This window comes from Rattus norvegicus, chromosome 15 (assembly GCF_036323735.1).
Source record: "Rattus norvegicus strain BN/NHsdMcwi chromosome 15, GRCr8, whole genome shotgun sequence".
NCBI classification, from domain to species: domain Eukaryota; kingdom Metazoa; phylum Chordata; class Mammalia; order Rodentia; family Muridae; genus Rattus; species Rattus norvegicus.
In genome coordinates this window covers 12396624-12540802 of record NC_086033.1, presented here as the reverse complement: position 1 = coordinate 12540802, position 144179 = coordinate 12396624, and the positions used below count along the sequence as shown (strand labels likewise).

At 41.9% G+C, this 144179-nt stretch overlaps 1 protein-coding gene and 1 pseudogene across 3 annotated transcripts; one reads left to right on the top strand and one right to left on the bottom strand.

Annotated features, from left to right (window-relative positions):
* The first annotated feature begins 36232 nt into the window (after nt 1-36232).
* Ppp2r5c-ps1 (protein phosphatase 2, regulatory subunit B', gamma, pseudogene 1) lies at nt 36233-42060 on the top strand (annotated as a pseudogene).
* Nucleotides 42061-59184: 17124 nt separating this feature from the next.
* Nucleotides 59185-136494, bottom strand: Lrrc3b (leucine rich repeat containing 3B). Of its 3 annotated transcripts, none has more exons than NM_001399495.1 (2): nt 136386-136494; nt 59185-60432 (listed from the first exon to the last, which is right to left on the bottom strand). In NM_001399495.1, the coding sequence occupies exon 2, from the start codon at nt 60273-60275 to the stop codon at nt 59496-59498; it is 780 nt and encodes a 259-aa protein (NP_001386424.1). In that variant the 5' UTR covers nt 60276-60432; nt 136386-136494; the 3' UTR covers nt 59185-59495. The 3 variants fall into 3 exon arrangements, with proteins under 3 accessions (NP_001386424.1, XP_017455328.1, XP_006251781.1); XM_017599839.3 differs by lacking the exon at nt 136386-136494 and adding an exon at nt 134147-136369; XM_006251719.5 differs by lacking the exon at nt 136386-136494 and adding an exon at nt 134882-136369.
* Nucleotides 136495-144179: the final 7685 nt, after the last annotated feature.

Here is a 144179-nt window from a genome sequence, read left to right as displayed (position 1 = left end):
CTGCTTGAGTTCAGGGATAGTGATTCCCCCTGAAGTCCTTTTATTGTTGAGGATAGCTTTAGCTATCCTGGGTTTTTTGTTATTCCAGATGAATTTGCAAATTGTTCTGTCTAACTCTTTGAAGAATTGGATTGGTATTTTGATGGGGATTGCATTGAATCTGTAGATTGCTTTTGGTAAAATGGCCATTTTTACTATATTAATCCTGCCAATCCATGAGCATGGGAGATCTTTCCATCTTCTGAGGTCTTCTTCAATTTCCTTCTTCAGTGTCTTGAAGTTCTTATTGTACAGATCTTTTACTTGCTTGGTTAAAGTCACACCGAGGTACTTTATGTTATTTGGGTCTATTATGAAGGGTGTCGTTCTTTCTCGGCTTGTTTCTCTTTTGTATAGAGGAAGGCAACTGATTTATTTGAGTTAATTTTATACCCAGCCACTTTGTTGAAGTTGTTTATCAGCTTTAGTAGTTCTCTGGTGGAACTTTTGGGATCACTTAAATATACTATCATATCATCTGCAAATAGTGATATTTTGACTTCTTTTCCGATCTGTATCCCCTTGACCTCCTTTTGTTGTCTGATTGCTCTGGCTAGAACTTCAAGAACTATATTGAATAAGTAGGGAGAGAGTGGGCAGCCTTGTCTAGTCCCTGATTTTAGTGGGATTGCTTCAAGTTTCTCTCCATTTAGTTTAATGTTAGCAACTGGTTTGCTGTATATGGCTTTTACTATGTTTAGGTATGGGCCTTGAATTCCTATTCTTTCCAGGACGTTTATCATGAAGGGGTGTTGAATTTTGTCAAATGCTTTCTCAGTGTCTAATGAAATGATCTTGTGGTTTTGTTCTTTCAGTTTGTCTATATAATGGATCACGTTGATGGTTTTCCGTATATTAAACCATCCCTACATGCCTGGGATGAAGCCTACTTAGTCATGGTGGATGATTGTTTTGATGTGCTCTTAGATTCGGTTTGCCAGAATTTTGTTGAGTATTTTTGCGTCGATATTCATAAGGGAAATTGGTCTGAAGTTCTCTTTCTTTGTTGTGTCTTTGTGTGGTTTAGGTATAAGAGTAATTGTGGCTTCGTAGAAGGTATTTGGTAGTGATCCATCTGTTTCAATTTTGTGGAATAGTTTGGATAATATTAGTATGAGGTCTTCTATGAAGGTTTGATAGAATTCTGCACTAAACCCGTCTGGACCTGGGCTCTTTTTGGTTGGGAGACCTTTAATGACTGCTTCTATTTCTTTAGGAGTTATGGGGTTGTTTAACTGGTTTATCTGTTCCTGATTTAACTTCGGGACCTAGTACCTGTCTAGGAAATTGTCCATTTCCTGAAGATTTTCAAGTTTTGTTGAATATAGGTTTTTATAGTAAGATCTGATGATTTTTTGAATTTCCTCTGAATCTGTTTTTATGTCTCCCTTTTCATTTCTGATTTTGTTAATTTGGACGCACTCTCTGTGTCCTCTTGTTAGTCTGGCTAAGGGTTTATCTATCTTGTTGATTTTCTCAAAGAACCAACTTTTGGTTCTGTTGATTCTTTCTATGGTCCTTTTTATTTCTACTTGGTTGATTTCAGCTCTGAGTTTGATTATTTCCTGCCTTCTACTCCTCCTGGGTGTATTTGCTTCTTTTTGTTCTAGAGCTTTTAGGTGTGCTGTCAAGCTGCTGACATATGCTCTTTCCTGTTTCTTTCTGCAGGCAGTCAACGCTATGAGTTTTCCTCTTAGCACAGCTTTCATTGTGTCCCATAAGTTTGGGTATGTTGTACCTTCATTTTCATTAAATTCTAAAAAGTTTTTAATTTCTTTCTTTATTTCTTCCTTGACCAGGTTATCATTGAGTAGAGCATTGTTCAATTTCCAAGTATATGTGGGCATTCTTCCTTGATTGTTATTGAAGACCAGTTTTAGGCCGTGGTGGTCCGATAGCACGCATGGGATTATTTCTATCTTTCTGTACCTGTTGAGGCCCGTTTTTTGACCAATTATATGGTCAATTTTGGAGAAAGTACCTTGAAGACCTGAGAAGAAGGTATATCCTTTTGCTTTAGGATAGAATGTTCTATAAATATCCGTTAAGTCCATTTGGCTCATGACTTCTCTTAGTCTGTCTACATCTCTGTTTAATTTCTGTTTCCATGATCTGTCCATTGATGAGAGTGGGGTGTTGAAATCTCCCACTATTTTCTTGTATTTGAGGCATAGATATTTAGGATTGAGAGTTCATCTTGGTGGATTTTTCCTTTGATGAATATGAAGTGTCCTTCCTTATCTTTTTTGATGACTTTTAGTTGAAAATTGTTTTTATTTGATATTAGAATGGCTACTCCAGCTTGCTTCTTCTGACCATTTGCTTGGAAAATTGTTTTCCAGCCTTTCACTCTGAGGTAATGTCTGTCTTTGTCTCTGAGGTGTGTTTCCTGTAGGCAGCAGAATGCAGGGTCCTCGTTGCGTATCCAGTTTGTTAATCTATGTCTTTTTATTGGGGAGTTGAGGCCATTGATGTTGAGAGATATTAAGGAATAGTGATTATTGCTTCCTGTCGTATTCATATTTGGATGTGAGATTATGTTTGTGTGCTTTCATTGTCTTTGTTTTGTTGCCAAGACAATTAGTTTCTTGCTTCTTCTAGGGTATAGCTTGCCTCCTTATGTTGGGCTTTACCATTTATTATCCTTTGTAGTGCTGGATTTGTAGAAAGATATTGTGTAAATTTGGTTTTGTCATGGAATATCTTGGTTTCTCCATCTATGTTAATTGAGAGTTTTGCAGGATACAGTAACCTGGGCTGGCATTTGTGTTCTCTTAGTGTCTGTATGACATCAGTCCAGGATCTTCTGGCCTTCATAGTTTCTGGTGAGAAGTCTGGTGTGATTCTGATAGGTCTGCCTTTATATGTTACTTGACCTTTTTCCCTTACTGCTTTTAATATTCTTTCTTTATTTTGTGCGTTTGGTGTTTTGACTATTATGTGACGGGAGGTGTTTCTTTTCTGGTCCAATCTATTTGGAGTTCTGTAGGCTTCTTGTATGCCTATGGGTATCTCTTTTTTTAGGTTAGGGAAGTTTTCTTCTATGATTTTGTTGAAGATATTTACTGGTCCTTTGAGCTGGGAGTCTTCACTCTCTTCTATACCTATTATCCTTAGGTTTGATCTTCTCATTGAGTCCTGGGTTTCCTGCATGTTTTGGACCAGTAGCTTTTTCCGCTTTACATTATCTTTGACAGTTGAGTCAATGATTTCTATGGAATCTTCTGCTCCTGAGATTCTCTCTTCCATCTCTTGTATTCTGTTGGTGAAGCTTGTATCTACAGCTCCTTGTCTCTTCTTTTGGTTTTCTATATCCAGGGTTGTTTCCATGTGTTCTTTCTTGATTGCTTCTATTTCCATTTTTAATTCCTTCAATTGTTTGATTGTGTTTTCCTGGAATTCTTTCAGGGATTTTTGTGACTCCTCTCTATGGGCTTCTACTTGTTTATTTATGATTTCCTGATATTCTTTCAGGGATTTTTGTGTCTCCTCTCTATGGGCTTCTACTTGTTTATTTATGTTTTCCTGGAATTCTTTCAGGCATTTTTGCGATTCCTCTCTGTAGGCTTCTACTTGTTTATTAATCTTTTCCTGTGTTTCTCTAAGGGAGTTCTTCACGTCTTTCTTGAAGTCCTCCAGCATCATGATCAAATATGATTTTGAAACTAGATCTTGCTTTTCTGGTGTATTTGGACATTCCATGTTTGGTTTGTTGGGAGAATTGGGCTCTGATGATGCCATGCAGTCTTGGTTTCTGTTGCTTGGGTTCCTGTGCTTGCCTCTTGCCATCAGATTATCTCTAGTGTTACTTTGTTCTGCTATTTCTGACAGTGGCTAGACTGTCCCTATAAGCCTGTGTGTCAGGAGTTCTGTAGACCTGTTTTACTGTTTTCTTTCAGCCAGTTATGGGGACAGAGTGTTCTGCTTTCGTGCGTGTAGTTTTTCCTCTGTACAGGTCTTCAGCTGTTCCTGTGGGCCTGTGTCTTGAGTTCACCAGGCAGGTCACTTGCAGCATACAAGTTGGTCTTACCTGTGGTCCCGAGGCTCAAGTTTGCTCGCAGGGTGTTGCCCACGGGCTCTCTGCAGTAGCAGCAACCAGGAAGACCTGTGCCACCCCTTCTGGGAGCTTCAGTGCACCAGGGTTCCAGATGGCCTTTGGTGTTTTCCTCTGGCGTCCAAGATGTGTGCCTGGTTTCCCAGGCTTGTCTGACTCTCTGAAGGTTTAGCTCTCCCTCCCACGGGATTTGGGTGCAGAGAACTGTTTATCCAGTCTGTTTCCTTCAGGTTCCGGTGGTGTCTCAGGCAGGGATCCTGCCGCTCCTGGGCCCTCCCCTACGGGAGCCCAGAAGCCTTATACAGTTTCCTCTTGGGCCAGGGATGTGGGCAGGGGTGGCCAGTGTTGGTGGTCTCTTCTGCTCTGCAGCCTCAGGAGTGCCCACCTGACCAGGCGGTGAGGTCTCTTTCCCTCGGGGTCTGGGAGCAGAGAGCTGCTGCGGGCCGGGATCCGAGGGTCCACTGGAGATTTCTGATCTCCACCCAAGCTCATTACATTGAGGACAGTAGCTCAGCTTGGGCAGCCATTTTTGGTGACCCATCTCTGCTTATGTAGTTTCTCATCTTCAGCAGACTGGGTAGGCTGGTCCCTGAGTAAGTTTTTTCCAACAGAGAGAGAAATGCGAAGTTCATTTTCCAGGCTGATTGCATTCAGGTAGTTTCTGGGCCATCAGGAAAATCAAGGTCCATTGCTGATCCAGAGATACAAAGCAGTAAGGAAAATGAGCTTTTGGGCTATTTGGGATTGAAACTTCTCGAGGAAGGAGTGGCTTCCTACTGTGGTATGTCTCTGGAGGCCTTTGGTAGATCTACTCTGGTACTTTGGTACTTTGGTAGAGACTCTGTAAGTCTCTTCAAGTTACTAGAATCCCAGCTCACCTAATTGATGGCTTAAAAGTACAGGACAATTCAAAAGGAAATCCTCAAGCCCTATATACCAAGGAGGTTATATTTGGCCATGTACTGTATGCTTCTTGACTGTGTGCCTTAGTTTATTAAATTTAACCAGGGATAAGAATTGAGTAGAAGACATATGTTAAGGATACTGATGAACTGGGCTAGTGTTGTTCATGCTGTATTCTGGAAGAGAATTCAGCTTTGTTCTACCAATGTCCTGAGACCTTGTGGAAAGCTGAATTAAAATTAATAGACTGATGTGATAGAAGAAACTGAAGACAAGATAACATTGGGCTATGGAATACTTAGTGCTCACTGAGCTTATCAGAGTCTACTGTGAGAGAGAACGTCAACCAGAAAGATAAGAAAAATGACTATTTGATAAGGATGAGACTGTGTATGGGTTTAAAGTTATAGAAGAAGGTAGTTTGTAAAGTACCTGTAACTTTGAAAGGCTGGAGTGAAGAAAAGCTTGCTGTTCTGCACTAGAAGAATGCCCACATCTCCCTGATGGTAAGATTCTCTCTTCCAACTTATACAAATGCAAACTTGTTTGAAAGCACAGAGGTGATGAAGGGGTCCCTGGTGGCAGACAACAGCCCATAGATGTGTTTCCTCAGGTTCAGTATCAAAAGTATGAAGAAGCTGCTTGCTGTGGCCCAAGGGAGGCTGGAGACTATGGGAAGAGCTGCATTATAAGCTGGCAGCTTAAATTGGCAACATTGTCTACAAAGAACTAATTTACCAGACAAGAAACATACATATACGGAGGGGTCATGAAAGCTTGTGTCAACATTCCAGAAAATCACTAAAGCAAGGCAATCTGAGTGGGTCACAGAAGCAGAGTCCCCACGAGGACTTTGGAAATCAATGCATGAAACTAGGAGGTAAACTTAAGTCTCACGGAGACTCCAGGACAGTGGGGACCCCAGGAAAATGACATATTCACCATCAAAGGCTGTAGAAATGAAATGGAGTCCATGACAAGAAGGACTGCATGCTCTTATGAATTAGGAAACATCGGAATAAGGAGGATTGTTTTGTCCAAGTCTACTGGAACCCAGATGATTTCATCAAACATACTAGATGCCAGATAGGAAGCTGAAGGAGTTGAAGTTTCTTTTGTTGGATTTCAGTCTTGCTTCGATTCACTATTTCTTCCCTAGCCCCCTGTTCCTCTCTTTTGGACTGGGAATATTTACTCTATAACATTGTGTGCTGGAAGCACATAATTTGTTTTTATTTTATAAAAGGGGGATTATAGTTATGAGATTGGAGGGGTTACAGCTGTAAAATTGCCTGGAGTTTCAGAACAGACATTAAATTTTAGGCTTTTAAATAGCATTGCATCTCTTGGGATGTTAGAGATGAACTAAATGTATTTCACATTATGAGATGAAAATGAGACATTGGAGGCTTGACATAGAATATTATGATTTAAAATGACAAGCCGGGGTATCAAGTTAGCAAAGGGTGCAGAAATGCTGATTAATCTACATGGCCATCTAGGCTGGATTTAGAACCACACAGCTCTGAGTATGCCTATGAAAGTATTTCCAGAAAACTTAAACTGAGGAGAGAACACTCACCCTGAGTAAGGGTAGCTATATCCCTTGGGTAGTGGGCTATTGTCTCAGATCTATGGTAAAGAAGAGAAACAGTGTTGATTTCATTCCACTTCTCTTTAAAAAAAAACTATATTTATTTATATGTATGTGTGGGTTTATTTGTATATGCCGTGTGTGTGTGTGTGTGTGTGTGTGTGTGTGTGCGTGTGTGTGTGTGTATGTATGCGTGTGCGCACGTGCGTGTGTGTGTGTGTGCCTGTCTGTCTGTCTGTCTGTCTGCCAGGGCCCATGGAGGCAAGAAGAGAGAATCAGATCTCCTGGAGCTAGAAATATCAGTGGCTGTGAGCCCTTCTGCTTGGATTTTGGAAGGTGAAGCTGGGTCCTTCAGGAGAGTAGGAATTGCTCTTTACCACTGAGTTATCTTTGTAGCCTCCCTCCTCTCTCCACATCTTCACTGAGGCTTCCACACAGCTGGCTGCTTCCAACTTGCTCATGTGTCTGACATCCCCACCATGCAGGACTGTGTCCTCATTCTCTATGCTTCAAGATGAACTACTTAGAAGTCACTTTTGCCACAGCAAGGGAAAAGTAACCCCTATAGGTATGTTAGCAGCTGTCACTGTTCCCCTCACCCCCACATATGTGTCTTCCTTGTCTCTGTGGGATGTGATGTGCCTTGTCCAATAGAATGTGAATGGAAACGGCAGTGTGCTAGGCCACAGGGTGCGGTGTCACAGTTTAAGAATAGAATACAGGTTTGGTAAAAATCCCAGCAGCTTTTAGGGAGAGAGTTGGAGGGGGAAATGGCTTTTAAATTAGGCAAGGGACATAAATAACTAGCTTGTCAGGAAACTAAAATCCCTCCCCAGAAAGGAAGTGGGTTACTGAGCTGAAGATAGAGTTCAGAAAGAATCTCGCTGTACATTTACAGTCTCAGCCCCACCTCTCATTTGTACTTCATAGACTCCACTTCTTAGATGATAGCAGGGTAAGGAAGGGCTTCCGGGATTTCTCTCCAAGCTGGCTTCTTTCACATGTTAATTTCCAAGTAGCATTCTTTCAGTTCCAACTCACCCTTCACAGGATCCTTGCTACCCTTTTTTTTAATCGGGCTCCAGCTACTGGATCTATGGTGAACCCTGAATCAAGGCTGGTCTCAACATGGAATCTTCCACCTAGTCCCATCTGTGACAATTGTATCACCAAAGATTTTGCTCAGAAGGGTTGGTGATGAATGCTCAGTCACCGTTTTTGAAGACCTACTCAGTGCACTACAGCCAACATGAACAGGTTCACCAATTAAGCAGTGTTTTAAACTAGTGACCCGCTTCCTAAGTTGAGAAAACTAAAGAATTGACAACCGAAGGACATTAAAACATAACCTTGTGTTCAGCAATGCCACCATCACTCTCCTTAATAATTATTTTTTAATTATTGTCAAATAATTTAGACACTTACAGTGCCTTCCCAACCTCAGAGTTATGTGAAGATTAGATGAAATTCTCATTGGCAAACATCCTTTAAAAATGTTTTTAATCATCAAAATGATTTGAAATCTTGCTTCTAAAAGTTGTATTTTTTTTAAGACAGGAAATTTCACCAAGGTGGCAAAAAGTGTCAGGCAAGAGACACAGTAGGTTAAGTGCAGAGTACCCCATGTCATGTATTTCTGTGACTCAGACATTGCATAAGTCAGTTTAGTGAAGAAACACTCTGCTGCCCATGTAGCAAGCTGGGACACACGGAAAGTAAAACTCTTAAAACAAATTTACTGTGTCTCCAAAAAATTTTGCTTTCCCAAGCACAGCACACATGGTGGTTTGTTTTATCTGCAACGACAGCACTTGTTAGTCATGAAGAGGGATGCGTATTGGGGAAACAGTTTTCCATTTAATGAAGTAGAAATGGCAAAGGAAAGTTCTCAGGAAACGACTTTGATTTTGACATGTCTTTGAAGTATCTACGGGGCTTCTATGTAGACGTATGTCTCCTGTTAATATGTTAATTATGTATTGGAGTTTTCAGTCAGAAGTGGAATGGGAGGAGTGCGGCAGCCAACAGACAACTTTCAATATTTACCAGGGACTATTCATCCTCTGTACTAACATATCTTCACTTCCTGCTGACCATAGTCCTGAGATTGGTCATCTGTTTTCCAAGGGCAATGCTGACCTGAGGGTGGCTCTTGTTCTGACATTACTTGATGCAGTACTAAGGAAGCATTAGCTTTTGACACTGTTCTTGTATAGATCTATTCCAAGGCTTAGCATTACATATTTCTGAGGATGAAGGTGGGATACAGAAGCTGGAGTCATTTGCTTCTTGGGTAGCGAGAGTCACCTCTGCACCCTACAGGTGGCCTTGGGTTTCCAGTTTTATCTCTCCATCCTCAGTAGACACCTATTACAAGATCTAAGAAAAGAAATGTCTGGAAGAGATGTACCCAGAGAGATCTGTAGATAAGCTTTATAGGATGTAGTAGTGAGGGAGAGCAGGAACAGTACAGATCTGCCTGAGGCAGTCACCAGGGGCCACCACAAGAGATGTCACATATCAAGAGGGAGTAAATAATGCTTGTGGGTATACTGGTTACATTTTAAAATTGCTTTTGCCAAATACCTGGTAAGAGGCAACTTGAAGAAAGAGGGGGAAGTTTATTTTGTTGTACAGGTAGAGAAGATACAGTCCATCATGATGGGGAGACATATAGCAGCAGCACTCTGAGACAGTGGGTCATGTTGTGTCTGTAGTTAGAAAGCAGAGGGAACAAGCAGGAAGTTAAGTGGTCCATTTCTTCCCCTGAGATTTGCTACAGTCTCCCAAAATAGCACCAACTGGCAGTGGGCCAATTTTTAAACACAGGAACCAACATTTCACATTCAAATCACAATACTTCCTGGACAAACTCTTCTTGATAATTTACAGTATCAACACTGTTCTATCCATGTGGTGACATTAAAGGAACCTGCCAAATTATGAGAAATGAAAAAGTAAATAAATATATACACAACAGACATTTGCAAAGTTACCTAGAGGTAAATGGTATAAGCTCCATGGTAAAAGGCAGATCTATAGTCACGGTCATTAACTGGACACTAGGGGGATGAATCAGCCAGTGAAATAAGTTTGATCCTCAAAACCCCACATAAAAGGCCAGGCATGCTGGTTCTTGGATTTCCAGAGCTAGAACAGCAGCATCAGGAAGATCCCTGGGGCTTGCTGGCCAGTCTGTCTACCTTATTTGGCAAGTCTGAGGCTAGTAAGAAACTCTACCTCAAAAGCAAACACAGGCCATGGTGCCTGAGGAACAGCATTTGCGGTTATACTCTGGCCTCCATACCTGCAGACACACTCATGTGCAAACATTCCTCCACATGCATACACCTCACGCAATGAAACATTCTCAGGTGAGCCGTTCTCTTGCCCCCTTTCCAACCGCTTTCCCTACTCGTTCCTTTCTGGAGGAAGCCCAGTTGGTAAGTGCTGTTAAAGTATATACCTGTATTTCCAGTACTCATGTAAAAAAGGGTCCAAGCGTGGTGGCACTTGTCTAGAATTCATTGGCCAGACAACATAGCTAAATATGTAAGCTCCACATTCGGTGAGAAACCCTTTCTTAAAAAGTAAGAGCAGGGGTTGGGGATTTAGCTCAGTGGTAGAGCGCTGGCCTAGCAAGCACAAGGACCTGGTTCAGTGACCAGCTCTGAAAAAAACAAAAAAAGAAAAAAAAAAGTAAGAACAACTGAGGAGGACGTGGATGTGAACAATGACAAATGTGAGAATCAGGTCAGTTATCACATCAGAACCGAGGGTGGAGGGGGGGTGAGAGGAGGAGTCACGTGACATCCCGGGACCTCCTACTCCGGAGACCAGCTTCAGGATGCAGAGCTGAATTTGTTGTTCAGCTTGTACGCTTATATACAGGGTTTAAGCCAATCCCACACCCCTAAATCCTTGGCCAATTGCTCCTATGAAAGCCTTGCCTAATGATGAAAGTCAGGATTGGGTGGAGGGAGTATCATCACCTGTGAGGATTTCAGTGAAAATGGGAAGCAGTCACCGCTCTGGTCTCAGTTCCTTTTGGCTGTCTCACCCGTATGCCAGGAGCCAGTTTAGATGTAATGCCTTGTAATGGCAGATCAGAACTCTTCTTTGAGGAATTACAGGCGCCTGTGGTGCCTTGCTCTCCATACCACTTTTTCCTTCACAAGGTTGACTTCCACATCCCCCACAGTGAGAGCTACCCTAAAGTAATTTTGGCAGACAACCCTGGACAATTTCAAGGGCAAGATTCTATAAGAAGGAATGTGTCTGTCTACCTCTCTTGGAAGGGAGCTGTGGTAGGAAGAAAATGCTAAGGGGCTGTTTACAACTCCAGAGTGCCTGTGTGGCCTTTGTCATTTTTTTTTTCTGAGACTAATTTTTCTCATGTCTGAAGTCAAGGAAATGGTGTTAAACATCCCAAGTATTTTCTCTGAGATCCAACGAAAAAGTTTGATGATGTGTTTGCTTGCTGATCGTGCACAGATAAGTCAGAGACTACCCCTACTGTGTGCTCCGTTCTACAGTAATGGATGTCTGTCTAGGAACTGTGCTCTCAAGAGCACTTGTATTAGAGGGTCTCCTAGGAGTTTGTTAGACTCTGGATATTGGGTGTGACTAATGTGTACTCCATGGTAAAGTAATCCCATGATTCTTTCTTCCATATCTTCTTTCCAAATTTTAATTGGATGATCCAAGTGCTGTGGTTATAAAATATCACTTCCTGATGGTCCCGAGATCATGATGCTGTTTTAAGTAGTTATGGAAATTCTAGGAAGTAAGACTTAGCTGGAGGAAGGAAATCTTTAGAGGAAGGTACCACAGACTTTGGAGTTTCAGAAAGATATTTTCGTTTTTGTGTCCTAAAATAAAGAATTGGACAAAAGACATATAGATGGCAGCAAGGAAGGCAGTGGAATTTATTAAGAAAGGGTTTGTCAATGTCAGTACAGCAAGAACCAGAGCTACAGCACTACACTGCCACCCGCAGCACCCTGAGGTGTACTTTCCGCAGATCTCCACTAAGATAAAGCCAGGAATCTTGGCTTTATTGCAGAAAAAATCCCAAAGGAGCAGAGCTAGAATTTATTAGAAAAAATTTAATATGGATTTAAACACAAGGGTGGACAGAGAGGCTCTCAAGTAAGAGAAAGTAACCCACCTCCACATATGTGGCTCTCCTAAAAGAAAGTCATGCTAAGCTGTCTGTTCAAGACTTACACAAGTGGTTCTGCGGGTTCTAAAGATCTCTGCTCTAAAGGATCCTAAGGAACTTAAATAAAGTTATAGGCTGGATCCCGAAGTACAACTGGATAGGACTACAGTGAAAGGGACAAAACCCTCGCTCATGAAAGCTGCAGAGGAAGTTAAGATTTTTCCTTTTTGTAAACAATATTTTACAGAATTTCGAAATGCCCAGAAAATTGCATATTTACATCTGCGGAATGTATAAGGTTGTATGGGCTTAATCACAGCTTATTAGCATTCTATTTGAAATATTCTCAATTGATATAAACATTACTATTTGGAATATTTCTACAGAAAGGAATATCGTATCATCTCTACTAAGGTAACTTGAATAACAGCCGTTGTTGGCTATGCTGGTATTCTTGTCTCTTAGCTGGAGTGACATTGTTGTAAAAATATAATAAATAAAAATAGTATGGCAGTCTTTTAGCCTGCTAGGTCCGGCACTGCAGTGTGCCAAGATATCTAGCAAATATCTTGGTGGAAACACATCTCAACTCCGCCTCGGCAGCCCTCCTCTCTTCCTCCTTTCCATTCCAGTCTCCCCTCTTCCTTCAAACTTCTCTTGCCCATCCTTCCTTCTTGTCCAATGACAGGCCTCCTTCTATCTTGTACCTGCCTCACCTGTGACATCATCCCACAGAGTGAAGCTTCAAGCTGATGCCAGGGCCCTTTACCTGTGCACATCCTGGTACTTTCCCTGCCTTTCTGTCATGCTTCAGGCTTAGTTCCCAGTAGGGACAGTTTATTAGTAGACACATTACTAAGTAGGAATTGGGCCTGAGCAGTGGCTTAGTCCCACACTGCATTAAGAGCTGGGGTGTTGGGTTTCGATGTGAAGTGTGTGTGCACATGTGCAGGCCATGCACATGTGAAGGTAAGAACAAGTTGGAGAAGTTGTTTTCATGTTCCTCAGTGACAGAACTCAGATTGTCAGACCCAGTGACAAATACTTTTACCCAGGGCCATATCATTAGCCTCCCTGCCCCTTTAACTTTTCAAGAGGCGGGATTTTATTTTATTTTAGCTCGGACTTTTTTAATACATGCTTACGGTATTTACTTAGCCCTGCTTTCACTTCTGACATAGTCCCCAGGCCAGAACTCAGTCCTGTGATTTACACCCAGCTGAAAGAAGGTGAGAAAAATAGCTTCACTGTGCACACAGGAGAAACAAACGTTCCGCTTCTGGTGTGGACTGCCATTTTGACCAGTTATAAACTTTCTGGATTCAGTGCTTCTCAAAACTACATCAGGATCTTCTGCCATTTCTTTTCTGAATCTTATTTGAATCAAGCTTAGATTCCATCCAGCAATCCCATTAACCTAGGGAGGTCATTACATCTCAAGATACTTTATAACGTCAGGATATCATTTTCCTATGTTTTTTATTAATCTATTTTGCATGTGTATATGTGTGGGTACCCACAGACCACACCAAGCACGTGGTGATTAGAGACAGCCCGGAGTATTAATTCATGTCACCAATCTTGGTGCCAAGTGTGTTTACCTACTAAACTATCATCTCACTGGCCTGAGTTTTTGCTCATGGACAAGAATGTGCTCAGGAATTAGGATGTAGAGATTGTAGACCCCTTGGGTGGACAAATCTTAGGTGATTAAATACAATGAGGAAACAGTCTATAGAAAATAAATAGCAGTTCCCATCCTAGAAGAATGAATGAGTGAATGAGTGAATGAGTGATAGCACAATTCCTGAGTTGACAAGAGATCACCTCTGACTTTGTTTAGCTTAGCTATTTATAGAAGAAATACTGTCTTGGAAAATCAAACAAGAATTAAACAGGGCTTCAATGTAGAAGAAACAGGATAAGTTTGGAACAGCTGGCGGGATGAGTAACATTGGGGGTTTTGACAGAGATAAGATGGTAGCCCATTTCTGCATGCTCCTTGGCTGGCTTTCTTATCCAAAGTAACTGAAAGTGTGTCACTGTCACTCACACTTCCTCCAAGATAGAAGGTGTGATTTCCACACGGTGCCTGCAGACCTTAGATCTGAAAATCCAGGAATCCTAATGCAGAGCCTCCCCAGAAGCACAAAATCTGCTTAGCACCAAGCTCATTTTATAAAGTAAAATTTAAAATATCTGTGTTTGCAAATTAAAAGGCTTTTCTATCACCAATTAAAACGTGCTCATTAGCTTTTGGCAGCCAACTGCTGTTCTTAATTTGAGGAAACGAATCTAGACGAAAGAAAGGCTGAGAAATATTTCAAGAGGAAAAAAAAAAAAAAGAGTTCACCAAGTTCTCAGATATAAGACCAGATTAACTATGTTCATGGGATGAGAACAACAGCTATGTGTCAACTCTTATATTAGCAATCGCCCACCATTAATTTAAAAATAACACTTTTCTTACCTTTTCCAGGTTTTAGGTGGTCTGAATTTGGTGGCTATTTTTCACTTGCTTAGGGACATGATGAGTTCTTCTGATCAAGCATACCACTGACAGACAACGGGTTCTTCTACAGCTGTTGGTTGGGAGACATACCATACTCCTAATTGGTGTACTATCATTCTGGGGCACCCAAATTGTTCTGAAAGTATCTGATAATAGATCCCCAACTGGGAATCTTACGAGCTATTGACCTGGTCCCTCTGAAAGGCAAAGTTTGACTTGCTCGTTGCTCAGCCTGACAACCTGAGTTTGATCTTAGGTCTCACACGGTAGAACGAAAAACTGAAACTTGTTCACTGATACTTAAATGTGTGACATGACACATATAAATTCATTAACACATACACAGGGGGAGAGAGGGAGAGAGAGAGAGAATAAATGTAAACATTGAAAGTTGTGATATGTAATTGTGTCTCCATGAAGTAGTTTTTTTATCAAAAATAAATGCTGCTTGTAAAAAAAAAAAAAGAAGTATTTCAGTTATAAGAATAAAGTGTCTATGGCCACAACCCTCGTTTAAAAAGTTGTTTATTATGCCATGTGATCTATGAAAATTTAAAATCTCGGGAAAAGCTTTTAAACTTCAAAATGGTATAGTAAAAATAAATTCCTGAAATACATTTGCTCTGGAAGAGAAATGCATGTGTTTTTTGTTTTTTTGTTTTATTTTTTTTTGCCGATATGCTTTTATTTACTTTAAATATCAGCCCTCGAGAATTGTTTACATTTCGTTTCACTATTCATTCATTCATTTGTGTGATTTGATTGTGTAAAGTCCTCAGTGACTTATATGTTTGAACACTTGGTCCCCACCTGGTGGTACTTTGAAGAAGTTGTGTAGTTAAGGAGGTGAAGTCTCACTACCTGGAGAAATTCACTTGGTAGCACCTTAAAACTTTATACTGAATCACCACTTCTTGCTTGCTGCAGGCTTTCTGAGTTCGGATGTGTTACGACCAGCCAGCTTCCTGCACTGGCTAGCCTGACTTGGCCACCAATGTGGCCTGTATCTACAAAATTTAGAAGCCAAAATAAACTTTTAAGTTGCTTTATTAGGGGATTTTATAATAGGCAAAACAAATAAAAAAGATGTTGGACCTTCCAGTCTGAACTTGTGCCCTGTGCAGACCTTGAGCGCTGATTCCTCACCCATTCCCAGAACACCCAGAGGAAGTCTGTCATCCAGGTGCTCTAACACACCCAGGATCACAGAAACACAGGATAATAGAGGAAGCTCAACTCCCAGGAGATCAGAACACCTGGGAACACTGGAGCTCTGACGAGCTCAAGGTCACACAGTTGAGGCCACAACATCTTCCACAATACCCAGCATAACTAGGACACACGTCAGAACCAGGGAAACACAAACCACAGCCCACCCAGGGGCATGGGTTCCTTCCAGGTTTTATCTGTGCCTGGAGCAAACTCAGGGCTCTGCCCCCTCCCCCCAACCCCACTCCTGCAACACCCAGTGAAAGCTTGACTCCTAGGAGCTCTGACACACTCAGGATCCCAGGATCAGAGGATTATAAAGATACTTGGACTCTGAGGACTTTTAACATAACCAGGATCACAAGAAGGACAGGATCCAGTCAGAGACAGCTAAGGCAGGCACTAGAGATAATCAGATGGCAAGAGGCAAGCACAAGCACATAACCAATAGAAACCAAAGCTACTTGGAATCTTCAGAACTCAGTTCTCTCACTACAGCAAGTCTTGGATACCCCATCATACCTGAAAAGCAAGATTTGGAGTTAAAATCATATCTAATGATGATTATAGAGACTGTAAGAAGGACATGAATAACTCCCTTAAAGAAATACAGAAGAACACAACAAAACAGGTAAAGGAGTTGAACAAAACCATCCAGGATCTAAAAATGGAAATAGAAACAGTAAAGAAATCACAAAAGGAGACAACCCAGGAGATAGAAAATCTAGAAAAGTGATCAGGAATCATAGATGCAAGCTCACCAGCAGAATACAAGAGATAGAAGAGAGAATCTCAGGTGCAGAAGATACCATAGAAAACAGTGACACAATATTCAAAGAAAATGCAAAGTGCAAAAGGCTCCTCAACCAAAACATCCAGGAAATCCAGGACACAACGAGAAGAGCAAACCTAAGAATAATAGGTATAGAAGAGAACGAAGATTCCCAAATTAAAGGGCCAGTAAATATCATCAACAAAATTATAGAAGAAAACTACCCTAACCTAAACAAAGAGGTCCATGAACATACAAGAAGCCCACAGAACTCCAAATGTAATGGAACGGAAAAGAAATAGTCAAAGCACCAAATGCACAAAAAATAAGGGGAAAAGATTAAGAAACATATGAAAGCAGATTATCAGAATTTCACCAGACTTTTCAACAGAGACCATGAAAGCTAGAAGATCTGGAGCAGGTAACGTATTGACCATAAGAGAACACAAATGCCAGCCCAGGCTACTATACCCAGCAAAACTCTCAATTACCGTAGGAGAACACAAAATATTTCATGACAAAAACAAATTTTCACAATATCTTTCCACAAATCCAGCCCTACAAACAATAATAGATAAAAATGTCCAACACAAGGAGGGAAACTGCACACTATAAAAAGCAAGAAAGTAATCTTGCAACAAAACCAAAAGAGATAGCCACAGAAAGATAATTCTACCTCTAACAACAAAAATAATAGGAAACGACAATCACTACTCTTTAATATCTCTTAACATCAGTGGACTCAATTCCTCAATAAAAAGACATAGACTAACATACTGGATATGTAAACAGGACCCAGCATTTTCCTGCTTACAGGAAACATGCCTCAGTGACAAAGACAGACGCTACTTCAGAGTAAAAATCTGGAAAACAATTTTCCAAGCAAATGGTTCCAAGAAACAAGCTGGAGTAGCCATTTTGATATCAAATAAAAATAGGCTTTCAACAGAAAGTTATCAAAAAGGATGAGGAAGGGCACTTCATACTCATCAAAGGAAAAATCCACCAAGATAAACTCTCAATTCTGAATATATATGCTCCAAAGATAAGAGCACCTAAGTCACAAAACAAACCTTACTAAAGTTCAAAGCATATTTTGTGCCAGACACAAAAATAGTGAAAGATTCAAAACTCAACTCTCATCAATGGACAGATCGTGGAAACAGAAACTGAACAGAGACACAATGAAACTAAAAGAAATTATGAACCAAATGAATTTGACAGATATCTATAGAATATTCCATTCTATAAAAAAAGAATGTATTTTCTTCTTAGCACTTCATAGTATCTTCTCCAAAATTGACCATATAATTGGTCACAAAACAAGCTTCAACAAATACAGGAATATTGAAATAATCCCATACATCCTATCAGATCACCATGGACTACAGCTGGTCTTCAATAACAACAAGAACAACAAAAAGGACACATATACATGGAGGCTGAACGATGATCTACTAAATGATATCGGTCAAGGAAGAAATAAAGAAAGAAATTAAAGACCTTTTAGAATTTAATGAAAATGAAGGCACAACATACCCAAACTTATGGGACACAATGGAAGCAGTGCTAAGAGGAAAACTCATAGCTCTGAGTGCCTCCAAATAGAAACAGGAGAAAGCATATGTTAGCAGCTTGACAGCACACCTGAAAGCTCTAGAAGAAAAAGAAGCAAAAAACCCAAGAGGAGTAGAAGGCAGGAAACAATCAAACTCAGGGCCAAAATCAACCAAGTAGAAACAGAAAGAACTATACAAAAAAAATCAACAAAACTAGGAGATGGTTCTTTGAAATAATCACTAAGATAGATAAACCCGTAGCCACACTAACCAGAGGGCACAGGGACAGTATCCAAATTAATAAAATCAGAAATGAAAAGGGAGACATAACAACAGAATCTGAAGAATTTAAAAAATTCCAAATTATAATCCTGAGTGAGGTAACCCAATCACAAAAGAGCACACATGGTATGAACCCACTGATAAGTGGATATTAGCCTAAAAGTTTGGAACACCTAAGGTACAATCCACAGATCACACCCAAGTCAACAAGTTGGAAGACCAAAGAGTGGATGCTTCAGTCCTTCTTAGAAGGGAGAACAAAATATTCACAGGAGGAAATACACAGAAAAAGTGTGGAGCAGAGACTGAGGGAAAGGTTATCCAGAGACAGACTCTACCGGGCGATCCATCTCATATACTGTCACTAACCCAGAAAATGTTGTCACTGCCAAGAAGTGCATCTGATAGGAATCTGATATAGCTGTCTCCTAAGAGTCTCTGCCAGAACCTGAGAAATAGAGAGTCAGATGCTCTCAACCAACAATTGGACTGAAAATGGGGCTCCAATGGAGGAGTTAGAAAAAGGACTAAATTTTCTGGAGGGGTTTTCAACCACACAGGAAGAACATTATCAACCAACCAGACCCCCCAGAAATCCCAGAGACTAAGCTACCAACCAAAGAGTATATATGGAGGGACCCATGGCTACAGCCACATATGTAGCAGAGGATGGCCTTTTTGGGCATCAATGAGAGCAGGGGGCCTTGGCCCTGTGAAAGCTCAATGCCCCTTTGTAGGGGAATGCCAGGGCGGGCAGATAGGAGACAGAGGGTGGGTGGGGGAACATTCTCATAGAGTCAGGGGGAGGGAGGAAGTGATAGAGGTATTCCAGAAGGGAAATTAGGAAAGGGAATAAAGAAAGGAAGAAAGAGAGAGAGAGAGAGAGAGAGAGAGAGAGAGAGAGAGAGAGAGAGAGAGAAAGCATGAAAGAAAGCAAGCATGAAAGAAAGCAAGAAAGAAAGGAAAGAAATGGTCACACACAAAAAGAAAGATGTTGATAATGAGAAGTGGGTCAATTGCTATGGTAATGTGAAACTGTAGTTCTGGGCCCTTGGAACTAGCTTGTAGGAATAATTTTCAGCTGGAAAACCCTAGCATACTGGAAGCAGGATTAAGTAAGCCAGTCTTTTGGGACCTTAGGAGACAAGAATGTAGAGAGAAATACAGACATTGAGAAACTGCTTTCTGAGCTTCTAGAGGGAGAACAAGGACTCAGTTTGGCTAGAATCCATAGAATCCATAAAGAGTCTGGCTGCATTCTGTCCGTGTTGCAAAATATGATTGTATTTGTTCCACCAACAAAACAGTAACTGAGGGGTTAGTGTCATTAAATAAACCTCCTTTTTGCCCTGGGACAGTAAGAAAACTTTCCCCAGGACAAGGACCCATTCATGAAGTGTTCCAGCTTGTGAAAATGGAAATTGATTCAAAAGGAGAAAGCATATATTCATGTTCCAAAGGCGTTCTGAAAACAACTACCTTATGAAGTCCTTCCGTAGTGTCAGTACAGAGAGGTCGCTGTGACTGATATACCCAGGGACCCAGGCTTAAACCTGGTGTGGAGCCAGGGCTTGACTGCATCATCTACTTGGCTCTCTTTTTGCAGATATTAAATATGCAAGATTGGGGACTGGGAGGGGATCATGCAATCTTGCAACACAGTTCCAGACAGTGTCGAGGCCAAGCAATGCAAGGCAAGGTTGGAATCGCTGCTAGGAGGTCCTAAGAGGTCGCTGTGAAGCTATGAAGATGAAGTGTAAGTCACAGTGGAAATCTAGGACATTGGAGGGAGTGAGGCATCTCCAGGAGGAATAGCTAACTAGCCACAATGCCTAAACTTTTTGGAACAGATGGTTTCCAGGGGCCTTGGTAAGCTGGATGGTTTTGTATTTGTCTGGTGGATTTTGGTCTTGCTTTGTTCCAGTGTTTTCTCACAAGGCCACTATGTCTTCATTTTGAAGAGTTATAGTCTGTGCCACTGAATGTTAGAATTATGTAATGTGTGTTTACCGAACATTGCAATTAACTGATTGCCTTGTGTAATAGTTTGGGATAAGAATGTTCCCGAGAGGCTCAGGTATTTGAGTGCTTAGTCATCCGAAAGTGGCACTACTTGGGAAGAATTAGGAGCCGAGGCCTTGTTAGTGTAGTTGTGACCTCTGTGACAGTGTGTTACTGGAGTAGACTTTGAAGTTTCAAAAGCTCATGCCAGACCCAGTGTTGCTTTTTTTCTCCTGCCTGCAGATCCAGACAGAGACTCTCAGCTCCATCTCAAGCACCCTGCCTACCTGCATGCCACTATGCTTTCTGCCATGATAACAATGATTTAGACCTCCGAAATTGTAAGCAAGCCCCAACTAAACGCTGTTTTTCTTTCTTTCTTACAAGAGTCGTTATGGTCATGGTGTCTCTTCACAACAATAGAACAGGAACTGGGACAGAAGTTGACATCAGGCATCAGGTACTGTTCTGACAGACCTGACCAGGTTGTTTGTTGCAGGATATGGAAGACATTAGGCCTTCAAACTAGAAAAGCCAATGGATGCTTTAAACTTGGACTAATGGATCACCTAGAAGGATCATCAAGACAATTTTTAGGCTATTTGAACTGTGGGAGGGACATAATATTAGTAAGTGGCCTAGTGACCATTTTTTTTTGTGATATTTTGGGAAAGAATGCGTCGATGTTTTGCCCTTACACAAAAATCTGTCCAAGGTTAAATTGAAGAGTTTTTTTATTAATGACATTGGGAGAGAAGATTTCAAGGCATCTCACCGTTGTCTGCCTTGTGTTGTTATTAGTCGTCACTCTTATGGAGATCTCTAAGAAGCAGGGACAATCTGAACTTTAAAATAGCAGAGACAAAAATAATAGGTTCTAGAATCTCCCTCCTCAGCTATAGAAAGTCACTGAAGCCAGTCACAGAGACCCTGCATAGAGTTCATTGCTAGAGCTGTGAATGTGAAGCCTAAATTTCATTGGAATCCCTAAGATGTTTAAGATGCCATAGTCCTGGGATACCTACCAAGGATAACAGAACCAGGAGTGCAAACAGCTTAAAAGTTTGATGCGGTCAACAAAGCTGAAAAGAGGTGGTGTTCTGAAGAGTGCTTTGACATTGAGATGTAGAATTTAGAGTTTGTTCTCTGGTCTTAGGTCTTAATTTGGTGCACCTTTCTCTTATTTTGCTTCTTTTCCTCCCTTTTGGAATGGTAATATATATTATGTCACATTGTATGCAATATGTGATCTGCTCCTTTATTTTGATTTTATAGGAATTATAGTTAAGAAATTGCCAGGAGTCTCAGAAGGGACTTTGAATTTTGAACTTTCAAACAGTGTTGAGACTCTTATAGACTGTGGGAACCATTGAAGTTGAACTGAATACAATTTTTGCATTATTATGATTGGCAACAAGTCTATGGCGTGAGGGACTGGAACATGCTCTTTTGAGTATGAATGCCCCCCTAGGCTAATTTATGGACAAAATTCATCAAAAACCCCATTTAGATGCAGCCATAAGAGAGACTAGCAGCTCAAGAGTTGGAAGGGCAGGTATAGGGAAACAATTTGAATCTCCTAACTTGCATCCTATGGATTTCCATGTAGCACATTATGTATTAATAAATAACTATTAGGTAAATGAAAAGCCATTGATTTAGGAGGATAAAGATGAATTTGGACCCCTGAATTGCTAAGACTTTATGAATGGTATACAGCTCAGGAAAACTTAAGTTGGAGCAAATTTAAGTCATGCCATGAAAAAAATATACATGCTCATTTCATACCTCAACACACACATACACACCACATACAGTCAAGTCACAATGCACACAATTCATAGATATACATACCACACACTTCAAATATATACACTATGCATATACCATGCGCATACAGGTACACCAAATTCATACCACATGCATACACACAGACACGGTATACATTACACCACACTTATGCACACAAACATACTCCCCATGATGAGAATGACCATAGCTTTTGTGGACCCGTGGAGCATTTTCATCAGAAAATACACCTTTGTGCCTACCAGTCTGATTATATGAAGTGATATAATCATTCGTTTCATAAAGTTTTATTTAGCATGTATAATAATGTGCGGGATCTTTTGAAGCTAAGCATTTAAGCAGCATGCAAGCCTGCCTTGTAGGGGTAGGACAGAGATACCATTGGTTCTGTGACCCTCAGCATAGACATGGCATCTTATGAAAAATGGTTGAACCAGGGAGTTTTCCTTGGATGAGATCATGAGAGTATATAAATTTAATATGAAAAACCTGAACTTGACTTCATAAATCACAGACTTGGACAGGCTGTAAGTAGTGTTGAGTGTTGGGAAACCAGACATAGTTCTAACGGAAAGAGACACACAGGAATCCCAGAAAAATCTTACAGTTGTGGCCAGAAGACACACAATAGTGTCCCAGAATTTGTGAGTAGGTAAAAAGAAGGGAGGTAAGGAGAGAAGTTGTGGCTCTGGCTCTATAGCTACATGGAAATCACCTGACCTGGGGGACCCCTGCTCTGGAAAATTCTAAAGCATGGCTCTCCTTGACTTCCTTGCAAATCCCCCTCATCATTCCTAGTGGCACATTCTACTCTAGCCCCACCCTTTTCGGCCATGGATTGATGCTCGCTTCAGTCCTGTTTCATTGCAGCTCCTTTTACTGAACTCAACCTCTGGTATACAGATTCCCAGCATGTGTTTACTGGACTTTCCTGGTATCACAGGTAGTCACATGCTCAGCTCTGCAGGCCTATCTACTCTGCCTTCCATCTTGTCTCCAAGAGCTTCTCCTCCCAGGTGATAAGGATGTCCACAGTTTGGTGACAAGATGTAGATGGGAATAAAGTGACACCAGAGAGAACACCAACCAGAATTCCTTTCCCATGGGCGCTCCAGTTTAATTTCACTCTGCTTGCTGTGCACCATTTACACTGTCCCTGTACACTGCTGTCCTTTGTCTCCCCCCAGGCAACATCAGCTCAGTGACCTCACTCAGTCATTTCTGTTGTAAGTCACTGAACATCCAAGCACGGCCTTTCCATGTGGCTTAAACATTCACAAGCAGCTTTAAGTTTTTTGGATAAAGATGGATTAATTAAAAAGGAATAGAAAGATCAAGGATAAATAAAAGAAAACAAACCCAGAAATAATGGTTCTATTCTCCTCCCTCGTGTCCACACAATTCTGTGATTGTGCAATAGATGACATCTTGGAATGAGGTCACTGTCACACATAATTTCACAATTTTAGTGTCTTTTTCAACCACAACTTCCAGATTCACCCGATACTCTTGTTAATCTTTGGGAAGCTCAGTTAAGGAGAGTCAGTTTTGACAAGAGTCTTAGCTAATGTTTTTGTTTTCTGTTGACCTTGGCTATTGTCTAATTTTCATGTCAATTCTGGACTCTAGAGTTTCAACACTTTTTGAATTGATATTTTATGTTCAACCCACAAAAAGCTTTCCCCAGTATTTTAAGACCTGGAGTTGCTTTACCCAATCCGGAATTTAGATGGATTCGTATTTTTAAAATTCACCTCCAGGCACTGACTGTGCACAGATTTGAGGTCTGCCTCACTTGAAGGAGCTTTTTTCTCTCTTACAAAATGTTGCTCAGTCTCTCAGGACTGTGTTCAACTCTGGAGGGGCCATCTGGAGACACCGTTTTCTGGTCTTTTTCCACAGATGCTTTCCTGCGAGCCTGGTCTCTTTGGCACACCCTTGCCAACTGTTAGTATGTGCATGTGTACAAATGTTTACGACCGGGTATTGGGGTGCCCGCTGTCTCTCTAATTGCTCAGCTTTCCCTCGGGTGTTGCAGCTGACGTACATATTTACATTCTTTATTATCCAATCCAGTGTCTGGTTGGGTTTTGCTATATAGCTTGCTGGTGGGTCCTAGTACATCATTTGATGTTGCTTCTTTGAGAGCAAGACTGTTAAAACTTGTATGTTAATTTAGAATGGAATCACGTAAAATGCTTAAATATGAAGCACATTTTCATGCCTGTAGAGGATAATCATTCACATTAATGACAACAGGCCTCGTTTTTAAATAACTGTAATTTTAATAATTCTTGGGTTAATTCTTTTACAAAATGGCATGTGTTGGTTTTACAATTTTGATATGGATTTTGTTAACTTGAAAGATCCTAACCTACTTGCTAGATGTGAAAACTATTTTCACTGAGCATGTGTGTTTCCTAAAGCCCTGCTTGTCCTTGGGTCTACAGCAGTTAACCTAATTTTATATTAGAGTTCATCCTTTCTTTCTTCTGGGAAGTGTGGTTGGAAATAAGATCTAGGCAGTGATTCTGATTGGCTTAAGCACAGTAGCAGGTCCCACCTATTGTGGGTTATTACTGACTTGGGGTTAATAAAGCCATTAGAAAAGTCCCAGATAGACACTTAGACTTTGACGTCAGAAAAGTCTTATCTTCTCCTGTAAATATTTCATGATGCTGTATGTTAGGGTAGGAGATCTAATATTGTTTTGCTGATTTTTCAAAGCTGTGCCAGCACTAAAGCTGACATCATGAAGGGTTGACTGAAAAGACAGAAAAAACAAAGCCCATGGAGTTCTTTCTGTCACTCCTGGATTAGCCTTCACCTGAACTCCAAGACTACTGAGATAATTTACTACTAATGCCTAATTTTATTATATTTCCCATTTGGAGAGGAAATAAAAGAAAGAGGCTTATAGGTAGGTATAATGCTTACAGAATGGTATGGTAAGGACTGGCAAAGAGTTAATATACAAAGTTTTATTAACCCTGACATGCTGAGTTGATTGAAATTGAGGTACCGTAGAACTTTGGGCAAGTTATCAGGATGTAGAAGTAAATGGAACCCTTCATTTTGGAGCCTAGTTGAATGAGACTTCTCCCCAGTTGAGAACCAAGAATTCCAGCAGCCAGTAACATGTGCTGTGAAGATTGCTTATACAGAAACAGTATTCCTTTTATATAGAGATATTTTCAAATTAGGATGCTAAAATCCTTTAAGCGAAGGCTTAAAGGCCAAGCACATATGACCTTCCAGTATAGCTTTACTCTTCCCAAGACTCTTCTCGGAACCTCAGGAACATGTTTATATCATCTTTGGTTAACAGTCAAAGTCCCTGTGCCCCTGCGATAGAGAGAATCTCCTTATCTGTCCATCCTGCCCATCGCATCTCAGAATCCACTCTACAATCTCTTTAGACTTCTTAGCATCCCTTGGCAAGCAATAGAACTCATCAGAATCACACAAATGAATATTCCAAAGGCCTTAATGTGCGACTCTACTTTGAGAAGTCCATATCACATTTGGGGCTTCTGCATTCTTTCCCTAAGTGCCTTTCATTTTTATTAAGTTAAGAGTATATTTTTAATAAACTGTAGCTCATACTGGCTCATCCTGAAATTCTTTTCGGTGATGAAGGTGAATACTTAGCAGAGTGCAGACTGCTGAGGATAAACTACACAATGACATGCTCACCCTGCTACTGATGACAATGGTTCTGGAGCATGTGCTCTCTACTAAAAGATTCTAGACCTGTAAGCGAGTTGTTGTCCTTTGCTCTGTTGATCACTGATATCAAATTCCACTGGGGTATCTGTTGCTACATACATGGCTGCTATTTTATATAAACTGTGACCAGCAACTGAGCTTGAACTATCCCCACTTTTTGGACACCACATAACTCTTGCAGCAAAGTGTCACAATGTTCCACAAACCTCAGTAAAGATTCAATATGCTCACAAGAGGCTATTATTTTTGTCTGGATGTCACAAATGCTATGGGTTTGAAATGGATCAATCTTTCTCCTCTTTCAACTTTGAAAGTGATAAAAATCACCTGCAATTTGAACTGACTGGAAACTTTGCAGATAAAAATAGAAAACGTCCTGCCAGTCACAAGTTTCCATTCTTCCTTCATCTTACCTCCACAGAAACTGAGAAGTCTTGAAGCCAGAAGCTGCATTTCACTGCAAGAGGAATGAGGTTGAACAAATGAAATTATCTTTGAAAGTCTAAGAAGACACACTTTATTCTGCAGAAACTTCTGGAATATGTTCCGGAGTAGCTTAGTGCTAGACTCCAATGAACATACTATGCAATAATGTCTTCAGCCTGCCACTGGTGACAATGGTTCTGTGTTGTCTGCTCTCTCTCTCTCTCTCTCTCTCTCTCTCTCTCTCTCTCTCTCTCTCTCTCTCCCCCCCCTCAAAGGGTTCTACCTAGATCTGGAACTGGAAGGAAAGGTGTGGTGCATGTACCACACACACACACACACACACACACACACACACACACACACACACACAGCTGAGAGAGACACCCAGACACATAACACAGAGAGAGAGAGAGAGAGAGAGAGAGAGAGAGACAGAGAGAGAGAGAGAGAGAGAGAGAGAGAGAGAGAGAGAGAGAGAGAGAGAGTTGAAAGCAAAGTAACTGGAAAAAAAGGGAAGAAAACAGAGGAAAGGAAAGATGGGATAATATAGGCAGTTACGTGGATAAGACTTTTCTGTATACAATGAAATTATTCCTGCCACAATGGCACTTTCTTGTTTTTAAAAACAATTAGTTATATGCAAGTGTGCATATCTCATTGTGAATTTGTGCACAGGCATAGAGTTGTCCACAGAGACCAGCAGAGGGTGACAGGTTCCCTGGAACTAGAATTGCAGGCCCTTGGGAGCACTCTCTGGTTCTCTGTAGGAGCAGTACATATTCTGAACAACTAAGACGTCTCTTCATCTCATTGATCTGAATTTTTAATGTGGCAAAAAGTTAAGGATAGACAGACTTTGTGTCCTGTAGAATTCTTGGCAACCTGTTGGAAAGGCTGCTTTTCTGGGAGCAAGGGCCAGAACTATGCAGTAGACAAAGGCTTTTATGAAGATCCTCCTTCTTCCCTTGTGCTGATCAGGCTTAGTAAATCTGCCTTAAACAGCAGGTTCTTAATAGGATTATCCAGATTATTTGGCTGAGTCAAAGAATGGCTGCTTTCATCCTGATTTAAAAAAACTAAACCTACCCACCTCCACAGCAGCTATAATGTGCACAAGAGTTGTCCCTACCCCTCATCCGGAAGTCTTGGGAGAACTGTCTCTAGGAGCTAGGATATAAGAAAGCTGGCCTAAAGATGTAGGCACAAGATGTCCAGGAATACCGGGCCTGACCGTTACAGAGGTGATGAGGAAGATCTGAACCTGATGGTGTGGGTGTAGGTGTGGGTGTGGGAGAGCTGTCAGGGCTTTGAGATGGCCCATCCCAACATCTACCTATATAAAACTATATAAACTGCTATATATAAACTATATATAAACTGCTAGAGCATGCAAAGCGGCCTGTCCCACAGATGCAAAATTACAGGATCCCCATGACACAGGGCAACAACAGAATATCCAAGAGTCTCTGTGAGGGTCCATTGGATTGGCAGAAGTCATGAACTAGACTTCTAGTTCATAAGTAAAGCTGTCTGGGCAAAAGGTTAACACAAACTTCCAATGCTACTATGACAAACAGATATGTGATGGGAAGGGCATACACATGTAGGAACATGTGTACATGTAGAATGGTACATGTATAGAAGGCTTCAGCTGAGGATAAGGTTGTTGCCCAGAGACAGTGAGATGGTCCAGACATCAGCAGGATTATTTTTTTGATTTTACTTTTTGGTGTTTTTTGCTTTGTTTTGATTTGGTCTTTATTTTCCTTTTCTTATATTTTATTTTTTAATTCCCTTTTATGGGGAGGTTACAAGAGTGGAAGGTGAATATGAAAAGACTGGATAATGAGTGAGATTGGAGTGGATGATATAAAATTCCAAAAGATTCAATTAAAAAATTATGTTAAAAATTTAAACCTACGTCTTAGATAGTTCACATAAAATTTGACAGTTGAATATTCAAGGAGTAGAATTCAGTGCTTAATTCAGAATGAAAGGCTAATAGCTTGGTGAGAAGCACATTACAAGTTCTAACAGGTATAGGATACTTCCAAGAACTTTTTCATAATTGTTCCATGAAAAGTGACTTTCTGGAAATGTTTCTTAGTGTCACTATGACCTGTTATAGTGCTGAGAGATTGGCAGGGATATCAGAATTTGGGAACCACCTTCTCCTTCAGAATGAAAAAGGGACAAAAATGATGGAAAGGATGTTAAAGTTTAAAGTCCTCTTCAAGCTTCCAAAGATGCTGCTTAGAGGATGAGGGAACCTTAATATCCTGCTCACCAGCTCCAGCACACTGGGTGTGGGTATACATTCCTTGCTGGTTACCGCTGGCAATTTCTGAGGGACACAGAGCACTGAACAGGAATTACCAAGCCTAGGCACCATAGTTACATCTTGAGGATATAAAGCCCACTCTATCATCTCCTGGTCTGAATGCACAGGTGTCTTTGATTTTTGTAGAACCATCCCTCTTCAGTCAGTCAGTTGATACCTTGTAGAGATGCCTCTCAACCATGAGGATTTCTCAGCAAACGCGTTTCCTGGGTCTCCCACAACTGACACTGTGAGTCTGAGTTGTGATACCAAGGCTGAATTTAAGCTCAGATTGATTTTCCAGCTCTGTTTTCTGCTTCAACTTTTCTTTCTTTTCTTGGTTACTGTCAATTCCTATTGCTTTGCCTTTAAGATTCCTATCCACTGTGCTACATCCCCAGTGAAGACTCAGCACATTCAGACTCTTTTCTTATGTAGACACTTTAAAGTTGTTTTGTCTACCATCAAGACAGTGACATGGGAACACTCATTTTAGAGTCTCCAGTCCTAAGCAACACCTGGGCTCCTTCCATTGCCCAGTGGTTTCTCCACTTACTTCAGTGTCACCTGGCTTCTGCTTGCAGGGAAAGGGGCTCAATAGATAGAGTTCACATTCAGCCCAGCCAGTGTTCCATGCAGTGTATCTGAGTAGGCTTCCCTTCGGAGTTGATCTTTTCTGGTTTAAAAATTGGTTCTGTGACGTTTGTCCCACTGGTGTTGACCCAGTTTTGTGTCTCACTGTTTCAGAGTTTTTGAAGAATGACTCTAATTCTCCCCTGGCCTGCTTTTTTCTTTGTACTTGAAAATCTGATAAGTATTCTCCTAAGGAACTCTTATGTTGAAACCTGATTGTATTTGTAGACTCGGCATCTAAAAATAACCTCCTACTGATACAAGCACGAGATCTAATCATTCTGTGAACTGATGAGAAGGTTCCAGATAAAAATTAACTAGTGCAGAAATGGGGAAATTTAGAGTTCATGTTTTACTCTCAAGAAAGCTTTAGTTATAGTTCCCTCATTCTTTGAGATTAAATTTCCCAAGTCAAAAGGTTCATCTTATTTCCTGTGTACGTATGAGTAGTCTAAATCTGGCCCAGGTACCCAAAATAATGGAAAGGACAAATGGTAGCAATGTTACTTTATTCACCTAATTCACACTTGTATTTATCTTATATATGCCTGCCTCTTACAATCATTATATTGTGTGCTACATCTCCCAACCATTAAATAAACCACTTTCTATGGTGCAACTGACACATTGTACCTATAGTAGGAAAAAGTAATATACTTATTTATGCTAGAATTTCTGTCACTAGAATCTAAACTTCTCATTTATTATCCCTGTTAGACATTTATCCCCCTTCAATTCCATAAATGTTGGAGATTGTGGATAAATCACACCTCAGTAGAGCACCCCACTACACCTGAACTGAGACTGCATCTGAACTGGCCTTTCTGTGTCTTCATGGTTATGCAGTGTTGCTGGAGGCCATTTTCACTGTTCATTTTTTCTTTTCCTTTTTCTTTTTCCTCTTGAGGCAGCGGAGGGGGTAGAACATCCGCAGGAGTAAGACTTGGTCTTATGAGATATTTAGGTTTATTATTTAAAAATAAAACATTTATCTCTCTTAAGTCTAAGTCACTTTGCTACTGTAGCTGACCCGCCTTCAGAGTTCCCCTGGGGTGAGAAATTGTTTAGTAGTTTAACCTGTTTAACAGCAGCGAGATTAAGTAAAGTAGCCTTTATTCTATCTCCACAGGAACTGCACTGCTCTAACTCCCAGCCTATTAGTTGAATTCTTAAGGGAAAAAGGGACACCTTTGAAAGTGATTTTAATATTTATTTCTAAGTTCGCTCTAAAAAAGTTTTTTATGAAAGTTCTTATACATCTTTCAGAATACAGGATCACATGGTAAAAAGTTCCTCACAAGTTTACCCAAAAATGTAAATCATAAATTGAATAAAAAGTTTACAACAGAGAATATTTACATGCATATCTATTAGGAGTAATAATCTGGTCAAACGTGCATCATCTGTCACCAGCTCTATAGGCTCACATAGAGTTAAAAAACCATAACTTTCATGACTTAGTTATTAGTAAAATTCTATACAGATAAACCTTGTGAATATTTTATCTCTTGTCCTTGTACTTATAGTAAATTGTTAGTTCCCTTTTCATGAACTTTGGATAATGATTTTACAGCCTCTTGTGATGTGTTCTAAATTATAGATGCCTGCTCATTATCTCAGAAGCAATAAACTCATGACACTTAAAGACTGGCAGAGTTCTCAATGCAGTTTTGATTATCAGAGAGGACTTTATAGTAGCCCTATTATAAAATAGCTTAATAATTACTAATATAGGAATAAATAATAGGAATTCTTGTAGGAACATCATTAAGAATTAAGAAGTTATCTGTCAGGGTTGGGGATTTAGCTCAGTGGTAGAGCGCTTGCCTAGCTCCGAAAAAAAAAAAAAAAAGAAAAGAAAAGAAAAAAGAAAAGAAGAAAAAAAAAGAACTTATCTTTCTATATGGCATCACCATAAGCTAGACATCTTCATTGTTCTGCAGAGATCTATTCAAAAGGGTGGGATAATACGTAGTATTGTTATACATATTTAATAATAACAGGAAAGCATATTAATAACAGGAATCTTTCCTAAAATGAAATCTCCTGTGCCTTGCCCATAGAAGCAAATCTGTCATGTACAGTATAGTCCATGGTGGAACTATCTCAGGGAAATCACCTGCTAGTTTTCAGCTTCTTCTTGATGGCTCCTGGCACAGTGTATGGGGTGCTGTATTGGTCAAATACATCTATTAAAAATAAAACCAAATGCTACGTTCTTATAGGATGCACAGACTCAGAAATGGTAAACTCATTTTCTTTCCCAAGGACTGAATGTGAAAGAATGATTGTTGAATAGAAGAGGAATTTGCCGCTGTTGTTTTGGTTTGGTTTGGTTTGGTTTGGTTTGGTTTGGTTTTTGGTGGAGGGGAGTTGCTTTTATCCTGTTGTTAGCAGGACATCTTTCTGGGACTTGTTCATGTTTTCCACTTCCACTGAATTTTTAGTGGAAAAAAGACTAAAGCTTTTTGCTCAGAACTGTGTGATCTATTACCTAAGAGCTGTGAGAAATATCGCAGGAGGTGATCCTCCTGTGAGAAGCATGTAAGTCATAGAAATTCACTTAAATAATAAAGGAAACTTAAAAATATTTAACTCCACAGTCTATGATTATAGAGTTCTGCTGGAATTGGCCTGACCTGTTTTATGGGGCTCTGAGAGAATTGTTATATGCAGTCTAGGTTGAAGACAAAACAAGATGGACAAGTGATTCCTACTCTCACTTGTACATTGGAGTAACCACCTGCTGGAGGTTGCCCATGAAGACAGTTAGCTGGCCTGAGTACATTCTTTCCAAGATTGAGAACTACCAGACTGCCTGTCACATTGGTTTACACTGTCTTGAGAGCCCTAATTGCTTTTACTAAAACATGCTAATAACTTACTGAAAGTGTGATACAAGTCTGATATGTCTGCCTTTTTTTTGTACATATCTTCTTTATCTTTATCTTTTTTTCTTTTTCTTTTTCTTTTCTTTTCTTTTTTTTTCCGGAGCTGGGGACCAAACCCAGGGCCGTGTGCTTGCTAGGCAAGCGCTCTACCACTGAGCTAAATCCCCAACCCCATATCTCCTTTATCTTAAACCCTCGTGTGTGGTGAAAAACATGTATAACCTCAGCACTCAAGATGCTGATAATGAGTTCAAAGCTATCCTAGGTTATGTAATAAATGTGATGCCCTTTGCTATATAATGAGACCCTGCTTCAGAAGCTCAATAAAACCAAATAACAAATCAAAAGATTCAAAGACTGCCCATCTAAATGCTAGTGATCCCTAATCTTTCTCTTCTTCTGAGGTTGAAGATGGGAAAGAATTTAGGCATATTACTGTTTGCTCTACAATATCCTCTCCCAAACTCCAAAAAGTGCACATGAATATCTATAGTCATTCTCCTAACCCTTTATCTACCTTTGATTCCAGAAATAGCAGATTCTCATAATTAGTCACACTGTTGTGATAAGGTGACCATCTCCCCCGACCCCACCCAGGAGCCATCATCTCATAGGAATTGCTTTTCCTTCCAAGTGATAGTTCTTTTGTCATTAGAATCAAAACTGAGGTAATGGTCCAGCAGACTCCATATTGGCCAACACTGTCTTAGAGTGCATAGATCTCTGACCTGCTCCAGTTCAGCATCTACTTAAACTGAAATTCCTGCCAATATCCCAAAGATGAAAATCATCTTCCTGGGCCACATTTGCTCAAATTTGACACAGGATAAATGATTTTTCATTTCTTTTAAGATTACTCCCATGTTTTGTATCAACATAGGAAACTTTGTGTGAAAAATAGAAAACTGAGCATGATGGGGCATCCTTATGACCCTAGCCCTCAGGAGGCTGAGGCAGGAAGATTACAAGTTTGGGACAAGACTAGGCAGAATCTTTGCATCTGGCATCTATTTACATTAATTAAAAACCTTATCAAGCCTGCTGGAGAATTTTCTAATGTTGTGCATCTTTCCTGTTCACAATGTGTTTGAAATAATTTCTCAGAGAGCTATAGTTTATTTTACTCTGAAGGTCGCCAATTTTTCTACAGTGTTGGTGTCCATTAATCGAGGCATTTAAGATTAGATTCCAACTTTCAACTCAGTATTGTGAGTGGAACTGCACCCCTACTGCGTAGAACAAGAATCCAGCTTCTTTTCTCTTTAGAAAGCCTGACGTTTCCTTGTCTCACATTCAAGTGGGTATTGTTGTTGCTCAAGGAAAGCTAGCCAGGACAAGGCCTTTTCCTTTTTTCCCACTGGAAATGTTTTCAATTAATATCCATATAAGATGACATATTGTGAAAGCTGGGGCATTCTCTATAGGTACCAACTCCATTACTTTCACTGCCTTCTTGAAGTGGACCACATACAACATGTGGTGGAAGAGTCTTTGGTTGGAAGCTCAAGTCCTCCATGCCACTCCCCGCTCAACTATGTTTGCTTCCATCCCTTTTTAGACTCTTAATTCTCGAGTTCTCACAGAAGCACCATTTGCTTTTTCTTCATATATTGCATTCCATTTGCTCCATAGATTACCCCAAAAATACAGGTTTCTGATATTTAGGGACCCGATTCATTATGTCTATACTACTATACATAACAAATTCAATCATTTTATATGCTAACTTTCATTCACTCAATAATTCATCCCATACAAGTTAGTTGACAGTCCTCTAAATATTTTAAAGGCACACCTTAAAATTGGGGTTTAGCAGCTGAAGATACAGCTCATGGGTTAAGAGTGCTTGTTGCTCTTGTAGAGAACTGGAGTTTTGTTACCAGCTCCTGTTTTAGGAGGCATTCCACTTCCTGTACTCCATGTAATCCAACTGTCTCTTCTGGTCTCCACAGGCATTCAAATGCATATGCACATACATACCACCACCACCTCCCCCCCCACACACACTGTAGACCCCTATACAGTCACATACACGCTTACACATGAATAAACATGAAATACATCTTTAAAGGCTTCAGCAAAACTAAGAACGTAAAGAAATCTCCTGTTGTGGTTGGTCTGTTTTCACTCAGATTTTGCTTTTTAGCCCAGACTGTTCTCGAGGTAATGATCTCCCTACCTCAGCCTCTCCAGCACTGCAATTACAGGCATGTTCCATCAGCTTCAAATTGTCATCTGTCTTCGCCATTGTCCTACTAAGCCAGGTTTTCACCTCACCTCTAACATGCACCCCTTTGAATGGAAATCTGATGGGGTTGGGGGGAGGACAGAACTCAAGGAGCCTAAGCTACAATTTAGCTCATAGGCTGCTTCCTGGCCACAGCTAGACCTAGTCTACAGAGGCACATCTCTTTGCTTCAAACTGCTTGGATGGCCTATCCCTATGAGTAGCAGAACTTCAATAATGTGGTAAGCAGATCAGCTGTCTTCCTCCTCTGACCAAATAATAAAATTTCATTTGTATTTTGAGTTGGGCAACGTAGAACATGCTGAGAGTCCCAGTGCTATGATGGTCAGTCAGAGGGTCACTAATATGAGGCAAACCTAAGTTATAGTGTGAGCTTCCATGGTAGCCTGGACTACACAGTGAGTCTAGTAGAGTAGCCTCAGCTCCACATTTTTCCTGTACATATTGTTTTATACTTAGCCTCAATGTGGGATCTAGTTGGTTAAATTCCCCAGTGTGAAGTATCCGACTATAAAAGCAAGAGTGAATAAAGCATTTGCTCCTCCTGTTTATTCTAATGCTGGAAACTTCAGGAACCTGTAAAGTACAGAATGAACAACTGAGGGAGGGTGCACTATATACATGCAGTCTTATAAAACCTCACAGGGGTCCTCCTTGATCTTAAGCAGAGCCATATCCCCAGATTACAGTCGGGAGCTTTCAGGGTATAGAAACACAGCCAGTAACTGACCCTGTGTGTTGGCTAGGGTTTTTTTTTTACTTTTTCTTTTTTTCTTTTTTCTTTTTATCAACTTGACAAAAACTAGAATCACTTGGGAGGAGGAAGAGTCAATTTGAGAATTGCCTTCATCCAATTGTTCTGTAGGTAAATATGTGGGTCAAACCTCCAGGATTGCTACCTATGGCCTTGAAGTAGATAGGAAAACAGACTGGGAATGACATGAAAAACAAGACAAGCAGTGTTCTTCCATGGTCTCTGTATCAGTTCTTGCTTGAGTTCTTGTACTGAATTCCTTCAGTGACTGCCTATCTAAAGAAATCCTTTGCTTCCTACATTGTTTTTGTTCTTGGTGTTTAGCACAGCAACCTTAACCTGACTAGAACATGGGGTTTGTCTGATTAAATAAGAACAGATGAAAGGTCCTGGAGACAGTAAAGTGATTATGCCTAATCTTGCACTAGGCTTTTCCCATTTCTTAACACAGTGAGCCATGTCCAAAGGCAATTATAGACTCAGGTTCCTGAGATAGTTCCCCATGTCCCAGACTCCAAACTCAGTTCTGGGTGACTAGACAGCAGCTGACAAAGACTCTGCTTTGTGGAACACCAACTTCAAAGTGCTTTGGGAAGGAAGAAGAACAAGCTGTTTCTTTGAAGCTGTTCCATGACTTGTATTTATTGCTCCGCTCTGTTAGAAGTTTGAATCTTCTAATTCATAGCATTGCTGATGAAGAAAGTATATTCTTTTCAACACTGTATGGATTCTAAACAGTCAGCACCTAACACTGGATGGGCAAATAAACACCAATTTGGTTACACCTGTATCATACATATACATACTCGTACACACACACACATGCACATGAACACACACATGCACATAAACATGGTAATGGACACATACACATTGGCACATACATACTCACACACACACAGGACAGAACACAACATGTAGTAACAAATAGGGGTGAAACTCAGGTCTGGGGTAAACACCAAGCTATGCCAAGAGGATTGCATGACCTAAGAGCACTAGAAGATATAGTTGACCATTTGAATGAGTCTCAAAGTTACTCTACTGAAAAAGGATTGTAGAGAGTCCCTAAAATAAGGTCAAAGTTCAACTATGAGACCCTATTCATGGAAATAAGGCACTTAGCATTAAGTCTTGTAGGATTCTTCCAATTATATCATTCATCAGGGAAGGACAGATCATTAATCTTTGCTCTGAGATCTTTCATCAGAACATTACACTGCACTTTACATGTGTCATCTCATTTAAACCTCATAATCCTAGTAGAGAACTGTCCACCTGCTGGGGACCAGTCTCAGCTCAGGGTGGGGTCTGGAGAAGGGCGAATGTAGGAGCAATGAAGGGAAGGAAGGATCAGACGTTGGATGTATTTTACTTGATGAGCTATGGGACAATGAGGAAGCACATCTCGGTATGACTCTTCCTATTCTGACAACTGTTGTCTCTTTCAAGCTTTATTTATACATAAAATCATTCCTCAGAAATTTTATTCACTGATATAGCTTTTCAAAATATATTTTCTTCTAAAGTCTTCCTTGATTATATAAGAATTTTATAAAAAAGTAAAAATTAACATGATAAAATCAATTTTCTTAAAACTCAGTATCTTATTCCTTAAGATTGGTGTCATAAAGCCTTGCAGTTACAGAAATGCTAGACAGGATGACTCTATTTAAATTGGATTTTCTTTCAGTTTGGCATAAGATTAATAGATCAAAAGTTATTTCCTACTCCCTATGATATCAAACTTGACTTTCTACAAAAGTTCAACATTTAACTCTTATTTAATTCCTCCGTGCCTTCCTCTATATTTCTTTTATATTTGGCATAAAACCACTATCTTTTTTTGATTTTTAAAATATTGTTCAGCTCCTTTGCAAGGGTGATCTATCAGTAGAGGTCTGGTTTGACAACTCAGTTCAGGAAGGCAGGCAGGCCAGAATCCCTTCCTCTAGGTCTCTGTTTTGAGCCCTTGTTTCAATAAAATTCCTATCTCTATTACAGCTCTGTAAAGAACAGAAGAACATCAGGGTTCTTAAAGTTGTTTATGTTTGTCTTCAGGAAGGTACCAAGACTTCTTTCTATTCAAATCTCTTTCTATTCATACAAGTTCCTTGTTTCTAAAGTTGAAGATTAAAAACTTTGTAATTCAATTACAGCTTGTAAGTTTCCAAAATTTCCCTCTTTTTCTTTAATAATTCTCAAATTCTCAAGCCTCATGATTACTAACAATACTCATTAATCATATAAATGTTTATTTAATTAAAAAGTGCTAAGGAAGGACTCAAGTTTTGCATAACTGTTTTTTCCAGGGAACTTTCACAAATTTCATTCTTGTTTACACTTTTGTTATCCCAGCTCTGGCTTTTGGAGAGAGGCCTTTAACAGTAAGAAGCATAAGCATAGCAAAAGGTGTGCAGCAAATATCCAATAGGGACAGTGAAGGGTCAGTCCAAGCAATGGAACACACTTCCATTGTCAAACAGCACTTTCAGAATGCTTGGCATCGCCAGTCACCACCAGTTGTCCAATGAAGGTAAAGACACTCGCCACCAAGAACATGACATATTAGATCAGCAGGACACAGGTGGTTCCAGGGGAGAACCAACTCCTAAAGATTGTTCTTTGGTATCCCCACATGTACTGTGACAAGTCCGTGCTCCCATATAAGCAATCTAAAAAGCAGTCAATGTATAGGAAAGGAAACTAAACACCCCCATAGTAAATGGAAAACCCAACATTCAAACCCAGATCTATGTCTGTCATCCTAGCATATACAGCAACACAGATGATGAAATGTCTTTTGTGACTCACACCACGCCACAATTTCAATTAGAATGTCCTTAACACTGGAGTGAAGAGGGGAGGAAGAGATGAGGAGGAAAAGGAGAAGGAAGGACAAAGAATGAGAGAAGAGGGAAAAGGATGAGAGGGAAAGGGACATGGGGAGGGAAAGAGAGAAGGTGGAGGGTTACTGATGTTCTTAACACCTGACACCCACCTGCTTGAAATTCAAGGCTTTGAGGCTCAGCTGGGTGGACTTAATGGAAGAGAAGGAACCCTGACCTTTCAGCTAATATGTAAACTTTAGGAATTCCACTTTATGTTGGTTGTAGTTATCTTAGTTCTATATTTCCAGTTCAGTATCAGGTAGGTATTTAGATATAGAAATCAGCATGGCTTACACATAGGAATTGAGGCTGTTGGAAAGCAACTTTTCTAAGAGTATTCTCAGGAGTGGATGAAAACTGATTGACATTCATGTGAACTCTCAAGTCATTTGTCAGAGTCAAAATGAGCACACGTATATCGATAAAGGGTTTTTCCCATGTAATTTGACAAAGGAAGAGCATGGTTATTGCTACAAACAGCACACATAATTTGGTTTGGTTTAAAACAAAGCATGCATGTCCTCTAGCACAGAGTGTAGCAGCATTGACCAATTTCTCCTTGAGGTTGGACTATCTGTGCACAGCAGCTGGCAGAATCTTTGAAAGCACTCTCTCCTTTACCTTTCCACCTTTAGTTGTATCTCAGATTCATTTTTGTGGGATGTTTTAGTCAAATATTGTACCCATAACAACCAAGGTATTACTGTCCTGAAGAAGAAGCAGTTGCTCGTGTTCTTCACTGTCTTGAACAACAGGAACAGCAGCTCACGTGCTTGCTACTAAGTGGTCCATTTCTAGAAGTTTACAAGTCTGCCTCAGGGGGCTTCCATCCTTCCTTAATCAGATATCCTGAGATATGTTCTTCTCATAATGAAAAGCGTGCTCCCTGGGGCAGGAACTGACAGTTGTCAGCCCCTAGGCTATGCCTGTAAACTGGCATACAGTGTGTTGCTCCTGTCTCAGTGGGCAACAGTAGTCAGATGACATAGACAGACAGCTAACACCATTACAAGAACGAGTAGTCTTCTTAATAGTAACTCTAAGTGCAACTGGTCTTATTTCTCAAACTAAAAGACACAGACTAGCAAATTGGATTTTTGAACAAGCTCTAACTACATTGAGTACAAAAGACATACTTCACTGGCAAGAAAATGAATAAAGATAAACTGATTAAAAAAATTCATCATGCAAACAAAGGCCTCATATAAGCAAGATTAGCTCTCCATATAACTACTAACATACACTGAAAGCCAAAACTAGTCAGAGTAGCTAGCAATTAATTTATATTAATAAGGGAAAAATACAAAAGAGGATGTATTCTAAGTACACGTGCACTGACTGAACACAATTTCATATAAACATGAGAATAGACATAATAAGACAAATTGGGTCCAGTGACAATTACAGTTGCTAATTTCAACAATCAACTCTCACCAAAAGAGAGATCATCTGGTAAAACAGATCAGCAAAGAAAGTTCAGAGGTAACTGTACTAGAGATCAAATGGATTCAAAGGACATTTATAAATATTCAATTCAAAATCTTCAGAGCATACATTATTCTCAGCAGCTCATGGAGCCTACTCTAAAGCAGATGTCTTCATCCAAAGATCTTAACAAGTGGAAATTAAAATAAATTATTTTCTCATGGGATAGTAGAATAAAACTATAAATCAATATTAGCAGAATATATACCTGGAGACAGAAAAATATACTATTGTATGAAGAGTGGACCACTGAATAAATCACATAGGAAATCCTTAGAATAGAATGGAAATGAAAGAATGACTTACCGGAATGTCTGAGCCATAGCAAATTCAGCTTTATGATGAAATTTTGATGTGAATCCTTAATTTAAACAAACAAATAAAATAGAGATCTCAAGTAAATACCTTAATGATGTGCCTCCATGTCTTAGAAAAACTAGAATAAGAAAAATTGTACCTATAGATAGAAATAATAAACAAAATTGTAGAAATAAAGAAGTTGGAGACCAAGAGAACAATGCAGAGAAGGAGGAAACAATTCCATTTCTATTTCTTGGCAGTGTTAAAAGAAGATCAAGGAGAGTCTAGGCTAAAACACTGACGATACAAGGTAATAAAAAAGAATAAGAAAGGATACATTGTAACATATGACAGTAGAATCTAGAAGATGATGAAGTAATAATTTGGGAACCTGTATTCAAAAAGCTGGAAAATTGAGAAAGAATATACAAATAGACTAATAAGACCCACCAAGCCTACACCGAGAGATGTCAATAATGTAAACAGAACTATGACAAGCCCCAAGTTTGAAGCAGCAATGAAGTTTCACAACCTAAAAAACCAGGACCAGACAGATTCAGTCACTTCCCACAATACCTTTAAAGAAGAAAAATGCAATGTTCTTCAAACTGTTCCACAACAGAAGGAGAAGGAGCACTTCTAAATTAATTCTCTGAAATTAAATCACTCTATTGCTAAAACCAGATAAACAAAAGCATCCAAGCAGAAAACCATAAACTAATTTTCTTAAACATACAAAACGCTCACTATAAACACTTAGAAACTAAATTCAAGAATGAATTAAGGAAAGCAGACATCAAAAATGTTGGTTTGATTATAAGGATGTAAGGATGGTTCAACATGTCAGATCTATAAATGAAATAAATAATGTGTCTGAATAGACTCAGGAACAGAAGTCACATGACCAACTCAATAGATAGAAAAGGTCTCTAATGAAGTCCAACATATCTTCTTGATAGAATATAACACAACATGATGAAGGATATACACAATAAATCTAATAAAAAATACCAAATGAAAACTGGGAAGTATATCCTATAGTATAAGGCATGATATAATGTATCTGTTGTTATTCATTATAACGCTTGGCATCTTAGAGAGAATAAGAAGTTTGAAAAATAACAATAATAGAAATATTGAAAAGTGATACCAGCAAGTAGTCAAATGACCACTGGTAACAGATATCATAATCCTTTACTTTGAAGATGCTACACTTTACCAGAAACCTCTTAGGTCTGTTCTACCTTCTCATCAAGTTATCAGGCTACAATGTCACCATACAAAAATTAGAATAATTAATATAAGTAATAATAAAATAAATAATAATTAAAATAAGTAATAGAATAGAACCAAGAACAAAATCTATTCCCAGCAGCTACGAGATAATGTCTGGGAATAAACTAAGGACATGAATGACCTCTAAAACCAAAACAATACCAGAAATTTTTACATAAAAATTGAAGAAGATACTAGACGTTACATAAGAGCCTTTTTTTTTAAACAAAGTTGGAAAGTGTTTTTATCGCTGACATTTGCACACACAGTGTTAGTGACATTGGCCTTCCCTTCCTGGGGTGGAACCAGGTCCTATCTCATCAAACATTCACACAAAGCCTCAACACTCCTAAGTTACTCTCTTTTTTTAGTACCTGGGGATTTGCTTTGGCTAGATTTTCTATTTCGAGGATCCTCGGGAGAGAGATTTTCTAAAAACGACCCTGCACATCATCTATGGGAAGTTCTTAGGCCTGTGTGCTTACATCAGGAAACAGATCAATAATATATTTTATAGGTTTATCTATGAGACAGAGCACCCCAATGACATAGCAGAGTTACTGGAGATCCTGGGAAGTATAATTAATGCCTTTCCACTAAAGGAAGAGCACAAGATTTTCCTGTTAAAGGTGTTGCTGCCCTTGCACAAAGTGAAATCCCCGACTGTCTACCATCCCCAGCTGGTGTACTGCGTCGTGCAGTTTTTAGAGAAGGACGGCACCCTCACTGACCCAGTGGTAATGGCACTTCTCAAATACTGGCCAAAGTCCAAAAAGAAGTAATGTCTTAAATGAATTAGGTGAAATCTTAGATGTAATTGAACCGTCCGAATTTGTGAAGATCATGGAGCCTCTTTTCCGGCAGTTGGCCAAATGTGTTTCCAGCCCTCACTTCCAGGTGGCAGAGCGGGCGCTATATTATTGGAACAATGAGCATCATGAGTTTAGCATGAGTGAAGATCATGTTTCCGTCCTTAGACGGCAACGCAGTGGCCCACTGGAACAAGACAATACACGGTTTGATATACACCATCCTGAAACTCTTCATGGAGATAAACCAAAAACTCTTCAATGACCGCACCCAGCAGTTCAAAGCAGAGAAGCTCAAAGAGAAGCTAAAAATGAAAGAACAAGAAGTGTGGGTTAAAATGGAAAATCTAGCCAAAGTGTATCCCACAAAGTGTATCACAAAGACTTTCTATGTGATCAATTGACAGAGATATTACTGGGAATATGTCTATTATCAGAAGCATATTACAACATCAGTGCAACCATCAACAAATTCTTAACTCAGTCTTCAAGGTTAAAAGAAAAAAAATTTAGAACTCATATAGAGCGGTGTTTCTCAACCTGTGGGTCTCAGCCCCTTGGAGAGTTGACTAATACTTTCACAAGGTGGCCTAAAACCATATGAAAACAGAAATATTTCCATTATGATTCTTTACAGGAGCAAAATTACAGTTATAAAATGTCAACAATATAATTTTATGATTGTGGGGTCACCACAACCCTGAGGGATAATTAACTGTATTAAAGGGTTGAAGCATGAGGAAGGTTGAGAACCACTGGAATAGAGTATTAAGGACCCAGACAAGTCAAAGCAAACTTAAGATGAGGGAACACTGCTGGAGGTGTGTCACAGGACCTGATTTCAAGGTATATTGTATAACCCAAATATGGTAAACATCATATTATTGGCAAAGGACAGGCACAGAGACCGGTGGAATGGAGGGAGCAGCCAGAAATAAAAACTATGCACCTATAGTCACCTAATTTTGACTCTAAGGTGTCAGATATATACACTGATAGGAATGGAGTGTCTCTGACAGAGGGTGCTAGGAATAAAGGATTTCTACATGTAAGGGATTGGAAGTAGATCCATATCTTTTATCTTTCATAAAAAATAATGTAAAAGAGATCAAATACCACAATGTTAGACAGGAGTTTTGAAACTGCTAGAAAAACTTAGGCAGGACACTAAGATATAGGTGAAGGAAAGTCACTTCAGAGAAGAGTTTCACTAGAATGGAGAATATTAGCATTGTTTGACAAGTGATATTCTATGATATTTTATGTAGCTTATATACAGAAAATAAAATAATGGAGTGAAGACCTACCTTACAGAATGGGAGCAGATCTTTCCTAACTAGTCATCTGATGGGAAATTACTATCTACAGTAAATAAGGAACTTACAGATTTAAACACCCCATCCAAATCATCAAACCAGGTATACAAGGCAAAGTTTTTAAAGGAAGAAAAAAAGAGCAGTAAATAAATGAAGCAATGTTTCCCATTGTTAACCATTAAGGAAATCTAAAATAAAATCATGCTGAGATTCTATCCCACCCCATTCAGAATGGCTGTCACCAAATACCTAGAGAACAACAAATGTTGGTGACAACACTGTGAGGTAATAGAGCCTTTATACACAGGGCATTCAGAAATGTAAATTATTTTATATCATACTGAAATTAGCAGGGAGCGTTCTCATAACACTGAAACTTCGATACCATCTTGCTATACTTTTCCTGAGTATACAATTAAAGAAATTCAAGCCAGCTCACTACACAGATGGCTGCATGTCCATAACTTTTAATGTACTATTCATAATAGCCAAGATAAGAGACTGAGACATTCTAGGGGGTCTTGATCAAATTCATTTCCTCTGTCAGCTAAAGAATTAAGATTCAGAAAAAAAAAACCCACAAAACTCAACAAGCAGCAGCAAAGTTCCTTGCACCACAAACAAAACCAGCAGTTGGAGAAAGTTGTTTATTGAGGATGAGGAAACACACAGTCAGCAGACACATGAAGCAAAGATCCTCTGTGAAGCATAGAGGGAGGACTCAAAAATCTGAAAAATTCATCTTCTTCTCGGGCACTAGGGATTGGAGCCTCTGAAGAGCCTACCTCCCTAGCTTGATCAGTTTGAGTGATTTGAAACTGCTGCGTGTCATCCTGATCAGGTCTTGAACTTGCTGAGCCAGTCCATCAGCAGGAGCCCTGCTAGTGGAAGACAAAAAACAAACAAGGCCTTGCTTTAAGCTACAAGCCTTTTGTCTCATGTCAGGGGAGCAAGAAACAAGTGTGTCAGCTTAGAATTCCAACACTTTTATTACCTAGCCATGGCCCATCTCCCTATCTGACTACCAGGGAGTCTTTGTAACTCCTAGTCTCTCAAAAATTCTTAGCGGACATTCAAAAGGTGAGTAAACAATATCGTGCACACATACACACACACATACACACACACACATACACACACACAAACAAACACATGCATGCACACATAATCAAAATAAACCAGGCTCACAAGAATAAGAATTGCACTTGAAATCCTGTGTGTGCATGTACGTGTGTGTGTGTGTGTGTGTGTGTGTGCATGTGCATGTGTGTCTGTGTGTGTGCATGTACATGTGTGTGTGTGTGTGTGTGTGTGTGTGTGTGTGCGCTCACACACACATCCTTAAAGTAGAAAGGACATTCTCTGGAGTAATGGAAGAGTGGGAATAAGCGTGAGTAATGTGGGGAAAATAAAGACAAGTTTTGCAAACTTTGTCTCATAAGCAGTTTATAAATAAGGGGAACAGGAAGATGTTGGAGTGTGGACAAAGAGTGAATTGAGAGCAATACAATGAAATTTTTGTATGAAAACATTATAATGAAAGCCCCTAATTTTTTTGCTAACTGAAAAATGTTATTAATAAAAAAGCAAAGCACTGAAAATGAATTAGGGAGGAAGGAAGAGTTGGTAGAACTGTCATTATGAGTACATTATGGTCAAACCAAGCAATTAAAGGAACAGAGTAACAATGATTGTTCAAGAGCCCATAACAGCATAAGTAAATGCTTGGATAACCATATATGTGAGGGAGGATATGTGAATCCATTGAATTACAAACACTGTGCAGATACGCTCTTCCTCAGTTTCACTCCTCTTAGGAATGGACTGAAGCTGGTGATTCATTTCTAATGAACAGAGAATGGAAAGGGGGAAGTCATAACCTCACAAGGGAGAAATTGGTCCAGCTTTTTATGGACTAATGAGAGTTAACATCGTCATAAGTAATGTCAAGTGAGTTATCATGGAGGAGTATCCCCTGTGCCCTGAGTTTGACAAATCTTCTGCCTCTATGTGTTCCTTATCAAAAATTGCACAGTTCTCAGTTAATCATGGAAAAATTCTTAGAAAAAGCCAAATTGAAGTACATTCTACAAAACATCTGTCATTGCTTTTCATGGATCAGAGTCATAATAGAAATAAGAATAAGGTCTCTAAGATTAGAGCAGATTAATGAGATATACTTATTGGCTGCAAGGTAACCCTTGGGTTAGAGCTACATAATAAAATGAACCTACTTGGAGAAAGAAGAGGAATGGTGACTGTTGGAGCATGAAGGTCCTTGTGTCTATGGATCTCCAAGGAAACCAGAAATATTAAGCGCTTACAATTGTCCTTCCAAAAGGAAGGATGTAAAACCTGTTTGTTTTTTCCAGAAAACTGGGAACTGGATGTAAGTAATTAATTGCCTGGCGATCTGCATACCTGTTGGTGATAGGCCATATCAAACTCCTACACCTGTACAGCCAGGGGTTCCCCCACGTGCCCACAATCAGGCCCAGAGTTGAATGATACCCCAAATAACCTCTTCTCTCTGTGTGCGATGAGACCAGGCCAGATTCTTCCTTACAGCCTTAAGCTAGTTCAGGTAGCTTATCTCTAAAACTCATTTTCTTGGAAGAAATAGCACTTCTGAGTTGAAATTCAATATAATTACACTTTCCTGTATACTCATGATTGTATTACACCAGAAAATATTTTTCCAGATTATATTCTGTTCAAATATACTGGCAACAAACCACCTAACATCAGATTCCCCAAAGTGAATCTGAATCAAGTTTTTATTTTCACCTCTACCTTGACATCTGCGAAGACCCACACAGAGGAGACCACTTTAGCCAATTATAAATCCCAAATTATTCCATAATTTAATTTTGAAAATGGTGCAAATTCAAAATCCTGTAGCTAAAGATCGACCTAAAAATGTTCTAGCAGTAATTCAGTCATTAAAAAGAAAGTGTATTATGTACAAATATGACATATAATGATAAAATCCATTATTTTTGTATTTTAGTTGCATATGCATTTTCAATAAAAATATGGGGTTTCAGCTCATAATGTGATACACTTTGATTTATTTTCTCAAATAACCATTTTTCCTTGACTATAATTATCAACTTTTTGTTTTGTTTTGTTTTAGAGACAAGATTTCTCTATTTAGCTTTGGCTAACCTGGAACTCTCTAGGTAGAACAGGCTAACCTTAAATGCATAGAGATCAGGCTTGGATTAAAAGGGCGTGCCACTATACCTCAATAAACTACCCACTTGGAAGTGGTTGGCAGATACTCATTGGCAGTGTACCAAAATAGGGTGAAGTCAGAAATGCCTACAGTTATCTAAATATTCAGTCTATTATTTTGGTGAACAAGAATTTGTATTTAAATATGGCAGCTTGGTTAAATATACATGACTAAATCTGTTGCAGAATGACATCTTTTAATGCATTAAATACCCACTCGCTTCCTTTCCCCATGACAGAAGGTGGCTGCAATTAGGACAGTCCTGAGGTTAGTGACACTGATCCAAGATGAAGTAGGTTGCACCATGCATCATGTGACTGAAGTTTTGATTCCTGCTCTGTCTTATGAACATGGAGAACCCGGAGAGACACTAGACACATAAGGTATAGAGATCAATAAAGGTACCTATGACTGATTCAGGCTTCAGTGAATTGACTGAACGCACGTAACAGTGACCTGTGTTCTCTAGGCAACCAGGGCATGGAGCTGGTTGACGTGGCCTCTCCATCCAGATGAACCTAGGCCTGTGCTCTATCACTTGAAGGAGGTGGGATCTTAGGTGAGTTTAATCCCTTCCCTGTACTATGCTTTACTCAACTCTCAGGACATGGATTAGTATAGTACAAATGTCAGAGGGTTGATGGGTTGAGGGATAGCTTGGTGCCTGACACATAAGGATGACTGTTTTTATTGTTTTGTATTATGTGTTGATTTATGTAACACAGTGGAGTCTTGAAGAGCATTTTATCATATTGAGTCCTAAAAACAACGTACTCCATCTTATTTTGAAAACCAGATACTAATCCTTTACACAGCAGCATTTTTGTAATACCCAAGTGGCTTTAGAAAGAATAGCCAGTCGTTTTTATTCATCCCTAAAAGATATCTCTGGTTTGAACATGAGATAGAGCATTCAAACCCCTCTTCCTGAACAAAGAGAATGGATTAATTTGGGGTTACTGGGTATTCCGCTCTGGAGTATGTAGTCACGTGGGAAATGCTAGAAAGACACAGATTCTAAATTGTGGCATCTATTGGTTAAGGACTGATCAAGAAATTTAGTCAACTATAAAACATGAGATCAGTCAGTTTTCTGTGAAGTGATAAGAAGTTAGAATTAAACCTATGATTAAATGAAATCTTCAGCTAAAACGAGCTCTATCAGTTTCAGATAATCACTAGAGGCTTCAGACCATTTAATCTGTGATTCAGTTTGAGTCAAATCTAATCTTGATTATGTCAGGTTAAGCTGAGTAGCAGAATTATGTTGGGTTTATGAAGGTTCATTTCCTCCATGTATTTTCACCATCAACTTCATAAGCATTAAATTTAAGGGGCAGAACACAACAAAATAATAACATCTAAAATGACAGCAACTAGCAGGAGGCGTTGACTCACACTTGGGGCAGCACTCAGACACTTTTGCAATTTGCCTCCAATGTAGGCCAGTGGCTTTTCTCACTTAACATAAGAACTGCAAGTGCCTGGGCCTCACTTTAAGCAGTGTTGTCAGGGAGCTTTTAGAAAACAGTAGCTGGGCATACACCAGCTTTGAAGGTTGGAACTCTTCAAAACATTCTCAGATTGTAGGGAAGGATGTTGTTTCTAAGAATTCAAAATAGGGAAGCTAGGCAATATTAGTTGTTAATAAAAGAAGTCAGACCAAGGAAGCTATCTCTCATATGCGATACATAGGTTACACATATGCATGTGCTCACAGAATACAAGAAAATAGAAAGGAAGTTATTTGGTAATAAAAAAAAAGAGCTAGTAGAAGGAAAAGGGGAAGGGAGAGGGTAATGGATCGTGAATGTGGTCATTTGCATGAGCTACTTAAGTAAACGCATCATTATTAAATCCATTTTGCACAGTGAGTACCCATGCATATATTTTTTCAGAAAATGGTCGGTAAGTCTGGTATGGACACTGTAGCCACAGTATTCACAATGGGCAAGAAAAAGAAACAAGCTTAGTGTTTATCAGCTGAAGAATAGATAAGGACAATTTGGCACACATAAACACTAGAATGCTGTTCATCCATAAAACAATGACAACAAAACCTCGCCCTGCTGTTTGCAATGACATGGATGGAGCTGGGGATCATTATTTTAAGTGAAATAAACCAGGTACAGAAGAGCAAGCACCATGGTATCATGCTCACGTGGAGAATCTTTAAGTCTTGGTCTTGTAGAACTGGAGAAGGGAGTGCACATGGGAAAGGGTGGGTGGAGAATGCAGTGAGAGGTGGATGTACAAAGGCTACCTCCTGTACTGCTGCTCAGCAAGTGATTACAAGTGCTATCAAGTGGCAAGGAAGATAGGACTCAGACCAGGCTAGCATAAAGAAATGTTCAGCATTTGAGGAGACAGGTACATTTATCCTGATTTGAACTCACGCCCTGTACTCACACAGCCAAACACCACCCTGGGACCCATAAATATATATAGTTTTTACGTATCAATCACAACATTGTTTAAATTTTTTGAAAAGTGGAAAATACAAGTAAATTTAACCTGTCCGAATACACTCATAATATGTTCTCTTATGTGACATTTTGTAAATGTATACTTTATAAAGTAGTAAGTGATATGTTTATAAAAAGATAAAGAGAAGGGGGATATGTTATGTGGAGGTGTAGTTGGATATAGGGGAAGGAGGCACCTCTGAGGGCCCATGTTGAGGCATCCCTTCCCCCTGAGGGACCAGCTCCATGACAGTATAGTATAGAATAGAGTTTATTCAGGGCATGAGGAGGGGAGTCAAGAGGGTAGTAGAGGTAGAGAAAGGCAGGAGGGAGGGAGGGAAGGGAAGGAGAGGGGAAGGGAGGGAAAGGAAGAAAAGAGAAGAGAAGAGAAGAAAAGAGAAGAGAAGAGAAGAGACGAGAAGAGAAGAGAAGAGAAGAGAAGAGAAGAGAAGAGAAGAGAAGAGAAGAGAAGTAGAGGCTGGCCATGAGCACATGAAGAGAGGGGAGAAGGGAATGGGGAGAGAGCAGGAACAGAAAGGCAAGAGCAAGAACAAGAGAGCAAGAGGAGGGGCAAGCAGCCCCTTTTATAGTGTCAGGCATATCTGGCCATTGCACAGTAACTTTAGGGTGGAGCATATCTGGATGTTGTCCGGTAACTGGGGCAGAGCTTAAATAGAATTATTTCCCAATGATGAACTTTAGGGAGACTTATATTTTCTTATTATAATTCCATATTACCATTTTCATCTTTTAGAAGAGTCTATATCTTTCATCTTTTGTTAATATTGTTTTATTGACAGGGAGTTTGTTACACAGCTCAAGCAAGCTGGTATCCAACTTACTATATTATAGCCTGAGCTGATCTTGAACTCAAGATTCTCTCACATAGCCCACACTTGTTACACGTTAACCTTAAAAAAATCATTACTGTTTATTTTTAATTATGTACATGTATGTGTGTCTTTGCAGGTGGTGCATGTATAAGAGGGTAGGTGCCTACAAAGGCCGTCTCTCTGTTACATCTGTCTGGAGCTGAAGTTACAGGTAGATGAGAGGCACCAGACATGAGTGGTGTGAATTGAACCCAGATCCTCTGCAAGAACTGAAAATACTAGAAACCACTGAGCCATGTCCCCAACTCTTTCCCCAAAATTTTAAACACTGATCTTATTGTCATTTTGCTTTATTAATTTGGAAGCAAATGCATCACTACATCCAGGGGGCTGATATAATATGGGCCGTGCGCCATGATGACTGACTGGGTCATCATGACCCAGAGGTTGCTAGTGTCTCTGGCTTCTGCTGCTTTGTGCGGCTGCTGAGACATCTCTGGCAGATACACCTGAGTGCATCTCTGGCCACACAGGAGCCAGTCCTAATGATGAGGCTTTTCTTGCTCTTTTAGAGGCAGGAGAAAAGTCCTCCTGTACAAGCCTGCTGAAACTTTTTAAAGCCACTTATCAAAGGGAAGATCTTGGATCTACAAACTGAGCCATTCTGTGCTGGGAATGGCTGAAACCAAATTGAGAATTCCCTTTCATTTTTTCAAATGTTCTACTCTTAAGAGCGATATTCTGGTGGGTTATTGGGAACTTTGAACCCTGAGGGAAATTCTCAATAAATCTGGGGCAGAGAGTAGAGTAACAGTATGGTGTGAATAAATTCAGGGCATGCACATAATTACAGTGTTCTTCTAGTGATCACACAATTCTCTCATTTTGCTACCTAGCAGGTTTGACCATTTATCATTTTGTCTCTTTATCTCTTGGTATAGCTGCATAGATACACTATACTCACTTCTCAAGCATAACTCCTGTTCAAACATCAGGGGTAGATTGATTTCAAAAACCAAAGATCCTCCTCAAAGACGAGGGTGACACAGACAGCCAGATGTGATATCGAAGGCATGAAGGGGTTACTTACATTTTCTATTACTTTCCTGGATGTTTTCAGTGAAACTGAAAGATCCCCGAAGGGAGACCCTTACTCAAATCTTGGGAAATCTCGGACCCCAGACACAGAGAGACCATTTGGATGTAATATGCAAAGGCGAGGTTTATCATTGAGATCTATTACAGAGATCTCCGGGCCGACATGTATCCCACACAGGAGACAGAGGTGTCGACCACGAGTGGCTGGGAGAAGGGCTTTTTAAAGGAAGAAATCACAAGCTCCAGGAGATGGGGGGATGTCAAAAGGAAATACCAAAAATGTCACAAGGGGAAACTCTCAAAGTCACAGGATTGTTCTTAAGACTCTAGGGTTTGAATGAGGGGAAAGGTCAAGCATTCTCCTGAGAACAGATCTTGATTGTCCTTTAGGGTAAATGTTTGTCAGAGTTGATGAGGCCTCTGCATCTGAAACACATATGGTTAGTCTTGGCCGCAGGTTTCCTGGAATACTCTCTGCAGGACACAATGGCTGGAGGGCACAGTGGGGGCTTGAACAAACATCACAGGGGCAGAACAAAACCCATTACTCATTTACTCAGTTCGGTGATAAACGGGAGGGTCAGTGACTCTGAACCAGTTCTCCTACATTTTTAACAATCTGTCTTCCTGAGTCAGATCCTGTTGCTGAGTTTTGAGTTAATTTAAAACTCTATTTTTCAAAACTTCCCAAATGCTCCATGGCTAGTGATCAGGTACACAGTGTGCTGGCTTGGCCTCAGCAAGATAACACAGTCTGTGTGAAATAATAATCATTCCCTTGTCAAGGTCCTGGAGACAGAGGTTCCAAGAGCAAGATGCTGAAAGCTCCAGTCTGCAAGGTTTCTGATTCTTCTTGTAGATGGCCACTTCTTCCTTCTGTATGTCTGGTTACTTTGTGAAGGTAACTGTCAGATTAAAGGAACCATTTTCCCTTACTCATTGGTGACGTCAAGGCCCTGTCTCTCAATACAGTTACATGAGCTGCTAGAATTCAGGCTTTCATCAATAACTCTTTTTGTTTTTTTTTTTGTTGTTGTTGTTTTTTTTTTTTTCTTTTTCTTTTTTTCAGAGCTGGGGACCGAACCCAGGGCCTTGCACTTGCTAGGCAAGCGCTCTACCACTGAGCTAAATCCCCAACCCCCATCAATAACTCTTGAGAGTCACAATCCACCCCACAATATACAGCAGCAGCTGTACAGAATGATCTGGGGAAACAAAACAATAAAGTTGTCTATTAGAATGTTACAAACAAGGCCACGCCCTCTGCTACTGCTGAATACAAAGAAATCTGAGCTTCCCTCATCAGTCACCCACAAGGACAGGTCATTGTTCTTCTTGCCTGGGGCCTCTTCAGGCTCCCACTTGCTCCTCATATGCTTATGCTATGGTGTCAGAGAAACTTTCTTGATCATTACCTGGGATCTCTGGTATAGCTCTTAGTCTCTGTGTCTGTCACTTGTTTCTTTCCAAGGTAGGCAGACAGCAAAAGGGCATGGGAGGCAGAGGAGGTGCAGAGCTTAGGGGGTTGTGAGTTCTGCTTGACCCTGAGTTCAGGTAACTTTGCAATGGTTTCAGGACATGTTTGGGACATGAAAATAAGTGTTGTAACTAATTGATAGAAAATTCGAGCTCAAGCAACATAAAATGCTGAATGGATTCTGGGACAGTTCATAAATCTGAGGAAAAATTGAAAGCAGAGAATATATATACACTTCCTCTTTTTAAGTTATGCAACAAGTTTGAGTGGTTTATCTACTGAGACCAGTAGTGTACACATAGTAAATGAGACACAGCCAGCTCAGTTTTTGATCAGGGGTAACAATTATTTGAGGGTAAGTGTTCCCTGGCATCCCACTCTGTGAGGGGCAAAATATGATGCTGTTGCCAGAGAAAATACCCAGGCATCCAGATAGTGTCTCTGGCATTTGCCCACCACACATGGAAATGTCCTCAGTGGGGACTGGCCCGGCTGCTGTTAAGCCATATATTGATTCTGCCATGATGATATCTAGGAATAACCTGAGAATCCAGAGTTATCACTCTCATAGCTTAAAGTCAAAAGTTTTTCTAAAAATTGCCATTAATTTTAGTATATGTTAAAATGTGAGAATTAATAGAACTAAAAATGCCTTAAGTAGGTGCTATGACATCAATAGAGCAAAGCTATTTGCACAAAGCCGGCTAGACTCCAACATTGCTACCTCCTGATCTCCCTCGAATGTTTTCTGGCTCATATTTACTCATCTGTAAAATGGGGCTAGGAGTACTAGGTGCTATTGGGGGTATAGAGTTCCTTGTCCTAACAGATAAGTGCCATTGAAACCAAAAATATTAAATATGCAGGGCTGTCGCAGTATAATTAATAAAGCACATGACTGGTTCCCTCCCTTGAGTTCCCACTCCTTGAGGATCCACGTGCTCTTGCTGTTTCTCTGTAAGCCACTTTCACACACGGTCCCCACACCTGAGACTCACATCGTGTTCTATGGGCCATGCTAATGTGGCCCCATGCCACACTAGCCCCAAACACTCTATAGGATAGCATGGCTTCCTGTCACAGACTATATTCACACTCCCAACAACCTAGTGAAATCATTACTCAACAAACAGACAGATTTATATGTTAAATACTCAATGTACAATACATCCACACAATTAACTTACAACCAATTGATAAGATAAATTTGCCTATAGAAATCCACTCCTTAATAAATATTTATAACAACCTATATCTATGTAGAAATGCATGGCAAAGATCATTTACATCTGCCTCCATGTTGCTTTCCCCTTTCTCCTCCTTCTCCTTCTAAAACCTCTGTCCCTGCCTCCCTTTCTTCTAGTCCAATGACATGCCTCACTTTATCTTGTACCTGTCTTCACTTGCATAATGACATCCACCTACACAGTGTTGTCTCTTCCAAGGAAGAGATTCATAACATGTTTTTCATCTTGCAGACTGGAAGCTGAGGTGATTAATAGCCTGGTAACCTTGAACTAGCTATCTGACCAAGACCACATTAGCTCTTCTCATAGACTCCTGAGATGTGCATGCAGTCAATCTGTAGAACCCATCTGTAGGGAAGAGATCACATGTACTTTACAAAGAGTTTCAATGAAGTCATGCATAAAACTTTACTGTGTACATAGGACTGAGTAAATTATCAAGGGACAACTTTTCTCAAATTCAGGCTTAAATATGCCTAAATTTCTCTGCTCGGTGTCAGACTCTTGAAATTTGAACCAACACTAGCTATTGAGTTGTGCTGAAATGGATTTTCTTCTTGCCTCCAGCAGATCACTATTCTTTGGACCATGATGTTTACAAAAACTGACCCCCAACATACACACAATATACTTGTCAGTAAATGTAAGAACTAAAGACAAAAGAAACAAGACTTTGCACTAGGCAAAAACAAATGACTTATAGAGTATATATGAGTCACTTGTCTTTACTTGTGACTTATTCATGGATTCTTCTGTCCACATTTAAGCCTGAAGATATCAGTCCTGTTGATGGCAAAGTGGTGGAAATGTCAATCTGGTTTGTCTCCCTAGAACAGTCCTGCAGGCAGTACTTTCCTGAGAATATCTTCCTATTTTACATTCTGTCTATTAATAGCAGCTGACTTCTCAGACAGTCTATTAACAGGCAAGGCTGTCTGTGGGATGAAAGGCTGTAGCAGAAGACCTGGATCCTTGCTCTGTTTTCCCACAGAGGGAATGCAGATGGTCCCAAGGAATCTGTAAGTGAATCCATCTGACTCCCAGGCTAGGAACCACTGTATTTCCAGCAATCAATGGCGTTACCACAAAGGACAGCTTAGTAATAGCTTAGTCAACAGCAAGGTTTCTGATTGTCCTCTTTCGTAGATGCTTAACAAATAAGCTCAAGAGAGTACACAGGTTTGATTTGAGCCCCAGGGAAAGCTGCAGTGTGCTGTTCAAGGCAGCTTTTTAGGTAAAATCTGAAGACTGGCTGTCATTCAGTGTCTGCATAGGTGCAAGAAGAAAACAGATGCACTGACTTTTTCCTTTTTCTCTAGTAAGTTGCAGAACATTTACCAGACTTGAAAGGAGCATACATCATGAAGTTGATTAACTCACTGCTAGCACTGAACCTGGGGACAGCTTTAAAAAACAATTGTGCTTTTTCTTGGAAATCCCAATCTCACATTTAGAGCACCCCACTGCAGAATTGCCATCTGATGTGATTGTTCTCTATTGCCTCACCAATTCTTTTCCTGGCTTTTGAAACTCAGTTGTATAATATAAATATGGAGATAGAATGAAAGAGAGGAAGGGAGAGAGGGAGAAAGGGGGAGGATGGAGAGAAAGAGGGAGAGAAATAGAAGAGAGCGAAAGGGAGGAAAGAGAATGAGATGAGAGGGAAGGTGGTGGGGGGAGACTTAAGTGACTCACAACAACTGCTGTTTTCCTTGATGCTGAAGAAGTTCCATTGATACATTATCAAAACTTATTAAAGTTTTCCTTTCTCTGTCACTACTCAGAAAAATATAGAACTCTCTGTCTATTTTGTAGACTTGAAAGATTAAAAAAAACTAATGTTCTTGAGCTAAAGGAAAAATATTGTAGACCCTAGGTCTTTGAGTGCATTTTAGACTATCATGTGTCTGGGCCAATGTTAACTACATAACACGGATCTTCTTTTCCTGGGTTCTGTTTCATAACAGATTTACAGATGTGTGGGAATTGAGCTTGCCCCTGTCTTAGTTCACTTTTTATCATTTATTTTTATTGTTGTTCATCAAAACAACCTGAGCAGCAGGTACTTGGGGAAGAAAGAGTTTAATGACTGGCCGATCTCAAGTCATATTCTGTCACAGAAATAAATCAGGGCAGGAGTTCAAGCAGCAACCTAGAAGTAGAACCCATGAAAAAGTTCTACTTATTGGCTTGATCCTCAGTGCTTGACCAGCTTTGATTTCTTATACAACCCAGGACCACGTTCCAAGTGATGGCACTGCCCACAGTAGCAGGCATCAATCATTCATCAAAAGATTTGCCCAAACACTAGTTTATAAGCCAATCTAAAGCCATTTTCTCAGTTTCTCCCTAGAACCTTCCTACAAGCCGCACTTTCACAAGACTTCCTCTCAGATGACCCCAAGTTATGTCAAGCTGACAAAACAAAACAAAAACAAAGAAACAAACAAAGTAGAAAGTCAAACTAGCCAGCATAATTCCTGTTTCCATTTTCTGGGTTTGAACTAGCCAACTGAATGAATCAGAGACTCCATTTCACAAAGCTATGCAGACAAGGGGCCTGGAAAATGGAGAGAGCATTACTAAACTCTTGCCAGCTTGGCTGTGCTTGATCTCTTGTGGTTTTGCTCATGGAACTAAATGAGACTCCTTTTTGTTTTCTTTCTAGGACATAGTACCAGCATGACTTTCTCATTTGGGAGACCAAGTCATACACACTTTTAAACATATTATCCAGGGCCCACTCCTAACAGCAAGCAGATCCTGGTATTGATCTTGAAGGAACAATTATATTTTTAGAATCGTGGCTACTCTTTGGATAGCAGTGAAATGGGAATCCTCAAAGAAATTTGCTATTACCCAGTGATATTTTTCCTATGTGTATTGTTATGTTCATGAATTGTTTTTGATGGCTAGGATAGAACGTACCAGCTTCAAAACTTTCAATTTCTTTCTAGAACTCTTAACCCCAACACCATAGGAATGATCTGCCTTCAAAAACTGAGTAGTGATAAACAGAATCTTCCATTCCATCCCTCTACCAGCAAGCTGAGAGACTGTCTAAAAGACATAATAGGAAAAATGCAGGACACTCCAGAGGGCCAAATGCTTGGTAATATCAGAGCAAGAATTACTGTGGGGAATCAAAGACAGACATAAAAGAGAACTGTGCTCACCCTGCAGACTGTACAGTGATACAGTTTGTCCAAGTAGTATTGGAAGGTCTATCTTCCATTATGTAAGTTTTTATCACTTTTAAATGTGTTCTAGTTGAGTTGGCATGTTTTATGATTTGCTTTGCTTCAGTGATAAGCACATTGGCAAAGATTAGATTAAAATTCCAGAGGTATTTTTTCATTTAAAAGGTGGAGGTTGAGAGAAATCAGTCTGGGTGTGCCTAGGACAATAATATGGAAGTGAATTTCGAAAGTCTTTCTGCTGTTCACTGCGAGCAGGAACTCCTGCCGAATGTTGGGAAATGAATCATAGAACTAGGGTAAAGACAGCAGGCTCTCAGGTAGCAATCCTTCCACCCATCACTTCTGTACACTGTTGTCCTAGTGGGTGAACATTTGTACACACTGGCAGTTAGGTCATTTCCTTTCTGTTTTGTCAATAAATAGACATATTGATCTATTCCTTTAGTTATTTTTAATTTATTTTTATTATCTAATAATCTTCTATTCAGTTTATGAACACCAAAATTAATGTTTGCCTTTTTGGAGTACCGCAGACACTGTAAGCTAACAATCTACACAGAGAACTTAGGGAGGGGAGTTCTTGCTAACCTGTGGCATATCTCTCAATTCCACATGAGGAATTGCAAACCAAGTGTGTGGGTATTTAACTGTTTTTGTGTTGGATCAAGGACACCAAGTCCTCAGAGACCTTCCCTTTATGAAACCATTTGTTGGAATAATGGATTGGCCACAAGGAAAATAAGCTTCCATTACTAAAAACATGAAGACGATTTTGGAAGGAATGACCTGGACTGAATTATCTTACCCACCTCTGGAAGATTTTGCAAAATGAATGAGACTCATATATGCAGATAAATACATCATACTTTGTTTAATTTTCAAAAGACTGTTAGAGCTAAACCTTTATTGACTCTTTCCAGTTAGTACTTACAGTGTATTATAGTATTGTCCTCCAGGCGGCGCTGTCTCCTCAGTACGGGTCTAAATCCTCTCACTGGTTCCTCCCTCCAAACCAAAGGCAATGTAATCCATCAGACTTTAGTCTCCCTGGATATAGTAGTTCTAGGCTCATAACCCAAGTCTCACATCTGAGAGTTATCTCTGTGTTTTGTCTAGACTAATTCTTCTTGGGATGGTTAAAGAGGGTGTGAGCACACAGTGACCACTGCTCTGAGTATCTTGTTGATTTCTTCAGCAGGCCTTTCAATAGATTGTGGCTATAGTCAGCACTCCAGGACTTACAGGAGGGAACTGTGAGTTTAGACACCTTGAAGACAGTATCATGTATGTTAGACAGGGCCCAGTGCCTCACTGAGGGACTCTTAACTTCTTTCCTAGAGGGGCCTCATAAAGAGAAATTTCCCTCTGGTTTTAAATGGAACTGTCATGTAGATTTCTGTAAACCAATGTCCTCAAGGAACCAACCACCTTCTGTAGTGGAGCCTATGGCGGAATGGCAGGACATGAGTGTCAGCATGTATGTCATGTACAGAAAGAAGTATACGATTTTCAAAACTCTCAGAACTTAATGTTGGTACATATGCTATGCTTCCTAAAGGTGCTGGGGTTCTGGGTCTATTACATAAAAGTGTCTCACAGAGTCTCAGAAGCATTAAGTAATATAACTTAGAAAACAGTGCATAGTAAGTGTTCATTAAGTGGCATGGGATAACTGACTATGGCATTCTTCAGTCTAAAGTCACCATAGGGTTGGGACTTGTATCTCACTCTAGATTCCTTCACGGAGAATGGTTCCCCACCTTTGTCCCTATGTGCTACTGGCTTTGATCCTTCATGCTTATTTGACACATTCATCCTAAAGCAAGCAAGCAAGCAAGCAAGCAAGCAAGCAAACAAACAAACAAGGTCATCACTCCCCACTCCAGAAGTTAAATGTACTTCTGGTATCTCTGCCCATTGTTGGGACATAATATCTCTCTTGTGTGGCAAATGTGCAGGAGTATATAGTAACAAAAATCATTCAACCTCCTGTTGGGCATTTTTAGCATGTAAATGCAGATTTGTAAACCACGTTGGAAAGACTATCAATGAAAGACCTCTACCCAGAAAAGACCAGGTTCAAATTCAAGCTCTAATGCTCTCCACCTGGCCAGTGGCTGGACCTCTGCTTTATGTGCACAGGCCAGCACTTTCTCCTTTGATGATAAAAGGTTAGGGACATTAGTGGTATCACCATCATCACACATTCCACAGAGCCTGTGCTCGCTCCTTCCCTAGCACAGCTATTTCTGAATTCACCACACATTCTTGCCCACCAAAAGGCAATCAGGAGGAGACGATTCATGCATTTTTTACTTTCCCATTGTGTCCAGCACAGAGTAGAAGTACATTTTCTTTTTTATCGCTAGACCTTTTGAAAAGCAGATGCTTGTCGGCAGACATTCTTACACACCAAATCTTTGAGGAAGATATCTGTATAAGCATCTTGACTAGCTAAAGTCTAGCAGGTGCTTAACTGGTCAATAATTCAGCTCTGGTTCCTCAGCTCTGGTTCCCCAGCTCTGGTTCCCCAGCCCACCACAAGGCCTAATGACATACCGTTCAACGTGATAGTCTTAGAGTCACAGGACTGTCTCTTTCACTTTAAAACAAGTGCACTGACCACATTGTGTCTTACCCAATAAGGCACACTGTTTTCCATGGTTCAAAGTTAAGCTTTTATTCAGTTTTAAATTAAAAAAATAAATTTCATTATTAAATAGTGAGATGGGTCTAACTAATGTTCAGAGAGTTTGTCACTCAGGAACCAGGGGGTCACAATTAATGGGGGGACATCATCTAAACTAAAATTATTAGACTTGTATTGTTTGTGAAAAGTTCAACAGTGACATGATTCCAAAGAAACTGAAATACAAAGTTTTAATGGTGTACAATGGAGGGAGAACTGAACCACTTATTTTACTACAAGCAGAAGCTCCCTTCCCAGTGCCAGCCAGCGTGGTTGCTATACCACAGTGCTAATGTCATCAGGTTCATCCGCCTTCTTTTGCCTGCTTGGCAGGGATTTCAAGTATTCCAGGTGTCTCCGGGCATCCTCCTGATTCTGCCTCACGTAGTACACCACATAAGAGATCACCATGGTGAACCAGCCAAACATGGTGACGAGCATGGCATAGTCAGTAGTCTTTTTAGGTAGGTTACAAAGGTCAGCATCATTGGCAGCATTGAGGAAAGGTCTCCCAGCATGCTCATCCAACACTGAAGTCTTGCAAATGACATTGTGTGCTGTCTCATGATTGGATGCCATGCTCCTCAGAACTTGCTGGAGAGTACAGTCACAATGCCACGGGTTGTTGGCAATCCTAGCCCTGGCCTTCAGATTATTGAAGGCATTTTTGTGCACGCTTTGAATCCTGTTGTCAGACAAGTCCAGGGTCTGCAGGGTTTCTGCAACTCCTTTGAATGCATGCTCATCAATAAACTCGATGCCATTTTTGGACAGGTTGAGAACTCTCAGTTGATGGAGGTCCTTAAAAATCTCATTGGGGATGGATGTGATCTGATTGGAGTCCAGATACAGCAAAACCGTTTCAGGAGGGAGATCTCTGGGTATTTCCTTGAGATTTGCATTGCTACAGGTGACATTTAACCCCCCAGAGGAAGAGCAAAGGCAGCCCTTGGGACACATACTGGCAGAATGAAAACACAGTATCATCAGGACAAAGCTTTGGAGGAGGAGACACATGGAGAGGGAGCGGGACAGCCACAGGTCGACCAGATTCATCCTGGAACCTCTGCATAATCACGAGTCCATTCCTCATTCACTCCAAGTGTTGCAAGGGTTCTGCCTCTGACCACACTCTGGATTTCCTTCCTGGGTGGTTCAAACGGATGCAGCTAGCACACAGCCTTCTTCATTATTCCAGTCCTTGCTTGGGAACCTAAAGGAAAGGGAAGCAGATACAATTAGCTCTTTAGCGAGGGGGAGGTGCATGGCAATTAAAAAGTGCCCTCAGGTGTATGCCTAAAGAAGAGGCAAGAAGGTGAGGTAGGCAGGTAATTTCCATCCATGCCATTAGGGATTTCCTGTGTAATGGGAATCTCCTCCTGAAAGCCCCAAGGCTGGGGAGAGGACTCAACAGAGGTCAATATTTCCACATCCCTTCACCTTGTTTTTAGCCAGGGCAGAATTAGAACAAACTTTTATTTACCATCTCTTCTACTCCTCTCCTGGACCCTTCTAAGGCAATAAAATTTAATTGTCTTTTATGCTTCCTATAGTACCAGAGGCATTATGCAATTCAGTCATGCACATGGGTAGGAACAAGAACTGATATTTCAAGGCTAATGGCCACAGATAGAAATGTTTGTCATGGACTTTCAGAAGATACTCAATGTAGAATACTGTCTCTCAAGAAACATCCAACTTAAGAAGTGGGCAGTGCCTCTTACCTTTAGTGCACAATATTCCTGGAGGCAAACCAACAAAAGCCTCCACAGGAACGGCTTACTTCCCAAGTTCCTAAGATTACACTGTGCCTAGGAGGATGCTCACACTGTGTCCCAAAGGATTCTGTTTCCTCAATAACACACTTTCAGCCCAATTCAAACAAGGCACATGGCTGAAAGGCTTTCTATATAAAAGAAGATAATTAAGAAAAACTGGCTTCTAGGACATCTACAATAGGCTATTTATTCATTCACAGATGCATACACACATACGTGACATATGTGTTTATATATACTATTATATACTGCGTGTGTATAAACACACATACATATACATATACACATTTTATTGTTAGTAACTGCTATGGAAATTTCCCAATAGTTGATTTTTTTCTTATATGTATTGCATATTTCCTATGTTCTCTCTCTCTTTCTCTCTCTCTCTCTCTCTCTCTCTCTCTCTCTGTTAGTTTAGAAAAGAGGTGTGGGAATTGCAAAAGTAAGTAGCATTAGCAGTATTATAGAGTCTCCTCAACAGCAGAATAAAAGTCAGTATGTAGAACTAACCTATGATAATAGTTTACAAAGGGGTGAATGGCTCTTAGTGAGATTACAGGACTTGTCTAAGGTCAAATAGCTTATAGGAGTAAAGCCAGGAACTCTGCCAGGACCTTTACTCTGACTCATCCATCTCACCTCTCTTTCCACGGCCCCCACAGCTTTCTCCACTCCCATCTGCTCTAAGAGTGCAGGCAGGCACCATGGAGCACTGCCTTTGAACCTCACCACTACTGTGTTGCAACCAGAACCTCTATGCTCTGGGTCTTGCTCTGTGTTGGAAACCTCATGGAGCTCAACTGGGGGGCTCCCTGTATGGGGAAGAAGACACACTTGACTTCAGAAATTTCCTTTTTGGATTCAGGGAACATTAAGTACCTCCACTCTCAGCTTCCTTCGTGAGCAACAAATGACTTTGTGTGAACATATCTTTTATAAAGATCCCAGATGGATAAATTCATAGGGAAATGACTCCAAATGTTACCAAACTCCCAGAAAAGATGATTAATGTGATCTGGAAACATAATGAACTGAGTTGTTAATCATTGGGAAATTCGATTAACAACAGCAGAATGGTGTGGATGTGCTTTTGGAGTCCCGCATGCCGGCAGTGCCAAAAAGCAAGAAGGAAGGAACGTAGACACACTGGGCAATGAACAAGGCCCTGCTTTATTTGAATCCATCAAACACTGGAAATCATAAAGGAAGGCCAAGCCCTCTGTCAATACATGTTTTCATTTGTGGTCAGGAGTCCTTTCCTCCCTCCCATTTATACCTTTGAAACTACACCGTGACATTTGTTCATCTCTACTAACTATCTGTATGGGAGAAAGACCAAAAGAACAGGGAAGGGAGGGGCATGCGGACAAAACAGAAGGGGGCAGAATTACAGACTGAGGATGACAGAAGAGGAAATGATAAGGGAGTATTTGGTGAAATTAGAGGAAGTCCACATCAATCAAGTGACTTCCACCAACCCAGTGTCTCACATACAGATTAACTGAAGGGTGGCCAACTCTGCAGGACTTTCATACTTTGAGTTTTTTTTTTTTAAGTTGATTGCTCTCACCAGAGCATGTCAAATACAGAGGCGAATGCTAGCAGCAAACCACTGAACTGAGAATGAGACCCCCGTTAGAGGAATTAGACAAAGGATTGAAAGAGCTGAAGGGGCTTGTAACCCCATAAGAACAACAATGCCAACCAACCAGAGCTCCCAGGGACTAAAGCACTACCCAAAGACTATACATGGACTGACCCATGGCTCCAACTGCATATGTAGCAGAGGATGGCCTTGTTCGGTACCAGTGGAAGGAGAAGCCCTTGGTCCTGCCAAGGTTGGACCCCCAGTGTAGGTGATTGTGGGGCAGGGTGGTAAGGGGGGGTGGATGGGGAGGGGAACAACATTATAGAAGGGGAGGGGGAAGGGTTTTGGGGCTTATGGACAGGAAACCGGGAAAGGGAATAACATTTGAAATGTAAATAAGAAATAACCAGTTAAAAAATGTTGATTGCTTTCTGAGTAGATGTGCTCCCTAGTTCAGAGTATAAGTTTTTTGAGGATATGGGCTTGTGTCGGTCTCATGTGGAAATAACAGTAAATAGTGTACGAGCACCATGTGGTCCAGCTTTAGTCTTTGTTAGCATTATTCAATCTCTTTAAATATCATTACTTTTTTCATTGATTCAATATTACAAAAGCACTTAATTATGAAGCTGATTTGAGAATTATATGAGGTAATCAGCAGTAAGAGCACAGTACTTGTCAGCTATAGTTACTGTCACCTTTCCTGGATGTGTGCCTACCATCTATATAGTGACTGGCACATGGGAAGCTATAAATACTGTCAGTGAGAGAAGCAAAGTGATTTTTAACTTTAAAAACCAGCTCATTAAATGTCTACTGGTTCCACATGCTAATGTGGGAGACTTGAAAATGCTGTGAGTATAGATAGGCACCTAAGGAGATGGAAGAATGGATCTTTTCTCAATAGACTCCTCTAGACTCAGTCATGGTTTCTCTAGAATTGCCATTCCAATATTGATGGTCACACATAAGAAACAGTTCTGAACCACATTGAGATTTCAGCAGAAGATTGTGGTCCTTCTTGAGATGGGATCCTTTGTCTCCTAATGAGCTATCCATGGATGGAATATCTGCTAGGAAAACTAACAGAAAGCACCACTTTCTTTCAGAGTTGTTGGCTAGAAATAAGAATAAATCCTTTTGAGATTGACTAAATGGCTCAGCTACTGTAACTTGGTTTATTACCCCCTTCTAGGTTATAGTGGCGAGAGATTCAGGATGTGGAGAGCTGCTAGAGCCTGAAAATTTATGGACTCCGATGACTCACATGTTGAAATCTAATGCTAATACAAGGGTAACATAAACATGTCTGTAGAAAAGTGGTTCCTCATGTGCAGCATTAGCCCCCACGTAAGCATGACTTGAGAAATGCTTGTCTCTGCATTACAGGAGGACACAGGCAGAATCCCATCTTTGAATCAAAAAATGGGCCTCCACTATATACAAATTCTTTTGAGATCTTGATCTTGGATTTTTCCATAACCATGATAAGTCAGTGCAGCCCAAACATACAATCAAGGTCAGATCATTTTCTCAAGGGGTTAACTAACTGATTAACTAGTTCAAAGTGATTGGCAGCATGGCATACCCTTAATTTACTGGTCAAATGGACAACAACTGGTGAACAGACAATGCTCCAAGAAAGAGGAAGACATTCTCTCATTGGTTATCACCATAAAGAACAAGGTTAACAGGAGCACAGAGACATGCCCCTGCCCCTAGTCTGTTTTCAATCAGCTTTGCATACAAAGCCAAAGGGAAAATAAGCTGCAGTGCTGGAGACCAGGGTACCAGACTGCCATCAAAATTAAAGTTCCTAAGAGAAGGGCTGGGGTTACAGAGATAACAAAGCCAGCACCATCAGCCAACAGCTGTCCCTATGACATAGACCTGAATTTACTAACGGTACAGGCGAAGGCCAAAAGCACCTTTCCTAGCCCAAAACTCCTCCTCTGCAGGCCCCAATTCACTGGACTCTGTGCTCTTTATTCACTTCTCCCCTTGGTTATGTCAAATAGGGAGCCACAGTTCCAAATGTGGTGTGTAGGTGTGACCCACTGTCTGAAAGAGGATCACTTTTCCCAAGACTCATGCCTTGTTCACATTACCTAGCCACATACACTTCTGAGCTACAAAGTGAATGCTGGGGTTCAGTGACGGCCATCAAACACTCTTTCCAGAATGATAGAAGCTAAGTCTACTTAGCTGACAGAGACAGTTTACTCAGCAGCTGAATGACAAGCCCTGTCCTATAATTATATACACTGATAATTTCTATGTGCGAGAACATGTATATATATACATATATATGTGTATCTATATTATATAGGCATATTAGTATATACTATATGTATATATACATGCAAATATAACACTTATATATATGAATACATATATGTGTAACACTCATGTATATGAATATACATTTGTGTGTATGAATGATATGCCATGTCATTTAAACCATAGGATATCAATGCCAGTTAAATAAGTTTAAGTTGAAACAACTATGACCTTTTTTAAAAATAGGAAAAACATTTAATGTCAACATACAAGAAAAGGGCAACATGTTCTCAGCCCCTTGAGTGCAGAGAGCACTACACCCTTTTTCTACAAGTAGCAGCATCACAAATTTAGAGACAATCGTTGCTGACGTAATGATAGCAAAAGATCACCCCCGAAAGTAACTTAGTAAAGAAGTTTCTTACAGTGGAATCACACATATGTACAATGTTTGTATAGGGGGTTAATATGCAAATGAAGTATACATTAACAATGCTTACATAGGCACAGGCAATTTCCAAAAGGGATAATAACTTGAAGCAGATAATGGGGCCAAGAGGCTACCAGAAGGAAAGACTGTACATTGCCTACTTCTTCTGTATAGACTGAAACTCTTATGGTATAAAACTACTATTATAAACCCTAAAAAGATAATCCTACAAGGATACTACATAATAGCTAGAAAACTAACCCAATTTGGTTATTCAGGAAGCAACTGTTCTCCCTAGGCAAGGGCTGGGCTGTGGCAGCCTAGGGAACAAAGGCAGATCACATTTCAGGATACGAGATTGAAACATAAATGAATAACATGCAAAATAGAAGCGTGGGCCACACCCTGCAGCAGCTGGCCTGGCTGTGAGAGCTTGACAGTTCAGCAAGGACTTCATCCAGAAGGACAATGTCGCTAATTTCTGTGCCTGCCTGCTGTTCAGGGCCAGGGACAGAAAGCCACATGTGCACCTGACCCACCAGGTCCAGAGGACGGCCAGGTTCACTCAGCCCTCCATCAAGTCCAGTGGCCCCAGTGAAGGCTCAGATACAATTCTTTATTGTCTCCACACATGCACACTTGCCTTTGAGTGTCTGCCAAATGCCAGGCCTAGTGGCTGGCTGCTGACTATGAAAACGAATTCCAAATAAAGAATCTTCACTTACTCTAGTTTGCATGGCTTTCATTTTCCAAGTCTAAAGGTGATAAACTGGGTATTTTCAAGGCTAGATTTCCAAAATATAGGTTTTTTTATTTATTTGTAGAGCCATGATCGATACGACTGGATTTTTATGCTTGCTTCGGCAGCACATATACTATACGATTGGATTTTCAAATTTGAAAAGAGTATAGATAATATACCTAGTACTCTATTTAACTTCTGGATAAGAAACAAATAGTTGATGAGTGGATTGCTTCAGAGCCTTATTTTGCATCACTGGGATCATATTTGCAGATCATTTTCATCAATGAGTTTTCCTATGAATTTTACTTTCATCCCATTCACAACCACATAACACCACAGGAAGGTTCAGTGAGAGCCTCATCTGGAGAATCTGAAAGTAAAATCGTAATTTTCAGTCTTTAGCTTCCCCCCAGAACCTCCCAGATCTAGCACAAATCACTAGTTCTTTCTGTTGACTTCGCCCGCACCTGACCTCCATCATTTCAGTGAATTGTGTTTCCACAATGGTTTTTTCCTAGGTCACATGACCACCTATTTTTGAAACAGAGCAAAGGTCATCATCCTCAGTGGCCCATACCCAAATTTTCCTTGCTCTGACTCTCACCATGCCAGGCTAAAATGACCCGGTCCAGGCCATCCCATTAATAAGAAGCCGTAATGATTCCTTTCTGCTCCTAATGGTCTCTTTTTCCCATTACCAGCCATTACACTCATAACACAGACAAAACCTGAGTTTCACAATCATAGACCACTTCATATTCAACTAACAGTTCCTGGCTATAGAGGAAGAAGCTACCAGAAACTATCGCAGCTGAAGATCTCTACAGTGTGGAGCTGCTTCCTTGATTTCAAAACCAATAATGAAGAAGTGGACTGAGGACCAGCCAACAGACCATCAGTAATGTCAGCTGGGACTGATTCTTCCACAAGAGGCACAAATCCTCCCTGAGACCGAAGACTCTTCTGCAGAATCCTGACAGCCACTCATTATCACATTCTGCTGTCTGTCATGGCTACTTTCCTATTGCAATTACTAGGGTACATGATCCCAGTGGATACTCAGTGTCTGGTCCGTTTTCACATTAGTCCCATTAGTATGAAAATGGTTGAAAGGACTTTGGTTCTGCTCTCATTTCATCACACATAGCTAATGCTTCAGGTTTATCACATCTGTTTGGAGATGCATTCAACAGGGTGGTACAAGTGAAGTTCTGACCAGGGTTCTGGTAAAATGGATGTAGAATTCCCAAGTAAGGAGTTAAGTTACTATATGGTACTACTTGACTACTATGCTATGACTAATATGCTACTGTAGTCTAATATCTTCTGATGTACTTTAAGAATAAAAAAGGTCCAAAGGCACTTTATCATCTTCTCCAAAAAGGGTTTATTACATGCCCCTTGGAGTAGGGTAGAAGAAAGTCATTTAGAATCAGAGCCAGCCAATGTGTTATTTGGAGGCCATCCTCGTGATATTTGAAGGTTGAGTCAGCTGCTATTCAGTGTGTAAACATGGATAAGAAACTGGTTACTATGGGTCGGATATGGTCACTGAAGGCAAAGTTATCATCTGAACCAAAAAAGGTAATATAGTTTCCAGTGTGAAATTATCACCAACAAGAAAATCAGGGAGAGTGCTGAATGCTAACCAAGGAGTGTCTATGCTTCAGTTTAGATGTAGGAACATCTGGAATTAATATGGCCCTAAAATAATGGGACCATAGATGGGGACTGTGTGGTGGAAGAGTCTTAGGAGGGACTCATCAGCTCAAGATGAGTCTTCCCATCTATTTGTATTTCCAAGGGAAGCTGATATCTCACCGGACATGAGAGGGAAGTGGACAGGACAGAGAGGAGAAAACAATACCACCTTCTCTTTTAGACTGAAACAAAGGAATGTAGGGGAAATTGAGTATAAGAGTCAATGTTGTGATTAACCTTCTGGAATAAATTTGTACTTTGGTTTACATTAAGTTTGTTACTTAAAACAGTAATCTTACTTAGGCTAATCATGAAACTATGGGCCTGAATGGAGTACTCATTCCGACACTGGGAATAGTCAAAGAAATAGAGATTAAGGGGCTGTTGGGGGAGAAAGAGAAACTGTATTTTCTCAGGAAGGCACAAACCTCCTTACAACACCACTCATGGAGCAGCTGAGACACCGGTGAGAACAGACTAAGGCTTCAATGGCTACAGCCTGTTCATGGGATGCCTACTCAGTGACAGACGCAGAATCTGAAGTCCAGCTTTTTAGCCTTAGTGAAGCACAGCCCCGTAACACACTTTACTAATCACAATCAAATTCCTGTTTCCTCTCATCTAACTCCACTAAAATGGAGACACCAACCTAGATGCAGTTTGTCATAACACAAACATCTGTGTGTTGCAAAAGTTATGGGGATCTAAGAGGAGAGAAGGCGGCTCTGAGGAGAGAAGTCAGACAACAAATAGGACCTGGGACCTTGGATCACAGACACTCTCAGCAAAGAACTCAGACCCCTGAATCCCCCAGGTCAAACCCTGGCCCACAAAAGTCAGGAAGGAAAGAACTGGGAACCTAATTTCCCCTGACAGAATCTGGATCTTAGATGTCCCCCAAGGATCCTTGATGGCCTCCAGATAAAACCTGGAATCCAAGGTGTTCCCAGGTAAGAATTTAGACTCCAGATGTTCTCAGGACAGAAGTCTAGCCTCAAGTATCTCCAGGACAGATCCTGACTCTAGATGCCCCTAGGAGAGATCTCATAAGCACTTGCTTTGTGCTTCTCTTTCCTTGTCACTCCCAGTAGCAAGAGTTTGTTTTATAAAAAGTGCTGGATTTTAATGCCCAACCAGCTCTCCATGAACCAACTGACAGAGTCTGGTAAAACAGACTATACAGCCTCAACTTCTCTTGCAAGGTCCCATAGTTCACCCTGACATTACGGTGGCAGGAGACCCCTTTATTCCTGTCCCAGTTAGCTATAGTACAGCTTTTTTCCTTCTTAAAACCTATATCACAGAACACATCTTGTGCTGTCTGGTCTTATGTCTGCTTGATAAAAGGTACGGTCATCCGAGAAGAGTGAACCTGAATTGAAAATAAAATGCCTTCATAAGGTTCAGCTGTGGGGCATTTTCTTAATTAGTAATTGATGGGGGAGGGTCCAGCCCATTTTGATGCCAGCACTGGGGTCATAGTCCTGGATTCTATATGAAGGTAGATTGATCAAGTTATGATGAGCAAGACAATAAGCAGTGACCTCTCCATGGCCTCTGCTTCAGCTCCTGTCTCCAGGTTCCTGACATGTTTGAGTCCCTGTCCTAACATCCTTCAGTGATGGCATAAGAGGAAGACATGTAAGTCAAATAAACCCTTCCCTTCCCAACTTGCTATTAGTCACAATTTCAGTAGAGCAACAGAGATCCCAACCAGAGCACATTTCTAAGTGAACTCTTGAGATACTAAGCAAAAGGATGACTCTTCTGAACATTTTGTCACCAACCTACATGATCTAATGATCACAGTGCCCCCAAAGGATTTCAAGAGTTCTTCTTGTCCATGAATTAATTCCCTGGAAAACAAATAAAAGAATCCAAGACTCTTTTGGCTTTCAGCCAAAAAGTTTTCCTGCTGTAGGTTCAGAGCACAGGGTAAAGATATTTTCATATTTTGACTAATATCCATAATTATTATAGAGCATGTCTTAAGTTTCTGAAATTAAGTGGGAATCATCCACTTTGGCTTCTCTCTGCTTCACAATTATTATCTCTCAGCATGTGCTTATACATTGACAGCACTGAGAGCATTGGAAACTTAAAATATAACCTCCATAAATTCAGCTCTCCAAGTCTTACCAGCTTGCAGATTGCTTGAAGGTCGTCTTTACCAATCCCTAACTTAAAATATATTCAGATTTAGCTCTGTGTTCATGGTTGTTACCTTCTAAAAACATTTTATCCTCCTTAACCCTGTCCCATATCTATTTCATATTAAATTGATAATAGTCATTGACTTGGGCTGGAAAGCACCTGATGGAGACAAATGAGGCTCAGCTTTGCAAGGAGCAGTGTCCAGGGGTTTAGCTAGTCACATGCTTTTACACTTCAGATGTTTTAGTATACCCAATATACCAAGGATAAACCAAAACATCAATAGCGTGCCCCTCTAGTGCTGTCATAGTTCCCAGGACATTGAACTAAATTCAAGGGAAATATATTTCCAAAAGCTTTTGGTCAGTAAACATGATTTTATGTCTTAAATTATAGTAGTCGTGACCAAAAACTATCAATTCCTTTTTTGGATAATTTAAATTATTTTTATACGTAAAGGAAATAGTTTGTATCTCATTTTTACATTGGATACATGTTGGACAAACTCATGGCCTGGCTCCAGTTGAAATGAAAGAATCGCCCTGATACAAACTGGAGGTACTGTAGAGCGAAAGGCTACAAAAGGTTACACAGAACAACACAAAAGGAAACCATAGCAAAAGCAACAGGAAGACAGGACCCATAACTTCCGGAGTCATTTGAATTTTAAACTTTGCTACTTTCTCATCTTTGTACACTACTTTCATTGTGTACTTAAAACCTAGCATTTGGACAGAAGAGGAGTTCAAGGCCCTCCTTGCTTACATTCTGATTTTTACGTGACCCTGGGCTACAAACCCTCTTCAAACAGAACAAAGCAATGACCACAGTGTTTTGGCTTGGGCCTATGTACAAACAACTACAGACCTGCAATCTCAATTACTCCTGGATGCTAAGGTAGGAAGGTCACAAGTTTAAGGTCACCTCAGGTTATAGAATGAGTATGGGCCAGCCTGAGAAAGTTAGACTCTCAAATTCGAAGGTAAAAATAGAGCTGTGGACATAGTTCAGAGTGCTTGGCCAGCATTCAGCATTGTTCATTATTCAACCAACTAATCAGATGACAAAATATGCTAAAGTCAAAAGGAGCATTGGAGTTAGAATGGCTTCATGCTTAACTCTATTATCCAACCACAGCAGTTATTAGTGATTTAAAGTCCTGTATAGTTTTGTGATTTTAGGATGTCCTATTTAACAGTTCACTTCTGTTAATGAAATGAGTCAAGAAACACTCATTTCTAATGCATAATCTGCCTACTGTAATAACCATGCTTCTTTGCAATATGGGATTAGGTCTCTTCTTATCCAGAGGTAGAGTCTTGTATCTACATGGCTAGACTTGCTTTGGCCACACCAGTAGGCAGCACCAAGAGGGTAACAGGTCTGGTTTGAGTCCCCCTGAAAGGACTGTTGTACTGTTATTTTTCTTCTGAGGACCCAGCTGACACACATTATCATACTGCATGGGGCCTGCTGGATGATGGGAGGTTACCTATTATGGAAGCCAACTGTTCCCCCTGAGGTATTTCAACTGTTTCACACTTATGAAGCAATGCAGCCTGGTCGATCAAAGGCAATTATTTAATCTTAAGCTGACCGACTACTCTGAGTGAGCCAATGAGACTGGGAGAACCAAGCTACCCACACCTGTGAACAAGGATGAGCACCTTGCAGATACTTTATTATGGAGCTATTAGAGGCACGTGATTCTACCAATTAAATTGCTTAATACATTTGGTCCTTACCCCATGCCTGACTGATGGTTGTTTAACATCAACAACTAAGCTCCTTAACAAAGTGTGACAGAGGGCTCATTCACAAGGGCTGTCATTGCTCCATGCTAGTTCCACTGTCATTAGAAAACAAATTACTTAATGCTATTTGCTGACCATCACAGTCGATGATATTCTGGGTTGTTATGGTAACCTCTGAGCAGTCCCGAAAACCTGACACACAGATGAAAGATATTCATGCAATCTGAAGGTCAGACTTGAATAACAAATTGAAATACTGTTTGCTCATGTTTCCCTGATGCCTAGAACAATGGGCGAAGTGGAAACATGCGCCTTGTGTGGGACTGGAGCTGAGAGCAGGGATTTGGAAGTCAGACTGAGTCTAAACACCAGATCCTTCACTGTACTTACCTTGGTTCCCCTGTGTGTGAACAGAGAGCCTCAGAAGCCCTTACTGCTTTGACCTTTTATAAGGATAAAGCAAGATTATTTAGGTATGATACATTGAACAGAACCTGGTTCTAGTCTGTAGACAATAATTCTGAATTATGTGCCGTCGTTGAGCTGCCTTTGCTTCCAGTGTGATCTTGAAAAACAGAGCATATGTTTCTCTCCAGTTCCCAGAATCACCCGGAAAACAAACGTCAAAGAAAGCAAAGGTTATAGAAATTCAATGGAAACTTCAACATCATGTCTTAGTGATCCTATGGTACACAAGTGCAATGAATAACAACTTATCAATTCAACACTCTGTTACCATGTGTCTTATATGAATTCCCATCTGACCCTAACCAGAGCTTCGACTCCACTACCCTGAAAATCCATGCAGTGCTCTCCCAATTAACTGGACTTTGGTCATTCCCTTTCCATAAACCTTATCTAGAATTGTGGCTTTACTTGGATTCTTCCTGAATCACCCAAAATGATATACTGAGATGCAAACCTGTTCCTGACCTTAATTGGGGATGTGTAGGGAACGCCCACTTCTCAGCTTATCCATAGACCACCTGCTCTTCCTAACTAGGGACTCACAAATCTTGGGAGGGGCAGGGAAGTGGGTGAGGGCTTGGCATGGAGGCGAGTTACATGAGTGGTGAGTAAAAAGGAAAACCAGCAGAGTCCAGGACCATCTTATACCCGAAGCAGCCCTGCTAGCTGGACAGTTGTCCTTCCCAGAGTCACTGCTCATCACATTAAACTGACAACCTGAGATCTGCCGCAGAAGCACCCAGCACAGAACTGTCACCAGCATCCCAGTAATGACGCTTTGATTTCACATTCATTTTCATCTTGTTAAGCACCTACAATGTGCATTCAAAAACCCTACCTTCTCCACGATTGCATGCAGGATCATGGGAGGTCAAAGCTGACCTCATAGGTTCTATCATCAAAGAAGCTGCCTGTCCTTTAAGAGAATCCAGTATGTAAACCATCTGACTAATAGCCTCAGACAGGGCATTCACACAGCCAGCATGCTGCCCGTGGGCTTTTGGTCCTGAAGGACAGGTCCCAGACAGTAGTATCTGCTTACCTATGATTGCAGTGGGCCCACGAAGCAGTGTTTAGGTCAGTGGCTTGGATGTAGTTTTCTCTCTATGCTACACCTTTATTTTCTCAGTTAAACATATTGTCCTATCTTCCTACCTAAAGCAGGCATTCACTAGAGAGAAATCCCCCAAATCAAACAAAGCAATGTTATCGGAGATTACTGTCTTCTGTGTCCTGTGCAGTGCCTGAAAGCTGTACTGGGGAACACACAGCCCTGAGTTGGCAGGATTCTCCTCTGGGAAGTACCCGGAAAAATTAACAGCCACCATGGGACTGAACTTTGTCAACAACACACCAAATAATACTTTCCGAGTTCCTTTAATTGTCTTTGAGAAGCAGAAAGATGTTCCCTGTCTTCTTTTCGGACCTAACTGAACAGTTCTTTTGACACCCTGTTCAAAATGTCATTGCTTGTAGTAGGCTCACAGAAATAGTAGAGGAAGGGAAGGACAGAGAGCTACGGAGAGCCATCCCTCATGCAATTATCTTCAAAACAAAAACAGAGAGCCTAGTCCACAAGAAAATGGAGGAGGTGGGATCTAGTCCATGAAGGCAGATATCTGGCCAGATGGGGATTTACAGCATCTTGTTCTGGAATGGCCAGCTCCCTTCCTCTGGCCTCTCTGCTCCTCCAGAACAGGCTTCTTTGCCTTGCCATTGCCTCACCTGTTGATGGGCTCATGAAGGTTCAGTCACCATAAGAATGCAAAATGCCAACAGTTCCTTACAAAGCCAATTTTATATACAATCAGACGGCACATGGGTTTGGATGGGTATCGTATTTTTACCCTGAGTCACAGCTTGTGAGAGACAGAAGGATGCACCTGGCATGGTCTCCCAGATTCCCTCCTTACAAACACAGGGCTGAGGAGCACAGCCCACTGAGTGCCTCTTTCCCTTCCACTGTTTTGAACACAACAATTTCCAAAGTCACAGATGGGAGTTTTGGAGTTTAGAGCAAGACATCCACGCATGGTCCAGATAGCAGACCATCTGAATAGCACAGCTGTGGGTATCCCCAGGACTGCTGGGGGGCTGATGGCACAGCACATGCTCAAGTCGAGCTGCTCAGTGAAGGATGGAGTTGTTGAAAACGGGGCAGAACATCTCCTGAAACTCACATGTTCATGGAAAGAGCTGGGGTCTTCGATGTTACTCAAGGCTGACTTTTGCCTCCTCCGAGCTGTGTGCAGTCCACAGGGAAACAAGTGAAAGGAAGAACAGAGAGTCACTAATTGAGAGTGGCTCCTTATAAATTTAGATTAAAAAATAGAAACAGAAGACCCAGTCACTGGGCAATGAAGTTTGTTAAAGTGGACATCTGGCCAGATCAGAAGTCACTCAAGATTGCCCTGTTCATCTGGAAGCCAGGTGATATAAGTGTGAGCATTGTTCATTATGTCAGGGCTGATTCTGGGATCCACACACACTGTTCCCAACCCTTGCCTAGGGCCTTACCTACAAGTTTCAGGAATACACACTTGAAATATGAAGGCAAACTACTCACAGGGAGTGAAAGGCAAGGAGAGATGGGCCTATAAAGGAATTGTTTCCTCTTTCGTTGTGATTGGAGAGAAAGAATTCATCATGGCCCCTGGGCATGTGGAGCGGGTTCATCTATAGGGTCCCGTGTCTAGCTACTGGGTCCCCTCGGGTCAGCATCTCCCTGCAAACTAAAATATCTGGCACTTGCCTGTGACAGGAAAACTGGGGCTCTGGTCACATGCAGAGCTGATACTTGCCAAGCAGAAGAATCAGTTCACAACAGAGAAGCATGAGTGGCAGCTCGAAGCCACGCTTGCAGCTCCATTGCCAGGAGCACACAGGAGCTGGGAAGCATATTCTAGACAGTGATTATGGGGGTGAGCTGGGGACAGCCATTGCCTTCTGCTGGTGCTGGCAAGTTATTCATTGCAAGGATGAGCTTTTCCTCAGCACAAAGAAGCAGCATTATTTTTCTGTGGTCTTCTATTTAAAATGTGTGCCTGCTCCCTTCCCCAGTGGATCTTTCTTGGCTGGCCAGAAAGGGGAGATGTTATGATGGTTGGAAGATGTGGGCATAATTTTGATCATTCATTGTCTTTGACTCATTCTACTACTATGATAAACATCAAGACCAAAAGCACTTTAGAAAAGGGAAAGGCTTATTTGACTTGCACTGCCAAGTCACAATCCATCATTAAGAGAAGTCAGGGCAGGAACTCCAAGCAGGAACCAGGAAGCCAGGGCCATGGATGAATGCTGTGCTCTGACTCACTCTGATCATGCTCAGCTAGCTTTCTTATATAAGGCCCAGAAACAGCGGCTAGGAATGGCACTGCTCACATTGGACTGAACCCTCTTTAGTGATCATCAAAACAAATTCTGACCTAGACCTTTCCCCAACTGAGCCTCCCTCACATGACTCTAGGCTATGTAAAATATGTGGCTGAAGCTAACTAGGACATGCATCTCACTATTATTAATCTCCAATGATTTAAGTGCTCATTAACATATTTTAAATATGCATAAGAGTAAGCTTCTTCCAAACATAAAACATACGTTGATCATATTTACCCCCATTGCCCTATTTTGTCTCCCAGTTTTAGAACATCCAAGTCATCCTTATAGGGGTGACAGCAACACCCAAATGAGTCCTTTGTGAAATGGCTACAGAGAAAGCCTCAATGAGATTTCTTTACAGAAACAAAGCAAGAAAGAAGTTGCCAAGGATCTTTGTAGAGGCCGCAGAGAGGCTGTCTGCCTGTGTGGCTGCTCTGCTCAGTAATCAGAGATGGATGAGATGAGGCTGCATGGGGTGGTAGTGTCAAGGCCAATTTCTTGACTATTTCAATTGTGGATTACCTCAACCTTTCCCATCTGTCTCTTTGATGGTCCCCGGCCATTTTCCCCAGTCATTATCATGAGTACCAGAGGGAAGGCCTGGGAAAGGAAGAGTGACAGATTCAAATGAGTCAATTCAGCCACTTGTGAGCTGCTCAGCTCCCAATCCACACAGGGAGGAGGCTGCAGTCAGTGCTGCTGTGGTTTCTAGTCTCTGTGTTATTCCCATCCGTCTCCTGTGCTGCCAGGCAATCTTGAGTGGGCTATATGGAAATGATCTGGAGGATGAAAAAAGAGGGAGCTCTCTTCCCCAAAAGCTTCTTCAAAGAGGGAAAGGGGTGTAATGTTCTGAGCAGCATGGCACAAAGAACGGCCACTGGAATTTTATTAAACAAACTCACGTTTGGATGCACACAATCTCGTCATTACTCGAGGAAAACGAAATGAAAAGAGAGCCCTGGTTATCACAATAGCAAGAAGATAGTGAAGTGTCTATAATGACCAGAACAAGGATCTCAAAGGCAGAAGGAAAGGAGGCCATGTTAAATCATTACAAGTTTGGAAAATGAGGGAAGATGAAGATTTTAAACCACTGTACTGTCAGTGATGCGTGTGGGTTGCTGGGGAGACAACCTGGGGAAGACAAAACCACTTCCTTTTCTTCATGCTTGGTGAGTGGAACAAAGGTAGAATGGTCAGTATTCTCCTACTTGCTCTTTTATGGTGGCTAATGTGGGACACCACTTGCATTCATGGATACCCCTGAAATGAGGGTTTGACAACACTGAATGGACTGGAAACAGATAGTTCAGTCTTGTTGGCTTCTCCTAAGCTTGTCTCTGTGACAGACCCAGAGATAGCCTCCAGGAACAGCCACAGTCAATGAATGGCAATCAAAGGGAATAAGGCCATCTCAGCCCCGGTGGACTAATTTAAATCTTGAGCTGTTGTGAATTGCGCTGGGTCTGTCATATGGCTACATCAAAGTCACTGTCTCTCTGTCTCTAATCCTATCCACACCACGTGTCAGTCTTCAGGGTACTCCCCAGTATAGTATATTTCCTACATGAAAATAATCAGAAGGTTTATAATCTAAACAGGTAACTGCTCATTTGTACACCATACTGCAATGTGTCCAGCTCATGAGTTTCTTCTTAGTTTAAGATTTATAATGTGGTATGATATGGTAGGGTAGGGTAGGGTATGGTACAGTATAGTACAGTATAATATATAAAGTTTGTATTTGCCACAAAAAGAGAGAGACTGTTACACAACAAAAGAGATATGCAATGTAGGAAGGGGATGGACTCAGGACAGCAGAAGGCTAAGAGTGATGGAGAAGGGGCCTGCGTAAGCATTTTGAGCTTCTGGTAATAAAAGAGGCAAAGCCAACATTATCCTAAGAAGTTAGATCACTAAGAAGCAACAGCTATATCAATCATAAAAAGTGGAACCAATAGTAGGCCAGAGTATTGGAGAAAGGAGAGGTAATGGGTAGGTATGATTTTGGGAGACTCCATTCTGTCAGTGAGCTGGTAATTGTTCATTTTCGCTAAGCCAAAGAACATGGTATTTTTGTAAGGTCGCTATTGGTAATACACATTTAGAAAATGTTTGCCACCAGAGAAAGACATTGTCACTGAGAAGCTGACTTGCCCCATTGAGCACATTACGTCTGACATACTACCCCACTGAATGGCACCTTGTTTAGACTTCACATTTAAAAGAAATAAAGATTTGTGAGCACAATGCCTTTCTGATTTAGTTTGTAGAAATTTTCCATCAATTGATATGCTGAAGTATAGCAAGCTTAAAATAGTATATGCAGCACAGGGGTACATTTGACTTGATGCACCCTGTTTGTGTTCTAGCTCTTGAGGAGAAGGATCCTGAGAGCATTTCCCATGTGGATAGTGTCCTAACATCACCATACTCCTTTAAGGAGACAAAAGCACCATTCAGTATGATTCTCCTAGGATATTGGAGAACCATCTCTCTCTCTCTCTCTCTCTCTCTCTCTCTCTCTCTCTCTCTTTCTCTCTCTCTTCTTCTTGGTATAATCAGGTGAACACTGGCTAATGAGCTCTGACCATAACTGTGTGAACATCAGCCCTTCCTCAAGTTGACATAGACTTTCCCCAGTCTCCCTAAGTCAGGGTATTACTGAGAAGTGCAGCTCTCCACGCTGGGAGATGACAGGAACGACAGATGAAGTTCTCTCTTTGGAGAAATGCAATTTGGAGCTCATTATTGCCTCTGCACTGTGAAATCTACCTTCACTGTTACAATCCTATAACCTTCTTCTGCCAATAGAGGGACAAAGTCTCAAAGCCATGCCGGGCTTTGTCTATGTCACAGGCTACCGAGATGGACATCACCTTGGGAAGCAATGTGGGTGTAGTACTCACCGCAGGAAATAAGAAGAGTCAAGGCCAAGAGAGGTGAATTAGAGCTTTTAATGGATCCTCACAGGAGTGGGGACAGAGAACCAAAGCCACCCCCAGGGGAAGGCAGCGTGAGAAAGGAGCTCATTCTGAACCTGGAAGTTCCCAGAGTGAATGCTGTGGCTTTAATATCTGTCATCTGAGAAATCATTGTTAAAGGACAATTGCTGTCCTAGCGGCACAAAGGTGAGGGATTCTAAAGCTACGATGTCTCCTGCCCTCTAATGGTGCAGCACTGAAGGCCTCAGCCTTCAAGGTTTCGTGAAGGAAATCTCTGTTCACAATAAACCATTTATTTAGTAATTCCATTACAGCTCCATAAAACAGACTGCCAAGAGAGGGACTTTTCACCAAGACTGCCAGATATGGAAACAGTAGACCAGACAGTGCCAACAAGAGACAGAGGTGGTGACATGCATCACATTAACAGTCATGGGTGTGATACTGTCCTCCCACCTGCCCAATTCCCAATGTTATGTGGTCCTTCAATGCCCCATAGATTAAAACCGACTTGATTTCCCGAGAACCAGCTGGGCACAAGAATCTGCCTGGGCACTCTTACTAGCTAAAAAGTCTTTGCAGACAGACCTAAAATGTTCTCAACTTTGTTTTCAAGACAGGGGATGCTTCCAAGAAATTGTTCAGCCAGCCATGGTCATGAGTGAATAACTTGAGCAAATCATCTAAATTGGCTGATTCACCAACAGAAATGAGATGGATCCATGGCAGCGCAGTCAGCTGGAAGGACCCAGGAAAATACTGAGACAAATAAGCTGTGGGCTAAGGGTCAGACTCTGCCTCACACCGAGATTCACCACACAAAATGCACTGAAGTGAGAACAGAGGTTTATTCCTGAAAGAATCTGTTGGTATGCCACAGCCCAGCTCTGTCCCAGCAGGCAAAAGAACAGCGCAGAGTGGAAATCAGAGTAGGCTGTTATCTTGGACCTGAAAAGACAGATGGCAGTGGGCTGGACAGGGTGCTGGGGTGGCCGTTTTTTTAGTAGGAAGGATTTCAGGATTGGAGTCTTTAGATTCACTTCTTTATAGGAATGCCAGTCATCCTTAAACACTGTAAGTTTACACATCCAGGATTCTCCTACTCCATGTCGGACAAAAACACTGAAAATCTCCATGTGTGTTTAGGAGTCTTGGTGACTAGATTGCATGTGCATTCTCTAAGATCCCACACACAGTTTCAAAGACCACAAAGGGGCTTAGAGTTGACTGACGGGTGTGGCCCATCAGAGTGCAGTTGCAAGATGCAAGGTTCATCGGTATCTGGAAAGCCCTCATCACAGAGTGTTCAGGAAGCCATGCTGTTGAAATGCCACCTTGAAGTGAGCCATGTCCACCACACAGTCATGTCCTTTCACTTGACTATTTGAAGTTAGGATGTAGGCCATTTCCCAGAGAGAGACACATCACTCAAGAGAAAACAAAACAAAGCAAACTTTACACACGTTCCTAGTTTTGCCTTTCTGCTATGACTTCTCCTGTCTCCCCTTCTGAAATAGTATCCTAGAAGTCACACCATGTCCTAATTATGTCTAGAAGATAAAAATCCTTAAAGCCTGAAGAAGTGGTACCTGTAGAATCATAAGGTCTCGGACAACTTGAGCTACAAGGAGAACTGCCTTAGACAAAGAGAAAAAGACAACAACAACAACAAAAATCTTCAAATGATGCTGTCAGGGCTACAGATCTAAATAAACAAAGCTGGAATTGCTTCTGCCTGTCAGTCTCCTAGGCCACACTTTCTTGTGTAGATAGATATGGGAACTGATATCTCAGTTCTGGTGTTGTTTTGTGTAAATACACTGGAAGGCTAACAAAGATAGAGGGAAGCCAGTGCTCTCACACCGAAGCAGTGTGACGTTCAATGAATAGCAAGGAAGGGACTCTTCTCTGGGGTACGGCATCGACTAGTGAGGCTCTGAAGACAGTGGCACTTACATCAGCAGTGCTATTCATGGTGAAGGATAACCGTCTTTGAATATCTGTTCCTGTTTATCTAGGTGGTGACTGTCTTCCCAAGAGCTGTTGGCTAGAAAATTGTGCTTTAGCCCATAGCACGACTTCCTGGATGGAAATTAATAGCTCTTCCCATGAAGAACAAAGCAAATAGAAATGTGATTTTTTTTCAAGTAACCAGAAGACGTGGTGGGAAGTACCAGAGACCTTTTCATAGGAGACACTGCGATCTGGATGGGATAGGATGAGGACTCCAGTGAACTTGAGCATTTGCTAGGACAGAGTAGTGGTAATTAGCTACTGGCTATTCAAAGAAGGGCTTCCAACTTAGGAACAGTGAAACAAAAGGAACACAAATTAATCAAGTTGGGCAAGACAAAGGACTGGGTTAAAGCACTGTGAGAGTTTTCTTGGCTATACTATAGAAGGGATCTAGTTAACCACTAATCTGGCAACCACACCACTTATCCTTATTTATTAAACAAATCACTTTATTTAAACATTCAAGAATCTTCATTCATTTCATAAACACTTCTATCTATAACAAGTCCATCAGCCAGCTGGTGGTGCTTCTCCTACTGGACAGACATTAGAGCTTCATTAGAACAAAATAGGAAAGAAAGCCACACCTAGGCAAGGATGGTTCTTTGCAATACTCATAAATCTATGTTTGAGAATATGTCAAAACAGATTCCTCACTGTGAGGTAGGCAATACCGGGCTTTAATGTTTTTATTATTACCCCCACCTTTTCATGGTGGGAAAACGGGTGTGCTGTGAAGTCACATTTCAAGTGTCCATCAAGGAATTCCCAGTTTCTGCCTTGCCACAGTTTGTATACAAGGGAGACCCAGCAGAACTCTTTCGCAGTGGACTTGTGAAGCTAAGGTAAAGGCTCTTTCCTAGGTACATAGACGCATGTGGCTCAAACACAGAGCTTAGCAGGACTCCCAAGCAGAAAGACTTGAATTCTATATTTCATATTTTCTTCCTCAATGAAAATTTTCAATGAGGAAATTAATGCCGGGGGCCTTGAAAAAAATAAGCAAAAGTTATTATCTTTGGGTTCACAAAAGTAGTGAAATGTTGGCTGGGGCAGGAACCAGGAGATTCATATCCTTGTGAAATTTTCTGAGGATTAATTTCAGTTAATAGTAGCGGTTCATGTTTCCCTCTCTCGGTTTTGAAAAACCAATAAAATAGGCTTAATTATCAATCATATTTGACATTTCTTCTATAAACACAAAATTAACCTTGTGGGCCTGCAACTGCTGTTTAACACCAGTGCAATTTCCAGCCAGTTACTTTCTCTCCGTTTCTCAGCCATTTTACATGGAAGACAGGGCAGTAGTTGTCCCTTCCTTGAGGTTCACAATCATCATACTTTCTGTTTGCCATAAGTTGAGCACTCAGGACAGTGGATTCCAGGCTAGGTGGACCAGAAAATGGGTCCATGCTCCTTGGAAATTCTTATACTCTTGCAAAGGAGACTGCCCTCTAAGAGAACAGAAAACAGCTAGGATTGACAGATCATCAGGGCAGCTCTTCTTTCCTGAAGACAGCCAGACACAATGGCATGAAGCTGCCCACTGTTTACTGTAACTTAGAGTGGAAAGATAAACTATTGATTCACATGCTGGATTGTGTCAGGAGCATGCTGACCTGCTATGTGGGTCCTGAATCCTTAGGGCTGGGGCTTATTTCTCTTTCAAGTGCCTGGCATAGGAGATAAGCTGGCAGACAGTCTTGCTGCTTTTGTTATTTAAATGAGGGATTTTAGATGATGGCCCCCAAAATGATGTTGTCCAAATGAGTAGGAGGTTGGGTAGAGACAAGACTATATGAATGGAGACCTCGAGGACAGGAAGATAAACCATGTGACTAAGGTAGAAATGAGGCACCTGAGACAGTGACTGAGCATGTCACTGTCACTTAGCCATGGGCATACATCTCTGCAGTGCAGAGAAAGTCTCCATAAGATAAAATGTTCACCTTAGTAGACTTCAGTGTCTCCATTCATTCATCCAACTCCACTCATTAGTATTTGGAGCCCACTATATGGCAGATGCTAGGATGCATGGATTCAGAATAAACATCACAGAGGCCAATCTACACAGCAGTGACTACACATTACACAAGAGAACTGTTGCCTATTACTCAACAACTAACTCCTAAATACTGGTGACAACAAGGGGTCATGGACTGAAAGAGTGATTCCCAAGTTCACTCCTAACAGTCTCTGCTCATTGCTGTGATTCTGGGTAGATGACCTAATGGCTCTAATATTTTGCAAATTATCTATGAAATATAAGCAAGACTGCATGGTCTTTCATGTCTTTTTCAGTCTGCTGTTCTTTATAAATGAAATATAGAAAAGGTACTTTCTTGTACTGACAAAGGTACAGAAACCAGTTACTTACCACCACTTAGCACAGGGAGTTTTTTTTATCTCTGGAGCTTTGAAATGCTTAAGAAGTTCCCTAATCATGTAAAGTAACAAGGTGCTAATTCATAAACCGATCATCAAAGACCTTCCTGAGAACAGTTACTAGTATCTAGTCACTGCTGTGCAGGTTGGCCTCTGTGCTGCTTATTCTGCACCCATGCTTCTTAGCACCTGACACATAGTGGGCTCCAAATATCAAGGAATGGAGCTGGCTGGATGAATGGAGACACCGATGTTTGCTCAGATGAACAATATCTCATTTGTCTACTCTGCAGAGATGTATGCCTGTAGCTAAGTGACAGTGACATGCCATCTTACCCTAGTCCTGTCCTTTAGGTGTCCATTCATATGGTCTTAACTGGGTGGGTTGATATTATACTCCATTAAGACATAATGTGAATAAAAAGCTCCTATGTCCTTTTAGCTCTTGTGTGTATGCGTGTGTGTGTACGTGCTTGTGTTCGTACATACACACACAGCACACACTAGTGTGTGCGTGTGTACCTGTGCACACACTTGCCAAGGCACATATATGGAGGTCAGAAAATAGTTTGGAGAAGCCATTTTTCTCCCTTATGTGGGTCCCTGGGCTCAGACTCAAGTCACTAAGCTTGATGACAAGTGTCTATATAACTACTTAGCTACCTCACCAGTCCCCCCTTTTTTAGCACTATAGTTAAAAACAGTCCCATGGAAGTTGTAATTGTGTGTTATACATGGGGAAAATGTCCAGGAGAGAACTTTCTATCTTTTTTTTTTTGGTTCTTTTTTTCGGAGCTGGGGACCGAACCTAGGGCCTTGCGCTTCCTAGGCAAGCGCTCTGCCACTGAGCCAAATCCCCAACCCCCGAACTTTCTATCTTTTGAGATGTAAAACAAAGCCTGGGATAAGATTTCTTTTTTTAAAATAAGTTTAGTCAAAATATGCAAATCCCGTATTTCCCAGCTACCTAGAAGTTGACTGATTTCTTACAGCTCCCTCCATTGTTACCTTAACAACATAGTTTCAAATTAAGCTTAATAGGAACCCTAGGCAAGTGTGCCCCAGAGTAGACTGACTCATCCTGAAACTCATCAGGCACAGTACTCACTGTCCTTTCATTGATGAGGCCACAAGATGCAGCAGAGTCCTAGGGGGAGAAGCAGCAGAAGGCTGGGACTTACACCTCCCAGATGGCATGCTTACTAACAACTCCTGTCCTCCCCACCCTGCTAGGCAGCAGCGCAGGCACCTGGCCCCTCAGAGGGTCTTAGAAATGCAGACTCACGGGCTCCCACCCCCAGATTTCTGGAGTCACTCATGGTAGGCCTCTTTGGGTAGTTGACGTGGGAAAGGAAGTGGTGGTCAGCAGGCACAATGGTGCTGGGATCCCCACTCAGTTATGAGCCTTCGCCTTCTCAGTCATTCAATCTCTCCTTCAGCAAATATTTTTTTTATGATCTCTTATATGTCAAGCACAGTCTTCAATAGAGCCGGTAGTCTGGCAGACCATGTATCTGCCCTCAGGAAGCTCTGCACACATTTGCCTTGATGTCAGAGAATAACTTGTCAGAGAGTTACAAGCACTTCAGATAGGAACTTTACTATCAGTGTCCAAGGTTGTATGTAGGGGCAGAGAGTTGAGTGGTATGAAAGTCTCTGAAGGGTAGATGGAATAATTCTTTGGGCAAAAGCCAAAGAGGGCACCAAGGTTGTAGGTCACCTCCACTTTTAGGAAAGCACAAGGAGTTTGTGGTTGGCTACAGTGGAAGGATAACAGCAAAGAAAGGTATAGAGAGTCCCACTTCAAACGCCCTATGGGAGGTGCTAAGTAACTTATTCCCTTTCCTTTTATTACAGAGAAATCTGTTCTGGGTCTCAGACAATGAATGACAGAAGGTCCCCATCACTGGCTTCCCTGCAGATCCACAGTGGTTTTGACAGATTTCCCAGACCCAAGGACTCTGCACCACCCTGCTCCAATGTCTGGAAGACAAGTAAGGGGAAGTCCCAGCAGTCACACATATGGGTACCCAGAGCAAACTAGCCTCTGCTGTGACTGGTGACCCATTCTATCACTGCCATGCTTGGTGTAGGATAGCAGCTTGGGTAGGAAGAGAATCCACTCAGTATTGATGATCTGACTTGTCTGTATAAATGTTCACTTTCTCCTTAATATTTTATTTTTCTGCTGGGAAGAAACCCTAACTCTTCCTTCTAGAAAGCCTTTATTTCCTCTTTGATCTCACAGGCTCTTGTCCTTACCTTCAACAGCATATAAATTGGGAACTGCACAACCTTCAAAGGCTATTTGATGTCTGGCTGTATGCTCCTATAATTTCATGGCCCGTCATGGTGTGCTTCCAATCTTTCTCCAAAAGCAGCTTCCCCTGTGGCTCTGGGCAGCCCCTGCTCTCTGGGGTTAACCTTGAGTGGAGATGGCCCTCAGGAAACAGATTCTGATTCCTCAGGATCAAGAACGCTCTCTGCCAGATGTTTTCACATTGTTCCAGGAAGGAGACTTTGGGCATTATCTCTTGTCTCGTTACTGTAGTATTGGAAAGGGGCTACATTCCTTCTAACCACTCCCCTACCCCCACCACTGGCCCACCACTAGTCTGCTATGACTCAGACAGCTGCTCTCTTTCTCACAGTCCCCCTCTAGACAGTTAGGACAGAGGTGGGAGGGCCTGCACCCTGACGGCCATGCTAATTCCATGACAGGCAAATGCTTGCCCAGAACAGTGGCCACTGGCTAGGCTTCCCTCCAGGTCAGTAGTGCTGTCTGTATAGCTCACAGCCCTAGGGGGAAATATTTTCCATATCACCTATTTCCCGCCCCACCCCCACCAGAAGCTAGCATAACCTCCATAAGCTCTTGTGCATTGTGTAGTGTTTCCGTTTTTAAGCACTTGACATACATTATTTTTCCTGACAGCTCAGCATTCCCCTGAGGAAAGCAGCATGGCTTTCATCTCCGTGGGGCACTGGAGGTCACTGATGAGTCATCTCTGTGATCTTCCTGATGGTACTAGATCGGAAAAGCTTGCTCTCTGACCCTGAGGCGAGTGTATGACTCTTTGTCTACTGCCATTTCGCCTTAGCAGTGAAACCTCATCAGACTTGTGCATTTTCTGCATTATATTCTGGCTTTGAAGTCTAACCACTTTCCGTGGTCTACTGCCATCCAGTGAGTACAAGCAGTGAACCTTAAATTCTCATCTTCCAAAGCATACTGTTGGGCTCTTTGTCCTAGGCACAAGATGTTTAAAACAAACCAAGAATGGAGGGGCAGCCACCTTAAACATTGACAAAGGCCATTATTATTTCATGAAATCAGAGACATGTACCATCATAAAGAATAGGAAGAAAGGCATTTAAAATAACAGTTGGTTTTCCATGAAGAAGCATCAACACGTCTTATATTATCATCTTACATTTGAAAAACAAAAAAGCTAGAGTGATACTCCATTATTATGATTTTGTATGCAATTACTTAACTTATAAAAGCCTAACATCCAAGTATGTATATATACATATGTTCAATTGCATGTGCGTTCAACAATGTAAGAAAAGCAGTTATACCAGTAAATCTCCCTTTTATCAATAACATTGTCAAACCTCCAGTTTCACACCATTTAGCAAAAATGGAAATAACACTTGCCGGGCTTCTTCACACAGCTAGGAATATTCTGAGCAAACTGAAGAAGTTGAGAATTAATTGTTTCCATGCCACCAGCGGATTTCCCGCCCTCTTTCTGGAGCTCCAGGGAGACCGTGGGTAGCTGGCAGACTGTGTGTCTGGCTCAAGGGAAGGACTGCTCCTGGCAGGGAATTGTGGCACTGAAAGTCACTGCTGGGACCAGGGCTGATGTCACAAGCCAGACCCAATGTACCAGTTGGAGGCATCTCTTAAAGGAATTCCAGAAATTGACATGCAGACCCAGTTTTAGAACCACAGACCATAGGCTAGGGGTGTGGTTCAAGTTAGAATAGCTCCCTAAGATTCAATCCCTGAAATACACACACACACACACACACACACACACACACACACACACACACACACACACACTATAAAGCAGGAGAAATTGCTCAGTGGATAAGAATGTTTACAGCTCAAGGTTGTCAACCAGAGCCTGAACCCTAAAATCCAAGGGGGGCTGTTATCCTGTGATTTCCATACCTGGGCTATAGCACATGGATGTATACACACAGAAATAAATAAGGTCAACTTAAAAAATAAAATAATTAAAGATTATTTTCTAAATTAAGAACCATAGACTATGTGTTACCATGTCTCAATGTTCTTATTGCTTTAGGAGACAGACTGACAGTCCTCAGCTCTGAGTTCTTAGTATAGACATACGGACTTATGCAATAAAACCAGGTGAGATTAACCAAGATGGAAATGCTACTTTGTCACACACATAAAGGTCCAAACTAGCTACTCTCTGGTTGTGTGCCTCAGGGAAATTTTGATGGTTCATCCTAGGACCCAACATAGGAAAAACACAGTGAAGCACATCTCTCTCTTTTTCATCAAAGCACTTTTCATTTGAAAAATACCCAAGGAGAGGGAACTTGGGCAGAACAGAGTCAGGGAAACTTCTGACTGAGAAGGGAGACCCTGGAGGAACCGTTTATGAATTACAGAAGACAAGGAAGGGACACGAATAAACCCACTCTTGAGAAAAAACCTTGAGAAGCTCTAAGGGGGTTGAGGAACTTGTGGGATTTTTAGGTTGTGATTTCATATAGGTATTTCTAAATCCACACAATCATCTAAATTATTCATGGTGGATATTTGCTGTGCTAGGTGTGAAGAGGAAGAAAGACTATGGGCCCTGCTTCCACATAGAATCTGTATTTTAATAGTAACAACACCTGTGATAACTGATATAAAGCTTTAATTCTTTCAGAAAGGTAGCCCTGAAATAGAGCATGTAGAAGATTTAAAGAGCATCCTTCATTCATTTTTATAAGAAAATGTGATCAGAGCCAGCACTCTGTCATTTGCATAATGCCCATCGTTTTCTTTATTTGGGTATAGCTACTTTAGTCAAAACTTTATTTTTACTTCAGTGCATTCAATTTCATTTTCATATCATCGTCTCCATGTTTTGCTTTTGTTCCATGTCAATATGACAAAAATATTTATCAAATGTTATACTTCATCTGTCAGATTGGAGATGCTGTGACTTCCCACAGACGGCAGAGGGATGGTCTCTACTGATTAACTATAGGTGGTGATGATATCTGAACCCATTTCTGAGACTACATCTCTAATTCCCTGACTAACTACATTCTTCTCCTAGAAGGCAGGGGATGTCTGTGGCTCCCAGGACTCCCATCAAATTACAAGCTGTCTCAATGTAAAGTCTTTATCATTATTGTACAACTTGTTTATTAATCTGTTTTTTCTTTGATTTTTCAATCCATTATTTGTAATATATAGTAGGATAGGGGATAGAAATATGTCTCACGCAGCCTGCATAGGTTGTGTGGTCCAATTTCACTCCCAAGAAACTCAGAAGAGTGAAATGGAGGCGTGCGTTATAGTCTAGGTCCAGCAATTGCACCTTGATACTTCTCAGAAAGCTGTTTGAGTTGTTGCCCACAGAAACATCCTAACAACCGAGGCTATTCCCTAGGTTACTGGCCCCCCTATATAAACTGATGGTAAGACTCTATTGCTGACGACAATGCTTACATGACTCACTGAACACAGAGCCTTCACATCCACTGATTAGTGTTCATGGTACTGGAAGGTTCTCTGTGTACAACCAGAGGAGAAAGGTAAATGCCAACAAGATACCAACTCTTCGATTTAAAAGGGTGACCTGCCTGCAAAATATACTGGTGTAACAGTGGCACAGAAGCTGTGAGAGAAACCAACCACTACTGGATCAGAATTAAGTCCCCATCAATGAGCTGGAACCCATGCCTACCCTGCCCTGCTGGCCAAGAACCTGAGTCTTGATAAGCAAGAGACCTTGGGGGAAACAAGACACTACTGTTCTAGAGGAGAGCAGCAATAAAATGCCTCCCAATGACCCTGTGCTGGACAATGTACAGAAATGGAAAGATACCCAAATACTCAGTCCTACATAAGGTGTTCCATCAACTCCCTCCCTTCAAAGCTCAGGGAACTCTGAGGAAGAGGAGGCAGGAAGACTGTAAGACCCAGCAGGGATGGAGGATGCCACATAGGTAGTGTTTCTAAACACAGGAAGTTTAATGTTGTGTCAATATGCACAGGGCCTGCACAGGTCTAATCTAGTCAGGGTTCCAGCACCAAGAAGGGAAGTCAAAACACCCCTACCCATCTCTAACGCCTTCCATTGATAACCACTCACAAAGGAAAAATTAGTATTTCCATTGATTTTCACTAGGTATATAAACAACATTTAAAGGTCATATGGCTAGTGGTAGAAGGTCAACAAAAAAAATAACTTAATGATATTTTTGAAGGGCTTTTTTTGTTTTTTGTTTTTTGTTTTTTTTTTTGGATTTTTGTCTTGCCGTGTTTTGTTTGGGCAATTCTTTTTTCTTTTCTGTACATATTTTGTTTTTATGGATTTTCTGTGTATGCAAATGTGTGTGCCTTAGCATCTATATGTGTTGTTTTTGCTTTTCTGGCTTTTTTCCTGTTTGTTTTTTCTATTTGAGTTTTTTATTTATATATTATTAACATTACTATTAATTATAGATGCCCATTTTTATTCTAAGGAGAGAGATAAAGAAACAGTGTGGATTTGAGACGAGGAACTGGGAAGAATCTGAGATGAATTGGGAAAGGAACAACTGTAATCAGAATATACTGTAGGGAAAAACTCCATTTTCAACTAAGAAAAAGAATACAATTTGTAGGAGATAGTAATAAGAAAGTCTGCAAACTTTGATTTTTTTTAAATTTGACATTTGTACAAACCATGACTACCTGCCTCTTTAGCAGAGCTTTATTGATTATGTGAAGAATCCCTGAGAGAAGCCTCACAGAGCAGCGCTGGCATTTGCCAAAGCCAGGTTTTGAGCCCCAGATGTTGTGAGCATGGACTAACGAGGGGTCAGGATGAACTTTTAAATAGTAAGTAAGCTTAGCTAATCATCTGGCATCCTCAGGCCGTCACATACAGCTGCTCTGGCAGAATGCCGAAATTTCTGTTGCACCCCCAAATTTCCCCTGTGCCTCAAAGGATATGCTATAGAGTAGTTTGTGAATAAAGATGTTTCAGAAAGAGTTAGATTCATTTTACTAGAAACTCTTTCCAAGACAGGGGAAACAATCGAATATATTACTTCCCCAAATCTTAAGCAATTACTTGGACAGTTACTCTGGTTTTCACAATAGATTTGGAGACATGACTATACTTGTCTATAATAAATGTGATATTTCTGTATTTCCTAACAAAAATGATATGGCCAGGCACTGGCAGGGAACAAGGTTTGAATACAGTTTGCTAGGAAGTAGGTGATCAGGAAATGCTCCCTTTCAAATTTGGTGGTTCACACAGCGCTGCCAGCAAACTGAGGGGTCTGCTCGAGATAACTTGCCATTATCTTAAACTTACTAGAAGAAGTGCTCATATCTCAGCTGTTTTAAAGCAGTTAAGAACTGACACAGCCTCCCAGACAAAATTAAGGAAAATTTAGGGCAGCCTGTCACAAACAGCTTGCCACCCCATTGCAGAAGAGGGCACTGCATGTCCACAGGGAGTTACATCTTTTATCATTAAAAGAGGGATCCCCCTCCCTACCCCACTTCTTTGGCCTTTACCTCTGACTCTTTACTTTCTGAAAAAAATCTATTATTGATCTGAAAAGACAACATAGTGGGCAAAGTAATTTCTCCAGAAACATGGCAGCCTGAGTTCAGATCCCCAGCATCCACGTAAAAGCTGGTCATAGAGACACATGTGTCTCAGAGGTTGATAGCTAGCTACAGGTTCTGCCTAAAACAATGAGGTGGAGAACACCTGAGGGAGACGCCCAGTGCTAATCTCTGACCACCACAAGTGAGTGCATCCGCATGCACACCACACAAATAAATACTCTCTTCAGAATGATTTGATCCACAAAAATTTTACTCTGTTTTAATTTTCGTTGTTTTTTAAATTTGTTTTTGATACTGTGTAGTCCAGACTGGCTTCAAATTTAATGATTCAAAATTCATGAGGAGGTCTAGCCTCATCACTGTAAGGACTACAAGTGTATTATCACTACTCCTTGCTTCTAATGCTAATTTTAAAGGATTCTTTGAACAGTGCCTTTGGATACATGTGTTTGTGCACACATACATAAGTAAATACATCGTCAATAGTTACTCATAATATAAAATGTATTTTATGTAATGTATTTATTTATGTTTATGTGTATTTGATATTTATAGATGGTTTTTCTTTTGAGTTTAAACCCAGATAAAGAATGACTGGCTTGCTTCGCCAGAACAAACAGGTACTAGGTTGATCAGTGTTGGACAACTGTTGTGCCTCGTCTAATTGAAGCTGGAACCAGGAGGAAGTAGGACACACAGATTGCTTTATGAAGGGATTTAAAATGAGCTTGGCAATGAGTCCTTGATAATGTCTCTGAGTTTTTAAGTTCTTCAGACTAAATAGACGGCGCATTAAAACCCGCAGCACTTTTATTGTCAGCCTTTCTGGCAGCTTGCTGCTAAAGAAGGAAGTCAACGCCAGGTTTCAAATGTAAAAGGATGAACTTTAGGACTGATTCGAGAGTATCGGACTGTAGCCTCATATAAGATCTACTGAATACTCTTGAGTTTGTTTCTCCTGTGAGCTTAACCATCTTGATCTGAGAAATGAGTCTAGACTTGCCCACTCCATCTGTAAAACATTAATTTTGGAAGACATATAAGGAAATGAGCTATGTCCATCTCTCCTAGTGCTGAACACAGCATTACACAAATGGCATATATTGGGGAGCACGCAATGACTCAGATAACGAGGTGCCAAGGTGCTCACTGGAAGCTCTTTGCATGTGACAATAAAATCACTGATAGTTACTGAGCTCTTGCTGTGTGCTACTGGCACAGAGTGTGCCATGACCATTGCTGCCTCTCCCTCTCCCAGCCTGCAGATGCCCCACGCTGTCTCTCTCTCTCTCCCTCTCCCTCTCCCTCTCCCTCTTCCTCTCCCTCTCCCTCTCTCTCCAGATGCATGCTGCCTCTCTCTGTCCCTGCCTGCAGATGCATGCTTCCTCTCACTCTTCAGTCTTAAGATTGTCTCTCTACCCTGATGGCAGTGATACACAAGAGGTTATACAACAAAACCCAGATGCACCTCAGACTTCCTGACTATACAGTAAGGGAACAATGGATTTTGCCTTTAGATAGTCAATTAAACCCTAAACGTGATAATGATTATTAATATTTTTATAACACATACTGTGTTGCATAGGCTTACCAACATCCTGGGAATATCATTGGTTCTGTGGGATTAAAACACAAAAATTAGGGAGATTTGGTAGGATGTAGGTAGGAAGAAGTTATGTTTTTGGAGCCACAACACAGTGTAATTTTTATGGCAGGGCCCATCCCCCTTGCACACACTATATGTGCACTGAAGCCACAGGTGTAAAAGGTCAAGTGCACTGTTCAGCGTCCTGCCTACTCCTTGTCAGCCCCTTGTGGTTGAAAGACAAAGAGATGGAATGATTTTCCTCCACAGCTAGGCGGTTTCTTCACATCTAGGCACCCAAAGGGAAATGTACAGCTTTTCCTAAGCCACCCTAAGTATTTTCTGGGATCAAAATCTAAATTCACTAGCAGAGCACACAGGATAAAGACAAATGGACCAGAGGAGAGAAATAACAAGTGTGTGGCTCTATACTCAGTCTGGTAAAGAAAATGTGAGGGACAGTAATTCAAATAGCTTAAAGCAGGTGCCACAATGAGCCTCACAACCCTGAGATCCCATTCTAGAGGATCTGACGCCTACTTCTGACCTGTGTGTGCACTGTATACACCTATGCATGGGAAAAATATCCATATAGTTAAAACAAAATCAAAGCTTAAAGTTTTTCATAAAGCATGACAGAGAGGGTCGAAATGTTTTATCAAGCACTAGGAAATGTGGCTAGGATTGGAAAGCAATGGGATGGCTAAGGATAGTTCTAGCCCACAGATTACAACTTAACCAGGCTAACCCAAAGTAAACTGAAATGATCACCATAGAACCATCTTCCCCAACACACCCAATTATAGGTAAGAAGTCATCTTCTACTATATGACCATTGAGGAAAATTCAACTATGGGGAGGAAGTAATAAAGTGTTAAATAGTTCTGTCTTTTTTTTAAAGATATATTTATTATGTATAGAGTTCTGCCTGCATGTACACTTGCACACCAGGAGAGGACATCAGATCCCATTACAGATGGTTGTGAGCCACCATGTGGTTGCTGGGAATTGAACTCAGGACCTCTAGGAGAACCTCCATCTCTCCAGCCCCCAATAGTTCAGTCTTTAATGACAGAGAGGTAGTTTCTTATTTTTCTAAGTTACTGGCTTATTCTCTTAGCACAACAGGTTTTCTTTTTTTATCAACAGAGTAAATCTCAAAGAGCAACAATAAAGAGATTAGGAATACTAGGACTCAGCTGCGTGGTTCTCAGTGCCATTCTGGGGCTAAAAACACATAGTTATCATCTTATCCTAGAAATGTTTATGAACTCAGAGAATCTTTATGTCCAGACATAATGGTGGAAGTTCAGTTTGTTAACCCAGCTGTGGAAGAAAAAGAGTACCCCATGACATGAGCTTTCTGCTCCCCCTCAGAAAAGGAGTTAGAGAGGAAAGCTCAAGGAAACCAGGTCTTCTGTAAGAAGCACATCACAAGAAGGACATGGGGTGATGGTTTGAATGACAATGGTTCCCATGGGCTTAAAGATCAGGTAGTATGGTCTTATTGGAGGTGGTGTGCTATTGGGGGCGGACTTGAAGATTTCAAAAGCCCAAGCCAGCCCAGTCCCACTTTTTAAATCTGCCTTCTGCTTGTGGACCAGGATGTACATTTTCAGCCCCAGGGCCACGGTTGCCTGTCTGTCGCCATGGTTCCCACCATGATGATCATGGACTAAGCCTCTGAAACTGTAAGCAAATTCAATGTTTTCTTGTATAAGCTGCCTTGATCATCGTGATCCTTCACAGCAACAGAACGGTAATGAGGATACATGGATAAAGCGAATCCTCCACCAGTCATCCATTCTCCCATCTCCTTTCTGCTTTCGTCTCTACAAACAGGAATCTGTAGTTTCTCAGTGGAACTTCCTGTCTATCAAGAGTGATTTGAACTCATTCAGTGTTCATCAGTTGAAAGAAAAACAACCCACGGTGTAAACTACACAACATTCAGGACTTTCTTTTTAAAGGATTTATACTTACTAATATCAACACAAACAGTTTTATAAGTCCACTTAATGTTGAGCGTGTGGGACACATTGGCACAATCACTAAGTAGATAAGGTCTAGTGTGCATGTGGATTTAGGGACCTCTCTTGTGGACAATAACTCTTTAGTATAATTCAACTGCTGGAAATAAAAAAAAACCTTCCTCTCATCGCAGACCACCTCCAACAAATAGAGTGTCAGAAGGAACTTCCTTATATTATCCTAAATATGATTGCAGTCCTGGAAAAGAATAAAAAAAAATCACACATCAAGACAGCAACTGTTTACCACTGGCTCTCACATTTTGGGTGGTTTTTTGATTTCTATGTTACCCAAATTTTCTATGATGATAATTTATCTATTTTTAAAAGGAAAACAAATCACAAAAGAATTAATAGACAATCCTAACACCCCTAGATTAGAAAATTCTAGTTTTCTGTATACTTAAGCTCTTGTTAAATGTTTCCACAGCTTCCTGGAGACCTTTTCTTGTGGATTAAGTGTGCAGTCAGATAAATGGCACATAAAGATAAGTTTCAGATGTTGATATGGGACACAGCCTTCAACATCAAGGGAGTAAGAGATCATTTACTCAAGAGCTAAATATGAGTGACCATTGCCTGGGGAAACATTTAGGTTAGCCCAAACCCCATTTTTCCAATGTGGTAAGTATTCAATGACGTTTTAATAGTAACAGAACATAGAAAGCCATACATTAAGACATTTTTCTAGTACAGTGTTGGAAACATCAGGTATATAACTTAGAGCAAAGCAGAGGAACCATTGCTATAGGCCTCAGATGCTGATAATGCTCTCCAGTATTGATTCTGTAAGAGTCAGTGGTCTGATAATGCACCCCCAAAGTTCCACAGAATAGTCATAAAGGTGTGAGGCCAGACATAGAGGTCAGCAAGGGCAAGCTTAGTGGGCTAAGTATACTCCAAGATGAATTAGCATTAGGCTCTGGACCTGCAATATTCCAACCACACCAAGTCACCGATGTTCTAGTCAATCTTGAAGAAGGTCCAGTGTGAGATGTTGCTTATTTTCATAAATGATCCTTCATATTGCCTAGGATTACAGTATTTCCAATGCAGAAGTCCCTGACTCATTCCCCAATGACGTTTTCCCTGCTGAGACACCTGGTGACTTCAAGAACTCAGAGCTTTCTCTACCTGCCTACAAGCATCCCTGGTTTTATGGCACCCACCTACTCCTTTAGTAACTTTGGAAAAATCCATTTCTCAGAACACACCCTGTAGAAGAAGGTTCTCTACTTCTCATACAGCTCATTTATTTAAAGGAAAAAGTGCTTAATTATATATATATATATATATATATATATATTTGTATAATCTACTCGTAGATTATACAAAACCACAAAACTGTTATTCAAAACACTGAACTGTAAATGTAGACATGTTCTCATTATTATGTGTAGAGCATAGCTTATGCAAAACTTAAAGAGTTCCAAAGAAGTCAAAATTGATGGTGCCCTGAACGTTCTCTATAATCCACTGATGTCTGCCTGTGTGCTTAAGGAGTTGTTGCACAACATTGCCAGAGTGTACACTGTCTCCATCTGTCTGAGAAGAGGAGCTCAACTGCTGCCAGGAACATCATCATCAATATTGCCCATCATGTCTCACAGCTCTCTTTCAACTTAGGAGTGTCCTAGAACAAAGGTTTGGCCTATGAAAGAGAAAAAATTAGGTTGGACTTGCAGGAAAATGTTTTCATAAAAGAAAAGGCACATTCTTCTCTTTCTCCGTCTGGTAACTGGAATACAGAGACAATGCCCAGAGCTTCAGCAGCTTCTCCAGGCTATAAGCGTGGTGAGGGTCATATTTTAAACATGGTAGAGCAGTGAATTTGAGAGGTCCCGGCCCTTCAGCCATTTCTGTAGCGCTTAAGTTCACTCTGTAAAGTTCACTCAACAGTGCCTGCTTTGACTTTACGGGGAAGATTTTTTTTCCCACTTTCTCTTGTATCTAACCAATTTTAAGGGATATGTAGAACTTAGGAAACTGCCAGAGATTTTAGCAGGATACATCATTAGGACCCTTACAGAACCTCACACACCAATCCAGTCCATGTCTCCCAAAGATTAGTGATCCTTAGTAATCCATTTAGAAGTTTCCAATTGTATCATGTCTCATCTTTCATCATGGATGAAATGCCATAGACTTGGGCAACCCAGTCTAAGTAGGAGTGGTTTTTCTCAACAGTGGATCTTTACTATCAGTGAAAATAGTCATTGAGAGATAATTTTCCAGAATTCACAGAGGTTAGACTTTTACTATGTAGCAATGACTTCTTATGTTTAATTGTGTTAGCAGAAATGGTTAATATATATATATACTATCTCTCTTTTCAGCCCAACTCGAATTTTGGGTGAAAATGCTAAAGTTCATGTATTATTTTTAAAACAGCAAATTCTGTTCCACAAAATCTGACTAATATTTCCAAAACCTGTTAGCATCATGATACCAGTGATGTTGACAGATCAGATGTGGAGACAGGGTTGGGGGAGTGGAAGCACTAATGTGGCAGAATCCCAGAAAAGAAAGCCCTATCAGTGGGGGCATGGACTAGCTGAATAGTATTTGGCATTTAGCTGATGGCAATCAGCTAGCACTGAAGTCTGGACTGTGGCAAGCAACTTAACTACAGTGTGCCATGAGCCACAGGGGACGGATGCGGAGACAAAGAAGTCTTGGCTCCATCTTCACAACGTCATTGCTCAGCTAAGTGAGTTGTAAATAAAAGGGGAGAGCGTAAAGTGTAGCGTCAGATTGTTGGGGGGGTTATTATATATGCAAGGAAGGGAGCTCTGATCCAATAGTGGCAATGAGATGAATGCAAAACCCTTCTTTCAAATGGAACTCTCTACATCCTATCGACTTGTTATTCTTCTACAGAAACCCTTTTATGTATGTGTCCTTATATCTCAATAGGAAGGAATCCATTGCTCTACAATGAACGTTGATAAATTGCAATTGCCATCTCTAGGCCCCCTTTCCCTCCACCACCAACTGCCTATTGGTTGGTGTTCAGCTCTTCTTCAGTTGCTCTAATTTCATCCTAGAAGCAGTTTAACTGTTTTCTCCCAAATTTAACAAATGCAGGATCCAAATGGTGCTTCTGTCCCCCAAATGCAGCTGATTGCTAAGGACAGGGGCCCTGGTTTCTCCATGGTTCTCCTTCTCATGCTTTACACAGATTCACCTCTCAGGAGCACTCTGTGTGTTGATTTTGAATTAAGAAAGCAAGGAGTAAGTACAAAGCTTTTTCGTGAGTTGTGAATGATTTATGACGTTTGGAAATGCTCCCTTGTGATGTCAGACTTAATCACTGCACTAAGCTTTTGCTTACCCATGTTTATGTCAAGGCACTAAGTCAGACAGATTTTCTAGTACATGAGCTACTCTGGCAACTGTCAGATGCCCCTAGGGGCACCAGGGCCACTTTCATACAACTTGCAGCACAGGAAGAAAGTGTCTTTTAAAAAAAAATAAAAAAGAAATGTGCCTTTTATGTATATTTAAAACATTTTATTTATTCTAAAATGCTCCAGGATTGACTATATCCCCATGACTGTCAGGTGGTTCATCTCCTTTCTTTACTTTGTAAATCAACAAACTAACTTTTTATTTCAGATTCTCTTCTGTTCATTCAGTGAATTTTACTGTCTGCTTATTTTGTTTTACTGTATATTTCTATGCTTCAACACTCCTTTCTATACTTGTCAATACTAAATTCAACTCCTTTCTGAGATAGTAGCATTTTGAAGTTCTGTTTTAGTAGATTACAATAGAAGAGAACATAGGAGGTGTCAGTTGGCAAGAAAAACATTCATAGAAGACAAAGCAAGAGAGCCACTGGGAAATACTTTTAGCAGAACTGAGAGAAGGTTGAAAGAAAGCAAGAACAATAAGAAGGAAGGCTTTGGTGTGTGTGATTTCGATCTCAACAAAATGAAGTTTGATTTAGAAGTTGTAGCTGGAGATAAGCCAGTCCTTTCTAGAAAACAGGAATGTGAGGCGGCGTTAAACTCTTCCAACCACCTTGATTACACCTATATACGGGGCTCTCTGGTGTGATTTCACCCCAAGCTGCTTACACCTAGGTATTTATCACAGAGTAGTCCTTAGTAGCCATGACCTTTCTCCTTAAATCACATTTTCAAAGGAAATAAGCCACAGATAGCAACATTAACATCACTAGCAAATTTGTTAGCAATATAATCTCATGAACTCTGTTCTGGGTCTCTTTGACTCTCTTAAGATGGGAGGACTGTCTTAATTAACTTTAACTATCAACTGGCCATAACATGGAACTCTAAAAATGTAGCTGTAACTGAAGGATTTCTCTGATTACACTAGCCTGGGATGGTGTCTATTTGGGGTTGTCTTGATTGCTATTTGAGGTAAAAAAGGATTACGCCTGTGTGAGGCACCATTCCCTAGACAGGTGGTTCTGGGCCAGAAAGAGACCTAGTTATACATGAAGCTGAGACCAATAAAGGGTATTCCTTCATGTAACACTCTTTACGTGGAATGCTCCTCCTTATAACCTGTTGCCAAATGAATTCTTTCTGCCTAGGAGTTCTTGTCCTGATTTCCCTCAGAGTTGGTATCATAACTTGTAAACTGAAGTAAATGCATTATTCTCTAAAGCTGCTTCTAGTCATGGTGTTTGTCACACAATGAAACTAAATGGATGCATAATAGTCTGAAGTCATTTGTGCCTTTCCTGTCCAATATCGTCTGGACTTTGCAATCCAAAGACATGCACTTATAAAATAACAAGACTGGGTTGTACAAACTGAGGGTTGGGGCATCCTTGTACCAAAGCTTATTGTTCTGAGAATATCAACACTCAGTTGCCTCCCATAGCAGGCTGCCAAAGGTGGCCTCTAAAGTAGAACCAACATTCTCTGACAAGATGAGCCAGAATTATCTTCTGTGAGCCTTAGTGCCATCTTCCGTTGGGTTTCCTTCTCTTTATCTCATTCCTTACACCATTTCCAGTTCACAAGATCACTTCCCAGTCATGGCATCTCATACATAGTTTCAGCTCATGGTTTTCTTCTAGGAGACTATGCTAAAAATATCTCCTTTGTTAGAAACTTGCTGGTGATCTGTCACTCGACTAGTAATGGCTGCTAGACACCTAGCACTGCAGGAAAGGTTGAGAACAGGACAGCCAAGAGGATCCTCTGTGCCCTTGGAGAAATCAGAAGCAGATGCAGTGATGGGAAGGCACGTGAAAAGGTTTGACATTTTCAACAGTGGTACGGTAGGTAGCATGTGCCCTAGTTTCTAGAACGAGTCATAGGTCAAGCTAAGTGCCAAGTATGGATGGAGATTAGTAAGTGTATAAAAAGCAAACAAAATATGCCAGCAAAAACCTAAAATATGGAACTAAGAAACAGAAAAAACCCAGGAAGAATGTGATGTCAATGGAATATGCTGTTTAGGGTTTGTTAGCAACACAAATTTAGACACAAACTTTGATTTCCAAGAAGAGGAAATCATGGTTGAGAAATTTGCTCCAATAGACAGGCCTATAGGCCTATCGGTGGAGGAATTTTTGATCACTAATTGATAGAAGAGGGCCCAGTATTACCCTCCCCTCCAAGCAGGTAGGCCTGTCACCTTCTAAGAAAGCAAGCTGGGCAAGTCAGCAGGAAGCAAAACACTAAGCAGTATTCTTCTAGTTCTGCCTCCAGATTCCAGACTTGAATTCTTACATTGGCTTCCCTTGATGTTGAACTGTAACCTGTAGCCAAATAAACCATTTCTTTATCCAAGTTGCTTTTGGGTCATTGTTTCATCACAGTAACAAGAACCAAAACTAGAACACATGGTATGGGAGTGAGGACCAGAGGAAATGCAGGATTGGTTTGGCATTGATAAGCTATCAGGTTCCAGTGGAAGAAGGCAGATGAAGACGGTGAAAATCCACAGTATGTGAAAAGCTCTGTACTTCTAGTGGAGATGCTTTCTCCCTTGAGGAGTGGGTAAACACCAACAAGTTTTAAACATAGCCTATCCGAATGTGCTCTTAGATAAACCTCTGCTGGATGTGATAGTGAATGCTTCTTATCTTAGCACATAAGACATGATAGAGGTATAAGGACAGGGAGATTGAGGCTAGCCTGAACTACATAGATACAAACCTCGTCTTCAAGCAAAGCCAGCCCAGTTGCCCCCACGCCACCACTACCAAATCAAGGGCTGGAGATACAGCTTAGGGAATAGGCTCTGATATGTGAAGTCTTCGGTCCATCTCCAATATCACAGAGAGAGGGGAGGAGTGAGAGGAAGAAGAGAGAAGGAAGGAGTCAGGTAGAAGGTATGGTGACAGTCTGAATTGGACACCGTAGTATCCAAATGAAAGGAGCAGGAATCCCAGGGTGTAGTGAACCCAGCAAGAACCAAAAGCATGCCCAGCACAAAAGGATCCACTTTGCTCCCAAGAACCTTAGCTATTCACTCAAGGCACAGCATGAAGGAAGAAGCATGGTGGTAAAGTGCTGAACGCTGGGCTGGATACCAGAGGACGGAGGAAAGGCCAATCCAGGCCCTAGACTGAACAGTCACTTATGTTTCCACTTTGCCACTTTAGGGTGAGGACTAAAATGAACACACTGAGAAGCACTGTCCCACTTTACAAAACGAAACACTGATATCCTAAAATTAAAATGGCCATGGAAAACTTCATCCATGCTCCAAGTGGCACAGCGCTCCAATTAGCACTAATGTAGAATACTCAATCAACAAGATCCCCAGGTGGGATTAATAACCTGGTCCTTTCAGTTAATCATGACTCATGTATTATTTTAAATGAAACCTTTCTGGTTTTTTTCAGTACTGCTTGAGAAAATTAATACAATTTTAAGTAATACGAGAACTAGATAGGGAGACATGAAAATGTTTACCAGAAGGACAAACATTAAAATTAAAATGTATGTTTGTTGGGTCAGGTTGATGAGAACATAATTGGCAAGGCAAATAGTACCAACTTCCCTGTTCAGACACAGAAAACATGACACTTTCAGATCAGAAATAATATTCTGAAATGTTCACATTTCTCAAAAGCAGAACTCAATCAAAGCCACAAACTGGTAGGACATGAGCAATCCCATGAGACTAGCTTGCAAAATGTTTTCTCTGATGCCTTTTGTCATCAGAAGGCTGGAAGCGCAACCCAGTGAACTCTGACTGTCTGAGCTGGACACACTTGGAGGTGGGACAGCAAGGTCCAACAAGCACAGCTACCCAGCAGCCCTTCTGTCAGGTGTTCGGTCTCCTCACCCCAGGAAGTGACCCAACAAGGAAGATGTGCGCTCTTCCTTGCTGGATCCTCCTGTCCCATTTACCTTCAAAGGTTTAGAACTCCAGGTGAGAGAAGTGACAACCAGTGAAACTCAACAAGTGCTAGGCTTTTGGGAGAGCAACGGAGCCGAGCACTGGCCTTCCATTTGCTCATGAAAGGTTACTTTGTCTAACAAAGAGGTGGCTGGGTCAGTGAGAAGAGGAGGCTATGACTGAAATCAAGGGAATAACAGGACCAAAATATCCACTTTCCTTCCAAGAGACTAAGACAGTCACTCAGACACTAGAAGGAAAGAAGCAAGTAGTCTTAAAATAGACATATGCACACGTACCCAACGTGTGTGGTCCTCAGTCTATTTACCATCTATTTTTGTCTCTCTCTGTCATCTAGCCATGTCTCTTTAGTTATGTGTATCTAGTATCTACCTGTTAACTTCCATCTATCTATCCAACCATTATCCCTCTTTCTCTTGCTCGCTCTCTCTCTCTTTCTCTCTCTCTCTCTCTCTCTCTCTCTCTCTAATGTGTGTGTGTGTGTGTGTGTGTGTGTGTGTGTGTGTGTGTGTAAATGCTTGGCACATGGAATGGCACTATTAGGTGTGGCCTTGTTGGAGTGACTATGTCACTGTGAGTGTCTAGCTGCCTGGAAGCCAGTCTTCTCCTATTTGCCTTTGGAACAAGATGCAGAAGTCTCAGCTCCTCCTGCACCATGCCTGCCTGGATGCTGCCATGCTCCTGCCTTGATGATAATGGACTGAACCTGTAAGCCAGCACCAATTAATGTTGTCCTTATAAGAATTGCCTTGGTCATGGTGTGTGTTCACAGTAGTAAAACCCTAACTAAGACAATGTATATGTAGATGTAAGTGCATGTGCATGTACATATGTATGTACACTGTGTCTCTGTGTGTTTTCCATATACATATATTATCCATCAACTACGTATCCGTCTATCATCTATTGTTTAGCTATCACAGTGGTAGGCTGAATAGAAGCACAGACAAAGCAAACTATGTAGGGTTAAGATCACTTTGGTAGAGATTTCAGAGTTTGGACTGGAAACTACCAAGTATATCAGGAGAGAGAAGCAGTTACTGAATGAGCGGGTGTACATGATGGAGCAGAGTAGTAGAAACAGCCGGTCATTATGACCTCCAGCAACCATTTTGCTTCCATGTATAACAGACCAGAAGTTAGCAAACGAGACCTTTGTATTTCTGAATTTGGAGCACAAGTGGGGCACAGCCTCATCTAAGGAGAGTAAATGAAGGTAATTGTCTATAATGGTGTATAGGAAAAAGTGACAGAGAAGGCTAACATTAATAGCTAGAAATAAAAATGACCCAATTAGAGAAAGGTGAAGGAAACTTTCACTAAAAGGTCTAAAATTCATATTTCTTTAATGGTGAGGCTAATAAGACTGAATTTTGGAACAGATAAGTGAATGCTAAGGACGTATGTTAAGGTCAACCACATTCCTGGAAAAAAAATTAGGATCCTCTATCCTCAGGGTTTCTAGAAGGTTCTAAGGGGTTCTGAGAATAGAGCCATCTTTCAGGTTTTCTGAGTAACTACTGTCCATTTGAGCCATTATGGGTTTTCTGAAATTCCAGACTTTAAGAGCCTGTAAGAGATACCAGCTTAGCCATTGAAAGTGAGCTGGGATAATCAAACAAGATCATGAAATATGCATCAGAAATCAAGGATAGTGGTATTAACAGCATGGTTGCTCAAGTAATAGTATAGGCTTGCTGTCTCTTGTAAGTTCCTAACACTCTGTGCACAGAAGGCCATGCTCGATCACCTGAATAGTGAAGAACTGGGGGGACAAAAATGCTTTGTGCTGAGGCTGGTTAGGCTGTCTGCCATGATTCACTGGATGAGAGATCATGTGGCAGGATGCTTCAAATGTTTAAAGGAGGACATAAATTACCTTTGCATGGTGATCAAGACCGATGACAGGAGAGCCAAAGGCATGGAATTCACAGGTGTGTGGAGAATGAGAGGTTGGATGGTACGCCCACATCTTACCAATTAGCATTTTTCCAACTTACTATAAATAAGTGTGCCATAATAACAGGATGGAGCTGGAAACTGACGTGAGTTTTGGGGGCGGCCTGGGTACGTCGACTGCCCGCAGATCCCTGCTGATAATAAAAATCAGCACACATTTTTTATTCCGAGACAGAACCTCATTTTATAGCCCAGGCTCTGCCTTCCTAGGTGTCATGATTACAGGGATGATATTTACAAGCTCAGTGCAAAGATGGTCTTAAGAGAGGAACCACTTAGGTCCACACGGAGAGATATACTTCCCATGTGCAAGACCCTTGGTACATGGTGTGTGCATGTGTGTGTGCACATTGAAGAGACTTTTGTCAATGCCACACACCTCTCAGGTTATTTCTATTCACTGGTTTGAAAGACATAATCTATTTAGAATGTTTTCAAATGGTTTCATTTCCTAAAGAAAATCGCTGGAGTGTTTGTAGTGCCATGTAGATTAGTGGAAAATCAAAGATCAACCTTTTTTTCCCAAAAGTTAATTCTTTCATTGACAGTTTTTGTTGTTGCAAGGATATTTTCTATATGCCATTCTATGATTGTCCTCTTCATCAAAGGCTCCTGAAATAGATACCATTTGTATCTGCATTGTAAAGTTAAAATGTAGCGGACTGAGAAAGGAAAGGAGCTTACCGATTTCCACACTGCTGAGGTCAGACACAGGCATCCTTGACCTGGCTGCTCTCCCCTTAGTGTCCACGCCTCCTATTGCTTTCTGTATGTTCTACACAAAAGCGTCTCATAACTCCAAACCTCAGAGACCCTCCTACTATATTTAACTTTTTCTATAAAAATTCCAGACAAGTTGCCCATGCTTTGGAAGACACAATGTACACTTTCGCCACTTTGTCTGACAGAGGCCACTTCAAAAGGCTAAGTGATCAATGCTGTTACAGAATCCAAGTACAGAAAATGATGGTGCTATCAACTGGCACTCTCCTCTCCCTAAATCATTTTTCTTAATGTTACTGAGTTACACACAAAAACCCATTCCAACTGCCTGCTGTTTTGAATTCGATAATTTACTTAAGAGATCTAGTCATACCTTACAGTAACATTTACTTAAGAATGATGATGGTCTATGGTCCAAAGGAAACAAATTGTGATCTATTTAAGTCAAATAATACAGAACAAAGGCTTAGTTTAAGTCTTTTGCTTTTCTCTAGTGACTTTCTGACAGAGAGCTCAGGAGGCTCTATGACCTCAGTTCTTTAGCTTTCTTTTGTATTTTTACTGGGTTATTTTTTTCTTTATTCTTGAGTTCATATATGTATCCAACGAAACATGATTATATTTATCCTCTATTTCCCCCTCCACTCCCACTAACTCCTTTCCTATCTATCTATCTATCTATCTATCTATCTATCTATCTATCTATCTCAAGTCCAGTTAGAGATGCCCATATGCGTATGTGTATGGTGTGGGAGATGAACTAAGCATGTGGAATCTACCAGCAAGGAGAGAGGAGGTGGTCCTATATCCCATCTCATTCCTTATTGAGGAAATCTTAGCAGTTGAAAGCTGCTAGGAGAAGGGAGATGTTGGTGGTTTAGGGGTGGGGGTGGGGATAGGGTTAAACAGTGTCTCATGTAGCTGAGATTGATCTGAAATCCTCATACTCATTATTTAGCTGAGAATAACCTTGAGATCTTGACTGCTCCTGCCATCCAAGTGCTGGGATTGTAGGTAGGTGCCACCACACCGAGCCATGGGCTCCTAAGTTCTTCCACTGGATAGAGTATTTATTGGTGAGGAAATCTGTATCTCATCTTCTGCTAACACTCAGAGGGGGTGGAGGGAGTGTGTGAATCTACAAGCCTGACACTCTTACAAATGTGAGAGCTTTTGCAGAACGAATACTTGTGGGGCTGAGGCAAACAGCAGAATCATGGTCTAAATTTGAGTGTGAAATGCTAGGGTGAAATTGCTTTCATCATGAAACACCTAGGATCTAAATACAGGCGGTGTGGAGATTCGTTTCAACCCAGATGAGGAAACACTTCCCAGAGCAAACTAGAGGAAATACTCCTTTTATTCATGAATGAATAAAAGAGCTGATGGATCTTTTATTGGACTTAAGCTTTTTTGAAACATCCTATCTTCAGATCTAAACAAAACAAATACAAACGTGTTGTGTTTGGTTTGGTCATTTAAATAAGATTCCACATTAAAATAATTTTCCCTGAAAATGCCACAAAAAAAATGGAAGTAGAGATTAACACAGAATTCATTAGATATTAGACATTGCTATTCAAATCATCTCAGCACTAATCCAGTGTATTAGCCACAGGCTTCTTTCTTGATTCCAGACTCTCTCTGTACTTTTGTATGTTATTTATCAAATTTCTCTTGGATTGTGTTATTTCAACAATCTTAAGAGGTTTTCAGAGCACTGCAAAGCCCATTTCTTAGTTGGTAAGTGAAGACCAAAGGATTTATTTTAAAAAGGCAAAGAAAGGCTAGAGGAAGGATCCCTTAAAAGTTGTATGTAGGTAAATGTGGGAGATCCCTATGTCAGACCAGGGAAGACACATCATATAACAGAGGGAGCTGGCCTGCTGACTTGATCCCTGAGTGCAGCTGATCTGGAGAACGTACTTAGTCTCTGTGTAACTCCATTTCTTATCTGCAGAGGAGACAAGAAGAAGATCTGCTTTATAAGATTTCTGTGAGCATCTAAAGGAACTAACATTGGTACAAAAGTGGGTAAACAGCAAGGACATACGTAGTAATGTTCGTACAACATGGCCTAGGCATGTAATCCCAACTACTTGGGAAACTGGGACAGGGGGATCATATATTCAAAACCAGCCTGGACTACAGAGTGAGTTCAAAGCTAGACTGAGCAACTTTGTGACACTTTGTCTTAAAATATACAGTAAATAAGTAAGTCACTGGTTTGCAGCTCCATAGTGGAACATTTGCCCAGCAGGTAAAGGGCCCTAGGTTTGCTTCCTATCACTGCCAAAGGAAAAAAGAAAGTAAAGAGAAGAAAGAAGAAGTCTATTTGAAATTATGTCCTTAATAGGTCTATCAAATACCACAAAACTCTCATCAAGCAAGCTAGCACCCATCCCTAGTTCAGACCATCAGTCTGTGGGTTGGCAAGCATGCTCACCCCACAGCTGACCATTCTGTGCTCCGCCATTTGCTGTAGCCATGTCCATACCACCACAAGAGGGAAAAGCTTCTCGTTCTTCCTAGTCTACCTTTCTACAGTCAGGGCAGACACAGTCTTAGATATGAGACTTCTTAAGATATGCTTATTCCCAATGACCTAGAGGTCACTGGTCACTTGGAAAAATATTGTAGACTGGAAAAACAAAATGTTCTCTCCTGATTGTAACTTTTGATTATTCTTGTGAGTGTGGCCTGGTTATTTCCCACAGACATAAATTATTTGAAAGTGTTTTGTATAAAGATAAGTGATTAGATAAGTAAGATTAAGACCTACCTCAGGGGCTTCCTGAATCCCAGAATAGGGAAGGCTAGACTACCAGCAGCCCCAGGAACCTGAGCGGAGTCATGAGTGCCTCCCTTTTAAAATCTCAGGTAAGTCTTATGCACACGAAACTTGAAAACTGCACAATTACCTCTGTGCAGGTATTTTGGTTATGAACTGTGTTTTATTCAGTTAATCTCGCAAATGATGACACTGTCAGATGGTCGATCAGGAGGTGGTCAAGATTATCTTGAACTGATCAGACCCAGGTGCCGCACAGGAGATTGTATAATCCATGTAGCAAGTCTCCTCCTGAATTTCTCTAATCTCTCTTATTATCAACTTACTGAAGCTTAAAAAGGCAAATGCACCCTCACTCGCAACAGCTAGAATATGGGTGTCCTTCTGCTCCAATATATGACTCGTGAGTCATAGCCGCACTGGCCCAGCAATGTACAGAAAGCAAGGCCAGGCAAGCATCCTCTAATGAGCAGCTCAGAAGGCAACCTCAAAGGCGATGTGGGCCCTGGCTGGAACTGAGAAGCACCAAATGACTCTAGCCAAGGAAAAGAGAACAAAAGGAGGGAGTTTAATGAATCGTTCTAATTCTGGAGCTCCTCAAGGTTTGAAGTAGGAATGAGTCTGTGTAAATGACTAATGCCGTCAACTCAAGAAAAGTGACTTAGCAAAGGTGGAGGCAGAATGAGACAGCTGAGGGTAAGCCTCACCTGAAAGAGAGATACACTGGATGGGCCAGAGATGACTTCCATGCCAGGGAAGTGTATCCTTACTGCGCTGAAGCCACCACACCCTGCTGGTAGCCAGAGAGCAGGTTTGCAGGCTCAACTTAATTGGCCTACAGATGGAACAATGACTTTGATACCTGCTTCCCGTCTCTTACTTTTCATTATTTCTCACAGGCCTCTGTTTCTTACACACCAGACCCCATAACAAAGGCAGCACCAACCAACATTTTCGTTCCTAAATTCAAAAATGTTCAGCTCCCAGGGCTTGGATGAGCAGATGATTTACACAGCTACAAAACAGCAGAAGTTAGACTCTAAGCTTAGCTTCCCTCACCAGGTCTCGAACTGGCATACTAGGCCCTTAGCAGCTTTACCAAGCACAGCACATTTCTCTTCAATTTTGATCTTGTATTACTCTGGAATAGAAAACAACAGGCCCTCTCGATTGTGATTTCAGATGGGCAAAGTGGGAAAGTGGCTCTCCTAAGTAGAGTCTGATATCCCACCTTCAGGTTTCTCCACACAGTGCCTTTCTTTTACTTCTCTGGTAGGGATATAGTCAAAAATCCATTTTTTTCTTTTCTTCAGACCTGCCTTATCAATAATTGTAACCATGGGACCGAATTCTGGCCGATGAAATAATAGTTCAACGAGCAGACGCCAATGCCTCCTCTGAGATTGGTTCTTGGGCGTCCCCTAGCCTGGTCCTCTGGGCGTCTCCATCCGTGGATATCTAGCATGGAGGCAATAGTGAGTGATCTTAGAGGCTGTGTACGGATGACAGCTAACTGGCAGTCAGCTGAGTCCCTGAAAGACAGTGAGAGGCAATATTGATTGGTGCCTTGAGGGGATTCAGAATCACCAGAGCAACGTGTTTCTGGGCTTGTCTAGGAAGAAATACCTAGATTAGGTTGAGTGTGAATAGAATCATCCCATGTCTGGGGGCCCAGACTGGATAGAAAGGGAAAAGTGAGCTTAGCGCAGACATCCGTCCCCCTCTTTCTTGATTGTGGTTGCAATGGGACTACCTCCTGCTCCTACATTTTTGTTTCCCTGCCACGACCATATCTCTTGGAAGTAACTGTAAGCCAAAATAAAGCCTCCCTTTCATTTTATCCTCCCTTTATTTTATCCCCACTCCCTCACCCACCTCAAACATCCTCAGACAATCATGTCTCCACTCTTACACTGTATCGAGCCACTCCTTCTTTGGACTAACTTGTCATTAAACTCTTAGCTATAATGCATGCCCAGTCCTCTTATCACCTTTTTGGGACAGGAGCAGCAGCAGCAGCAGCAGCAGCAGCAGCAGCAGCAGCAGCAGCAGCAGCAAATGCCTCTTGCTTGCTTTACAGAGACTATCAATCCCATCCCTGCAGCGATTCTTTAGGGCGTTCATAAATCATTGAGCCAAAATCATCTGGGGAAATGAACAGCCAGGCATAGTACTGTGGAGGAGGTATAAAAGGAGATGAGGCCTTTACAGTCAAACATCGCTCAGCTTGAGATTCGGCTCCATCCTGAATTAGTTACACAAGCCGTGGCCACTCCCCCAGCCTCTCTGAGTCGAGGTCTCTTCATCTGTAAGGTGCATCGTTAGGCTCATTTACATTCAAAGCAAATACATTTCATCAAGCCATGAGGTGATACCCTTTTCTGTGGGCAGAAGAAGAGGAGATGGCTCCATCCGAAAGCATTTTAGAGGTAGGCTGTTGTGATTTTTGTCAGGTTCTGCAATCACACCTCCTGCATTTATGTTAGCATTCAAGTTGACAGGAGGCTAACTCCGCTCATATTCTCAGGGCGACTCCAACAAAATGCCCATCATCCCCACTGAGGGATCTGACAGGGCCCTCACCATGTCTGCCTGTGAGCTGCCATTGCTACCCCCTCTTGGTGCTGTTTTGTTTCAACAGCAGTTACTGACTTCCACTTTCTACACAAGGACAGCACAACAGACACAGGATGAATAACAAGTATCCAAGGAAGCCCCTGACTTGTTTTTACAGTATTGGTTTCAAAAACTGAATGACTACTTATGAAAAAGGCCATAGCTTTCTGCCTAAGCAGATATTCAGTAGATCGAAAGGTGGACATACAGACAGGGAGCTTGGCATAGATAGATTTAAGTAAAAATCAGCAAGTTCGATTTACCAGGAACCCTGTTCAAACCTTTGGAGACAGCAACGTAATGACTCGTGTTAGGAAATGTCCATTTGAAGAAATGTACCAGGGAATATTACCCAGGGCCCTAGAGAGAGCAATGAAATGGCTCACGTTGGGAGCGCACACTTTCTGCTTTCTTTCCGGGATTGTTTACCATGAACATTAAGCAAACAATTGCTCCTTTCCTGTGTGGACGCCCTATCAAAGAGCTCCTGAGAGCTGAATGTCTGGGTTTTCCAGGACCCTGAGGAGGTATCCAGCTGCCTTCTGGTCTTCAGCCTGCTCTCCCTCAGGCCCCCAGGCGACAGATATAAAGACCTTTGCAGCTTTCTCCCCACCTCTTTTGCATCTACTGCTTTCTCCACCTACAGAGTCCAATTTACCCCCTGCACTGTTTGCCAGTCCTCTTTTCTGTGAAGGGCTTCCGTGATGGACTGGTGTTGCTCATCAAGGTTTCTTGGCTACCTTATCTGTAGCCAAGAATTTTAAACCACCAATGCCTTATTCCCTGCTTGGAAATTCTGACTTAATGTGTACGAATTGTAGCTTGGAACTTAGACGTGTTAAATCCTTGAGCAAGTGTGCGTGCCTCTCTTGTCCATACCAGACTCCTCCCTCAACCCTTGCAATCGTGGTCGGCCTCTGCTTGTTTGACTTGCTTCAGATGACACAGCAGCCAGGAAATACAGGAGTATCCACGTCAGGATTCTTTATAAATCCATCCTGGTATTGTTCAAGGACACCAAATCTGGGAGTGATTTTAAACCCTCATTCCATTCTATTATTGTGCAGGTTATTAGAAACAGCCTGGGAACAGAAGAGCATCCCAGAAACTCTGCCAGGCTCTGGACTGCTCTCCCATCTAGGAAATGTATGAGGCAGGCTATTTTAGGTTGTTAATTAGTCATGGGAAAAACAGAGCCATCTGGTGCCACCAGGTATGGACACTATAAGCACAAGCATTTTCTCCACTGCCCATATAATATGACTCATCTCTTAAGAAACTAAATGTGGTGACTTCAATGTGGCATCTTTTTGCAGCTTTATGTACCTTAGCACAGGATGGGTACAGATAGCTCTTTGCAATAGATGGTTCTTAAAGGGTTAATAAGCTAGAGGATGGCTTTGAGTTGATATCGGAGAAATCACTTCAGACCATGGAACAGACGTCACAGCCAAGAGGTCTAAGAACCTCCGGTTATCTTGTGTGGTGTCGCAAACACCGTTGGCCTTTTCTGCAGGGCCTTCTTCCGTTGACAGTTTACAAGTTTCTGTGTTATGGTCCCCTATCTTCCTGCCTGAGGCTCAGGTCCGTGAGAATTGACATGTCAGCCGCTTCTAAACCATTATTAATGACAGGCTGGCTTCTGCACCATCTGAACTCGCGTGCATGCGCATGTCAGTCTTTCTTTCTTTGCTTTTATACTTCAGTCTGGGGGAAAATGGCAAGAATTCTAGATTGCAGGAGAAACTATTCAGAATTTGGCCCTGGCTACAACAGGCATCTGGGCTGATGGTCAGGGAGAGGGAAGCCATGTCTTTTCACTAACTACCACTTGAATCTTCCTCCCCCTCGACTGCCCCCATTCCTCCTTTGCTGGTTCCACAGCTCTGTCTCTTTGGTATTTGCCATTTTCCAGGTGTTGTCATCCTCTGACCTTGAGCACTTCTCCTGACTGCCCATTCTTTGTCTTTTCAGTGTAGATATTCCGTCATGGGAGTGGGGGCCACCTCTGCCTCTGTGTATGGTCACCCGGATGCTGCCATTCCTACCCCTACTGCCCCTAGCCCTTGCCCCAGGTAGTCCTGCACACTTGCAAATCCCCTCTGGACAATGAGAACAGTGCATCAGAGCTCTGGGCTTCTGCCCCCATGAATATTTGCATGAATGTGTTCAAAAACAGCACAGAGATGAGTCTCAAATGAAAAAAAAGGGGGGGGGAGCATGTCTTTAACAGGGTGCTGCTCAGGGGGTCGCCTTGGTTATTCTGCTCAGCGCCGCCATAGCATTGTTAGTAGTACTTCGAATTAAAAAGCATGTCGTTAAAACATAATTGCAATCCCTGAAATATCTGTGTTCTTGTTTGTTTGCTTTTAAATCTAAAGTAGGTTTGGGGAGTCTGACCTAAAGAGCAAGAAAGGATCCTAACACTGGGAACTTTTGCCAGGGTTGACTGAACACTGAACACAGAGAGATGGTCATCTTGTCCCATAGAGCTGGCTGTGTAGACCAAGGGCTTCCAGTGTGTTCCTGCCGTAAGCCTTACCTTCTAGACAAGGCAGCTGTTGCTGCCCTCCCACCTCTCCTCTGCCTACATAAGCTCTCCCACCTCTCCTCAGCCTGCATTTTCTTTCCCAGCTCCAGGGTGCCATTCCTTGGCTTCTGTCTCCCACCCAACTTCACAGCTATGAGGTGACACCTAACATTTCTCAGCAGCATATGACGCCAGGAACAGGTGCCAAAGCAGAGACTGTGAGGAAAGGAGAGGCTGCCAGAGAGGGTGGGGCTCTCCTGCCAGACTCAGCTGGGACAGAGCCTCAGCTGGCCACACTATTGGGGTTTCAAGAGTACATGCAACTTCCTCTGGGCTTATGCTACGTTAGCTGGTTATTTTCTTCTCATAGTCCAGGAGGTGCTGCAGGGTCACATACTGTCCCGCAACCCTGGATCCCCTTGACTTCATCCAGTACAGCATGGCAGGAGGCCATATATGAAAAGCCTGTGAGAATGAAAGTAGGCTCTGAAGCCAGACCTGGATTCAACCCTCAACCTCTCTGGTACTTGTTGGTAATAGGACCTAAGTCCTAAGTACCTTCTAGTATGGTAATGTGGCTTGATAGAGAGCGTGTGTGTGTGTGTGTGTGTGTGTGTGTGTGTGTGTGTGTGTGTGTATCTTGACTGTTGTTGCTTGCCTCTCCTCCTCCACTGCCTTCCTCCTTCCTTGAAGCTGGACCCCTTTCTGTTTTCATGTCCCAAGTGTTCTATTACCCATGTTTTTCTTTTCCCCACTCTTAAACGTTTTTGCATCTTCTCTTAGGATCCTTATGATGGCTACTTTTTGTCAACTTGTCACCTGGGAAGAGGAAACCTTAATTGGGGATGCGTCTGCCTCAGACTGACCTGTGGACAAGTAGAACCTGGCAGTTTCTTGACTAATGACTAGTGTGGGAGGGCCGAGCCCTCTACAGGTTATGCCTCCCCTGGGCAAGTGATCTGACGTTAGATGTTCAAAAATAAAATAAAAGTGGGCTGAACAGGCTAATGAGAGTAAGCCAATGAACAGTGTTCCACACACTTCTGGTCCCTCCCTACCTTGAATTTTTTCCTGACTTCCTCTGATCATGAACAATAGAGTATAAGCTAAAACCAACCCTTTCCTCCCCAAGTAGCTTTTGGTTATGGTTTAATCCAAGTAACAAAAACCTAATCAGGACAGTCCTTTTTATTATTTTCATGGCCTACGTACACATAGCACACATGAATACACACACACACACACACACACACACACACACGCTATATGAGAGAAAATATGATCTTTGTCTAACTATGGCCTATTTCACTTAACATAATGATCACGGTTTCATTCTTCTCTATGGCTGAATAAAATTCCTGGTCTATCACCAGATAAATGGACGCCCTCCTTTAGGATCCAAGGTAGCACTGTGCCCCACAGGGAGGATGCTGTGGCCCACAGGAAGTTCATCACATGCACCCTACTTCAGTTTAACCCCAGGTCTCTTCAGGACCCAGTGCCCCTTCTCTGACCCCCTCAGTTGCTTTGCTCATGTCATACTGAATGAGCATTGACTTCAAGCCAGACACTTTTGTAGATGTTGAAGAGCAGAGCGGCTGAAGTGCATTACCTGACCCTCAGAGCTCTGAGCCCAGTGATCAGCTGGATGATGAGGGAAATGTGTGAGACATTATCTTAGACCTGTGGTTGCTTTTGAGCCAACACTGAAATAGAAAATATATATTAAGTGGACCACTTAATAAGGAAGAAAATATTGCTGAAGTGAATGTAAAAGGCAGGGGGTTACTGTCACCAGACCTGGTTAACAGAAACTTCTACACTAGTTGCTATCCTAGGCCGCAAAAGAATGGAATAATATGAGATACCTGGGGGCCAAGAGAGTAGAATGTTCTGAGTGGAGGCCACACCAGAGGTGGGGGGAAGCACAAGGAAAGCATTATGAATTAGCTGGCTGAGCATGGCCCTCATGAACATAGAAGTACCAGGCCCAGGCTTGTGGAATCACAGACAGTTGTATTACCTAACTTTAAACAAGGAAGCAACTGAATTAAAGAGGCATCTTTAGAAAATGGATCTGGTGGTAATGGGAGGTGTGAGGCAAGAAGAGGGACCATGAAGGAGAAGTTTTGAATGCTGGCATGAATGATGAAGAGCCCACCTGCAGAAGCTTGTTTTACCGTGTGACAGAAAAGTGTGTCCATCAAGAGGTCTCCTGTCACAAAACTGAAACTCTCTCCTGTCACAAAACTGAAACTGCGGAGAATGCATCGATTTTTATTTTTAGGAATGTAATAAGAAGGGTCTGGTAAATAAGGCACTCAGTTGGCACCTAGGAATGTTCTTTTTAGTTCATTCATGTAGCTTTGCTTGTTAGAAGATTTCGAGTTAAAGCCTCCCCAGGAAACAAACAGCACAGGAGGGGCACGGTGTTGCTGTGAACATCAGAACACAAATGTTGGTTTCTCCACGAGAGCAAAAGAAGCTTCCCAAACCTATACACAAGGGAAAGGATTGCTCAGGCCATTCTAAGACTCTGGGAGATGATTTTTGTATCCAAGACAGCCCAACCTTGCATCAGATGATACAGAACAAAAGCAGTGCCCGAGACAACCTGAACCCCGGCCTCTCCTGATTATTTTTCATGATTATGTAAGTGACTCCCATCAGAAACATTTCTGAAAACTATGTGCTAATCTCTTCTCTGGGAGGACGATTTTTTCTGGCTGTCCTCTATCTGTGACTCCAGTAGTGTTCTTCTCAAGAAACATACTGCTTCCCCACAAAGCATCAGCGTTTTTATCCATAAGATGCTTTAATGGAGCTATGTGTGCTCCTGGAATCTGAGATAGCCAGGTTATTCATTATTCGGGTTGCTCTATCCACAGGATAAACTTGGTGTTGCAACTGTTGGCCATTTAAGATGGGCAAATTAAAAGTGAAAAATGGTTCAGTAAGAGTATTATGACTCAAGAGTATTTGTGCTCTGTACCCTTTCAGGGCGGGTGAGAACACTACTCGGAGAGTGCTTCCTGGGACAGTCACAAAGACACCCCATATCCTGTCCATACCAGCAGGATGCTGGTTTTCTAAAGAAGAGAGAGCAGAAAAGCAGCTAGAAGCAATCAGGAAATGGGGAGAACAAGTTTTAGAGTCAGAGCAATTTCCCCAGATTCAAAGCCTGGTTCCATTTTCTTAAGCTGGGGATGCTCATTTCCTCTGAAATGAGAGAACCTCTTTTCAATCCTTATGAAAATGGGGGCAGGGGTGGAGTGGCAACACTGGCACCTTCTCTATGAGGCATCAGGGAACAAGGGCTTCCTAACACCTGACACCAGCGCTCTCCGCCTAATTCAGTTTCCACCAGGAGAGTTTCACACATCTAAAAATCCACCTCTTTCTAAACATCATGAATAATGGATTGAGATTTCTGAAACCCCCTATTTCTTCCTCCACAATTTAAATCAAGCCTGTTTCAGAGCCAACGCACTCTCCTTATTGATTGAAGGATGAAAAGGTTATAAATAGGAAAGGTTGAAAACTTTCCACAAAGGTAAGCAGATGAAGATTGCATAGACCATCCACGCGCTATATGTGTTCCTCATCAAGTGCCATTCATTACGGCACCATTGTCTTGCGAAGGTGCAATAAACCAGAGTCACCAAGATGCTACTGTTCAAGCCTCTATGCTTTTCAACTCTGGGACATGATGTCATTTTCTTGAGGCCAGTCTTGGTGCACTTAAGCTACAAGCTGTGGCTTAAACTCTGAACAAAGTCTTAATCTGACTATGGACACTGTTTAAATGCTGCGTACCCCACAGAACCGGAACCAGTGTCCCTGAGCTATTGGCTAAGTATCAAATTCTAAGCTTCTCCTGCTTCAAATTTCCCACACCAGGATGAGTATGAGGAGCATCACATCTGTACGGTAACACATCACACTATAAGAATACAGGAGGCATATTTGAGGCTGGACCAAGGGAAGAAGGTTCTTCACGACAATGTGGCAGAGGATAATGAAGTGAGTGCAGTGTTCATGATGTTTATAATTTGCAAAGTGCTCACAGAAACCTTGTGCTATCTGATCCCAACAACATACATGTGGGCTGTCCTATTGCTCACAGAGCCTGAGTAAGTTCTTTGCTGAGTGTTTAGTATATGTGTTTAGTATAGCGAGGCGCAGGTGGCATAAGGCCTTTGCTCTGATGGAACTCGGGGTTGAGAAAAAAATACATTGAACACCAAACACAGATTATCAGAGAAGCTATGAAGAAAATCCACCAGGGTAAAGTGCTAAAGACTTAAGAACTGTGGGGGTGGTGCTGTTCTTGAAGTGACTCCTGGGCTAAAATTGAACAGCAAGTGTGGGGTGGTCCATCAGAAACAAGGGCATGGTAAAGAAGGAGGAAGCATGCATCCAGGAGCTGTACAACAGAGAGATAGGGCGGACTTCCTGCACAGACTGCTCCAGGGGAGGGGAGGCTGATGGGAAGGGAGAGTTGAAAACAAGGAATCATGATGGAGGAGGAGGGTGTCAACTCATATGTGTACAAGGGCTTCTGTGGGTTGGGCCTTCAGCCAGGCTCATGGCCTGAGGTTAAACCCTACTCATCCAATGACACTGTAGGTTGCTTCTCCCAAGCCCTGACATCTGGAGTCCACACAGTTTACTCAGCTAGAAGCAAGGGACATGAAACAAGAGGGACACTGTGAATCCTACATAGCCTGTCTCCTCCCCAAACTCCACAGAAGGCGCAAGCATTTTCCCTGATTTTCAAAGCTGGAATTCTCTTCACTACAAAGAGGTATTACTTCTGTTCTTTGTCCTTGGTGGCCTCCTGGCTGGAGTCCGATCGCAGGCTCCACACTCTGGGGGAAACACGAGCACTGCAGATAGAATATAATTACTGGAACAAACTGGAAAGGTGACTGAAGAAAAGATAGAACATATCTAATGCCTCCAGGAAAGGAGTCCAAATGGATTTGATGAGCATCACAAGGAGAATGAAGTGTCTGTTCTCCCCCACCCTGCTTGGACACAAACTGAAATTGCTTTAGAAACCTGTCACACCGAATTAGCAAAAGCAGATAGCAATTCAGAGGCATGCCAGGGTGGCAGTGCTGAGGACTGACATGGCTTCCTGGAGCTTCTTCCAGGGGCTCTAACTCTTTCTTCTACCTGTCAGTATGGGATTCATGGTGGGTTGGGCACCAGCATCTTTGAAGACACACAGGCCTGTGCTGCAAGGGCTAAAGAGTAAGGACAACACAGGCATCTGGCAGAGGGAAAGAGAACAAGTGAGTAATTTTCAGTTGGGTCCAACCTGCGATCACGTGACACAGGCCCAAAACAAAGACCTGTGTCAATCCAGCAGAACAGGGAGATGTAGAAGAGATGGGTTTTGGCATTAGGGGGAGCTCAATTAGGAAAAAGGCATGAAAACAAGAGGATCTCGAAGACAGCAGCTGGGGGTTTCCTCAGAAGATAAGGTTGCTCTGATCTTTACTTATTTTTTTCTTTAAGATGCTTAGAAGTGTTTGAAGTCTCTCATATGCTTACTGATGTGTCCAGCTACCTTCCCTCGCCCACACTCAAAAATGCAGACTATTACAGGGTGAATGTGAACGGCTTTACCCCAGTGCTGAGAACAAGACTTGCACACGGTGACCATTCTAAAGACTCACAGAAGGAAGAACCAATCCACATATCCATGAAGACAACAGCAAAGTCTGAGTTGTGGTCTTGGCATCCTTCGATTAGTGGTAACAAGCAGTGCCTTCACCCACTGAACCTGAAGCAGTCAAAACTGTCCTCAGCTACAGAGACCAGAGTCCACCTTGGTGACCAATCACTCCTTTGTAGTGAGATTTTGGTCTGTGAAAAAGTTAGCTAAAAGCCTTGGCAGGTCTCGGAATGGTAGAGACTTGTTATTCTGGTGGCTCATTTTACTTTATGCATCTCAACACCTGCTCCTTGCTCTACACTGGTTTTAGACTTTTGGATTTATATATAAGGCATTCCAAACTCAAAATGATCTAATAGTTTTCACTTCTTTTTGAAATGTCTTTAAGTCTAAGTCTGAAGAAAGGTTGCAATAATGGTAAAAGAATGCTCCAAATTGGGTTTTCATGTTCACATTTTGTCTTCTAAGTGTGTGTGTATGTATGTATTCATATATGTATGTATGGACATATGTATCTGGATATATGCTTAAACATGCAGGTCTATGTATGCATGTATACAGTATAAATAATATGTTATTATGTATGTATATATGACTATATCTATGCCTATATACATATGTGTTTGTGGACTGCCTTATTTATACATGTACCTATAGATGGGAAAATATGTGTGAGAATTAATGTGGGTATGTATACTTTGACCGCACTATTGGAATTTTAGTTGGGTACATGGATGTACTTTGTATTTCCAGCATGAAGCATTGAAGCTGAGAATATGATCTACAGTGATATTATTACATTAAGGATAACTATCCTCTCTTCCAGTAGGCAATTCAATTCTCAAATCTCCTGAAGACTTCTAAAATGGGCCTCTTGGCCCTTTACCTTCGTGTGGGCCCCAGGAAAGATCACATGCTGATTCGGTGCCTATCTCTCTTCAGTCTCCTTTCATTTGGATTGGTCCAGCCCTGTTTTTTCAGGTGCTTTGTGACACTGAAATCTGTGTAAAATTCAGGGTCCATTGTTTTACATAATTTCTTTTCATTTTAATTTGCCTACTTGTTTCCTCTAATTACATGCAGGTTAAAGTCTAACATTCTAAGTGCCCAAAACAATCGATCAGAAGTAAGTGTGAAGTAAGTCAGGCTCCCGAAAGGACATTTTAGAATAAGTTATCAAACCAATGAAGATTATCCAGGCTTGACAGGTGTCAGGTGTCACCCAGTAAAGTGGTCTCTTCTGAACTCACAGAAGCCTCATCAACACAGTTAGGCTAGTGCTTCCCACACATCACTCCACACAAGCATTTTACTGTATCACAATCCACCTGTAGTGCTGATGAACTCTCTTTTCAAAACTCCATTTTCTTACACTATTAGCCAAGGTTAACATCAATGATTTGGCAATGCTTGCTATGTTTTTCCTATGACTCTGAAAGTACTTATAAATATACATCAACGTTTGCCAATGTGAAATCCCCTCAAACAGCACAGTGGTATGCTAGAGGACACTGAATGGAAGATGGTTACATATCTTAGGGGATGTGCACCAACAGGTATGAATCTGAGTCTATGCATACCTAGCTGGCAAAATGGCCATCCATGATGTGTGGACACTGGAGCTGGTGAGATGCCTCAGGAAGTGAAAGGTCCCTGCTGGCAGGCCCAAGAATTGGAGCCTAGAACCCGCATGGTAGGGACAACACTGATACTTACAAGTTTCCTTCTGTATTCCGCATGCCACCCTTCTACATACATATTGTCTCCCCTTCTTCTCCCCCTCCAAAATACGTGTACAACAAAAACAACATGTGTGGACAAAAACACAGTGCTAGGTTTTCAGGCATAAGGGGACTGAGTGCATCTCAACAAACAAGACTACAACTTTTAAAGCACACAGCCACTCCCTACATTCCCCTGATATGATGGGGTTTTCATTCATTTCCTAATCAAACTAAGATTGAAAAGTCTCAAGGAAATGCTTCTCAGGCAAACTGTGACCGAAATGGTATCCCTCTGTCTGCCAGAGATCACTCTTCAGACCTGTCACAGATTTCCTGCCATTTTATACACTCTAAACTTACCATGGGTGTGCTGACCAAGATCACTCAGCTACTGGGTGATTTGACTGCTCCCAGAAACTATTCCTTGGGATTCTAACGTGTGAGAGATCAAGCTATAAAGTGTTCACTGCTTTGAGAGTAGACAGCCTTCCCTTCCCACCTCAGCTCAACTTCATTGACAGGACATCTACTTGGCTTGAGGATGGTGGCAGAATGTCCCCACTTCTATACCCATAGCTTGCAGACACCCTACTGCTCACTGGCCAGGACATCTCAGAGACTTTCCCCTGTCCTCCATTGGGTATCTGGTGGGTCGTTAACTTCTATCTATCTCTTTCTCCTTCCCTGTGAGTATGCCACAGTATATGATGTCATTTTTCTGTGCCTGTTTTCTTACAAGTATTCAGTAGAGGGTCCTGAAAGTTTCCTCACATGGATATGACAGCAGGGTGAACATGTGGGGCTAGAGAGATGACTGAGTGGTTCAGATCAGGTTCTGCTCTTACAGAGAGGACCCTAGTTAAGTTCCCGACACCCAAGTAGAGTGACTTCTAATTGCTTGTAAGTCCAGCTCCAATCCTGTGTCTCTGGCTTCTACAGGAACATGCACATTTGTGCACATAGCCATACACAGACAGATAACATAAATAAATCTTTAAAACCATGGTGAATGCAGAAGCATATGTGTCTCCAGTCATCCTTTGTTACACCAGATAGGAGTAAAATGCACACAGCCATGTCCAGCTCCTCAACACAGTATTTTTTTGAAAAATATAATTATTTTCACATGAAGTTAGTAATAATTTGTATTGTCATTTTAACAAATGACTTTTCTTAGTATTAATTATTATTATGGTTACCATGGTTAATCACATAACACAAGACTCTTTGGGGACCTCTATTCTGTAAAAATTGAGTCTCTGAGTTTCTGATATAAAAAAACTGAAGGAACCCCTACTTATACAAGAATAATTTTTTAAAAAGAATACCTATTTAATCAAGCTACTCCTCTGTTACAAACCACTCATATCAGTGGACACAGTATTTGGCAAGGCCCTGAGTACCGTGCGTTACTGGGAACACCTGGCATACCACCTATTCCTCTCCCCAAGATTTTTCATGCTTTTTTCTGCTATATCTAGTCCAGGGCTCTAGGAGAACAGCAGGGCTCTGCATTGTACTGAAACACCTGCATGGATAGATGGCTCTATATGGTGTTGACCTGGATACATGGACCAATGACAATGTGTTCATCTGAGTATGTGATGAGTGGTTCTGTGTTGATCTGCCCATGGAAGGTGGCTTTGCCTTGCACAATGCACGTGGAATGGTGACTATTCTGTAGACTTTAGTGCACAGACCATGAGGTTCCAGGTAAGGTAAGTCTGCCTGAATCTTGAAGTGTTTCGCTAGGAAGGCACTCTTTGTGGGACACACACAGCCACGCCTTCATAGCTGTTTGTTCAGTGATCACATACGTGTTCCTCTGGCTCTCCCAGATCCTCCTAGGTGTGCAGCCTCAGTGTCTGACTCAGTGTACACAACTCCAAGGCCAAGATCTCAGGTTTCTTCTTGCCACCTGGGCAGCTAAAAAGCAGGATTTAGTTCTCATTCTCAGGTTCCCAGCAGCCTTGGCTTCTCACTCTGAATCCTATGACTTATTCTCTAATCTCATCTAGTCTGGAATAATTTTAGGCATATCACCCAATACAGGCTAGGTTGTCCATGGGCCTCTTGTTGTTCAGTCATGGTCCCTGATCTTGTCCTTGATCCCCAAGCTATCCCCTGCTAGGCCTTTGCAGTCTACATATCTCCCACAGCTGGGAAGTGTCTGACTCAGCAATTATTATACTATTCCCTATCATTCACAAGGCTCTGCACCCTTAATTTGTCTCAAGTCTCCAGTGTTCTTTCTCAGACCTATGTTTGGCAGAAGACCAACTGCATCTTTTCTGAACCAACACAGAGCCCTTTCATCCATTTGTGCTTTTCTCCCAACTTCCTACCAAACTGGATATGACTCATGTCTTTTTCATAATCCCAAGACACACAGCATGCCCATGTGGCCCTCCATCTACAATGATCTTACGGACTTAGTTTTCCACAGGCTTCTCTTTTGTGTGTATGAAAACATCTCATAACACACATGCTGGTGCCCTAGTACTATAGTTAGATGACCTGAACAGAGAGAAAATATAGTAAACACCATACTTCTGGATGAAGCACATTCCAGGAATGGAGATGAAAACAAAACTAGGGCTGGTGAATCCAGGCCAGATATGGTGGTACACAAATGTAATTCCAGCTCTGTCATCTTTCAGAAAGTTGAGGCAGGAAGATCTTTAATGGAGGCTAGCCTGTGTGAAAGAATGGAGCCCTTCCCCAGAATGTCAACACAACAAAACTCATTTTTCCAAGTTGAGAATCTACATAAAGCAATCGACTTTGAGTCTAAGATGTGGGAGGCCAAATATAGGGTTCCCTGACTTCTGGGAATCCAGTTGCTGCTGCAAAACCATACAGAGGAGTAGGGAATGGAGGGTTGGGGGTCCATGGGCCTGTGATGAAAAGCCCATGACTTGGGGCTCCCAAACTCTGGACAGCCAGGCACCGCTGGGTCATGGGTCATGGAGAGTTGGGAACAATGGAGTTGAATTGAGGAAGATGATGAATTGGGGCCAGGGAATTGGGAACTCTGGCTTAGCTCATTGGTGATTGTTCTTAGATTTGTGGTCGTGGTCTCGGGGCACAAAGGGGCCTTCTGCAGGAAGATTAGATGGTGAGGCTTGATAGTCAAAGGCCTTCTCTCCATGCATCTTCCCACGGCAGTTCTTGATGAAAGAGACAGTATTTGGTTCTAAACTGTTTGTTGATGATTTATCTCAGAAAATGGGTTCATACCACCATCTCAGGGTGGAGCAGAGATCAAAACCCTTTTGCAAGGAGGAATGTCTGAGAAGAGAAGCGTATTGGCCAAACCCACTGGGTTTCTAGATACCTCGTTAGCATGAAGAACTCTGTTCTGCACTACATGACCTTAGTTCACGCTTCCTACGGTAAGAAGTCTAGAATGTGCTTCAGGCCAGGAATCTGGTAAGGAGCAGGAAACCGCCTACTTTCTCAGATACCTGGGTGCTAGGGCTCTGGACCTCCTCGATTTTACCAAGTTTCCTGGCACAGCCCACTATTCCACACTTTGTATCAGTAAACGGGTGGAATGAAGTTTATCATGACTATCTGTGCAGAGGAAAGAGAAGGAAGGAACTGGACATTTAAAGGAAAGTCTCATTAGGAGATGTTCTGGATCTGATGTATACTGGGGAGGTGTTAGAGGGTGGGAAGCAAGCACCAATTTCCTAGTAGCTCAATAAATCAGGAAGGTTTTTCCAGCAAACAATCGACTCTTCTACCTTCAGCAAGAAAAATGAATGCATCCTCCCTGTTCTACCTGAAATGACTTTCCCTCAGCTACTGACCACGGCTTTGTAATGCCCTCCCGGCAGAGAGCAGAGTGAGGCTTCCACAGTAGATACAGTTTCAAGAGATAGAAGCATATGTTGGAAACCTGCATAATAGAACACAATTTTCAATACATCAAAACAGCCCTGACTAAAACCAGCACTGTTGACTTTAGAATTTTTTTTTCCCATTTTAGCATCAAGATGGATAGAGGGAGAAGAGGAGGGAGAGGAAAAAGAAGAGGAAGAGAGAAAGATTCAGTCTACTATTTAATATTGTCTGTATGTTTCTCTATTACTCAACTGGAATGCTGTTACCTAAGCGTGTCAGCCTCCTCTAACCACACACCCACAGCTTCTGAACTCAGTTGCACCTGATGTGATTAAAGAGGAAGCAGACCTTGAGGACGACACCATGTCTATTGCCAAGAAGCAAGCTCCATGGAGTGAACTCCCTGTAGTTTCTGAGTCATTTCTTATAGCAAGGGATAACTCTACAGCTACCATTTTATCAGAAAATCCTACTTGCTGTGGCAGCCCAACCACTCTACGTGGACAGGCCTTGCTGATACCAGGGTTCTAAGTCTTTGGGAAAGGCAGGATCAGATATTTTTATTTTGGTAAGCTCAAGAAGACTAGGATTTGGCAACCCCGCATCCAAACTTGAAAGCTCTCTTTTGAGAAGAGTTAGTTCCAGGAGATCTTGATGAAATCGCTAATGGTTAGACACAGTTGCTCACTGCATGCTGGGTAAATAGGAAAGCATGCTGACTGCATTTATTTTACTATCATTATGTCTCCATGGGGTGAGCCAGTAAGAAAAGCAGAGTTCATTAACATCTTTGGGTGGTGTGTGTGTGTGTGTGTGTGTGTGTGTGTGTGTGTGTACATCCCTAATAAAAATCCAATTTATTTCAATCTACCATTACATAAATTTTTTAACATTGAATGAACTGATCCCAAACTATCCAAGTAGGATATATGGTATTCTCTTCACTACAGTTCACACATTCAATTAGTGCATAGTTATTGAAGATCTACTATAGGTCAGACTGTATGCAGCTTACTCTAGATAGAAAACAGGTACATGACTGTTGGGGATTTAGCTCAGCAGTAGAGCTCTTGCCTAGCAAGCACAAGGCCCTGGGTTTGGCCCTCAGCTCCAAAAAAACCAACCAAACAAACAAAGAAAAAACAAACAAACAAACAAAAAAGAAAACAGGTACCATCGTACTCATCTACAGGCAGATGAGTACCAAAGTTTTTCTCTGGTGACTTCTTTCAGGGTAATATTGAGCCTTGTGGCTTCAACAACAGGATCTCTCTCTCATCTTTCTGGAGAAGGTCCATCAAACACTGAGTATTCCATGGGCTTTGGTTGGGTTATAGTAAATGTCTTTTCCTTGTGTCCTCACATGGTTCTCCTTACATGTGAGAGAGGGAGCAACCTTTTGGTGTCTCTTCTGAAAGGGAAGCCATCTGGATGACCTCCTCTGATTCTACCCATGTCTCAAAGGCTCCATCTCCAAATACCACCACACCAGAGACTTGAATTACGCTGTATACTTAATGCAAGTTTGCTATTCCGTCTCTGTGCCCAACACCTTCAATATTGACAGTACTGAGGAGGCTATGTGTCATATGTCACATGTATCAACTCAGAAGAGGGATGCCTGGGCTCCCCTGGGGATTAGCACTTTACAGTGGTCATAGGGACAGCTGAGGAAGATCTACAAAGACAAAGGATGCTTCAGTCCTTAGAATCCAGATAGCTTAGTCTTTGGGTACCTAGGGGTGACGTTCGGGTCAGCTCCTGAAGCAACAGGGTTAAAAATCTGACAATAGAGCTCTTGTTAGTCAGGTATTCCCAATTCAAGGCTTGCCTGATTCTTTGAAACTGCCTCTGACCAAGTTGAATTGGGCAACACATAAACAAATAAGAATAACAAGAACCAGACATCAGCATGGCTGATGCTATAATAAAGCTGGCTTTCTCACAAAGCGACAATTGCGGATTTCTTTTGACCTAGTGATGTGACATGGGTCAAGTGATGATGGGTGGAATGCGGGTATCTGTCTCCTGACAAAGTCAATGCCAGCACCCACTGAGCTCAGCCCCTCATCCAGGAAAAACTAGACTCCTGCAGGGTTTAATTGTCTCCCTGAAATCTTCCAAGATCAAAACTAGACTGGAATGGAAACGGATCAAGACAGAGGAATGACAAAGCCAAATTCAGGCCGACATCTCTTCGACTGACACTTGGTGTAAATGAGTCCTGAACAGAAAGGAGCTCCTCCCTCACCTCCTGAAAGGAACGGGCTGAACTCTCAGAGGGGCTCAGTGGCACCCGTCACATTCCTGCAGCACAATCAATCAGAGACTCCTGGTTGTATCTCTGGCACAAAGACTTCCAACATGCAAAGTCAGATTCTGCAGAGTGTTATGCGCAGAAGGAAGCAGGAAACACACCTATGGATCTTTTCCCCCACTCACTGTTAGAATTTAGGAGGCATGTGCGGGCATTCGGAAATCCTGGAATGACTGAGATCTTTTGAATATATTCTGGGTCTGTGGCTGTCACTGCACACAGGGACCTGTAGATTATACCAACACTTGTCTGATTTGCACAGGCTCGACTTCCATCATTCAAAGACTTCTCACAGTAAGGGACAGAGAGCAAGAAATATGATAAGCATTTGGCAGAAAAGTGATGATGCTCGGAGCTTACCAGACTCACCTGTGCTGACAGAATCATATTCAAAAGGAGGAATTTCAGTTACATATCTTAGCACCTTTAAACAGGCTTAGAACTTGTACTCCCCTCTGGGGGGCGTGTGGCAGTGGGGATTTGAATACAGCCTGAATGTGTTTTCTCTCTTGCATTTTTTATTGTTTGAACTAACAAAAGGTCTCACTTCTTAGTGGAACACATCCTTAAGCTCAAGATCCCTTTAGCTCAGCTTCCCAAATGCTGAAAATTACAGTCACATCCTGCCATGCAGGCTTTCATGTCCACTTTAGCTGACTGAGTCCACTGCACTGAGGAGCTCACACACAGCCTTGGTTTCTGACTGTGCTTGGGAAAGCTGAGGCCCTGCCCTGGCTGGGTGCAGTCAACAGACAACAGGAGGCAGCAGCTTCAGTCCTGGAACCTCAAAGCCCCAACCAGATTAAATCCTCCTCCCCTAGAACCACAGGCTCTAGAAAAAACCCTCATAGGCTTTCATCTGCTCCCCATTGTGCCTCTGTTAATGAGTTGCCCCATCTGTCTTTCCTGCCAGATGGGCACCCATGGTCATCTTTCGGAGTCTGTCTAACTGCCTCAGGTTCTAGGAAGTCAGTTTTGTTAACCCTGGATCAGGCAACAAGCTTTGCTCAGAGCTCTTGTGCTTGTTTCATCTATTTATCTTTTATTTTATTTCATGCGCACAGGTGAGTGTGTGTGTGTGTGTGTGTGTGTTACACACATGCAGTAACTACTGATGGGGTCCTGAGAAGGAATGGATCCTCCCCAGAACTGAAGTTATGGATAGTTCTGAGCTATAATGTGAGTGCTAAGAACTGACCCCAGGTCAAGTGCAACATATGCTCTAAACCACCTTGAAGAAGCCACTTCTCAACCCAATAATCTCTTTTCACAGGTAATGTTCAGTGCTGAGCGCACAATCAGCTATCAATACCATGCTTTGCTTGGTGTCAATAACAATGTCTTAAGTGTCATTTAGCAGGTGCTAGACACTGAAAAATACATTTTATACACAATTCTCTCAAGTCTCTCAACTGCCTATTTTTATATCCGTTTCACATAGAGAAAACTGAGGCATACTAAAGACGGAGGATATCCGAGTCACTCAGTTGGCTGTTAAGTGGCAGAAGAGGTACTTGGTCGGGTTAGCTCTAGATGGGTAGACATATGTAGACATATGTGTAGATAAATGAAAGTACCGCATTGAGACAACAAGGAGGAAGGAAAGAGCAGCAGCCCTTTGGGAGTGAGGTGGTTAAAATGGAGCAGGGCTGTGGTCTTCTCAGGGAAATTTCATAACTAGATTTCTGGGCAAGTTTCTCCTAAATACTCACCCCACTGACTTTAAAATGCATCATGGAGAAGGAGAAAAGCATGGGAACAACTGTCACTACTAAGCTATGGCTTAGAGGGCCACATGCCAAGGACCATGATCCATGAAGAGACACAGAAGAGCCCGTAAAGGACTGTGAGGCCAGCCTAGAGATGAAACCTTCCTATGTACAACAAGATCTAATCTAATGGTTTTTGTAGAGAGTAACAGAGTTGGACACAAGATATGTTCTCACACAGTCCAATTTCAGGAACTCCCTTGTCCCCCCTACCTCTTGCCTGCGTAGACAATCTACAAAGAATGGTGACCTGTCATACCCTTCCCGTCCTGCTCCTTTGACCGAGCTCTTGTACCTCTGCAGCTTCTACGCCCATCTGCTAAGTCTAGGGTTGCAAAAATGTTCCAGGTTTGTTGGCTGTCAAGAGTACAGGATGTCTGCCCACTGGGGATGGATCTTTGCCTTCGCAAATATGTGAGTGTGAAGCAGCTCACGTGGGAAGTTAGCACACGGGCTATTGTGGAGGTTTTGTCCATTGCTATGCGTTGCAATGCTAAGTACTGGCCCCCAAGGTTTAGTTGCCTCCAGGGGCAAGGAAGTTCTCATATACAACAAGTGATGCTATGTTACCTTGCTCCTTAATTTAAAACTATTGGTTGAATAAAGATGTCTAGAGCCTGTAGCTGGGCAGAAGAAAGGTAGGCAGAGGTTTGGTTCCTGGGATTGGAGTGTGAGACAGGACCATGAGGGATGTGTGTGTGGGGGGGGCAGAGAGGTGAAGAGAGAGAAGATACCATGGGGAAGGTGAATTGTGAGAGCATGGCTAAGAGACAGTCAGAATAAGAACGGCCTAGGCAGAGCATGACAAGTCATAGCTCATGATTAATGGCAGGGAAGTAGACAAAATAGCATAGACGGTAGATATCAGTCCAGCTCTAATGCTGATTAAGGTTAATTATTAATATAAAAGTTGTGTGTCTTTTATCTGGGAATCGAAGGTGAGGGTAGAAACCCATGATTGTGAAGAAATATTACTACAATAAATATAAATACAAAGACACATCCATAACCATTACAGTCCATGCTATTGAGGGCTTTTGAGGATTTGAGTCCCCACCGTCCTCTCACTGAACATTTCACGCAGCCAGCCCAATGCCAGCATGTGATCAGAAAAGTGAACCTGCATCCCCATGAAGAGATGTTGCCACTGCTCTCTAAGCCAGAGGTTTCCTTGAATAACTTGGCTTTCTACTAAGCAGGTTCTGTTTCACCTTTCAGAACAAACAAAACCACGCATCTCAGGGGTAGAGCATTCAGTCATTGTCCCCAATGTAGGCTGAGGAGAGCCATCTGTTTAGGAAACACACCATGACTACAGTCTACTATCCATCCCTTAGCTCGAGAATTCTTCATATCCTGGACTTTTCCCATGGGTCTCTAACCACCTGCCTACCTTCTGGAAGTTTCCTGATAGTTACAATGTGTTTAGGGAAAGGAAGCAAGCTTTTCAAAACAAGTGACAGGTTTGCTACAAGGGAAACATGCTGGAGAGGAAGTTAACACTGCTAAAAGGCAGTGTAGTCTCACTTCAAGGCAAACTGGCCAATGCCACGGGGGATTCTATCCAAAAGGGCTGAGGCTCGGAGCCAAAGTGGCTGCTGCCAGTGCTCACCCCAGCACCAGCACAGGTGATTTGGGGGCAGCTGCTCCCAGAAGCTCTTTTTCCCAGTCCTTAGTACAGTATCCCATAGCCTGGCAGTGACCCAGATAGAAGGCATTCTTTTAGATAACAGACTTCTTCATTTTCCAACTTCTTAAAGACTATGAATAAGAAAGAAAAAAATCAATTCCTTGGTGTGGAGAAGTGAAAATTGGTCTAAGAGTGGTTTGCTAGCTAAAGCATCTATGAGGCCTCTGTATCACAACTCACTAAAGCTCACCTCAACTTAAACCTGACAGCCTGAAGAAAGAAGCACAGTCCTCATTTTCCAAGGATTCCTCACAAACAGAGTGGTCACCCAGGTCCAATTTTCTTAGGTGGCTATAGACTTGCAAGACATCCATCAACAAAAGCCCTGTGGCTAGCCCATGTGCTTTAATACACACAAGTCACATTTTTTGTTTGTTAACTTTCCATCACACTGTACCATTTCATCCTCATCCCAATGCAGAGCCCATGGCTACCAGCAAAGCTAGGGTCCTGTCCCCAGCACAGGTAAGGAGTGTTCTCCAAAGTGCACTTATCTCACAGCAGCGCCTACACTCACTGCTACCTGGAAATGGCAGCACCTTGTCCAACCACAGAGGCTACGTCAATGCGCACATTCCATAGGAACCACAGACGAGAGCAAGCCTGGCGGGAGGGGAATCTCATGTATAATCTCGTTCACACATGCAATACATTGAAAAGTATTATTCCAGGGCCCCACGGCTTTGTCTGATCTGCCAAGGCCACTGTGGCACAAATGGCTGTAAGAGGCCAGGGCTGGGACACAGGAGGGGTAGTATTGAGTTGTTCTAACATGTGAGAAAGAGACATGGCCCTCTGAGAGGATGTAGACACGTAGGGGCTTCTTAGCTCACCTTTCTCTAATGTTCGTCACAACTTCACTAGGTGTCACCCTCTTGCTCTAAGACTCCCTCCTTTGCCTGGTTTCAGTTGCCTGTGCTCTCTTTGCATCTCTCTCCAACCTGCCTTATCACCCTCCGTAGAGTGTACACAGAAGCCTTGACCACAGACAGAGTCCATTACTATATTTAGGGACAATATTCATTTTACTGACTGCTGATATAAGGTATCTCTGAGACTCAGTTGGAAGAACCGATAGGCCATCCCAATAAATGCCTGGACACTAGTCCTATCAGGAAGATGAAAGCTTAACTTGTGAGATGGATGGAAACCATCCTGCTGGCTAATCCCCACCACTGGTCTGATGTAGGGCATTCCAGAGGCCTGACCAGGACCTTCGTCCTGCCCAAATTCCCAGACAAATATATTGCATAGTCACTGTGGGCAGGGAACCTTGGAGGCAGGCTTGGAGAAAAGCTGGTCCTCTAAGTCAGAAGTGAGGTTAGAAGCCTTAGTGAGAGCCACGGAGAAGTCTCACAATGTTAGCTTTAAATAAACACAGAGTGCACTGTCCTGCTGCCCTGCCTCTGTCTATAGACATGTCCTGTGAAAGTTTCTCCCAGTAACATCGTGGAAAAAATACCTATTCGATTGATAGCCCAAGGAAGAAAGGCAGGGAAGGAAAGAGGGAACTGAGAGAGGGAGGGAGAGAGGGAGGGAGGGAGGGAGGGAGGGAGGGAGAGAGAGGGAGGGAATAAGTAGAAATGAAAGAAAAACAGGATGTTAGCCTATATTTGGACACACCAGGCACTATCAAGTTTGCCCTATGATATTACAAATAGTTTGAGAAAGATTTTAATGATATTTGTTTTCCTTCTTTCCCAATAAAAGACACTAAAACACTTTTTAAAAGCTGCCTAAAAGAGTAGTGATATTTGCAAGGGGGAAAGTATCAATATAAAATGTAGTTTAAAAGTTTAGATTGGAATGAAATGATAAATGTTGTAACCTTTCCAAATCTGCTTATCCCTCTAAGACGAAAATCCATTCTTATGACACTGGTTCTCTTTCCAGAATATATTCATTTGTTCATGAAGAATCCTAAGGGTGTTTCTATTAATTTACCACTTTGGGGAAATATCACTAACCCAAGAAAAGTCTTCCTGTGACTTCACTGTCACAGGAAATGATCTTGTCCCATGCTGAGCTGAGATGTATCAATAGCTAAGATTTTGTAAAGAGTATTCAAAGGTTGATGGACATCTCCAATCTAAAAGCCTGATCCATCCTGCATTCTCAGAAACAATGTTCAGAGTCATAACATGCAGATAAAATAGGGTGCTAACATTTAGTCAAATAGAAAACTCAAATGGAGACATGTTGTAAGATAGGATACAATGGTTACAATGTATTTAAGGAGACAATAGAATTTGTGAGGAGAAAGCTTCTTTGGCTCTATTTTGATCTTTTCATATCGTTTGTTTCATTTATGAAATTCTCTCAAACTTTTCTCTATTTTTCTCTTTTTCTTTCCTTTTTTTTTCTCTTGACAAGTTTTTTTGTTTCTTTGTAGCTCTGGCTGTCCTGGAGCTTCCTTTGTAGACCTGACTGGCCCTGAACTCAGAGATTCACCTCCCTCTGCCTCCCAGTGCACCACCTCCACCCACCTTTAGAATCTGTTTTGACTTCTCTTGCTATTAAAAATCTAAGCTGAATGCTCTGGAATTTAATTACTTATTTTTAAATATCAACTTAAAATGAAAATGTATAATCACACATAAACATATACTGTCAACGTGGTCTAAAAGAGGTCTTCGTTTTATGTCTTGTGATTACTCTCCCAGTTGCTTAGTTTTTCTCTTGTCTACATTTGTAAACTTAACGTTTATAGGATTGAAAATGTGCTTGGAGAATTGTGACAGCATCCTGCTAGCCACTTGATAGGATACCACATAGGTACCCATTGAGGAAGGAGTAGACCGCAGGATGAGAGATGCCAGCTACCTTCCGTCTACTCTGAAATGGGTAGAATGGGGGACAAATATGTCCACCCAGCTTCTGTGGCTCAAAACAGAGACAGAGCATTTCTTGTCATGTTGTCACAATGGATGTCAAGGGCACATCTTATTCTCCTATTTCTTTTTTTTTTTTTTTTTTTTTTTGGTTCTTTTTTTCGGAGCTGGGGACCGAACCCAGGGCCTTGCGTTTCCTAGGCAAGCGCTCTACCACTGAGCTAAATCCCCAACCCCTTATTCTCCTATTTCGTATCTGCTGTGTCTTAACCAAACCATTTTGGAGACACACCGATTGCTTATGGTCGTCCCTGAAGAATGTGGCAGGTGTATGGATTTTCCTGTTTTCATAAAATTATGATTCACTTTGATGAACTCTCTAGAATGTGAGTGCAGCCCTTGGGACCCTAGGACCCTGGGATTTTCTAGGCAGACACAGAGAACCAGCAGGTGGAGGTGGATGGATGAAAAGGATGAGCATGTGTAGTCTCTGATATGTTGCTTGCTTCTGAAGTTTCTGTCAGCCAGAGCTTCTCCAGCAGGCCTTACCTTCTTCCCCTCCACCAGCCACTACCCAGAAACTCTTTGCTGGTATGAAGCCAAATTGGGGGTGACATAAGAGCCACAAGGTGGGTACCCAAGTTCACTTGTAATCCCTGCCATCCTGGTGGGGCTGAGAAATGGACTTTTGCCATTCTGCAGATGGATTTTTTTCCTTACTCTGTCTTCAAGAGGATGTCATCCTAGAACTATGGCCTCAGAACAAAGAAATAAACTATCCCCAACACCCAGAATCCCACTCTGCAAAACTTCTTAGTGGGCCACAGAGTCCCCAGTGGCTGGGAAGTGCTCTCTGTGGAAGGAGCTCAATGAGTTGAGAGTATTTAAGCCCTAGGCACATCACCACACTCGGAGTTATGTCGGTGCTGAAGTCCAATGCGGTGGATATCCGGGAGAAGTCCACCAATGCATTTGGCGGAGTAAATAAGGCCTCTCTCCTTATAGTCTGCATTTTCTCAACTTCTGCAAATGACTGTGAACAGGATAAAACTATTCAAACTTGATAAGACCTTTCAGAAATGGCTGGTAATTCATTTAATCTTGCCTAGAATCACTTGTATATAATCAAAGTTCGCTGGACCCAGGCATCAAAGGTATTGGGTCCCACATTACTTATCTACTATCTCACTATGGAGTGGTACTCAGCGTCAATTGGCCTCCTCAGGAGGGGCAGTGGGCTCTGCCTTCCCAGCCAGTGCTTATGTCCTCATTTATCCTCCAGAAGGACGTTCTCCTGAGTAATATTCTTGCTACCCCAAATGGCTTTTGGGCACAAATCAGATCACACACAGATCTTCAGCTCTGTCTCTCCATGAATTAAAACAAACAAATAAACATAAAAGCTGCTAACAGGTTGGAAGGAAAAGCTCCACAATGTCTGGTTTCTCGGACGGCGTTGCGGTGTGCTCCACAAGACTCTGACTCTGAAAACATACGACATCGGTCTCCATACACTAGATTCTACTGGCATGTGCCCCTGGGCTTCGACTAAAGCAGAAGGGGCCTCATCGTGCATGGCTTCCCTGTGGACAGTCTTTCCTACAAAATCTGCTTGTGGGTTTGGGGCACTACGAGCACTGCTGGCTGGGTGAAAAAGGACAAACTGATTCTCCATGAATTTTTTTTGTTTCCAGTTATACAATCATATAAGATTACTTCACCTAGCTTTCAAGGTTATTGTGTGAATTAAAAGTAACACAAGCACCTACAACACCCATGATAACATCTGGCCCTGCATGCAGAACCAACCCGACCAATGTTAGGAGGCACTGCTATCATTCCAGTCTCCCCCACAAGGTCCAACCACTGGTCCAAACAACTCCGAGAGGCTTTGAAGCCTTCTCTCAAATTCCCACAAGATTCCACCCCATTTCCTCAAAAAGGGGGAGATCACAAATCTGGATGAGAAGCTTTCAGAAACCTGTCAGAGTGGTTGAAGTCTGGGGTCCTACCTCAGATATCCAGGTATATCAGAAGAAGCTGCGTGCTGTCACCAGCCAGGTCTGGCTGAAGAAGGCATGGCCACACTTTGTGCCTCATAAATGCATCAGAAGCTTGTGTGGAGGGAATCCCCATTCTTGGTCCTAGGGCTCTGTACAGCTCTCTGTTCTGAAGCAGGAAGCTAGCTGCCTCACGTATGCCTGGGTATGGGAGTGACCATGATACTCTCTTCTAGAAGGCTCTGACCAAATAGCCAAAATGACTCCAATTCTGCTTTTCTCTAGATAGAACAGGATAGGGGAGGCAATCCCAGGGCAACCTAGGGAAGGTTGTTCTATTAAAAGCCAAAATATGAGAAGTTCATGCAAGGAGAACCTGGGAGCTGTCCACAGCCCTACACCAGCATAGCCTCCAAATGCTTCCCCACTGGACTAGGTAGGGACTAGAGATTAGGCAGGACTCTTAATCAGAAGCGTCCCTGGAGATGGGGTGAGGAGGGCTATGTGTCTCTTCTCTCATACATGGTGATGTGTTCTCCACCAGGGAAGGGGGATGGGGTTTAGAGATAAAGAAAGAGTGAGGACACCCTTCTTTTGCAATGCCTACACTAGGCCTCTTTCCACAAGTGGTCTTGAAGGCCAGATGACTGGGGTGCAAAGATGACTGCTGCGTCCGCCAAACCATCAGAAACAACCAGAACGATACATATGGGGGTGGGGGTGGGGCTGCAAAGTGGATAAACCCACCTCCGATTCCGGATACCAGGTCGAGAAGCTGGGTCTTCTCTTACTTGGAGGAGCTGTGCACACCCCTTCTGCATTTCTCCACACACCCTCCAGCTTTAAGCTAAGGATCTTTCCTAACCCAGCTAAGGGCTCCCCCACTCCTTCCTTTGCTCCGCCCAGGTACAAACCTTGAAGCATTCAGGGGAAGGTGTCTCCCAGAGCAGCCTCCGCCCTGGATTCTCCTCTGGATTGTTGGGACCCCAGCCTATCTGCTGACAGCTGGGGATTCCCCTTAGTTTCCTACACATATACCCCCCCTCCAGGGATCAGATCAAGAGTCCCCTTCCCATTCCGGAATGTGGAAACATCCTGGACGCCCTAGTGCTGTCATAGAAGGTGGGCACAGATCTACCGACCCCGGTGGTGGAGATGAAGGGGTGTAGAAGCAAGCAGGTGCCGGAAAGAAGAGGGGCTGTGGTCCTCTTGGAGCCAGGGACAGCGTCCTCGGTTCATGTTCTGAACATTCAGTCACCGCCCAAGATGCCAACGCATTCAGAATATAGCTGAGAGGTTTGTTTGTTCCTGGGAAGGGAGTCCTTTCTACCCTAGGCAGAAGCAGCCAGCCTTCCGAAATACCCCGGGGCAGGAATTCCAGCGCTGCTTGCCACCTCCGGACCTCCCAGGTACCTAGCCCCTCCCCCTGTATTTACACATCCAGGCCAGCGCCCCCAACCTCTACCCGGACTTCAATCTCTTCTCTAAATCCTCTTCAGTGGCCACGCTGAGGTGCCCCTTCGCCCACATTTGCAGAGCTTTTCCGCCCCCCTCATCCTTGGGCAGATCTCATCCTCCGCTGCCTCCCGCATCCTCAAGAGGGATCTTTTCCTCCCAGAACCACTTACTTCACCCACCCAGATCAGCACTTGCATTTCCCACAGCATATAACCGCAACCGAAAGCCACTCCGAGGGTTTTTATTATCGACTTAGGGGTGGCGGGCTCGAGCGGTCTGACACCCACCGCTCTTGATGAAGACCCTGGGTGACAGCAGCATTCCCTTAAGTCCCACCTCTCCTGGTTCGCCCTCTCTGCCCCTACCCAACTGCGACAGGCAGGAGAAGCACTACTAGATCCCAAGCCTCTGGATCCGGAACTGCAGGGAGCAAAAAGTCGAACTGCAAGAACCCAGTGAGAGAAATGGGCAGATGCGTTAAAGCTAGGGGAGCTGGGGGAAGGGCGCACGCAAGAACTGAACAGACACCGCACCAGGTGAGAACCACGCAGGGAGGGTCACAAAAGTTTGCAGACTGCTGCAAGGCACCTGGTTGCACAAGAGCGAAAAGGGTCGACTTCCCTTCTCCAGGCAGGGTCTCTCCAAAGATCTGTGTCAAACGGACCTGGAGGTTTGGACCAACACGGCTCAGAACTGCGGTGACCGTTCTCTGCTTCCCAGAGAGATGGCCTAAGCACCCTGACTGGGAGCTGATCCCGCGCTCTGCGTAAAGCAACAGGCGGCTGTACCTTACCTTGCGCCAGTCCTGGATTGGGATGGCTGCTCCATCCTCGTGGCGCAGGGAGGAGGCGTTTGGTGCGTATGCCTAGGGGTGTGCGCGCTGCCGGGGCTGCAGCGGCCGCCAGCTCCAGCAGACTGCAAACTGGGCTATCCACCCTGACCCGGCCCGCCGGCCGGGCTCCGCTCCGGAGCGACCGCCGCGGCGGCGTGGATGCGCTGTGGCCAGGGCGCAGGACGCAGGCGGTGCGTGGCGCGGCTGGCGTCTTTGCGCGCCGCCACCGAGCGAGGGTGCGGCCCCGGGCTGCCGTGTGGGGCACGACTTGGCTTTCACTGCTGCGGCGGCCGCTGCAGACCCTGTGCGGGGTGCGGGAGCCTCGCTGGAGGAGGAGACAAAGATGCGAGGGAGGCAGAAAGCCACTCGCCAACAAGCAGGCGGCTCAGTCACTAGAGGGGACTCGCCTCCAAACCTGGACTGGGGATGGAGGAGGGGCGAGGCTTCTGGGACTAGACAAGCTAGAGCGAGTGAACGTGACTGGCAGAGCTGGCTATCACCTAGCTGGCACTGCTCTCTGCCGCGTAGCTGGAGGTCCTGAATGAGGAGGGGAGGGGCTTCATTCAGCTTTTGCTAAAGAAGCAGAGCTTAGGTAGGAACCTTAGCTTCCCCTCTGCTCTTGCCTCCTCTTGCCCAGTTCCGGGACATGTTGCTCTGGCCCCAGAGGGAACTGTTTAGTCTAGGACCATTGCTGTCAACAGCGAAAAAGCAAACATTTAAAAATTAATTCCACCAATGACTTATTGGGTGCCAAGTACTGTGCTAGACTATTTTGAAGGGTGAGACAGAAGACTGTACCCCAACCTAAGGTTCTGTTGTCATATTTTCCGATGAGTGTACCCCGACTGCCGAGCGTTTATGCAATGGGTAGTGCTCCCTGCTTCCCCAGGATTCCCTGTTCTTCCCAGGGATGGATTTGTGAATTGTGCAGTAGAAATAGTGCCTTAAGGTGTGTGTGTGTGTGTGTGTGTGTGTGTGTGTGTGTGTGTGTGTGTGTGTTAGAGAGACAGAGACAGAATTACTGGTTTTGGTAATAATCTTATTTCATGACTTTAATTATTTTTAAGATCAGCACCAGAAACCAATTTAGGATTGAGCAACTTGCCTTTCCAGGCTCAACACACACCACAGTCTTTCAAATTTTCTTTCTGGACCCCACCCCAGGCCGGATTCGTTTTTTCTCTCCTCTATGCTATTGCCAACTTTCATCTCCCATCTGTTCTAGGACTGACATAGTGATAGATTTTTATCATTTCACTCTCCGGTGAGACCCTGCTAGGCATTCAACAGACTTTGCATCTACTGAGTCCATTGGACTTAAGGAGTGCTCATCTATTCGACGATCATCTCCTTCGTGAGGAGCGAGTTCCAGTGTCCCTGGAATACGGAGATCTTGGGATAGAACCTCTAGATTCTGGAGGAATGGGCCATACAGCTATTTTCACAGGCCCATTTGCTGACAGTACGCAGCTATCTCCCTTCTCTTTGTTCTTAATTCATCTCCTCCCAGGTCCTTTCTCACTTCCTTGCTGAACTCCCACAGGCCAGAAAGCCATGCTGGTGAGCTCATACACAGGGCAGAAGTCAGGCACACTGCAGCTAGCAGCTGGAGCAAACGAAATGCAGACGCAGACCCACCAGAGAGTCTTTGTCATTTGCTTCCCATCACAAGCATGTTAAAGCGGATAACATCTCCACATTCGAAATGGTGCTTTTCTATGCGGGTTTGGAAGTATGCTGGGTCTGGCCACACTACAAAAATGCAAACCACTGCTCCCCCAGAGCAGCTGTGCCCTGTCAATCAGCGCCAGGTCATACACCTTTGTATTCTACGACGTGCATTTCTAACATTTCACAATGTGATTTGATTAGTCTGATTTTGAATTATCATCACTTTTTAACATTTTTAAACTGAGAATTTGGGACCTAGAAATAAATACACATGGATAGCAGGTAGGTAATTTGGTATAATTATTCAAAGGAAAACTTGGCATTCTCATTGGAAGTATAAAAATTTGTCTGTGATACTGTGCCAATGATTCGACTTCTCAGAAGTCAGGAAATAACTGAGAATACACACAAAATGTATCTGTAGAGATGCTCACTAGACTGCTGAATGAACAAGGGAAGGTTGATAAAATATCAGATATTGAACTGTTATAGATGACTACCGTCGTGGGTGATGGGTGTAAGTGTAGCCATCACACAAGATGGCCCAGGACATAATGGAGTTCACAATTCACATCTCACAGAACTAGCTTGCGTCTCCAGGCCTTCCCAATTGTTGACTATGCGATCTTATGTTTGATTTTTTTTTTCCGGAGCTGAGGACCGAACCCAGGGCCTTGTGCTTGCTAGGCAAGCGCTCTACCACCGAGCTAAATCCCCAACCCCATGTTTGAATCTTTAATTGCTGCTGTGTTTCAAACTAAATAGCATTTGTGAAGCACTCACTTCACAGTAATGTCCAAAATGTATAAATTTAGTTAAAAGAAGAAATTTCTGACTATGGCTCAGGTAACCTCTATGGTGGCTTTCTGGATTGGTTGCCTCATCACGTTATCAACATGACTCGCTGACTGTTGGTGTCAGCCATGCTATAAAAAGGATAAATGACAGGCCACGGAGTTTGTCACCTCTGATATAAACTTAGATTTGTTTTGTAGCAACCAGGAATCAAGTCCAGCTCAGCAAAATATGCTCTTTAATATGAGAAGCTGATTGGTTGTTTCCTCTGCTTGTGCTGACAGCCAATTAAACAGTGAAACAGGAGAAAGGTGGCTTCCTGGAAGCCCTACCTATAACTTAATTAGTGAAGAGAAGGAACTTAGCACGAAAGGGTCATGAGACTCTCTGACCTTCATGCTCACCTTCAGGGCCCTTCTGCTTCAGACGTGGGTCATTTGTAAAAGTTGTCTGCACAGTCAAGAAATGTTGCAAAGATATACAGGTGTGTGGGATGTACTGATGTTTTCTGTTTAACTTCCTTTAGAAATGAGTGAATTGTTTCAGTTTGTATGTCATAGAAACCTTTGTGTATAAAAGAAATTCCTTCAATTCTGCCCTGCAGTCCCAATTGAAACATCTCTACAAAAGAGCGATGCCTTCCTCCCCAGTGGAGCTGCATTTCTCAAATTCAGATCGGTGCCTGAGGCCCTGTTATCTATAGAATTTTAAAGAATCAAGATATGAAGATGTCGCTCCCACAAAACGTTTGCAAGCCACTGTGAAGCTGCCTAAAGCTGGAGCATTCTTGCCCCTGGCCTTACCCTCAAGTGAAGGAAGCCGGGCCTGTGCTTAGCCTTGCTCAGTATGGAAGCTGGGGGCCTGGTGGTTACTCCTACATGCATTTCTCCAGGGCTTCTGTGTATTTCTCTTGGCCAGTGGCTTGGTTCATATGGAGAGGGAGGCCCAAATGCAAATCATACTTTCCCTTAATAATGAACACTTGAGGAACGGTTCTGGAGTAATGGTTCTGGAGTAATGGTTCTGGAATGCCGTCGGTGCAGACGGATCCAGTGCCTGTCCATCATTATACATTGCCATCCATTTTAATCCAGAAAGTATCAGCACACAAAAAGATAGAACAGCCTAACCGTCTAAACGATGTTGACAAACGAGCAAACTTTCTCTCCAAGTATGGTGCTGCTTTCGTAGAGAATTGGAGAGCTAGTAAGTTAAATATATTAACCATATTATATATTTGATTTTAATAATGATTTTAGGTGGTAAAAACTGAATTTCTTAGCATGGTCTTAAGGGCCTCTGAGATTTAGTTAGCCCCCTGTCGTCTCATTTTCTGCCAATCAGTTCACCTCCCCGTGACTTGCAGGTCAGGTCCGTGCAAAGAGTATATGTCGGTTGCAAACTTACTGAGAAGATGAATAATTCAAACCCCTTGCCTTTCCCATCTCCAAAACAGCAACATCATTTCTGAGCTACTCCATAGGGAAGCTAATTAATTCTCTGAAAGTGGGAAATATTTTGAAGTTCCAAGGTACTTTAAAAGCTCTCAAGAACACTAACACGTGCAATAAAGACAGTATTATTACTTCCGTGGCATATAAATGGCAAGTAATCCCCTATTAATGTCTTTCTTTTGAATATACTCACCACATTATACAATGCACATTAATGTATTGCTGGCTCATTCCTTTGGGGACACCCTGTGTGGACTGAATAAGATGGGGTCTCCTCTAGCTCTACTGTTTGCTCACTTCTTCAATATTGAGAACTTCCATTTATATGGTTTTCCTAGCAGAAAGGTGACCATGACCTCAGCTATCTATGGTTCTGCCTTACTAGGCAGCATGAGTACCTATGGGTGATTGAAGTGCTTTGCCTATACGCTGTCATTTTGCTCCCAACCTGCACAGTTGAGTAGAGATCATTGTCTTGGTGGTTTCTGAAAACATTTGAAGAGTTAACTGTGAGTTTCGGGTGAGCATACGGCAGCTGAATCGACCACGTGCCGAACCTCCATGGCACATACGTGTTCGTCCACCGTCTGCAGGCTGAGTCCTAAGCTGTCAGGCTGGGATAATGTCAGAGGCAGCAGCTCTCCAGACGGCTTTCCGCTGCAGTCATTGGAGCCATTTTTCTGCATCTCCTTCAGCATTTTTTTTAATTCATCTTCTTGTTTAAACAAATTCACTTTTCTTCTCAAAGTAGTTCAAATTTGGTTTCTGTCACCCAGCACCAGAAGCATCCCCACTAACACAGCACTGAGGAATGATTAAGAAATTCCTCCCAGAGAAAGTCTATCAAAAGATAAGACAGGGCGTCTGCACCGTTGCTTTAGTACAGTCTTTTCTCTCCTGAAGTCAACAGCTTATTAAGAAATAGAAATGGAACCTCAGCTTCCAGAGAGTAAAACTGGGCCTTAAATGTGAAATCCAGGAGCAAGGCAGACACTAGACTAAATGAAGCCTTCCCCAGAGGAAAGACCCGGGTCACTTGCTGCTATATTGTAATAACCGGAAGAATATTTTGCATGGTTAGTATGTTTTCATTTAGAGAGTTAGCATGTCTGCTTATACATCTCTCTCACTCCCGTTGCAAATAATGAGAACTGCTTCTGCTAACTCATTCCATAAACCAGCTACTATTTCACAGAAGCATCTACAAAGCCTCATTTAGCTATTTATTGACTCTTCGGGTGTGGCCAGGTATCTCTGAATCCAAGAGGACTTGTTCTCATACATCAAATAGTTTGCTCTGGGGGACCCATGTTCTTTTTGCTGTGATGATGATTTGAACCCAAATGTCACCAAAATGTTTTTTTTCCTCTGTATTGTACCACAATCTCCTTAATGTATTTCACCAAAGGGCAGAAATCTGTTCTGGGTAGTGAGCCCTCATCATCCATAAAAGCAGCTACCTTTCTTCCTTTCTGTGTTGTTCTATGCAACTAAGAACTTAGCAAACTGCTTGAGTCCACAGCGTTATCCCAGCAGTCTACTTCGGAGACAACCTGAGCATCTCTCTGGTCTACTTATTCTTGACTTTCAAAGAAAAGGATCAGATTCCCATGCATTTTAAAGAAGAGGCCAATATTTATGAATTTGATTCTTCCCCTTAGTAAACAGCTAATAAACAGAGCATAAGATTCAGAGTTCCCTAGGTCATGTGCTGGACTTCCCTCCTAAGAATGTCTTAGTGACTGATCAGACAAGTCAGCTTACCTTGAAGATCCCACATCACATTTTCGACAAGGCCCAAATACACTAGAACAGATAGATATTTTCTATCTCTGTCAAAATTTGGTCTACATGACTCATAATGGTGAAAACGGTAGAAACTACCAAACTCCTGGCCAACTGGGAGAAAGACCAAATATATCTGTTCAGTAGACTGTTGTTTGGGCAGGTGAAGAACTGATCTTAATTTACTGTTTCAAATTGTCTGGTAGAGAGGATGTTTGAAAAAGTAAATGGCGCTATTTTATTCATGATAAAAATTATCTTCCCCCTGGAATTTAATTAGAATCTGATTGTTTAGTGACCTCTCCATTTTGAATGGTAAGCCTTTGAAGAATCTATGTTGTTTCATTTTTCTAGCATCCTCTGCCATTAACACAACTTTTCTCTGAATTAAAACCTCTGAGTTATTCATTCATTCATTTATTCTTTCATTCGTCCATCCATCCATTTATTCATTTATTTCTGCTTCTAGACTTTGAATCTTCTGCTCCTATTTGTGATTTTTATATGACTAGAACATTCAAAATTATTTTATTTATTTTAATTAATTTACCCTTTAACAATGTCTTACATATACACAGTACATTCTGATTATACTCACTAACACACTCTATTATTCACCTCTCATGCCTACCAACCCTCCCAAGCAAATCTCTTTCTACTCTACATCATTTTGGTTTGGTTTGCATTGTGATCCACTGGGATTTATAAGGGCTACTCATGGGGCCACAGGTATGATGCTATCTGCTATCGCATGAATAGCTCACCAGTAGTTACAGATGACTTTCTCCTTAGCCGTTATTAGCTAGCCTGGATGAGGTGGGTCCTGAAATGTCCTTCCAGTCTATGACTGAATGTTCACACAATTTTATGAACGCCATGTCATTCCTATAATACAGTGTTTCACCATTCTCTTCTCTATCACTCGGCTCTTACATGTTTTTCCATCCACTCTTCGGTGATGTTCTCTGAGCTTTGGAAGTGTGATATAGGTATTCTGTTTAACAATCACTTGTGTTCTTCTTGACTAGCTACGAGCCTTCAGAGTAAAGGGCATTCACTATAAAGAGAAGCTTCTATGACTAAGGCTGATGATGAGACTAATCTATGGTTATAAACATCAATATTTTAAAGGCAGTTTGATAACAAGTTCTTTCAGCGGTACAAATGTAGTCGGCTTACCCTATTGCTTTTGACCTCCCCAGGCCTGAGCTTTTGGTTCTTTTTTTTTTTTTTTTTTTTTTTTTTTTTTTTTTTTTTTTTTTTTTTGGAGCTGGGGACCGAACCCAGGGCCTTGCGCTTCCTAGGTAAGGGCTCTACCACTGAGCTAAATCCCCAGCCCTGAGCTTTTGACCAGATCCACCATATCCTGTATACACTTCCTTCCAAAAAGCTGGTCTCAGATCCCATTAGAAATCAGTTGATTACCTCCTTAACAGCTATGCCACTACTGCACAGGAAGGCAAATCTTGCCTTGAAGGTTGCTATCATCACATGCAGAGTCTAAAGCTGAGAAAAATTATCACTGAACTTTTCTTTCCTCACTGTCCATATAACAACTCTGGAGAAATCTTCTGGCTTTTTCTTTGTATTTTACAACTAAGGTGTGTAATGTTTTCATCTATAGGCTCTTACCTTTTAGTTTTCCTGGGGCAGCCCAAGGCAGTGATCATGTTTCCTGCACCGAGAAATGATACATGGTTAGGATGAGAAGTGTGCTAATTACTTTGATTGAACGTCCCATATTGTATAAATGTGTTCTATAATACTGTACCCCAGCTACACACATCTATTAAACCTAGAAATATGTTTTAAAATGTGAAGTTCATGAATGAACTTTGAAAGCATTACTGTCTATGAAAGAAACTACTTCACAAAGACTGCATGCTGTATGACTCCATCACATACAGTAGGAAGATCTGCAAAGCTACAAGCACATTTGTGGTTTCTTGGGCTAGGCTTTGGGGTAAGGTTCCTCTTGAAGAGATGACTGTATTTTAAGATCACCTACAGCGTCACCTGTGAGCATATCTGTGGGTATACTAAACCTCAC

Excerpts from the sequence above, each read along its gene's own strand:
- Lrrc3b (NM_001399495.1), bottom strand. The coding sequence starts at position 60,275 with ATGAATCTGGTCGACCTGTGGCTGTCCCGCTCCCTCTCCATGTGTCTC.